The sequence below is a fragment of the Dipteris shenzhenensis genome, chromosome 19, assembly GCF_047967505.1.
Source record: "Dipteris shenzhenensis isolate YYH24624 ecotype China chromosome 19, Dip_SZ_1.0, whole genome shotgun sequence".
Classification (NCBI taxonomy): domain Eukaryota; kingdom Viridiplantae; phylum Streptophyta; class Polypodiopsida; order Gleicheniales; family Dipteridaceae; genus Dipteris; species Dipteris shenzhenensis.
Genome location: NC_141614.1, coordinates 35,440,613 through 35,584,791, shown reverse-complemented (window position 1 = coordinate 35,584,791; position 144,179 = coordinate 35,440,613). Strand labels below are relative to the sequence as shown.

Here is a 144,179-nt window from a genome sequence, read left to right as displayed (position 1 = left end):
AAATTTTGGTGGATGAAATTGATTTTTTTTAATTGAAAATATCTTTGGGCTTTGAATACGAGAGCTAATACAAAATGACAATTACAATAATGAATTGGCTTGTTATGTTGAGTGTATGGCTAGGCACATGATCAAGCACGGTGGGAAAAATGCTAGGAAGCAAAAATTGAAGAGGAAAAGAGATCGTTGCCTTTATGTTGATGATATTGTAAGCCATTTTTACACCTCCATCAATGAACCACTGGATGTTTTTTCAATGGATGCCTTTAATTTCCTTTGTTTTTCATGTCTTCACTTTCCTGTAACTTTACTGTGGACCAAATTTGGGTTGTGGTGATTTCTCTTTTGTGATATTCCTATTGAGAAGAATTGAACCATTTATGTGGATGATACTGCTATTTGGAAAACCAGATGGAAAGTTGTTGTCATTACTTGGAATCACGATATGTTGTGATATTTTGTATCATACATGTCCTTTTGGAATTTTGTATGATATACTAAAAGCCACTAGTTATATGTAAAGAATTTAACTACTTATGTGGATACATTGCTCTTTTCAAAACTAAACAAAAAGTTGTTGTTACTTTGCATCATTACTCTTGGTGCAAAACCCTTCTAATGTACGCATGCCACATTAGTCTCTCGCATAGCAAGAGATTTGTGTTCCGAAGTGTTTCCACTACCATTAGCTTGAAGCCAGATAATCTTGGAGCTCTTAGGAGGCTATGGTTGAGTAATGAAGCAAAATAAGATATTCTCTATTCAAGAAATGTTGTAATATTTTGTATCATTCTTGCTTTGTTGTAATGTTTTGTAGCTGGTATCACTCCTTTATATCTTTCAAATTATGTTTTGCAGTAGTAAAGTTGTGTTGTAGGAGGTCTAACTGTATAATATGATTAATCTTATCTCGTGGGATCAACTTGGGTGGTGCATCCATGTTGTACTGAAAGGGATACCGTGGCTAGCAAGCCATGTTCATATACGTGCATACTATACTATATCTACTCCCCTCCCTACTAGTCTCGTCTAGATGACTCTAGTGCCAGCCTCCGTAGTCTCCAATAAACTCATACATATTTTTTTGGAAAGGGATTTTTTAAAGTTTTGTATTATGGGAGCATAGCCACTAGTTATATATTTTGACATATAACTAGTCACACAAAGCTACACATTTTGCATTGTTCAAATTACATTGTCCTATATTGATTGATCGAGGAAAACATACAACTCATACATGTTCTTATAAATTGGGGTATTTTATAGTTTTGTACATAGTACAATGGAGGCATATCCATTTCTTGAATGTTTTGACATTGTGTATCATGCATATCAAGAGGAAAACATACAACTCATACATGTTCTTATAAATTGGGGTATTTTATAGTTTTGTACATAGTACAATGGAGGCATATCCATTTCTTGAATGTTTTGACATTGTGTATCGTGCATATCAAGAGCTTCAAGTTATGTAGTGTTGTTTGGAGGCATTGTTCAAGTTATGACAAAGTAGAGCAAGAGCAAAAACTTAAACTCATAAGATCCTTTTTAAATGCAATTTTACTCCCCTCCATCATATACTAGTTATATGTTTGACATTACCTGACGTGCATAGCTAGCCACTAGCTATACATTTTGAGGATTAAAAACTCACTAAACTTGCAAAACTCACAAAATGTCAAAACCTGAGACGAGGGAGGACAAATACCCTTACATTTAATTATTTTATTTATTCAAACTTTAATAGTCTCATCTAGCATCTAGCTCTATTGAAATGACAAGCTCCATTCCTTGACATATTTGCATCTAGCTACATTTATTTAACTATCAAACCCAAAGTTTTATAGTGGGCAACCCCTAACTCAAAAAAAGAGTTGAATGCTATCATTTTATCAAATTTTTAAAAAAGAAAAAGGACCATCCTAGTGTTCACAAAAAATCGGTAAACTGTATACAATGAAATTTCAAGTTTTTGAATTTACCTGAGAGATTTATATGTGCAATTTTTGACATTCATAATTTTTTTCATATTTTAGTTATTTGGAACCTCAAAAGTGCTTGGAAAAACCTATAAGGCAAAAAGTTGAACATGTCTCTATCTACAAACATAAAGGTCTGAGGTTAATCTCCACCTTTCAATTGAGCCACTTTCATACATACGAAGTGGTCCCCCGATTTCAACCTACTTGATTTCAAAAAACCTAATTAGATTAACCCACCCACAATTAAATTTAAATCTATGTAGTGCCTAAATCAATGCCCACGATTAAAATGTTCACCCTGGGGTAATCATTGAACCCTTTCCTCCCTAGTCGTACTTTCTTAGTTGGAAAGTGCTCGGAATTGCCAAATCCTGAGCACTTTTCTCCCTACAAAGTGCTCCTCCGGCCCATTCCCCTATATGTTAGCTTCCAACACTCTCGATCTAACACCCGTCATGATGTGAAATCGACACACACCATCACGTCTAATTAAATCTAACTCAATCCAATGCCTAAATCACCATCCACAATTAAAATTGTCACCCAGGGTTAATCATTGAACCCCTTTCTTTGGGAAATGGGTTGTAGTCACATTTTTCTTATCAAAACATCCATGACCAGTCCCCCAACTACCAATTCTATATGCTTTTCTATTGCTCAGAATTGCTAGATACCGAGCAATTTCCTCCTGCTAAACTATTTCTCTGAAAAACATGTGGGAAGGAACACTAAGTTAGAATTGTATATACAAAGAGTTGAAGGAGGTTCGAGTTTTCAAATTCAAGCTGTGAAATTTTTAAAATTCTCCAAAAAAATCAAATTTTAGTTATATTTTGGCCTTTAAGCAGATGACAATGTTACCTTTTCGCGCTTACCATATCCTTGTAGGAAAAACCAAGGTATCTCTATCTGGACCTTCCTATAGGTTAGAGAATTGTATACAAGGAGCAACACAAAGGGGGAGGAGGAGAATGGCATCCCACAAATGTTGTATGAGATTTTAGGGTTGGACCTTCTTCAGGAGGAGGAGGTAAAGAGAATGAGAATTAGCAATTTGAGAGATTTATGTGTGCAATTTTAAAATTCTCAAAAAAAATCAAAATTCAATCAAGTTTTAGTTATATTTTGACCTTTAAATCTAAGCCTTTGACAGTGCTACCTTTACAAGAAACTCCATGTGCACCATCCTAATAGGTGCCCACAACATTGGAAAAGTGGATATTTGTATTAATCAGAGACACGTGATGCCAGATCAACACAAGGTTCCTAAGAGATTCAGTGTGATTGCTCAATTATGCTAAAGAATATGAGGCCGATTAATCGAAGCTTCTGGGTGCCTCTCGACTCTATTTCCTCTACACGCTTATATATCCCCTTCCTCTCTCTCTCTCTCACTTTGCGCCCCTCCCGACTACCTCTCTCTCTCTCTCTCTCTCTCTCTCTCTCTCTCTCTCTCTCTCTCTCTCTCTCTCTCTCTCTCTCTCTCCCCCGCCCCTTCTCTCTCTCTCTCTCTCCCCCCCCCCTCTAAGCAGCCCGAGGGAGGCAATTAGGAATTGTGGGTGAAGATGGATAAAGAAGGCAGAGAAGGCCAAATTAATTAAATTTGGCCTTAGGTTGATTGAGAATGAATGAGGGGGGGGGGGGGGGGGGGGGGGGGGATGACACACTAACTATTAATTAAAAGGAGCTGAGAAGTGAATAGGAGCAATTAGGGACCCCCAAATTAAATTTGAGGCCCTATTAATTAATTTGTGCACCGGGGGGGGAGAGGGGGTGGGGGAAGTGCAGTAGGGACGGGGGGGGGGGCATGTTGTGCCACATGGTGGAAGATGTTGGAGTGATCTAGAGACTTCAGAGGGACAATTTAATTAGCATACAGGATATCATGCATGGGCTTCATGGTTCGTTTCCTACACAACGTGCTTGACAACAATGAAGAGCTCTATGTGGATCAGAGTGCAGTTGCTAGGATGGAGGGCATGCATGCAACGGAAGATGAAGGCCAAAGCTATGGTTGGGCATCGTAGTTTGGTGGAATCAAAAGAGGAGGAGGAGGAAGCCGATTTCAAGCACATGTCAAAGAAGATGAAGCGTGCAGTTGGAAAGGCCAGGTAGGAGTGAGTTCGAGTGTTTGAGTGTTTTGTGTGAGGAGGGTCCCTAATCGATGTTTGATTGTTGTGTGGTTGCAGGATGAAAACCAGGAGGCAAAGGTCATCGAGGTCAGGTGCGAAGAAGACAACAGAAGCAAAAGTGTTCGAGTTGAGTGTCACAATAGGAATAGGGGTTGGCAACATCAATTTGATTGCACTTAGCCACATCGAGAGATTTCTAGAGTAGGCATGCATGTCGAGATTTTGCACAATGGAGACGGGAGGTGCGATGTCTCATCCCCACCTCCAAATGATGGTTCAAATATCTGATATGAGTACTTACGCGGTGAACATGCACACTTTCCACAAGATGTTAGGGTATTGTTGAAAGGATTACGGGCGCCACATTTTAAAAGCATTTGTAAGAATGTGAGTTCCCAAGATTTGCAAGCAGGCGTAGAGCCGTACATGAGATACGGTCTAGACAAAATCAAGAATCACATGTGCCTCACTAGTGCGAACATTTTCGATTGTTCCTTCATGTACAGGAAGTTGAAGTTGGGTTGTAGGTTGGGAATGCCATTTAGTAGATGTGCGTTGAGGATGCTGTAGTCCGGCTAGTATTATCCTTCTGCTGCTTGGGTGATTCCTTTGCAGGGGAGAGGAATGGATGCAAGGAGAATGCAATGCATGTGGGAAGCCATGATTTTGTCGAGTGCTTTGACGGGCAGTGATGTGAGTTTGATCTTTTTTAGTTGCTACAAGGCTCCAACCACTCAGCTACAGATTGATCAAAATATAAAGAGGGTCCTTCATGCACCGAGATACTTTGATGTTGGCAGAGAATCCAAGTCCGCGTGGGCCTATTGATGTTCCGTTGGCAAGTAAGTGTAGGTGCAAAAGAGAAGTTTCTTTTGTGCAATGAAATCCCATTGATAGCGAATTGTAGTGAGAGCATTGCTCCTATTTATCACCACCTTGGAAAGGAGCCAGTTGCTGATGTAAGTGAAAGTACAAGTAGTACTTGTGCCCATATGCCCCCTTATTTGTCGTTGGTGACGAAATCCAAAATCGGAATACAAATAGCATGAAGAGAATGGTGAACAAACTCTATGGCTATGTACAAGGGGAATTGCTCACGGAACCTGCAAATCATCGAGAACAACATGAAAACTATACACAAGAATATGCACGATCTTTCAAAACTCACAAACGAAAAAGATGACAAGCACGCTAGGTGCAATCTCCCCCCATAGGAATGGCGCTCATCTTCCACTTCCTATGTATTTGATTGATTCAATAATTTCGAGCAACAACTGATACAAGCTCATGTCCATCTCCTCCATGCACGAACTGCAGATAAGCCACACACAACCTTTCCAAGATAACTTGCCTTTTCTAGAAATAGAGTTTGCTTTTCTCACTTTAGATAATATGCTTAGGCTAAGCCTCTAATGTTCCAAAAATTAAAATATGTACATGAGCATCTCTAATTTCAAAAACTAGGGTTTTTGAAGTAAGCCTTATTTATTCCCTACATCATTGGTTGCGCTTTACGTGCACAAAAATGCTTGCCGCCAATAGCCATCGCCCGATTAGTTACTCTTCCCCTGAATTCACAACATCCATCAATATTGTAGCATAAGAGACCTTGGAATCAATCACCAATATTATTCAATCTTTCAACATTTAAATGATGCAAAATCAACAAATCATAGATGGATGGTGCACACATACACACACTGCTACACATGCATAAAATCATACCAATGGTGTACATATTGCTACACATACTGTCATCGCGTAAGTGGTGCACACACTGCTACACACTCATATGGCATAGTCATATATCCAGCCATGCGTACGAATGGTGCACACATTGCTACACATACCGTCGCTCGTCACGTAAGTGGTGCACACACTACTACACACTCATACGAACAACGAGCACACACTGCATCAGTTGTGCAACAAAATGCTAGATCCCACAACTAAATACTGAAAGATTTAAAAAAATAATGGGATAATCCCAATTCTCATAACACTTTGTGTTTGGCATGCCCAAAACCAAGGTTTCTCTATGTGGGCCGTTGTATACAAGGAGCAGCACCAAAAAAAAAAAAAAAAAGAACCAAAATGCTTGGCAACTCCTAAGTATATTCTTATTCTAAGATCGAACAACTTAGAGCATGCCACATGGCTTCGTAGGATTTTAGAGTTTCATAAGACGCTCTAGTGCTGGCCAAGTAAAAACTTTTGAGAATTTTAAAATTTCACACAAAATCTTGTCATCCTCCTCCTCTGTATATTCAATTAGGAAGACGACTCCAACCCTAAAATCTCATAGAGACATTCCTAAGAAGCCATTCTCCCCCTCCCCCTCTGTTTACTTGGCAAGCACTAGAGCGTTGTACGAAACTCTAAAATCCTAGGAAGCAATGTGGCACCATTGTAAGCCCTTAGATCTTAGAATATGCTTAGGAGCTGTGTGGTACAAATGTTAGTGAAGTTTTAGGTTTTATATGGTGGCTAGATTTAAACAAAAACTCTCCCTAAAAGATGTAGGAAAAACTCACCCTACATATATGCTGCGCAGGAGAGTTGGATAAAAAGAGAAGGGAAGCAAAAACATAAACGAGCTTGGAAGAAAATGGCTTCCCAGAAATGCCTGTACGAGATTTTAGGGTTGGAGCCTTCTTCCACAATCGAAGAAATCCGGTCTGCGTACCGTAAACTAGCTCTGAAATGGCACCCTGATAAGATCCAACAGTCCGGTGCTTCCCCTCAAGCTTGCCAGGACGCTACCATCCATTTCCAAGAAATCGGTCGCGCTTATGAAGTCTTGGCTGATCCTTCTGAACGCGCCTGGTACGATTCCCATCGCTCCCAGATCCTTTCCTCCTCTTCTTCCCCTTCTGCTGCCCCCCCCCATTTCGATTTCAACCTTTGGCCTTTCTTCTCCCCCTCTGTCTTCTCCGGCTATGGCGACTCTGGGAAAGGTTTTTACTCTGTCTACAAGGACGTTTTCCTCAAATTGCACCTGCAGGAACAGGCCTTTGCTCGTGCCTACGGCCTCTCTTCCGTCGGCGATCCCCCCGACATGGGAGGCCTTGGCTCTCCGTACCCTCAGGTTTCCAAGTTCTATAACCACTGGCTGGGGTTTAGCACCGTCAAGGATTTTTCTTGGTGTGACGAGTACAGGACGACGGTGGCGCCCAATCGCAAGGTGAGACGTCTCATGGAAGAGGAAAATAAGAAGATTCGATCGAGGGCACGGAAGGAGTTCAATGATGCAGTTCGACGACTTGCAGCCTTCGTAAAAAAGCGAGATAAACGGGTTCTGGAACGGCAGCTGGAAATTCAACGTCTTGAGAAAGAGAAAGAACAGATGTTGAATCTCAGGCGTCAAAAAGAAGAGGCGGAGAGGCTACTAAAGGCCAAGCAGTATAAGGAGGCGGAATGGACCAAGGTTTCTGATGGTGAACAAGATGACAAATCTGACATTGATGATAGTATGGGAAGCTACGATTGGGGCAGAAAAGAAGCGAAGAGCAGTAGACAGGATAAACAAGAGGAATACTATTGTATCATTTGCAGCAAGAAGTTTAAATCAGACAAGCAGTGGAGGAATCATGAGAAATCGAAGAAACACATAGAACAGGTTGCTTCTTTGAAGGAATCGTTTCAAGATGTTGAAACTGTGTCTCTATCCCCAACACTACAAGAGGATTCATCAGCAGAAGAGAGAGATGAAAAGGTTTTGGAGGACTCCAGTGGAAGGGAAACAGCTAGTATTTTGCACAAGGATGTAAACGGAAATACCTTGGGCGTGGTAACATCGAGAACTGAGAAGAAAGAAGTTTTAAGTACACAAGATTGTAGTTCTAGTGATGTGGATGGTGAGGATGATGAATCAAGCAGCCTATCAGCTATGCTCAACTCTTACACCAATAGGCGGCAGAAACGGTCAAGTGAAAGGAATTCTGGTTCTGATAGCGAACAATATGCCAATGTACTAGAAACAGGCAAAGAGGGAGAAGAAGAAGACAAAATTCTTGCAGCAATGATAAAATCTCACCAGAATAGGCAGCAGGAGGATGTTGTTGGAAGAGATGCATCTGTTAGAGAAGAGGATTTTTTAGATGTAACTGGGGAAGTCAATGAAGAGATTGATGATGGTTTAGATAAACGTAAATTGAAGGCAAGGGTCCGAACAGAAAGAAAACAAGCCGCCAGCTTAGGGAGATATGAAAGGCTTAGTGAAGCGTTGTCTTTACAAAAACAAGTGGATAGGATGGTACTCGATTGTGATGATCTTGGGATAGATGAAGTTGCACATGTTGTGAAAGAAGAGCCACAGGATGAATCTAAACTGTCTGAGTCTTCTACATCCCACGACAGTGCATCCTTAAAAGATGCGCTTGATGCAAAATCTGGGCCAGCTGCCAATAAAAAAGAAAGTAGGAAGTTTAAAGGCAATAAGGTGACCAATAATGCGATAGCTCAAAGGGATCAAGCAACAAGTCTGATGAAAGGGAAAAAGATGAAGGTGTGTTTCACAGGCTTGTACAGTGTATTTGTTTACTGGTTTCCTTGCCGAGTCATTGTTATTGCAATGTGTCTCTGGAAGTGAATAACCTTTGTATTTCTGTAACATTGCAGGGGGCCTCTAAAAATTTGTCAAACACATGCGAGACTTGTGGTGAAGATTTTGAGACTAGGTGAGGCTTTTCTTTGGGGATGTTTGCACGATTGTGTCCCTTTTTCATAGCTTTCTACCCCTTTTGCCAGTTTGACCATGCATGACAGCTCTTACATGTTGTCCAACTCCTCCTGTGCTCTAAAATGATTGCGCTTTTGCATTTGAATCTGATGATGTCAGCTGTGGAAGTGCACACATGGAAATGCATTTGTAGCATTAGATGGAACATGGTCCACCACTGATTGTTTTTCTTCTTCAAATAGTTTTGCTCTTGAATGCTACATTCATGATTTTTCTAGTTCTCTACTTTATATCACTAATTTTTCAAGGGGCATTTTCCAGGAATCAGCTGTTCAAGCATATTAGCACGACCAAGCATGCTGTGCTAAGGGGGAAATAAGGCTTGAAGAAATGGTGTGTGAGCTAGCTGCCTGTCTGGATTATGTTCCTGATTGAGGAAACAGTTTATGGCAGGTTTCTGCTGTGATTAGATGAAGAAAGAAAGAAGTGACATTGATGAATGGGAAGCCTTTATACATTGTGCTGCTTTATGTGAGAAAGCAAGCTCATCAGCAATTGTGTTTAGCCATGACCTTGTAACAGATCCTGACGGTTTACTGAATTGTTGTACTCCGTTTTCATACATGGCAATCTGTACTTCAAGGGTCAAATGGATTTTAACATCAGCTTTATCCTTATAGACAGACTTCAACTTCAATTCACCAGCACAACATCAACACCAACTTTAAGACCAACATCGGCAAAGTTGCATTTTGTTCTGCTGCGATTGTTAGGGGAGAGCAATTTGTTCCTAAAAGCAGTTCCAACATATGAGTGCTTTGATAATATTTGGTGACCCAGCATTTTGGGTGACATTCCTTTATCACTACCAATGGTGCTGATTTCCAAAGCCATACTTTCTGAAGTTTGTCTTCTTCGCAGCCAACATTATGGTCCTGATTTGAGATTGATCGGTATATTAGCTATGGACTGAAGCTGTCCACATATGTACTTTGTCCAGATATGTACTAAGTGATGTCTTACCATTTTCCACACTTGGAATATGACAGGGGAGAGCCTTTCATGTAATGCTAGAGTCACATGAGAGAGACCCACTTTGTAAACAAGATGGGTCTGAAAGTCCGACAGAATCTTCTGCCAAGCCCTCAGCGTTTATAAGACAGATGTCTAATGATATTATTCATCGAAAGAAACCAAATCAGTGACGGCTTTTATTGTATATGGTCACTTATGTTATGGGAATCCGGACACAGTTCTCAAGGAATTTTCAATGCTCCTTGTGGATTGAGTAGATCAAAGGTGGATTTTCTTCAGGAACCTTATATCAACCTTCAGTCATGCATAGCGATATCCAGTCATTCACTTTGGATGATTCTCCAAATCAGTAAATGTTGTTTTGAAGTTAAGGTAAATCTTGTCGACCCATTTGCGGCACTGGAGCTATTTGTTTAAATTAAGATACGATGAACCCTGGTGGAGAAAGGACTCTCCTCTGGTAAATTGCATCTGGATTTGTAAGTAAAGTTTGTATTATCTGATATAGCAATTTCAAAGTGAACCTCCTATTGTGGTTTGTTCACTTAACTGTAGGGTTGATGCTATGATTGCCAAAACTAGGCATCATTTGATGTGTATTGGTCATATAATGTTAAAGGTGTCAACAATTGCTGTTGGGGAGCATGATGACTGTGGTTAGCTTCTACGGCTTCAGCCGAGTGAAGGATTTTCAAAAAATGGGCTCTCACAAGGCCATGTGTCTCTTATGAACCTGGAGTTTTTTGTGTTTCTCCTGTGTTCGCGTAAATAGAATCGCCCTGTTGCTGTCTGTTTTATATTCAAAATTTGTTTTTCCCATGTTAGTGTGAATTGAATTGCAGCGTTGCTGTGTCTTTGTTGTTTATTCCTATGAGTATATTAGAGTATCCAGTATGAATTCAAAAATCCGTTGTCCATTGAAGGTGGAGCCCTTGGAGGTGCATTATATGTTATATTTGTGTGTGCATCACATATTTGCTGTTCAGGTTTATGTCTCTTGATTGATGTTTTGAGCCCTCATTTGTTGGTTGGTGTAGGCATCTTTAGTCTCATGTGTTCGAGCATTTTGTCAGGTAGCACTGTGGAGTCGTGATCCTCTCAGGTTGTCTGGTTCTTTTCATCCACTGAGTTGTTATTTTCCTTGAGTTTTCGGGTGTCCACCATCGGGCCGTTACTGTCTTTGGCGGCCTCCTTGCGCATGGATGAAAAACCACACTATCTCTTGAAGGTGTTGTTGCCTGGTTGCAAATCATAAACACAGAACAGTTTGGGAAAGGGCAGTATTAGGAAGGATGTGAAAACATGATATTTCTCTGTAAAGAGGAGCAATTTCCTAGAGTTGTATCACAATGATATATCTGAATTCAATTCACTCGGTGTTTAGTCCTGATGATATTAAACTGTTCAAACAATTTATTTTGTTATTGTTTTTTTTAAACTGGACCAAAGGTTTTCTTACAGCAACTGAGGAGGTCCAAGAGGTCCAAGATTGGGGGGCAGCCCTAGGTTTTAGGTGGGTTTCGGCAGCAGAGGTACGTTGGATGTTAGGTGGGCATGGGCTTTGTTTTTTTTTGGGCAAAAAAAAGTAGTGTACTTATTAATTTATATCATGTCATACATCCAAAAAAGATAGAACCAGAAGTGTCTGTTGTGGCTAGCATAGCCCTTTCATCCTGAGGATCAACAAAAGTATATACTCCTACAGCAAACATCTCAAGGATGAAATGAGAAGTTGACAGGTATCTTCCTGAGCATCTGAGGCAGCAGCTGCTGAGGTGTTTGAAGAGTGTCCCTGGGCAACAGCACTGTCAGAAGAATGACCATGAGCAGCAAAGAGGCCCTGTAGAGGGTCAATAGACATGGATGACAGTAGGGATAGGAGTGTTCTGTGTAGAAGAGCTAGAGCTATGGATCTGAGTTTTGGCTCCTAGAGAGGCAGCTTGTTTGGAAGGGAGATGGAGAGGCTCCCAAAGTTAGAGGTAACCTATATGGAACCAGCAGCAGCAAAAGTAGAGGGAACTTTACTTGTAGAGGCATGAGGTGTTGGACTTGGGGAAGAGGGAAGAAGTTTACCAATAGTGGCAAATCTTCTTTGAAGAAAAGGAGGAATCTTTGCATGATCATCTGAAATAAATCAAGAAAGCTTGTGTCTAGCAATATTTGTAGTTAACCTTTGATGTTCAAGATTATATGCACTAATGATGAAGTCAATTCTTCTTTTTTCTTGTTCCACTATGTAGCAAACATAGCAGCAGTAGAAAGATCTTTATGATTAAATTGGAAATTATTCTTAGATATCCAAATGAACCAGAGTGCATGGGTCCTTATTATAAACCAAGGCTCATGCCTTATCTTACAAGCATCTCCTAATAGAATACCTTTCTAATTAACAGGTTCACCACATTCTATCTGGATAAATTTCCATACTTTCTTGGCATGAGGACAAGCAATAAATAGGTAGAAGACATCTTCAACAAGGTTTATGCATCTCATACACTTGCCATCCCCTTTGCCAATGCTAAGTCCTCTCGAATTAAACCAAATAGATTTATGAAGTATTAGCCATGCAAGCCGGCATTTTCTCAGGCACACTCTAAGTCCAAATTCTGTGGAACCTATGGTACCATTTGATTCTATCATCATTCAACTTTCATCTCCTGTTAAGAGTTCTGAATAGATCCTCCATATTAGTAGTAAGAGTTGGGAAGGGTAATAAGTAGGAGCATCCCACTCAGTTAAACTCCTTGTTTATGCACAGTATTGAACCTCCCTTCCAAGTCACCTCTCCTTGCCAGAGTTCCAATCTTGCTATAATCAGTCCTTGCTGTTGGTTGGATAGAGAGAACTCTCTTCTAATTTCAAGCCATGATTCCCATCTAATATGTTCTCTACTTCACAGTTAACCCCGCTCCTCTGTCAAAGTAGCAAATCTAAAAATGGAGGAGACCTAGATAGAATGAATTAACATGAAGTTAACTTTACTAATGAAGAGCGTATAGGCTTTGATCTCTTCAAAAGCTCCCCAAATGGACTTCCACAGGGGACTCCCCTTGGATTTACAAGGTTCAGGGTTAAAAAGAGCATAAACAAAGGGATATTTTTTCCAATTGGGTGCCCTGCAAGGTCTAATGTAGTTCATATTTCTCAAGAGCAGCTGTGCCCGATCCTCCTCAAGATGAAGAGCAGCACATCAAACCCCATTGGTATCCCCAATAGTCTAAAGACTATACCTTTTTGTAGCTTCATGCATCCTAGCTGTTGGAGGATCCCCTAATCTTCCCCACTAAGTGTAGCATACCCTGTTTTGGAGTGGTTAATACATGAACTTGAGGCTTGACAGAACACCTCAGGGCAATCCATTACACAAATGACATCTTGATCAGTGTTTCTAGGACTCAGAGTAGTGTCATTAGCAAATTGTTGGCATAGCAATTGTTTACCATTACTAAGTTCAATCCCTTTCAGAGCCCCCTCCTATATCTGACTTCTAAGGAGCCAACCTAGAGAGTTTGCAGCAGTTGCAAATAAAAGAGGACCTAGAGGACAGCCTTGTCTGATTGATCTCTTGAGAAAAAACGAGTCACTCATAATGCCATTAACATTGACTCTAGCAGTAGCATTAGTAAGTAATAGCTTGACACTAGAAACAAATGAGGGACCCATACCCATATGCTGTAGAGATTGTATGATAAATTCCCATTCCAACCTGTCATAAGCTTTATCAAAGTCCACCTTAAGAAAATATATATCATGTTTAGTCTCTTTAGCATACTCGCACCCTTCCCAGATATTGATGATAGCTTCCAAAAGGTGGCATATTCCATGTTAACATCCTCTTCAAATTCTTTTGACCAACCAGCCTCTATGACCATGTTATCCTCTTGATTGACAGCGACTTCCTTCTCCAAACTTTCTTCTTGCTCCTTGAGTGGATCAAAGAAATTTGTGTTGACTGTTTCTGTCTATTTGTTGTCTTTTTCACTCCTCTTGTTAGAAACCTATCTAGTAGACTAGACCTTAGAAGTAGGATTCTTGCATGGGCATTTTAGCAGAGCAGCAGATTGCCCTGGTCCTAGAGAGCACGCTCGACCAAACTCTCTTTAGCAGGCAAGGCCTTGGTGGCCAACCATGTCCTACTTACCATAGCTTGGTACATAGCTCATATTGGTCATTGCATGGGACAGCTTATGCGCTTGGTGCACAATTTCTTTTGGGTAGGATTGGATGGCATTTGGAACACTCGAGCTAGGGTGGCATGGTAGACAATGATTATGCCACAAGCCCAAGGAGGCGTTGCCAAAAATTTTAGTCAGCACTTCATTCATTATAGTTTTTCATGCCACTTTTTATAACCCCATCTATAGAGACCTCCCTCTTGCTTGCATATATTTTGTTGAACAACTTCGATCTTGGTGAATAGTTTCTAAAAAGAAGAAAAAATAATGGTAAAAGCTTCTTTGTATATTGATTTTTGGCCTACCCTGGGGTAGGTCTAATTTAAGATCTTCGTTTTTTAGAAGCGAAATTCAAATTGGCTTTTTGAAATTGGTTCTAGGTATTTTTTGTGACATGATTGGATTACATTTTTGGGCAGAGAAGTGTAATTAGGTAGAAATGTAGTTAGGGAGAGGGGGAAGGGAAAGGTTAGGGATAGAGAGGGGTAGAGAGAGAGAGGGGGGATGGATAGAGAAAGATAGCGGAGAGGATAAATAGAGAGAGGGGGGCGAATGAATAGAAAGAGGGGGAGAGAGAGAGAGGACAGGAGAGAGGGGGTTGAGGAATTAGATAAGGACAGTTAGAGAGAGGGGGGTAGATAGAAAGAGGGGGGATGAATAGAGAGAAAAAAAGAGAAAGAGGGGAAAATGGAGAGAGAGAGAGAGGGGGGGGATGAGGAATTAGATAAGGAGAGAGGGGATGAGTAGAGAGAGTGGTGAAAAGAAGTTAAAAAGGGGGAGGGGGGGTCCAAAAGGGTACAAAGTATTGAAAAGTATTTGCATGGATACAAAAGGGGGAAAAGGGATTGTGTGTGTGTGTGTGTGTGTGTGTGTGAGATTAAAAAAAAGTAATCTATCTCAAAGAGTTGGGAGAGTTTTGCTAGGAGTGAAGTGTGGTTCAATTGAGGCTAATACAAACATCCTAGAAAGTTTGTATAAGTTATTGAAGCATTGTCCAAGAAAACCTACAAACTATATGCAATGAACCTACATCATTTTCATTTTTACTTGTTAAAAATAATTTCTCAAATTTATAAAATTTGACAAATTTTAGGCTATATTTTAGCTCAAAAGTTTGTAAATTCTCAAGGAAAAACCTTCAAAAATGTGAAATCGCAAGTTTTGTGATTTGTTGAGAAAAATGTTTTATGTGAACATTGGATTGAAGGGCAAAATGTGGATCTAAATGGGTGATGGGAATGTGAGGCTATGTTGTATGTGAGAACGGAGAAAGGGAGGATGAAAAAAAATTCGTGTCCGAGGTTGATCTTCAAATGATTTGAGGGAAGATGGGTGATGGTCAAATAATGTATAAACAAACAAGGTTGGCAAGAGGTAATTGTTTTGCTAAAGCTCACAAAATGCATAATTGCACAAAAAGATTGAGCTTTGACAAGTCGTAGCAAGCATTACTTTTATTGAACAGGGGAGTTTGCATACTTGCCACCATCCAACAAGAAAAACATGGTAAGAGCAAACTTAAACTTAGTTGCAAAGACAGGTGTCATAAACACCTCTCCCTTGTTATCAGGGTCACAATAAAAATAAAAGCTTTGGGAGAAAATTCTCAAATTATGCACAAACAAAAAAGGTTTATATCTTTATTGTAATTTGAAAAAACGGGAGAAATTTCTCAAATTTTACAAAAAAACAAGTTGAATGATGAATATCATTCATAAGGCCTACCCGATATCGAAAAAGAAGACGAATTGAATGTGCAGCATGGAAAAAGGCGCAGAAAGTTGAGAGAGAGAGAGAGAGAGAGAGAGAGAGAGAGATGAGAAAATATGTGTGCCTCAGGATCTATGGAGCACTCTAAGGTAGATGGAACCTATGCGGAAACATAATGAAGAGAGTGCTCATGACATGTACCTCAAGTCAATTAGGTTCCAAGATAGATTAGCTTGGACTCATAAATAGAATCTTGAGTGTATGTGCATTTTTCTCCACTTGTACTCAACAATACATGATGGGCCTCATGATGGGCCTCTTATATAGAGGGTGCCCTTTGAATAGTCAACATCTGTGGGATCCTCTCATCCACATCTCTCCTTGTGGATATCCTCAATCCACATCTCCACATCCTAGGGTGGCTACTTTGATTCTTTCCTATACCATAACTTAGCCTCTAATTATGTGCTCATGGCACCACAACTCTTAACAAGAGAGGAGGGAGAGAGGAGGACAAAGAGAGGGAGGGAGAGAGGGAGAAAGAGAGAGAGAGAGAGGATTTGACTGGAAGAAATAAGCAATGAGAAACTTCGACCAATAAAAAAGTGGCAATAATCCTAAGCGTTGGTGTGGCTCCACGCGGCGTGAATCCCACAAAAAAATGAGCTTTTTGAAATGCCCATGGACTTCACTTAAGCCTCCATATATGGCAGGCCAAAAAGGTTTATACCTTTGATGTAATTTGAAAAATGGGGAAATTTCTCAAATTCCACAAAAAAAAGGTTTGTATCTTTGCTGTAATTTGAAAAATGGGAGAAATTTCTCAAATTATGCAAAATAAAAAGGTTTATACCTTTGTTGTAATTTGAAAATAAAATCTTAACTAACTTATATAGCTCGATGTATGAGTATAAAAAAAGTGAGCCTTTGGGGCCAGAGTGTAGGATGAAGTGAATTAGTTAGGAATCAATATGGAGGGGATATTTAAAGGAAAGGTGCAATGGAAAAAGGAGGTTAATGAATTAAATATGTAACTATAAGGAGAATTATGAAGGGAGGTATTTCTACAACAAGAGAGGGGGAGCAAGGTTGAAGAGAACAATAAACATAAGCATTTCCAAATAGTCAAAAAGAAAAGGGAGAATGAGCTTTATGAAAACAAGGTGGCAAAGCCACATAGGCCCTTCTAGAAGAGATAGCTATGTCTAAGTTCTTGTTTTTTAAAATTATGTGCATATAAACGCAATAAACTGTGTCCATCCAGTAGGTAGATGATGTTCCTCTAATAGCTTCACTCTTGGGAATGTTTGTCCAAATGTGATTAAAGACGCTTCCATACATTGTCATGGGAACTTCAATGTGCATATGTAAATTGTATTTACTCATAAGCGAGAGGAGTTTCATTGAATGAGAATTTCGTTTGTGCATATCAATGTTAAAATCACCAATGAGGATTTTTTCCTTTCTTTTATGATTATTCTTTGCAAGCACGCATTCTAGGAGGGTCAGAAGAGATTGTGTATTGATAATGGGGGGCTTGTAGATGGCTGCAATCATGTAATGAATCTCAAATTTTGATATGGGACCTTCTATGATTTCTATTCCATTTTGATTCATATATGGCATGGCATTGGAGAATGCACTCTTATGTAGGAGAACACATGAACCATTTGAGGAGTAGCTTTTATTGCATGGAACGTATTAGGCATGAATGTTCCTATTTTTTTTGTATGTGTTTCTTGTAAGCAGATGACATCTAATTCTATCAAGTGATGTGTTCATTGTATGTCAATGTTGTATTTTTTTAAGGACCTTGTGTTCAAAGATTGAATGTTTATGTTGAAATTTTGATTTTTTAATGTATGCTCTCTAATTGTTTTCCATCATTTTGAATTGCTAAGTCTTTCCATTTCTTCTTGGACATCTTTGTGAACATGCAAGTTCTCATTTTCTAGAGGTTCCAACAAGTAAAGATAAGGCTGTGTATGCTAAGCCATGACCACGTGCCTTCTTGAGAGGGAAGGCCACTCCCTCCATTGTGAGGCCTTGGGATTTGTGAATTGTCCTTGCTCTTCTGCTGGTTGGATAGGAAAATGCATCTCTTATGAGAATACTAGATTTAGATGGCCCTATTTGAACTGCCTTTGCAATTCGAAAGATAAGTATCCAGTCATGGTTTATGTGGGTTTGTGTGCACGTCCTTGTTAGCTTTCCTGGTGCTCCTCCCTACATGTAAATGTAAGAAGTGTGTACAAACAATATCCTTTCCCTTGAATGTTGACATTTTTTTGAAGACTCCATCGGCACCATTCACAAGGCCATCTTCTTGGTCAATGTTCCTAGAGAAAAGTTATACAAGCATACCCTCTTTAATCTCTATTATTGTCTTAAGCCCATCTATTGCTTTGGGGTCTACCAATATTTTCTAGCTATTTAATGGTGTTTTGCTGAAGTGATCAATTGTCTTAATTGTGTATGTTTTGCCTTGCATTGGTTGGAGCACAGATTCATTAAGTTTGTTCATTTGCAAGTTTGTGTAGAAGAGGTGTAGGAGAGTGTGGTCTTTACGAAGAGCACGAAAGCATTTAGTGTTTATGTAGTCAATTTTTTCTTGTGTATGTGCACAAGTTCTAAATGAGTTTAAAGCCGTCATGAACACATTGTCATTGTTTCATGGAGTAGATAGCACTCTATTTTATTCCTCTAATATGTGTTTGCCATGGACTCTAAAGTATCTTCATTTAGTTTAGAGACCCAAGCATCTTTACTGGTTTTACTTGATAGAAAACCCCACAACAAATGACAACGATGTCACCAAAGTGGTCATCGCAGCTCCTTTTCAATGAACACATGCGGAGGTCTACAAAGCTGAGAGTTATTTTGCCTACTCTTAGTAATTAGACTTGCTTTGACATATTGGTTCAGCAATGTATCTAGTTTTTCTCATGGGAGAGATGTAAGGTTTTTGCTATGAATGGGCAAGTACATTGTGGAATGAATGGTAGTTCCTCGGTAGTTCCATTTATGTTGTATGCAACCTTGTCAGTGTAGGCAAGCATTAGGACTATTGGCAAGTTGTGTCAAGGTTTTGTATGATTTGGTTATAATATATAATTAGTCCTTAAACAATAAGATATGTCTTCCCTGTTCTAGCTCCACTAGTAAGGAAGATGTTGATTTTTTTGTTTGGGTGAATTCTTTTTCATAACAAGTCATCAAAAATGTCTCTCTGCTCATAGTTTAGGCTTCTCATTTATTTGAAGTACTCCTCATTGGACAATAGTATTACTTTTTTCATTGGCACTAAAAAGGTATCATTCCTTATGGATTTCTTTGAAGGGGGGGAACATAAGTGAAGAGAGAGGATAATGAAATAAAATTTGGAGATAGAGAGGGAGAGAGACAGAGAGACAGAGAAAAAGAGGATAGGGATAGGTTATAGAGTAGTAAGGGGGGAGAAAAAAGGGGGGGGAGCGGATAGAGAGAGAGAGAGAGAGACAGAGAGACAGAGAGAGACAGAGAGACAGAGAGAGGGAGAGAGGGAGAGAAATGTGGTGAGAGGAGGGGCGGGCAACATAAATAGAGAGAGAGTGAAAGGAGAGAATAATTGGAGAGAGCAGGTAGGGAGAGGGTTGTAGTAGTAGTTAGAGAGAGAGAGAGAGAGAGAGAGAGAGAGGGCAGGGGTGGGTAAGGTTAGAGAGAGAGGATAAAGAGAGGGAGTGGGTACTAAATAGAAAGGGTGAGATTAGAGAGAGGGGGGGGTAAATGGAGAGAGAGGGGATAATTAGGGAGGAGAGGATGATATAGAGTCAAAGAGGGGAGGAGGGTGGGAAAGAGGAGAGAAAAAGGAGTGAGGGTAGAGGTAGGGTGTGAAGGGCGAGAATTAAGAAAAGAAAGGGAAGGGGGAGTGAAAGTAGAATGTGTGCGTGTGTGTGTGTTACCCAAATAAAATAAAAGGAATCTATCCCAGAAGAACTGGAGAATTGTGCTGGAAGTGAAATGTGGTTCAAATTAAGGGTAAGTTTGTATAAGTGATTGAAGGGCAAGATGTGCATCTAAAGAGCTGACATGAATGTGGTTGAGGCCATATTGTATGTGAGAAAAAATTTGGGTCCGAGGTACAAACATGAAGTTGATCTTCAAATGATCTGAGGAAAGGTTTAAATCTTTTAAGTGAGGTACAAAGATAGGTGGTGCTAAAGGTTATAGCTAGGAATGTAAGTTTAGGTTTGTAGAGAAGGGATATAAGTGGTGAGGTGTATCTCCAACTAAAGGAGAAGGAGTCAAAAGTTTGGATAGTGTCAGAACAAGGAGTCAAAAGTTTGGATAGTGTCAGAACAAGGGATATAAGTGGTGAAGTGTATCTCCAACTAAAGGAGAAGGAGTCAAAAGTTTGGATAGTGTCAGAACAAGCAGTGTGTCTCTATAAAGAGATCCAGGGGAAGTTTTGGTTAGGATTTTGTTAGCATATAGAACATGAAAGCACTTCAAATTCTTTTCCTTCAAAAAAGACTAAAACTAAAATTAACCATTATTGAGATATACATACCTCAAGCGCATCTAAAGGAGTAATCTGCGAAAACCAAGAAGTGTAGAAGCTCAGTGTTTGTCCCAGTCGATGGAAAAGTGCAAGAAATTGTCATCCTCAGGTGCTTTGCCTTAGGGGCAGAAGTGGTAGAAGAGTCTAGTTGGGATCACTGAAAAAAGTCGAAGGGGAGGGTTTTTTGCAGTTTGGGGGAGTATTTAAAGGGAGAGTTGTGTCTTCTTTTGGGAGGGGGGTTTAGCTTTGATGTAGAGGAAAGGGAGAGGATACTAAGGGCTATAGAGGATCTAGGGAGGTTAATAAAGGAGGAAGAAGGGGAGAAGTCAAAAGAAGGTGAGAGGGACTTAGCTATTTCAAGAAGGAATGAAGTGGTAGAGGGTGATGAGGGAGAAAATGATGTCTTTGGGCAATTTGGAGATCCAATTTAGGAAAGCAAAAAACTTGGCTTTAAAGAACTGATGGGGAAGAAGTCAAGGTGGTTGAGATTGTACCAGATGGCATGATCAAGCTAGAAAGTGGAAGACTTGCAAGACATATTTGTGTTTTTGATGAGGCAAGTGCATTTGATATAGGGTTGGAAGACATTCCAACAATTTTTAAATAGTAGTTATCATCTTTGTTTGAGGCATCGGGGTCATTTCAATTGGCACCTTTTGAACGAAAGAAGATTTCTTTGGTGAGGCTACAATTGGAGTGGTCAATGGATTTTAAGAAAAAATGCATGTTGAAGAATAATTAGAGTTTAGATGTTGGCAACCATGATAAGCATTGTCCTTGCATTGTTCAACCTTCATTGGCAAGACCATGGATGATAGATTGATACTCATTTATAGTATTAGTATTATTGAGGTCAATATGAAGCCACAAGACTAGAGGCAACTCTCTATAGTCTAGCAAGGGGAGCATCACTTTTAGTACAAGAGGACTTTAGGAGTATAATCTAATCATTGAGAGAAAGCATTTTCACGAGTAGAGGGGTACTTTTGGCAAGCACTTCAAGATCATGAGTTCTAATAAAATACAAAGAATGCAGATTGTTAAAAGCGGGTAAGTACTGCTTGGGAGGCGAGAGAGGGAGGAAGTGGGTTGTTGAGAGATTTTGACTAGAGCGAGATGTCCCAAGAATGTTTCTGAAAAGAGAGGAAGAAAGGTTAGAAACAATAATAATAAGTTAGTGAAAGGAGTCAAGAAGCCCAAAGATGCCTTGATGACTTAAGTATACTATATGCAACCATCCAAGGTAGCAAGGGAAAGAGCATGTGTGTGGAAAACTTTATAAAACCCCTTTCCATAGTGAAATGAAAACAATTGTGGAAATAGACCATGGATTCAAAAGAGAAAGCTACAGTTTTAATATGTAGGTGATTGCCTACTAATGTTTATACAAACAAAGCTAGCAAGAGGTAAGTATTTTGCTAAAGCTTGTAGAATGCATGATTGCACAAAAATACTAAGCTTTAACAAGTCATAGCAAGCATCACTTTTATTGAAGAGGGGACTTTGCATACTTGCCACCATCCAACAAGAAAAACAAGAGGGCTATTGTAAAGGTGTGTTTCACTCTCACGCTGGTCACTTCAATTTAGTGTTCAGGGTCTTAGGCAACCTTTTCTTAGCTATTCTTGGTGTTGTACCTATAGCTAGGAGCAACCCACAACTAGCTTTCTACTCGGCCTAGCTACAATTTTTTGAGCTTTTGGCATTGGCCTCTAAAGGAATGAGCCCTCTTGCATTATCAAGAGCTCTCTTTTTCTGGTTATTATAGCCAATATTTATGGGGGCTTTTGACAAGGCCTCAATCCTCTCTAGCCTCCTTCTTTTTCTTTCTTTTCCCCTCTTTTTGGTAGTGCAGCATTAGTGCTTATTACTTTTGAAGTACAAATCTTGGTGGTGATCATTGGTTTGGCAAGAACACCATGATTTTAAAAAATCATTAACTTACAAAGAGCAATTGAGTGTGAATAATCTACTTGGGGTTATGAGTAAAGGGGCTAAAAGGGAGCAATTGAGAGTTTAAAAGAAAAAAGAAAAACTTTAAGAGAATGGGGTGACAAACGAGAAATCCAAAGAAAAAGAAAAAGGGGCCATTGAAAAAATAAGAAATAAATTAGGGTGAAAACATAGCAAGGTCTAAGAGAATTAACTATTTGTACATATAGAAAATAGGTGAAAATTTTAAAAAAATACCAAACTTGAAAGCTATATATATAAATGAAAAGAAGCCTAGTTTTAACAATATGCATATGCATATATAAATGTGTGTGTGTGTGTGTGTGTGTATGTGTGTGTGTTGTTATGGATAAATTTGACCAAGGTAAAAGGCATAAATATGTGTGTGCTTGTATGTGTGGCAATAGTATAATAAAATATGGTGTGCATAGGGCCCAGGGTTGAGGTGGCAGGGCATGACCATGTGCCACCCTTCCATGTAAGAGGACCCATAAGGTGTGTTGTACATAATCCATGGTAGTAATATTATAAAATGTTAAGGTGGCATGGTTCTTCCATGTGCCACCCCTCCACCTAGGCAGTCCCATGCCTACATTTAGTGAGACATGGACCAAGGACCATGGGAGAAGTAATATAAAATAGGTGGAGATGGATATTATATTGGATTATTCCCTCCATGTAGGATAGGCCCATGTGGGGGGGGGTGTAGATAGTCAAAGTATGCAAGTTAAATAATGAGGAAAGTAGGATGAGGTAGCAAGACTCCTTGTGCCAACCCTCCACTTGTCCTCCTAGATGTTTGAACGTATTATAAAATTGGGAAGAGACCAAGGGAGTATCTTAGACTTGGGATATGGGATTTGATTTATGTCGAAAAATGAGGCAAAGGGTTGTCACACACAATTGAGAGTGCGTACCCACCTAGCCCACATGGGAGACTTTTCCACACACACCATGCATGTGGGAGGATGCATTTATTGGGAGAGACCCTCTCTCTTGGCTATAAAAGGAGGGGGCTATTCCTTGATGTAACACGCTCATTCTTGTAAAGCCACCTAGCTAGTACTTTGACTCCCCCCCCCATCTTTCCTTTCAAATAAAGCATGACTCTCTTCCCTTGATGTCTCTATCTCTACATTCCACCTCCCATCATGTACATGCTCCTCTTCCCCCTCTTCCTTCCCCCTTGTGGCATAGTCCCTCTCTTCATTCCCAACCCTCTTAATCCTTTTTCCCCACCTATGTTAATGCTTCTTCCCTCACGTTCCCTTTTCCCCTATGGCCCTCGAGCGTCGCCATGCAAGGGCCTCGAATTCTTTTCTAGTTAATAGAATTGGTGTGGTTGCTGGGATCGAAATCTCCACGGCTAGTGGCATAAAATTTGTTACTCCTACAGCTGGGTGTAGTTCTGCAGCATCTTCTGTGTGCGGTTCTCTACTTCTGCGCTTCCAGTTTGCGTGTCTTATGCTTGCGGTTGCTGCACATCTATGCGTATTCTGGCTGGCGAATCTTCTAGTCGTACTAGGTGCATCTGCAACACCCGCACATCCCCTGGTTGCAGCTAGCGCATCTACGCATCGTAGATAGATCACGATTGTTTTTTTGAGTTCCTGCGTCTTCTGGCACATCTGCGCATCGTGGACAGTAGATCGTGACTGTCTTTTTGAGTTCCTATGTCTTCTGGAGCATCTGCGCATCACAAACAAACTTTCTGAGCTTCTGCAAAAGATCTCATGCCCCTATTCTCTCCCTCTTCTCCTTCTCCTCTCCTCTCCTCTCCTCTCCTCTCTTTTTATTAAGGAGTGGGAATTGAACCGAAGACCTCCCCATTCACAAAAGAAAGACTTACCAATGGGCCAGCAAATAGGAAGTGATGAAAGTGTAATGATATTGCTTATATGGTGAAATCTCATGAACTGTAACTCTCTAACTGTAGGGAGTTTCCTCTTGCTATAAAAAGCAAAAGTACTTCATTTCATGTGCTCTATTCATATCTCATACTAGATCGCAGATTTTGAACTTTTTCAAGTTCACTCCTTGGACACACACCACACGAGGGTGGATATTTATTTATGTCACTTATCGATGACTTCAAGGATTTGGTGCTTAGTCCTCCGCTCATTACGGCTACCAATTGGCAAGACCTCTTCCTTGATCTTCATGGCGATCTTCAACAACTGATTGTACAATCCATTGCTCAAGGAGACGATGGGTGGGATAATACACCGTGGATGATTCAAGGTGAAGAACTAGTGATACCCTAGGAGGACTTTGATTTCAATTCTACTCATTATGCGGTGATCGAGCTACTTGCTACATTGGAGGTAATTAAAAGGGTAACATTCTTCAAAGGGTGGGATGTTCCCCAAGCTTGGGGGGAGATTTGGCGCATCTACTTATTAATTCCTATGGATAAGCTCGTCTTAAATGATTTCTTCTTGATCTAACTACAAAGGTTTCTAGGGCTCGGCTATGGTTGGTAATGTTTTGACCAAGGAATCCCTTTGTACCTAATCAACCCTTTGTGCCTCATTTTGAGCTTCAAGTTGTAATTCTTTTTTGTCTAAAGATAAACTATCAACAAAGGATTGCAAGTTTATTTGGTACTGAACGTCTTGCTCAAGTACTGAATTCTCCCCACCCTCTACTTCTACCTGTTTTGGACTACCAAGAAACTTGGGATGTCCGGATTTTAGTCTTGGTGTGATGACATCTTGGCTCCTCCAATTTGATGGCGCATACAAACCTTCAACCAAGGTTGCTGGTGTGGGTGTGAAGCTCACTTCACTAGGGGGTGAGGTGTATTGTTATAGCAAAATTTCACCAGCAAGTACTTGCAACCAAGCTGAGTACACGGCACTCATTTTTGGGCTACAAAAGGCGCAAGAACATCGCATGAAGCAACTTGAGGTGCAAGGAGATTCTCAACTCGTGTGTGAACAAGTTAGCGGAAGGTGGAAGGTGCAGAGCGAAGGCTTGGTTCCACGACATCAACAAGCGTTGAAACTTTGCCAACAATTTGAAGAGGTAAAAATTTAGCATATCCCTCGCGCTCAAAATTTAGTTGCTAATTTCTTGGCACATAAAGCTTGTACTTCAATCATGCATGAAGCAAGTGGAAGCATCGCCCCAACAAAGCCGCAAGCCACGAATGAGGGTGATCATTCGTAAGGAATGCAAAGGTTGTGGTCATCATGAAACTAAGTGTTGGGCATATTTGATATGAGTTTACCAACTTTGGAAGATCATCAGAAAGGTCCTCAAGGACATTGCTCAAAAGAAGGATGCCAGACCGCACACCCCTTGAAGAAATAACATGGTGACTACAAGAACTGGAAGAAGCTGAAGGTGATGTGCAAGCTCTCCAGCTGTTGACATTTGTCATGGCATTCTTGTTTGCCTTGATGAACAACCTCATGCAGCGCCGCGTCTCTAACTCTCGCTTGTAAAGATGGATGTAATATCATGAGGGTTGGTCCTTTTAAGATTGTTTATGAGCTATTCTATGCTGAAGATTCTTCCCATGTAGTATTTCACAATACACCAATCACACCCTACCCTACCTATGTGTGCTTTGTGGATGTATCTTCACCTGATTTTCAGTTCAAGCTACCTCTTTCCATTGTTTGCCAATAGATAAGCCTCATTTCATCTCTCTCTTTTCCATTTTCCAAGCATGGCTGACATTCTCATGTTCTGTGGACGGGTTGAAGAAAATCCAAATGAGTATCTTGTGGCCTTCAAGCACCGTTGTGTTTCTCTCAACTTTCTTACTAAAGATAGATGGCTGTTGGTTCTTCCCACATTTCTAGAGGGTTTGGCTCAAGTGTGGTATGAGAAGTAAAGGGTTTGGCTCAAGTGTGGTACGAGAAGCAAGCCAAAGATGTTCACCAAAGCTAGCCGAGGTTGACAGTAGCTATGATCGAGTATTTCGGCAAAGAAGAGGAGTCGGATAATGTGTACCTGCAGGTGGCAAACTTGAAGTAATCAGAAGGTGAGACGGCGCGTCGATATGTGGATCGAGCGGCTATGCTCCTGGACCGTTTAATTGCAACGTAGGAGGACAACGCCGGATTTTGAGTTGGAATGACTCAGCATGTGCTGGGCTACCGTGCCGTCTTGACTGCCATGCCTTGCATAGCTGTGCCTCCGAGTCACCTTCCTGCACCGACATGGACTTGCAGGTCTCAAAGTCTCTTTCCTCACTAAACTACATTTAATTCATTGTTCAACCTCCCTCGCTCCCCCTCCCCCTCCCCTCCCTTTTCATTCACTAAATTTTCTTTTATATACACTCCTTATTTTACTTCATGCTCTTTTATTCCCCTTCTAAACCTTCTAAACTAATATAACTAATTTTCTTTTATATATAGTCCTTATTTTGTTGGGATATGTGTGATCAAGGGCTTGCTAGGTGCATGTATGCATCCACTAGCAGTCATATGGTTGTGTGTGTGTGTGTAGAAGAGACACACTTAGTGCCATAGACCATGACACATGTGATGATGTAATGCAAAGGCCCACACATGGGGTGGTGCCTATGATTGTGGAGTTCCTATGATTTAGGAGTTACTTCCTTTGATGTAGGAGAGGTGCCATTGATTTAGGCCACCCTCTCTCCCATTCTATAAAAGAGAGGACTTCCTCTCAACTCAATGGAACATTTTGCCATTTGGTTCCCACACTCTCTTCCATGACGTCCTCCTTCACTCCCACTTTCGAACAGTTGGTATCAAGGCAGCATGATATTCCTTAAGTCCTTAGCCCATTCTAGCTTCAATATACAACCTCACGATCTTCTTCTCCACCCTCCACCTTCTTCTTCATTTCTGCCCTCTTTCTCTCCAGATTTTGCTTAGCTCCGTTCTCCTTCATTTAGCAACCATTCCTAGAGCCCTTTGAGCTAAAGTTTCCTCTACTTGGGGTGCAACTTTGACACCAAGAAATTAGAGAGATATGGCTTCTCTCTCTGACTAACTTTGGCACAATTCGGCCTATAGGAGTAGCCATTGATCAATTCCTCTAAGCCATGGGTGGCGGCACTATAAGCTTGCTGCTACTGATGAAATTTGAGCTCAAATGCTTGCTGGAGTAAGGATAGAACATGAAAAAACCAGTTAGAATAGGCACATCTCTCCATGATGGCACAGTATGAAATTTCACCATTCCTCTCTGCTAGAAGTAGTCCTCAGTAAGATCTTCCATTTGCCTTTGAAAGCCCTCTCAAATCTTTTATCTTCCTTCAATTGCACCCTCCAACTTCAAACTACTCAATTTGGGGGAAACAGTGATATTTGCTTCTGATATGAACCATTGAATATGGTTAAGTGCTAGAAAGTTTCATTATTATCTCATTTATCTTTGGTATTTTGGATGTTTGACCATTGGAAGTGATCTGAGCCATTTTTTAGTCTTCTCTTTGGAGCACTGTCCTACGGTTTCACAGTTTTTTGTAAATGCTCATGATGCATTTATGATATATTTTGAATTGAATGCTATTTTGTGAAGGAATACACACTCTATTTCCTTTATGCTAAGAGTTTGGGGTATCTATCTCTCCAACCAATTATACTTGTGGAGAAGGAGACTTCTTTGTAAGGGACTAGACACTGCCACATTAGTGGTAAGACCTTCCCAATATGCCTTCATCACATAGGTCCTCTAACATTGATTATGTATCTCAGAGGAAAGCATTCCAAAAGAAGCCAAGAATGAGAGTAAAGCCTTGTAATGGTGAATATTTCATCAAGGTGAACACCAAGAAAAAGATATGTCCCTTTTGTGGAGTACCCAATCATACTATGGAGTATTGCCACCTAAAAAGGTTTTCTCTACAACTGCTCTCCAAGAGACAAGCCCAAGAAGAGGAGAGGAATGACTTCCAAAAGAATGAAGCATTTCATGTGAAGAAGAGCTGCATCAACAACAAAGAAAATCTTACTAAAGGAAAGACTCCATCAACAAATGGAGAATCAAACTTTGTGGTAGAAGATAAAGACTATGCCTTTTAAGCACTTTCTATTTTGAACTTTATTTATCATCACTTGGTCGAATTTTGAGGTTCTCTACCTGGAATAGTACTCCAAAAGGAATGTTCTGTGTTTTGTCTTTTGTAAATCACCTCTGATCACCATATGATGTAGGTCATGTGATATGTGTTTACCCCCATGGTACCTCTTGCAGACATGAAAACTAGGTCCACACAAAGGCCTAAGATTCATCCTTGTACATGCAAGGGAGATAACCATTTTGGGGGGGTCTATCCCATTTTTGTAAACCTTGACCCTTGGGCATCTTTGCTAGCATGAGATCCTAGCCATAGATTTATCCTTGACCACCATGAGATGGCATGAGAAACTATGTGACTAGATGTATACTTGACATAGCAAGAGGCAAACCCTTGAGGAGGGGTATGTTGGGATATGTGTGATCAAGGGCTTGCTAGGTGCATGTGTGCATCCACTAGCTGGTTGTGTGTGTAGAAGAGGCACACTTAGTGCCATAGACCATGACACAGGGGATGGTGTAATGCAAAGGCCCCCACATGGGGTGGTGCCTATGATTGTGGAGTTCCTATGATTTAGTAGTTACCTCCTTTGATGTAGGAGAGGTGCCATTGATTTAGACCACCCTCTCTCCCATTCTATAAAAGAGAAGACTTCCTCTCAAGTCAATGGAACATTTTGCCATTTGGTTCCCACACTCTCTTCCACAATGTCCTCCTTCACTTCCACTTTCCAAGATATTTTACTTCATGCTCTTTTATTCCCCTTCTAAACCTTCTAAACTAACATAACTAATTCCCCTAACCTTTTGCTCTAAGTTTATTACTTATGCCCCCTTTTATTGCTTATTTTATATTATTTTACAATATATATCTCATCAATCTCTCTCTCTCTCTCTCTCTCTCTCTTCTTTCCTCTCTATCTTCTCTCCCTAACACACTCTCTTTATTCTCTTCATCCTCTCTCTCTCTCTCTCTCTCTCTCTCTCTCTCTCTCTCTCTCTATCTATCTATCTATCTTGTCTCACAAACTTGTTAAGATTTGCTATCACCTTTGCTAACCTTTCCAAATTCTTATTTATTAGCTCTCTTTTTTCATAGCTCATAATACTTCTTTTCCCTCTATGATATTAAAACTTCTTTTCATAATTTTTCCATTTTTTCCCTTCCCCTTCTTTTGTTATTTACACTTTCTTTCTACAAAGTGCTAAGTTCACCCTCTATAATCTCTAAAGTGCAAAATTCACTTATGGTTGCTCCAATCTACTTGACACTCATTAGATTAAAACAACCTTAATAAGTTTGTGATTAAGTGTTAATTTTATTGTGATCTCGATAACAAGGGAGGGGTGTTTAGACACTTGTCTTCCCAATGAAGCTTTAATCTCACTAGGTTTTTCTTGTTGGATGGTGGTCGGTATGTAGACCCCCTTTCAAATAAAGTGATGCTTGCAACGACTTATCAAAGCAAAACTTATTTGTATAGTCATGCATTCTACAAACCTTTTTGAAATTGTACACCTCTGGTTTCTTTTGTAATGTTTCAAGGAATGTTTTCCTTTGTATCCTGTACCAAATTTGTTTTCATTTCACAATGAAATGGGGTTTTGTCGATGAGTCTTCACACACACACACACACATTAATTTTGCTTAAATTTTTATCTCTCTGTCACACACATACACACTTTCTAATACAAAATAATTTATTCCCCCCCCCCTTCCTTATGCACTGCCTAATACTTTGGTTTCCCCCCCTCCCTTAGGCACTACCTAACAAATTATTAAGTATTTTTCCTCCCCCCCTTCCCTCTTTTAATTTTTACACTTATTTACTTTTCTTTTGCCCACTTTTTATATTAAATTCTTCTTTTAATTGGTTAACTTTTTTAAATGGGTTACACACACACACATTCCCCCTTTTTTTTAAATTCATGTAATACTTTCCCCCACACTAGTACGCTCCTTATACTCATTTTCACACACTTAGGCTCCTTACATTTTCACTTGCTCACACACGTAACCTCCCCTCTCCCGACACCAAAGTTTTTACTCACTTCTTTTTATTTTTTATCCTCAACATAGGCTTTTTCTACATTTTATGCTTACCTTAGGCATTATTGTAACACACTTTCACATATATGCATGCACACAACCCCGCCTTAACCCCCCTCCTCTTTTTTCATGTCCCATGGGCTTTATTAGCATTCAAGCGGTTCCATTGATAGGAATTTAACCCCTTACCTAACAACCCTACCACCTAACCCTTAACCACACCCACTGCTTTCCACTTTACTCCCACCGTCATGCTCCGTTATAGCGTCTCAAGCAGTTATGATCTTACCACCTAAACCCCGTGCCCACCTTACTACCACCCTTGTAGCATTATCTCCTCTGCTTCCCCTTGACCAATTCTACATGCATGCATGGTGCGTTCTCCTGAGCGTGTACTTCATGCTTTTGCAAAGCTTGCTCGTGCCCTCTTTTCTAGACTTAGATCCCCTACTAGTAACTGCTTGCAATTTCTTCACTTGTTGTCTTGCTCGACTCAAACCCTTTGATTCCTCTCCTCGCATTATGATCTTCTCGTCAAGCTAATTGGCAAGTTCTCTGACCGCCTTCACCACCAAGGGTAATCTCTTTGATCAATAATGGCTTCACAGGACTATTTTCTTCATCTTCATCTCATGTATTTTGAGATGGCACTACAGGTTTTATATTGTTTTTTTTTTGGGAGTAGGACTTTTGGTTTCTTTTGAAGTACGCAACTATCAACTAGCCTCCTTTTTATTGGTGTCCTATTTCTTGGAGGATATCTTTAAATAATAGGTGGAGAGCAAGTCGATAAAGATGCCATGCCTATTATCATACCAGGGCTGCCACCGTTGGACACTCTATTGGGAGATTCTTGTCTCAAGATTTCCTTGTTTCCCTTCACATGATCAACATTGTTTTCTGTCACACTCCACACAATAATGTTTTCAAGAAAATAAATTCTTCATTGATCATCATTCAAAGAACATATAATTGTCAAATGAGTGTGACATAAGGATTTGCAATTTTAATCTATCATTCGTTGCAATGCACATACTGGTAAAATGATAAGTGTTCAACACTTTAGATATGTTTGAATAAAATATTATTTGTCATAATAGCAAGAAAATTTCAAAGCTTGTCATGTTGTACATTCATAATTTAAATTCTAAAATTTAAATCAAATTTGATTACTTATCAAAGACATGATCTCTTTGCAAATATGATGCAATCCACAACAGAATTTGTGAGAAATGGTATTCTTCCAATGAAAGAATATGTAATAGGGGATATTTATAGTTATACAATCTTCACAATGTGGTAAATTCTATATTAGAGCTTCTAAAACAAATACTCTCCCAATGAAATAATATGCAATAGGGGCTTTTTCAAAGTTCTTTCAAAAGCTTCTTTCATATTGTAAAAATTCAAATAAAAAAGTTTAGACTTCTTCAAATGCTCTTTTCAAAATGTAAGAATTTGAATAAAAAGCTTTTTTTTAAACACTAAATAATGCTAAATTCCTAACTGCAACAATATGTGCTTTCAAATAATAGAACGTAACATGTGACTACGAATGCCAAAAAGCTTTTATAGTTCAAAGGTTCTTTGAAATTGTCAGTAAGAGATTCTTCAGATTTTAAAATGGCATTGACAATCAACAGCTAATCATCAATAGATATTGCATCATATGAATTTGAATACCAAAACTAAGAATTGTAAGTATATCAAAATTATATATTTATCAAAGTGATATAATCTTCACAAATGTCATATATTCCACATCAAAAGTTCCAAAATTATTTGATATAACAAATATCTAATTAGTAAGCTCTTTAATTTTAAGAGTACAGAAATCAATTCAAATGTATTTGACAACAGGATTATATGTACAACAAATTAGCAGGTATTGTAAGTACTAACAAACTACTCAATTTAACAAATTTCAGAGCCAAACCTTGATAGAGTTCAACATTTTAATTCCTCAAACAACTATTAAATTGAATATTTTAAATCTACATTGTTAACATGATAGCACATCAAATGCTCTTACAATACTTGAAATGAGTTATTTACATTGTAATTATAGTTAGAAATCGATTTAAAAATGTGCTTGACTTGTATACATTTCATAAGAAGATATATTCAATGTTAGAATAATAATTGCTAGAATCAATTTAAAAAGTTGTTTGACTTGTATGCACTTCATAAGATGACATATTTTTGTGAGCAAATCATTGAAAAATATATCTTCCACAAATTGAAAAGATGGTATTACTACACATTCCCAGCAACAACATAAAGTTGCAAAGATTATTGCTATAGTGCCCTTTATAAACAAGTCTATCTCAAATGTTGGCATGAAGAAATACCCAATAGTGAATGTAGATGGATGTATTGTACCATCTCACTTTTAGAATGCCATATGGTTACACTTTTAATGAAAAAGTAAGGAAACTTAAGCATTCAATCTTGATTATTAATTTGCCAAGCTTCAACAAGATTTTTCATCAAAATATGCAGACCGCAAATGCATGCAAGTATGAAGAACTTGTATAGAAACAGAAATGCAGAATGTCAAAGAACAAATCGCTTGAAAACATATAACACTTACATAATTGTCGCTTAGCGAATAGTAGATGCACATTCTATATATCCCTACAAAAATGCTTAGATGATGAAACGAATCACATAAACACTCTGTAAATACAATGAAAAATAGATCCATCGCAAATACTAAGAGAGGACACCAGATAATAGCATAGGTTCAGAGTTGGCTGTTGTGGATCCGCAGAAACATAAGGCAAATAAAAGCTCCTTTGCCAAAAGATCATGTGTATCTTCACGCACTAGAATACTCGGAAAATGCAAGAGACTAATAAAGAAGCAAATTGGATGGATATTTAGAAACGACGAACAAAGATAGAGCATGGTGGCATGAGCAAAGGAGAGCGGAGGTCAAGAGAGTGTGGAGTTGAGTTGGAAGAAGTAAAAAGAAAAAAGAAGGTAGGACTAAAATTTATTAGGTTAGGGTTTTGATTTAGGATTTATGTAGGTTAGCAAACAATTTTGGTGAGCTTGGCCAAATACAAAAAAACCAAAACATCTACAATAGATTAGCGAAATTTCCCCAATGAGTCCATAGATTCTTGTAGGCCCAAACATGGAAGGCCCTTTAGCCAAAAAATCAAGCCATCTCCCCAAAGCCCCTTAGAGCTTTTCCACAGAGAGGGTTTCGTATGAAACATGGTTTCAAATTTGCCAAACACCTAGTTGCAAGTTCTTTTTGGTTCACCCCAGCTAAGTTTTTGAGAATGGAGGTAGGCATTCAGATTGTGTGCATAGAAATGATGGTGTGTTAGCTGTACAAGTGTCTCGAAACAATAAAAAACAATGATTGCTTTTGATTTCTTCATGAGCCCCTACTTGGAAGGAAGGGTTGGTTCGGCAACCGATTTTATTTTGGCTTGCAACCAAGGTCTTAAACTTGCTCCACGTGAACCTTTCGATTGCAAACCACAGCTTTTGGTCTCCAAAACCAAGCCACTCGCATGAATAGGCTCTTAGGGCTTGTTTTCATGCTGGATGCGGATGCGAGTGCGCTAATTGGTTCATGCGTGAGAGATTTGATGGAATGGCGATGCTTGTAATGCATCTGGGTGGTGGAACGAGTCCAACAACTTCTATTGGACTCGTTTGGCCACCTTGGTGCTGGTGGAGGCACTGGGCAGAGCGCCCAGCCGATTGGGTGCCTCCCTATCATGTTCCAACCTTAGCGTCAATCAACGTCAATAGGCTTCCAACCGTCCCTGTCTCCAAGCCTTAGAGTCGATGAACTTCTGTTATTGTGTTTAGCTCGAATGGCCGATGGCCACTTGCCATGGCCTTAGCGTTGATGAACATTTGCTCTTAAGAGCGTTTGCCTCGAATGGCCACCTGCCATGGCCTTAGTGTCGACGAACTTTTGCTCTCGCATCTCCCGTTTGGCTCAAATGGCTGATGGCCACCTGCCATGGCCTCAGTGTCCACTCTTGCGTTTGGCCTGAATGGCCCCCTGTCACCTCTGCCCGTTTGGGCACCACGTGCCACGTGTGCCCATTTGGGCACTCTCATCTCCATTTCCCGCCATTTCGCATATATTTGGGAACTTCGCCTTGCTACTCGCGAACTTCTCAAATTTCCATCCGATGGCCCGAAACAAGGCGCACCCCAAGCCTTCTCGCTCACCCCAGCATACCCAAGAGCTACCTTCCTCCAAGCACAAGCCTCACAGAAAGAGAACCTCCGATTGCTTGCCTCAAGATAATGACAATGTTGAGGTTTGCATCATAATGCTAATCCTCTCGAACGCTCTGTATCATTTGCTGTTGTGGGCTGCGTTTATCGAAACACGCCTGACTATGGACTTTGGCAGAATAATGAACTCGAGCGCGTCCTCGTTGACGCCGAAAAGCAATTGCGGGACAACGTCGATGATGGGGCTGTCCCATTCTCGCAAAGCTACTTTAGGGCTCGAGAAGCGAATGAAGGGGGGAAAGGGTTGGGCAACAAAATTTCTGATCTTGATTTAGTCGAAGAACATGTAAGTGCTTATTTCATGCTCTTGCTTTTATTGTTTAAAAATCCAATCGGACTCTTGGGCGGCTCACCAATCGCCACTGATCACACACAAGCTATAGAGTGCTCTCATCCTCACCTGTTACTTTGAACAAGGACTTTGAGAGTAGGACGAATTTCTGGGCATACGGAGTGTATTAGTAGATATTACTATGCTGTATTACAGGTCATGAGTGTTTAGATAGGTTTTTTTCTTTGTAATGGTTTTGGCATTTGGATTGAGGTATCGACTATATTAACAATGTCATTGATAATAGACCAACAAGAACAAATAATCTGAATAGAGACGATCATTGGCATGAGGCGGGACCCAGTTCCCCTTACCAATACACGGTTTGTATTTTTATCATTAATTAAAATGAAGGCTTAATGCTGGCAATGATCGTACAGTGGTTTTACAAAATTCTATTAATAAGACATTGTTCGTAAGTTGCATTTTTGAAGTTGATAGGTGGTAACTTTCTTTAATCATTTTCATCACTTTTTATCTTGATAAATATCCTATTATGAAGTACATGGATCAAGAATAAATTTGAAGCCAATCAGTCTTTGGGGTCTGCTGACCCAGATCCAGCCCCTTTTTGCAGCGTATAAACAGGCCTCCCTTATCCATGGGCGTATGGGACTGCCTTCTGCAAGTCCATATGTCCTTATATGGTGGTTCACTGGTGGAAACACCCCTCTGACAGACTTAGGCGAACACACTTTCGTTGAATGAGATGTGCTATCTACTCTTTTGGGAAGAGCCTTTGTGGTGTCGGCAGTGTATCAGTTCCATAATCAGCTCTGGGATAAAGCCATATTGAACCTCGATGTGCTTTCTCCTAGCATGGAGCATTGGGTTCTTCACGATCCCTATACAACTCTTTTATCACACCACCATTGCCTCTACTTTATAGGCCCAAAGTTGCTGTAATCTTTTCCTCCACCACTTGGCTGGGCGATGCATTCGCCAAACAGAATCACCTCTCTCTGAAACCCAAGGTTGAGGCAAAAGGATTTTATACAATGCAGGTACAGTAATCTGAGATAGCATCAAAGGACGAGAAGAGGACCCTGGAGAAGTCAAAGTCCAATCTTCCAGTCGGTGGTCCTGGAGTTCCAAAGGAGGAATCGGAACAAAGGGCGAAAGCATAGAAGTAATTTGTCGCCACAAAGGACGATAATGAGAGCCCAATCCATATGTAGTGGCCCCTAGAGAAAAGGGGAGCACAGTACCAACATCATCTATAACATCAGCAATCGAGGTGATGTCTTTAAATGAGACAAAGTAGGAACGTTGAGGTTCTTGTAAAGCCAAGGGAGGCTGAAAGACTTTCGACCAGTGAATGCTTTCAGCTCTCAAAGAATTCCCAAGCAAAGATTGCGGTCCATTCCATTCCAGATGAGAAAGAACATTCTTTCAGTCAAGAAGCAAGTGGGAGACAAAAGGGCATCCAGGCAAAGTGCCATCAATGCAGCCAAAAAAGAAATCCCAGTGATCGAGTTGCCAATGACCAAACGCAGAAATACTGATATGAGTGACCAGAGTCCTAATCATAAGAGCCCAAGGCTGATCACCTTGCAGAAATTGCTGCAACATTTTTCCCCTGTGGGCAAGAATGTGCACATGAATATCCGTGATGTTCAACCCACCATGCATCTTGGGAGAACAAATGTGATGCATTGAAAGCAGGTTGAGACTTTTTCTGCCATGTTTGGATCGCCAGAAGAGTTCCATAAAGACAGACATGAAAGATGTAAGATCTGCCTTAGTAAACATGATCAATGGCAAGTAAAATTGAATATATGTCACAAGGATGGATTGGACTATTCGAAAACGAACGCGCAAAGGTCAGGTTGCCAGTTTCCAATACTCAAGCTTTTTCCGAAGCTTAGCCAAAACCCAATCAGTTTGTTGTCGGCGAGTGAGTTCCCACCCCAAAGGGTAACCAAGATGACGAACAAACTGAGTGGGTGGAATGGTATCCCCGGGCCATAATAGACTGTAAGAAATCCTAGATTTACTATATTTAGAAATGTGCTAAGAAAAAGAGAAAGGAGACTGAGATAGCAGAGAACAAGGAATAATTGTATTGCTTGGATGTCTATAGTGTATCTGTTGTGTCATCCATACAATTGGGCCTCTCTTATATAGAGAAAAGGTGTGTACTCCAAAGTGTGTGTGCATGAAGAGGTGTGTACCCCTTGTGAAGGGTGTGACCCTTGATGAGAGGGTACATAACAATAGGAATGTCTCTTCAATAGGATGTCTCTTGTGAAGGGTTGTGCCTCATAGGAAGTGTCTCGTCGAAAGGGCAAGGGTTGTGCCTCATAGGAAGTGTCCCGTCGAAAGGGCATACCCTTCCACAAGTGTCCATTCATCAAACTATCCATAAGTCTAGAAATAGAGAAAGGAATACGTCACAGATCGTGACATCCCCTCCCACTCAAAATAAGACCCTGGTGGAGATAATGAATTGATGTAGAAAATATCACTGTAAATTCTGAAAATACTGCTGTAAAATGTCAGGGTACTGTTGTAAGTCTTCATCAGATTGCCAAGTAGCGTCGGAGTCGTCCAGATCTCGAGCGTTCATGACTGGCTGAGTAAAGATATACTTTAGAGAGTGATGGTCTGTCTTGACCACTGAGTCGGCGCCCATGAGATAATGTTTCCAAGAGCGATAAGTATGTACAACGGCAAGAAACTCCTTATCATAAACTGGGTATTGGGTTTGGATGTCATAATGTTTATGGCTGTCAAAAGCAATAACTCTGCCTTCTTGCATCAAGACTGCTCCTGTAGCGATGTCGGAAGCGTCGGTCATGACCTCAAATGGAAGGTTTGGGTCAGCAATAGCCATAACTGGCGTGGTAGTGAGTGCTTGCTTGAGTTGTTGGAAACTATACTCTGTTTCCGGAAGCCACTGAAAAACTGCTGTGCTTTTCAATAATTCGGACATAGGAGCTGCAATTTCGGAAAACTGATAGAGCTTTGTATGGTAGAAGTTTGCCAATCCAAGAAAAGAGCAGACATCATGAACATTCTTAGGAGTAGGCCAGTTTTGGATTACCTCGACCTTCTTGGGATCCACAGAGATGCCTTGAGCTGAAATAACATGTCCCAAATATTCGAGTTGGGTCTTGAAGAACTCACTCTTCTCAATGTTGATGTAGAGAGAATTTGCGTGGAGAACTTCAAAAACTTGGTGAAGATGTTGTTTGTGCTCAAGTAGGGATCTGCTGAAAACGAGGATGTCATCGAGGTAAACGATGACGAACTTATTGAGGAAAGACCTGAAGATGTCGTTCATTAGTGTCATGAATGTGGCCGGGGCATTGTTTAACCCAAAGGGCATGACCAAACATTCATAGTGTCCATACTTTGTTCGAAAAGCTGTCTTGTACTCATCGCCTTCTCGTATGCGAATTTGATGATAACGTGAACGAAGATCAATCTTTGAGAATTGTGTTGCATGTAGAAGTTGATCGAAGAGGTCATTGATGCGAGGCAATGGATACTTGTTTTTTATAGTGAGCTTGTTGAGAGCTCGGTAGTCAATGCAGAGGCGCATTGACTTATTCTTTTTTTCCACAAGTAGTACAGGAGATATAAAAGGGTTGCGACTGGGCCGAATATGACCTTTGTCGAGTAGCTCGGTCACCCGTCTTTGGATTTCTTCATTTTGAGTATAAGAAACCCGATAAGGAGGTTTCGACGGTGGATTATTGCCGGGGATAAGTTTGATTGGGTGATCCACTGGTCGTCGAGGTGGTAACTGCTTTGGCAATTCCTGTGGAAAAATATCCAGGTAGGGCTGGAAAAAAGGTTGGTTGAGGTATTCAGGAGGATCCTTAGTTGGTGTCTCCTCTACTGCCGTAACTAACAGAAGTGAAGTCTTTACTTGACGTTTACGAACCCACTTCTTTACTTGTAGGACAGAGGCAACTGGGGTTGAAGGAGAGTCCCTAGAACCAGTTAGCTCAATAAGTTTTCCCTGGTAGACAAACTGGATAGTATGGCTGCGAAAACTGATTGATGGATCGTAGTCGTAGAGCCACTGTTGTTCGAGTATGACATCGTACCGAGAAAGAGGCATGATGTCGAAGTTCAACTTGTCCGTATAATGTTGGATGCGAAAAGACAAGTTTTTGATCCGGGTGTTGCACAAGAAAGTAGTTCCATTTGCGAGTTCAATCTGATAGTCCGTGAGACTAGGACTGGTGGTCGACCGAAGTTTGTCGGCCATAGAACTAGCTAGGAAGTTATGAGAGCAGCCAATGTCGATGAGGATAGTGACCGTTGTTCCACGAATCGATCCTTGAACACAAAGTACTTGAGTGGCCAGGGAAGGTTCGGGGTTGCTGGCAAGACTCAGGTGGATGGTATTCGCCATTCGAACAGCTTTGCCTTTCTTGTCTTGTGCTGGGGTAGCATCTTCTGTTTAGGAAGTGCTAGGTTCCATATTGGAATTTTGCTTGGGTCGCTTGGGACAATCGAACCATCTATGGTCGCCTGTACAGATGGTACAAAGTCCTTTTGTGCTGGAGTTGTTCTTCTTGTCAGTGGCCGCACCTTTATGTTGGGGATGTCAGTAATGACTTTGTGAAGAAGAAGAGGCGCGATCCTTGGAGGAGTACTTCTGTTGAAATCCAGCATATGATTTCTGAGGCTTCTGGGGATCTTGAGACTGTCGCTGACCTTGATTACCGGAGTTTTCTCAAAACCAGGTGTTATCTTGAGGGCGAGCACCTTTAGCCATAGTAGAGTTCTGTGTGCGATTAGCACTCTGCTTCCCTGTGTTTTGGAAATCTGTAGTGCGCTCTGTGTAAGCAATAGCGCCAGTTGTGGTGGTGATGTTTGCTTTAAGGACATCAATGCGTAACGAGGGACTTAGGCCTAAGATGAAAGCATGAAAGCGATCATCCTCAGTTAAACCATCAATCTCCATGTGGTGAACTGAGAGATGTAGGAAGACACAACTGTCGGAGTTTTGAACGTGCTTGGAAGTCCGCATTGGCAGGTATGAACTGCTTACAGAGCACGTGTCCAAAAGGCTCCCATGTTAACACACTTTTGCTGTCCTTTAAGCGTCTTTGCCACCATAGAAAAGCTGTATCCTTGAGGAGGGAGACTGCCAAGGCGATCTTTTTGCCTTCAGTGAGGTCAACAGTATCAAAATACATGCGCATTTTTGCGAGCCATTGGTCAACTGTTCGGCGATTGCGTTGACCAGTGTAGGCTTCTGGAAGTTTGATGTCAAGTCTTTTAGTTTTGGAAGCTTGAAGTAAACGGTAGAGGGCACCTAGTTCAGTGTTTTCTACCTCTGGTGGGAATGGATCCGCATAGTCGTCTGGTTGCGTCACGTCATCCTCTGTATGTGTGGTACTGCGAGAATCTTGAAGTTGTTGAACTTTCTGGACCAAGTCGGAGATGCTGTCCTGAAGCTGGGAAATTTGAAGTTGCAGTAGTGTTTCGCCTTGTACGTTGACTTCAGGGTTCTTTTTTGGACTTGAGTCTTTGATCTCTGGAGAGGCTTCACTCGAGCATTGCGACATATCGGAGATCCTTGTGAGAAAAACACGAACTTGCGCTCTAGTTTGTACCATTTTTGGAAGAAGATTTGGGCTGCTTCCTAAGGTTTGCTCATGTTGGAGGGGGCAGGCGAGGCAGGATGGAACCACCTGTGGAAATTTGGTAAAGGAGGTCCTATCTGAGGTAACACTGGTGATGCCGAAAGTGGTGTTACTGCTCGTGAGAGGACTGGAGTGGGTTGCAGAGTCCACGGATCTGAGAAAGGATAAGGAGCTGTTGTCGGAAGTGGAGGATATCTTGGAGAAGGAGTGCCTTCGGAGTGTAAATACTGTCTTGGGGAAGGTACAACCTGTATAGGAGGATATCTTGAAGGAGATGGAGAGTACCCTGGAGATGCCGAAGGTGAGGGGTAAAATTCTCTCCAAAGATGGACAGCAAACTCGAGGAATATCGGGTTCTGGGTATCTTCGTGTTTCGTGGAACACAACTTGGACTGTGCTGAGGAAGTAATGTAACTGAGGTGCCTCACGCAGAAGATATAGGATGTGGTCCAAATCACTAGGAGGGCACATGACATAGAAGACCCATGATGCAAAAGCTTCGAAATGGGCTGGTTGTGCAATCTGAACACGATATTGTGTGGTAGATGATGCCTGAGGTGTCCTTGAAAGGCCGGGTGAATTACCAGGGGTTTCCATGCTTTAAGGGAGATTCTTTCATTTGCTGTAATTTGAGAATGACAAGAAAATCCTTAAAAGCAGAATGTGAAGACTCCATCTAGCAAGGAGAGCAGGCTATCAATGGCGCAACAGGCTGCAGGTACCCGATTCTGGATCGCAATAGAGGCTGGCGCACCAGGCTGCTGCTGTCAATGGCGAAAAATCTGTTTGCAGGCTGTTTTGCGACTGAAGGGCTGGCTGGTGCTGTGCTCATGTTTGAAGGAAATGGAGAGAGTGAGAGAGTCGAAAGCTTAGAAGCTGTAGTTGCAAGATAGAGTATAAAAGAGTACAACACAAAGTAGAGTTGATAAGGTTTTGTCATAGTGACAAAACCTTAGTAGTCACTAACCATAGTTAGTGAACTAACTGCAGTTAGGGGGAAAAACCTCTAAATGAGGGAAAAGTGCCCCTAACTAACTTATTATATTACATTGGTCACTGCTGAATTATATCTATAATTCCAACACCCCCCTGCAGTGCCAATGTCATGTACAAGGCTGATCAATCACCAAACGGATATAAGTTCAGGGCACTGCGAAATGCCTCGAACTTCTCACGTGGTAGTGCTTTGGTGAAAATATCTGCAACGTTGTCATGTGTGGACACAAAGATCATACTGATCTCTCCTGCATGCAACTTCTCTCTGACGTAGTGATAGTGAACCTCAATGTGCTTCGTGCGAGCATGAAACACTGGATTCTTTGCCACTGCAATGGCACTCTGACTATCAGTGAGAATTGGAGAAGGACCCTCCAAAGACAGATGAAGATCAGCAAATAAACGTCTCAGCCAGACACATTCAACTGTTGCTGTGAAAGCTGCCCTGTACTCAGCTTCACATGATGAGGTAGCCACTGTAGATTGTTTCTTGCTCAGCCATGAAATGCAAGATTTTCCCAAAAAGAAACAATTGCCACTAGTGGACTGCCTAGTGTCATAATCACCAGCCCAATCTGAATCACTGTAGGCATGCATCTGCAAGTCACCCCCCCTGGGAAATAGTAAGCCAAAAGACTTGGTGCCTTGCAAATAACGGAAGATGCGCTTAACTGCCTGCCAATGCATAGTTTTGGGGCTATGCATGTACCTGCTCACCTGAGATACTGCAAACTGAATATCAGGCCTAGTATTGCAGAGATATATGAGGCATCCAACAGCTTGACTGTAAAGTGTGGCATCAACTGATTCTCCTGCATCATGCATTGTGAGTTTCAGCCCCGGTTCCATAGGAGTAGATATGGGCTTACACTCTTGCATGTTAAATCTGTCCAAAAGTTTCTGAACATACTTGGACTGAGACATAACAGTGCCACGTCTCACATGAGAGAACTGGATCCCCAAATAAAAGTGAAGCAGCCCCAAATCTGACATATCAAAGTGGGTCTGCAAATCAGTTTTGAAATTTGCAATTTTGTCGTCATTGGACCCTGTGAGCAGTAAGTCATCAACATAAAGAAGGATGACTAAGATTTCCCCCCCATCCATCTTGATGTAGAGGGTGCTCTCAGTAGGACTATTGTGCAGCCCCTTGCTGGTCAAAAAGGCATGTATCTTGGCATACCATGCACGAGGGGCCTGTTTCAGCCCATATAAAGCTTTATTAAGCTTGCAGACTTGAAGTGCATTTGCTGTAATTCCAAAACCCGGAGGTGGTTTGACATACACCTCTTCCAGCAAGTCCCCATTTAAGAAGGCTGTTTTGATGTCCAACTGATGAACATTCCACTCAAAATGTGCAGCCATTGCAATTACTGATCGGATGGTAGTCATCCGGGATGTAGGAGCAAAAGTCTCCTCATAATATATGCCCTTTTTCTGAGCATAGCCTTTAGCAACCAGCCTGGCTTTATATCTGTCAATGGAGCCATCTGGCTTCCGTTTGACTTTAAATACCCATCGTGTGCCAATAGCATGTTTACCCTGTGGCAAGTCCACAACATCCCAAGTCTGATTTTTTGCAATGGACTGCAACTCATCGTGCATGGCATTCATCCAATGCACATTACCTTGTGCCTCTTCAAATGTGGCAGGCTCCTCTTCATCAAGGAGAGTACCTGCATATGCTGATTCCACTGAATTAGCACCTTCCATGTGCCTTGCTGCACTGCGAGTCCTGCCAGGTAACGGAGCATCAAGTTTACTCTCCCGGAGAGTTTGTAACAGCCAGTTTGGGACTGTTTTTGCTGCATGTATGTCTGCAATTTCTTGCTGTACCACTTGTTCCACTTCCTGTGGAGGAGGCATGACATCCCGTGGCGGAACTGAAGCATTTGAAGGTTGCTGTAAATTCTGATTTGGATCAGAAAAATCAGCAGGGGAACCCAAAGCAATGGGTAGCAACCCTTGAAAGACATCTTCTGAAGGTGAAGGCATTTGAAAATCAGCCTGAGTGTGAGCTGAATTTTCAGAAAATATCACATCTCTACTTACAATGATTTTGCGTGTAGCAGGATTGTAGAGACGATACCCCTTGCTTTCTGCACTGTATCCAACAAATATGCATTTGATGGCTTTATCTGACAATTTGTGCCTAAATTCAACTGGCACATGTGCATAGGCAAGGCATCCAAAGACTCGGAAGTGATCCACTGAAGGCTTTTTGTCATTCCAGACCTCAAAAGGAGTTTTTGTTTTTAAAGCCTTAGTGGGAGCCCTGTTCAAAATGTAATTGGCACACATCAAACCCTCTAACCAGAATTTATGAGGCATGTGTTTGCTTTTCAGCATACATCTGTCCATCTCCATGAGGGTTCTATTTTTCCTCTCAGCTTTGCCATTTTGCTGAGGGGTCAGCCTGACTGTGAGCTGATGCACAATCCCCTTTTGTTTGAGGAAAGCATCAAATTCTGCAGATAGGTATTCCCCACCTCTATCCGTGCGTAATGTCTGTATCTTGAGCCCGGTTTCATTTTCAACCATGGCTGAAAAATGTTTAAACACTGTGAACACTTCAGATTTCTTTTTCAGCCCATAAACCCAAGTAAAATTGGAGTAGTCATCAATAAATGTGACAAAGTAGAGATAACCACCCAATGACGGAGTCCTCATGGGACCACAGACATCACTGTGTATAAGCTGTAATTTGCGAACAGCTTTAACTGAACCATCCTTCTTGAAGGGAAATCTATGCATTTTACCTAAAATGCACCCTTCACAGGCATGTGGAGGAGGTATCTCAAGAGGTGGCAATGCATCAACCATTGAGAATTTCTGAAGTGTCATTAAGCAGCCATATCTGAAAAAGAGATTGAAGCAGATACAAAGCTGAATTCCCTTACTGGGAATAAAATGCACAACTCCCAAAAACACAACCAAGCACGGGCTGTATATGCAACTTAGATTTCTGCACTTGAGCTGTCAAAAATCTGTCCAAGCATAAAACACTCTCCAAAATCTGCCAAAAGTGTTCCAAACACTCCAAGAAAGGCAGTATGTACTGAATACTCCAAAAAATGCTCTCCCAACACAAAAGCCCCAATTTGTGGCTAGAAATTGCAGCCAGAAAGGGGTCAAAATGCTAAAAACCCCAAATCTGCAATTTTAAGACAAAAGCCCCAAATTTTAGACTATATTTCCAATTTTTCTCCAGATGTAGCTCCAAAATTGCACAATGATTGCAATGGCTGCAATATGCAAAAATGCCCCAAATGTACTCCAAAACAACTGCACCAAACTGTATTTTTTTGCAAGAGAAGCCTGTCAAAGAACACCCGAGGTTGACAACAACCGGTCTATATCTGCAAGTACAGATGGTAAGTCCAAACTGTACGGTCAATACTGATTGGACGTACTGTACGGAAAGTACGGAACATGTCGTACAGTACGGGAAGCAAGAGCTGTACGGTCGACTTGTACGGCTTCCTGCGCAGGTACGGCGAGCAGATACGGGAGCTGCACGACGAACAGGTACGGATATTGTACGGCGCGCAGGTACGGAAGCAGAGCGCTGTACGGCAGCAGATGACGAAACGTACGGAGCTGGTACGGCGAAGTACGGCTGCAGATGGCGAAACGTACGGAGCTGGTACGGCGATGTACGGCGGCAGATGGCGACACTTGCGTCAGGATTCCGTACAGTCGTACGGACTGTACGGACAGATTGGAGCGGGCTGGAGCTGGAGGTAAGGCGCTGGTACGAGAAGGAGCAGAGGGCTCAAAGGCCTAGAACCTGCTCTGATACCAAATGAAGGAAATGGAGAGAGTGAGAGCTAGAGAGAGTGAGAGAGTCGAAAGCTTAGAAGCTGTAGTTGCAAGATAGAGTATAAAAGAGTACAACACAAAGTAGAGTTGATAAGGTTTTGTCATAGTGACAAAACCTTAGTAGTCACTAACCATAGTTAGTGAACTAACTGCAGTTAGGGGGAAAAACCTCTAAATGAGGGAAAAGTGCCCCTAACTAACTTATTATATTACATTGGTCACTGCTGAATTATATCTATAATTCCAACAATGTTGCAGGCTGGAAAGGAGCAGGGCTGTTAAAACCAGCGGGGCTGCAAAGGGCAAGGAAACTGGCAGCGAAAAAGGCAAAAGGCTGGCAGCGAAAAAGGCAAAGGGCTGGCAGCGTGATGGCACATGAAGGCTGCAGCAGGTGGCGTGGCTGGCAGCGAGATGGCAAGGCCAAGGCGGGCAGTGAAATTAAGAGGGCTGGCAACGAGATGGCGAGGCCAAGGCGGCAGCGAATCGGAGCGGGCTGGCAGCGATATGGCGAGGGCTGAGGCGGGCAGCGAACCTGCGCGGCTGGCAGCGTGATGGCGAGGGCTGAGGCGGGCAGACCTTGCGTGGGCTGCCAGCGAAATGGTGGTGGCTGAAGCGGCTGCTGCTGCGTGGAGATCCGTACGGAACGTCAAAGAGGTGCGCCTCTTTTTCGTTGGGGGTTGCCTAAGGTTGGGTAGTTGTCCAAAAATTAATTGGGGGGTTTAATTAACCCTAGGGTAGCTAGGGTAAACCTAAGGTTAGGGGCTGGGTTTTTTTTTTCCATTTTAACCCCTCTAGGTACCCTTTTATAGGTGCTTGGTGCCTAAAAGGTGTGCCTATTCAAAGGGGTGTGACCCTTGGAATAGGTGCACCTTTTCATGAAGGGGTGTGTCCCTGTTTTTAAAAGGGGTGTCCCTTCATGAATAGGTGTGTCCTTTTGTCCACGATGGGGTGTGTCCCTTGGGTGAGGAGTCGAGACTCTTCATCAAAAGGTGTGTCCGATGGTGGAAAAGGTGCGTCCCTTGGTTTTGGGACAGCCCAAGCACCTGAAAAGACACGATTTTTGTCGTGTCCATTCACATCAACTCATGATGTGTGGGAGATGGAGAGGCCATAGATGACTTTAGGCAGGGTTGGTGCGAAAAATTTTTATGCTTATCCTCTCCATCTCTTCCATGCACAATGTGCACGGATATCCTTCTAGCGGAAAAGATGTATCAGATCGGCACTAGAAGGTGGGGGGCATTTCCTACAGGCAGGAGCGAATTTGCTCTGATACCACTGTAAGAAATCCTAGATTTACTATATTTAGAAATGTGCTAAGGAACAGAAAGGAGACTGAGATAGTAGAGAACAAGGAATAATTGTATTGCTTGAATGTCTATAGTGTATCTGTTGTGTCATCCATACAATTGGGCCTCTCTTATATAGAGAAAAGGTGTGTACTCCAAAGTGTGTGTGCATGAAGAGGTGTGTACCCCTTGTGAAGGGTGTGACCCTTGATGAGAGGGTACATAACAATAGGAATGTCTTTTCAATAGGATGTATCTTGTGAAGGGTTGTGCCTCATAGGAAGTGTCCCGTCGAAAGGGCAAGGGTTGTGCCTCATAGGAAGTGTTCCGTCGAAAGGGCATACCCTTCCACAAGTGTCCATTCATCAAACCATCCATAAGTCTAGAAATAGAGAAAGGAATACGTCACAGATCGTGACATAGACTATGCCAGTCTTTGGAATGCAAAGGGAGCAGCTTAGACTTCTGAAAATTAACATGAAGACCAGCTGCCAAACCGTAAATAGAGAGGGTTTGCATCAAGGCACCAAGATCATGGGGCGTATTCTTCGGGGTAAAGAAAGAATCATTAGCATAAGCTTGAGCAACCATGCTGCGATTAGCATCCAATTCGAAGCCATGAAGTGATGCTGTAGCCACAAGATGATCGATATATTGCAGCATAGGATGAGTAGCAATGGCATACAGTAAAGCATTGAGAGGATATTCCTGGCGGACCGAACAACGAAGAGTCCACTCATCAGAGATATCCCGAGAGACATCAGCACGGATCACTTCTGTCATGAAAGCATAGTTGACCAAGTGTTCCTGCACCCTTCTTTGCTCCTCTAATCTCTTGGACCGGTGGTGTTTGGATGGTTCCTCCTCAATGGCTAGAGGTTCTCTGCCGTCCAGAAGCTGCTTTACCCACTTCGGGAATGGCCATTGCCGTTGTGGTTCTGTAGGCTCTTCTTCATCTTCTTTGTCTTGAATCCTCCCCAGCACCGTTGGGGGAGTTTGATCTACTATTGGTGGCAGTATTGGATGGATATCTTGGTCTTGGTTGTCTGGGAAGGAAGTATCCTCCTCCAATTGATGCGGCTATTTTGAGAAGACCACATCGCGACTTACAATTACCTTCTTAATAATAGGGTTATAGAGACGGTAACCCTTTGTCTCTTCACTGTAGCCCAAGAAAATTCACTTCCAGCTCTTCGGTTCCCATTTGGTCCTGGTGGCATCAGGGACATGCACAAAACAGTCACATCCAAAAACTTTGAAATGTGCAGCTGAAGGTTTCTTACTAGAAAAGACCTGCAGTGGAGTCATCCTATTCACAGCCTTCGTGTAGCTACGATTGAGAATGTAAACTACAGTGTTACATGCTTCAGCCCAGAAAGTCTTTGGCAAATCTCTCCCTTTCATCATACTCCGACCCATGAGCTGGGTGTGCCGTTGGAACAACTGGAGGAATCCGTCGTTCGATGCTCCATCGTTGAAGATCGCCACAGGTACTGTGGAAGAAGCCCCCATGAATTGCCACAGCACGATCACCCGAAACCTAGAACTGTTGCTCCTAGACCACTGGTGCTAGGTACACTCCTCTGGTCTGATAATGGTACACTGGGTCATCTGGTACAACAATTCAATTGTTGGTACTAGTACATGACTCCAATAGAGGATCCTGGAACAATAATCCAATTTATACTGCCTCTGGTGCAAGGTCTAATTCCCTGCTTGGGCACTTGTATCGTAGAGCTAGACAACCCACTCTGGAGTCCCCTCTTAAGTCCAAATTGGTGCACTATCGCCAGATCGATGGACTTTGGTGCTTCAATGACAACGGGGATAGAACAAGTGTCGTGTGCACAGATTGGTATTTGATGTGTACTGGGTACACAAGACCAGCTCAGGTAGCCTGGGGAGGCTTAGGGCTAGGCAGGCTTGATTCTCGGGTTGAGTGGCAAGGCTTCGTGTAGCTACGATTGAGAATGTAAACTACAGTGTTACATGCTTCAGCCCAGAAAGTCTTTGGCAAATCTCTCCCTTTCATCATACTCCAACCCATGAGCTGGGTGTGCCGTTGGAACAACTGGAGTAATCCGTCGTTCGATGCTCCATCGTTGAAGATCGCCACAGGTACTGTGGAAGAAGCCCCCATGAATTGCCGCAGCACGATCACCCGAAACCTAAAACTATTGCTCCTAGACCACTGGTGCTAGGTACACTCCTCTGGTCTGATAATGGTACACTGGGTCATCTAGTACAACAATTCAATTGTTGGTACTAGTACATGACTCCAATAGAGGATCCTGGAACAATAATCCAATTTATACTGCCTCTGGTGCAAGGTCTACTTCCCTGCTTGGGCACTTGTATCGTAGAGCTAGACAACCCACTCTGGAGTCCCCTCTCAAGTCCAAATTGGTGCACTATCGCCAGATCGATGGACTTTGGTGCTTCAATGACAACGGGGATAGAACAAGTGTCGTGTGCACAGATTGGTATCTGATGTGTACTGGGTACACAAGACCAGCTCAGGTAGCCTGGGGAGGCTTAGGGCTAGGCAGGCTTGATTCTCGGGTTGAGTGGCAAGGGTATGAGCCAATTAGAGGTCTTCACTATTTTTGGCGCTTGGGGCTTGAGTCTATATAAGGAGCCGAGAGGTTCAGTTCTCAGAGAGCTGATGGGAGTAAGTCTCGTTCCCAGGTGCTAGGTCTGATCTTGGATTGAGTCGGTGGTATGGGACACCAGGTTGGTAACTGTTTAGGATCTCGTTGGGAGTTCGTGCCAGTAGCTCAGCTCTCGGAGGGGACATCTTCTGATTTGGGATCGCATCCCATAGATGTCATGGTTGGGTGGTGAGTAGCTTGCTCAGATTCCTCACGTCTGCTGTGTTCTTGTGTTTGCTTGCAGATCAGAGGTTTCAGGAGTGCTGGGGACGTGTCAGTTGGTATCAGAGCCAACTCCTGAGGTAGGAATCTCTGTTGCGAGAAATTTGGACGAAATTTTTTCCAGGTATGCCTCAATTTCGAAATTCATGTTCATGCCTTGCTAGTGTCAGCTGGTTCATCGTTAAGGGTTGTGGTGTTGGATTGGGAAAGAAGGAAGGAGAAAGAGAGAGTGGGTGAATTGATGTTGATATGAGGGGTTACGTGAGAGAGAGTGAGAGGTGTAGCTTGGAGAGAGGATTGTAGGAGAGACGTGAGAGGAGTCGCTAGGCAAGCAATGGGCTGAGGGGAACCCTAGTGATCCCGTGTACGGTCGAGCTGCGCAGAGATCAGGTGGTGCCATGCAAGGGAGTGCAGAGGGGTGTGCCATAGGTTGGAGCAGGGTCGCGGCAAGGCTCAGTTGTTTGGGGGGCTGGAAGCAAAAAAAAGCACCACCCCTCCAAGATTAGGAGGGTGGGCTTTCTAAAAGCTGGACCTCCCAGCTTATAGCCTGGCAAAACTGCAGCTCTGCCTTAGGTCGTGATTGCGCGCATGTGAAGACCCCTCCACGTCCTTCTTGCGGATTTTGTCACTTGGTACGGCTTGCAGTAGACGTCCGTACGGCACAGCTAGGAGCGGGAGTATCCGGTTTCAGTGACTCGGGCTGATCGTCAGCTTCGTACCTCTTTTCATCGGCTAGCCTCTCTTCTCTTTCTTCACTTCCTATTTGGTCAGCTTTCCCTCTACTCCAGTCCCCTAGCTGCTATCCCACCTGTTGCTTCTCTTCTCTAAGTCTACTTTCTTCATCAGATCAGATTTCAGATATGTCTGATTCCGTAGACCCAGGGCTCCCTATGGGTGATCAAGATATGAACTACCATGCAGATGATGACCAGGGCCTCTACGATGATTTGATTACGAAGACTGCCTTCAGTGAATGCTCTCGATGAAAAGTTCTAGCGAGTTAATTACGAATCAAACAGGGTTGACACAACAACTCCAAGGGATTCAGACTTTACTCTCACTTTTGACTAGCACTGTTCAGGCGCTCACGCATGTGGATGCCTTGGCTTCAGTGTTAGGTTCGAATATCACTCCAGATCCTTTTTTCGGAGATCAGAAGTCTCGTACGAAGGAGGTGGTTGACACTTGGTTGCACAAGTGGCAAGTACACTTTCAATTTCACCCTTACCCAGATGACAAGAAGATGCAGCTTGCAGCAGGGTATATGTCAGGAAAGGCTTTATTATGGTGGAAGGAACTCCCAAGCCTGCAACATGGGTAGAATTCGAAGAGGTCTTCAGGAAAGAGTTTCTGAAGAGGAGGAAGATTACGATATGGTAGGCAAGCTTAATGCCCTCGATATGTCCAAGCTGAATTTGACTTTTGAAGTTTATCTTCAGAGGTTTCGTGATTTGCAGACCAGAGCTACAAAGATGGATCGAGTTACCTTGTTAGGTTTCTTTGTGGATGGTTTACCTGACTCATACAAGCTTCATATTAAGAACAATAAGTGTACCACTTTGCAAGAGGCCATGAACTATGCGCACATCTATGATGATACCATGGCCAGCGCAAAGGGAACCACCGTTGCCGACACGAGTGGGAAGAACAAGAGAAGTTCTTCCAGTCTACCATTGGTACAGGGGAGTCATAGTCTATAGACCGCCTCCAAGAAAAACTCGACTCAAACGAAGAATGGTCGTGCCCATTTTCTACGCACCTTGAAGTTAAAGAAAGAAGGACGTTGCTTCATATGCGAGGAGTGGGGCCACACTCAGAATGATTGTCCTAAGCGCAAGAACTAGATGCAAGCGCTGGGGCGAAAGCTCCATGCGGGACAAGGTACCAAAGCTAAGGGAGCTAATTAAGTTTCGATGACTGGTTTTTCTGTAAATGTCATTTCCTGCCCACTTTCTTGTAATTGCACTTTTAATAATTAGTTATTTGGTCCCCATGATCTTTTCCGAGTTTATGGAGAAGTAAGGGACCAAAGAGTTCACATTCTCTTTGACCTGGGCAGCTCTCACAATTTTGTTAATTGCAAACTTGTGCAGAGGATGGGGCTGTCCACGATACCTAGCGATCACACCTATGAGGTGCAGCTTCTAGGTGCGAAGCAGTTTTGGGATCGCAAGATTGACGTATTTTCTAACCGGATTCAAGACTACATAGCTGCTCTTACATGCTATGTCATGCACTTGGAACATGTGGACTTGTTAATCGGAATAGAATGGTTTAAAACCCACGATATTCGGATTGGATGGAAAGAGCATATACTCTTTTTTGGATAAGGACACCCAGTTTTGTATTCAATGTGATAATATTCCCTCTTCTTAGGGACCTATTGTATCTGCGATGCAGCTGATATAATAAACACTTCTCATTATGATGTGTATCAGTGTGTTTTGATTTCGCTTTCTTCATTTGTTGTCTCTGTTAATCACAAAAATGATTTAAGCGTGTTTGAACACCGTGAATTGAGAACGTTGTTGAATGATTTCATGGATGTATTCCCTGCTCAATTGTCGGAAGGTTTACCTCTAGAACGGGCAGTAGATCATCGCATAGATTCAGTATCTGAGGCTCAACCTATTAGTATTCCACCTTATAGGATGAGCCAGCTTGAGGAGGATGAGTTAGCTTCACATTTACAAAGATTATCTGAATATGGGCTATATTCGCCCAAGTAAATCACCTTGGGGAGCACCTGTCCTCTTAAGAAAGAAGAAAAATAATTCGTGGAGAATGTTTATAGATTATAAACGATTGAATAAAGTGCCAATTAAGAATCGATACCCTCTTCCTCGTCCCGATGATTTGATAGATCGTTTGACCGGAGCGAAGTACTTCACTAAGATTGATTTGCGTACGGGTTATCACCAAATCCGTATCTATGCTAAACACATAGATAGAACCGCATTCTGAACTAGGTATGGCCACTACGAGTTTCTGGTATTCTGGGCAAATTCATTGTCGTGTTCTTAGATGACATCTTGGTATATAGTCGAACGCTATAGAGGATCACATTGGACACCTCCGGATTATCTTAGTTATACTAAGACAGCATAAGTCATGGAAGGCCTGCAAAGCTTTTCGTGTGACTTGAACTTTTTGTCTGCGTGTCTTTACCCCCTTGAGTAAATTTGTAAGAGGGGCTGCATGTGTTGAGAAACCATCCATGTGCGAGCTGTATGTTGGACACAAATCCACAAAGGATTGGATCTCCAAAGTCGTCATGGGGACAGTCCAACTTGTGATAGTTTGAATCTTCTCTGGGTCCAATCCCTTGAGCATTAATGATGTAGCCCAAATACTGAATTTCCAACAAGCCGAATTCACTCTTCTTTGCGTTGAGGTATAGCTGGTTATCACGTAATAACTGTAGGGCACATCGCACATCCTTAATATGTTGCTGAGCTGTAGCGTAAAAGATAAGGATATCATTGAGAAAGATGAACATGCACTTCTGCAAATACCCATGACATCATCTTGTTGAATGTTGGTGGTGCATTCTTCAAACCAAAGGACATGACAACGAACTCGTAATGAGCTCGCTCTGTTCGGATTCCGGAAAGCTGTCTTTGGGATGTCAGCTTCAAAAATCCGGACTTGATGGTAGTCACTCTTGAGGTCAATCTTTGAGAAAAATTTTGCACCATTGAGTCGTTCCAAGATGTACTTGATGCAAGGCATAGGAAACGTGCTGCTTACTGTAAGCTTGTTAAGTGCTCTGTAGTCGACACATAGTCGTGTGGACTTATCCTTCTTTGCCACAAATAGAATGGGTGCAATAAAAGGCGAAGAAGAAGGTCTAACGAACCCTGCACGCAGTAATTGAGACAAATGTTGCTCTAATTCTCGCTCCATAGACTTGGAAAGTCGATACGGGAACTAGGTTTCGAGTCCAGAAGTAGATCAATGCAATGGTCTTTTGATCGGTTGGGAGGAAGCTGGGGTGACAGATCATCCGGAGCATGATGTCTTGGAACTCTTAGAGTAGATCCACCATTGCTTGCCCCATCGGAGGAGCGGCTTGAACTACAGTGATTTGGCACTGGACGTAGACAAGTGTACACATGGCACCCTTGCAGGCAGTGCGACCTGCTTGAATATGTGAGATTAACGGAATTCTTGGTATGCTCTGATCACCGCGTATCACGGCGGGCTTAGGTAAACCTTCCACAATAGTGAAGGTGTTCGTGTTGTCAATCAGGCGTCGGTACATGCTCACGGAACCACTAAATCTCGAGGATCATGTCACACCCCATCAAAGGATTCAGAATAAAATCCCTTGTAAACATGGCCTTCTGAACTGAAAAAGTGAAATGGATGGCCTTATGCATGATGTGTGTGCGCAAGCCGGGCGTGAACCCATCCACCGCAAGCTCGTGAGGCACCAAGGTGCATCCCACTGTCTTGGCAAGCTGAGGGGAGATGGCATCTCCTGAACTCCCCATATCGAACAGGACAATAAACTGATGTCCATTAGCTATGCCGTACACTCGAATGAGCGTCTTCTTTTGATTTGAGAAATCGCTCTCTGTCTTACCTTGAAAGACCACCCTGGGAACGGGGTTCAAAGTAGGGAAGACAGTTGAGGATGGAGGTGGACTAGAAGAGTCAATACATTGGCGACGTACGAAGTAGGCGCTTTTGCAGCCTTCTCGGCAAGCCACTTCGGACAATCCTTCTTGCCATGCCCAGTGATGTGGTGGCAATGAAAGGAACGATGTTCTTGGTGGTATCGCTTCTGCTCATCGGGCTGTAGATAGCCTCCCGTAATACCCGCTTTAGCCTTCTCATCCGAGGTAATCTTGGGCTTGGATTCCTCTTTTAATCCAGAAGCCTGGCCGTCTTTCTTTTGGAACTGGTTGTCCTTCTGATCCTTACATGTTGTGTTGTTTGACTGTTGCGGGGCTTTGGAATCTTTCTGAACGTGCTTGGGCTTTCCCCCGTTCAGCATCATCTCTTGATTTTGTGCGAGTGTTAGCGCCTGCTCATAATCGAGCAAGTTGAAGTTTTAATAATGGATGTTGGTGTCCAATCCTCAAATGAATTGCTTCATCTTTGTGCTCTCCGTCACGCCCAACTATTGTGCCAACGTGATGACCTTGTTACCGTATGTCAACATAGGCAAACCATTATGAGAGAGACGAGAAAACTCATCCTCCAGGTTAAGCATATATTGGGGTGGGAGAAAACGGGCCTTAAGGTTGGCTACAAATGTTACCTAAACGAAATTCGTCTTAAACGTTGTTGGGTTAGTATGTTTACTTGGATTTTATCTTGCTCATCTTGAATTTGCTCTAACGGAAAATGAGCTACAAATTGATGAATAAATTACACCAGTGAACAAGAATTGATCTTTTGACTTGACCTAAGGCTGAGAGATTGACTAGCGTGTGCTTGATTGTCCTTGGACAAGGGCTCACAGAGGGGTCACAGCATACGACTAAAACTCTGATTAGGGAACTATTATGCACTTGTCGATGTAGCCAATGTGTCACTTTGCACCCAAGTGCAGGGGTGCATGTGACAGAAGATGAGGCGAGAGGAAGAGCCGTCGCACGGTGCTTGTCGGTATTTTTAGCTAGACCAAAATCCGGAACGCGTTCTGGGAACGTCGGAACGGTGTTCCCTAGTAACACGTCCCCAAGGGATGTTCCGGACGCGTTTTGGACGTTCCCAGGGCTTCTCCATCGTGGAACGGCGTTCCGGATGTCAGAATGCCGTTCCTTGGTAACTATGGTTTGATGGCCGCTTCTATCCCTTCTCTGTAGAAGGCAATCTTGTGATGAAATTCATTGCTATGTGCTTCCATTTGCCCTCTGGAATGGCCTATATGAATCCTTCAAAGGGAGGGTACGTGCCCCAAAAGGTTTATCAGATTTGGGTTGAGAGCACTATTGGAGTGAAGCAAGGCTGCCCCCTCTCACCAACTCGCATGTTCAGCCATGGAAGAGGAGTGCATTTCTTGCAAAACCAGCTGTCTATATTTAGTGTTTGGCACTAAATAAATCCTGTCCTGGCACCACAACAGCCCATTATGCAATTCGAATTCCGGATGACCTTGATTAGAAAGCTTTTGCAAATCTGAAAATATGGAAGCTGACTTGGAATTCTGCATATACTCTTCTTGAATGCCATGAATCCACTCTTGATATATGGTAGGGATAGCAGACAAATTGCAAGCCCACATCTTGGACAAGGCATTTGCAACCACATCCCTCCTGTTTCTGTACAAAATCGTAGGATTGGATTGCAGCCAACCACCTCTTCTACTTATATGACAAATTTGGCTGGCCGAGGAAGAGTCCGAGTGTCCTATGATCCGTTTTCACCTTAATTTTACTCCTGTAGAGATAGTGGTGCCATTTCTTGAAAGTATGCAAGATAGACAACATTTCCTGATCATTAACGTGGTAATTGAGCTCTTTGGCATCAAACTTCCTGCTTTCAGAGGCTATTACCCCGTGTTCCTGCAGAACAGCCTCCAATCCTTTGCCACTGGCATTTGCCTCCACAATGAAAGGACACGATAAATTAGGGCATACCAAGACAAGTGCATGAGCGAGAGCAAATTTCAGGTCTTCAAAGCTGTGTTGTGCTTCCTTTAACTACCAAAAAGCATCCTTCTTCAAGAGGTCAGTAAGAGGAGCTGCCCTCTTGGCAAATTTGCGAATTAAGCGCCTGTAGAAGGAATCAAGACTTGAAAATCCTTTCAATTGGGTGGGATTTTGTGGCTGTGGCCAATCTTTGATGCATTTCACCTTCGTGGGATCCACCCGAATGCCACATCTACTCACAATATGCCCCATGTACTCAACCTCCTTTGCCATAAAAGTGCATTTGCTGGTTTTTGCATAAAGCTGATGCATCCTCAAAATTTCCAGCACCTGCTTCACATGCTTTGTTCATCAGCGCGTGGAAGGTGGCTGGTGCATTAGTCAATTTAAAAGGCATCACCTTGAATTCATACAAGCCCCATTCTATGCGAAAGGCCGTCTTGTGCTCATCTCCTTCTTTCACCCTGATTTGATGGTAACCAGACCTCAAATCTATCTTCTTGAAAAACATAGTACCCTTGAGTTCATCCAACAGGTCATCTATCCGGGGGATTGGAAACTTGTTCTTGATAGTGGCCTTATTTAGATCCCTGTAATCAATGCACATGCGGTAGGATCCATCTTTCTTCTTCACCAGAAGCACCAGGGAGGCAAAATGAGAAGTGCTATGAGAGATGAAGTTCTTCTCAAGAAATTCCCGCACCTGTGCCACTCCCTCCCGCTCAACCTTAGAGAGATGGTATGGGGCTTTGTTTATGGGCTTACTGCCAGGCTCTAGAACAATGGCATGATTCACATCCCTCTTGGGAGGCAATTGGGATGGCATATCAGCAAATACATTAGCAAACTCCGAGAGCAACTGCTGCATATCACAATCCTTAACACGGGAATGCTCCCGCTTGAGATACTGACATATTCAATGCATAGAGGGCATGCTTCTTCCTGAGCTCTCTGGTGAACTACCTTGCTGAAATGATAGGCAATTTAGGAGTGGCAATGCCATGCAATGCTACAGTTCTAGCCTTGTGGACAAAGCTGAGTGATAGGGCATTTAAATCCATGCTGATTTTACCCAAAGTTCTTAACCAATCCCAGCCCAGGACAACATCTATTGGGCCCATATCTAGTGCCAAGAGATCCCCAACAAATTCATAATTCTCAGAGAGCATCCTTGCATCTTGGCAAAAACTGTCCATTTGCCACCTCTACTCTCGCCCATGATCAATCTCAGTAGCATTCAGTCTCACCTTTTGTAAGGTCTTAGAATTGATGAAACTACGAGTGCTACCGTTGTCCACAAGCATGTGAACAATCCTGTTGTTAATTTGCCCTTTCAATCTGATAGTTTCAGCACTTTTGGCACCCATCAAGGCATGAAAAGAGACAGCATAAATTGTTCGCTGCTCATCCCAATAGATCTCCTCCTCGTCCACAGGAGCATTTCCATTTGCATCCTCTCACGCATGAAAAGGCATAGCAACATGATGCTCCACATGAAAGACGGTAGGCCAATGGCCTCGCATGCCACAAGTGGGCTGAGTGTGATTTTATTGTATACCATGCATATTATGCTCAATAGCACCACCGGGATCAATGGGGAAATCAACCCCCTTCGTGGCCCAGTATCTGGAGCTTCTTCCACGTCATGTGCACCCTTTGACTCATCATGAGTGGCATCCAAGGTCTCAAAAGAATCCATTAAATCCTCATCATCCGATATCTCAATAATCATATTGAGTTTTGCAGTGCCATTGTTACACATTTCGCAAATTCTCGATGCTTAGGAGTCCATTTCTCACCACACTTACAGCATAAGTTTTCCCGCTTTCTGCTGTCCATGATAGCCCTGGCGTGTTGTTTAAATTCTGATTTTTCATTTCCAACACTTGGTTTAGCTCCTGGCTTAGCATCAGATGACTTGTATGGCTTAGCATATGGCATCTTGCTGCTGGTAACAGTGGGAAACCTCGGAAATGGTGGTGCTGCTGATTTCCTATCATGCCAATCAGTCACCTTAGGCTTCTTCTCAGTCTCATTCGCAGTCCCTTATGTGCTGCCTACTACCATGCTATACTTGTTGGCATGTTTGGGCTCAAACACCTCTGGCAATTGGGCTGCACTCTCAATTGTTTGAGGGTTATGTGCCTTCACATTTGCGGTGAGAGAAGGAGTCAATCCCTGGATGAAACGCAGCAACTTCCCTTTCTGAGATACGTCGTGTACAAACAAGGAAAGTCTCCAAAAGCGCTGCACCACTCTTGGACTGTACCAGTCTGCGACAATGCATAGAATTCAGCCAAGTACTGATCCAAGATGAGTGGGGATACGAAGGTAGTGACCATCATTTCTTTAAAACCTCTCCATGTGGTTGGACTTTGAGGTGAATCCCTCATATACCGCTGATAAAACAAAAGAGGAACACGGCTAAAAAACAACAGATAATCTTCAGATTGGAAGATATTGAGGCCGGGGCAATCATGGAATTAGAACTGTAGTGTGTATTGGCTCCAAGAGACAGTGACCTAGCACACCATCCAGAGCATGGATCCAAAATATAGGAATCGTGTCATACACAAGCTCATTGCAATCATTCCCAGACACAAAGCAGAAGGCCCACGAACCTCCAATCCCAAAATAAAATAGCAATCTCAGGATAACGTAACACCCACAAGCACCTTCTGACAGCGCAAGAAACAACAAAATATAAGAAATGAACCCACAGTTCACTGGGAGAAGTCTCTTTGTATCTGCATCAGGAATCCACCAGATACTGCTTCACAGATGTCTTCTTGTCTCAGACCAAATTGCACATGGAGCCAGCAAAAACTCTTTTAATGACGAACATGAGTCAGCGATCAAGCTTCCTCGTCAAATCAGAAACCCACCAATCCCATGGTCGTAGGTAGATCCATAGACAAATCAGCGCATATGTTAAACTGCCTTTGCCTTTTTGCCATCCAGTCACTTCAGAAGAGCAGCCATGGAGAATCTCAAATGAACTCTTAAATCTAGTAAATCAGCCAGCAACCTGACAAACTCTTGTCTCAACGCAATTCGATCAATCAATTGGCATACTGATCGTTCTCATGCCACACCAATGAACGAAAGACACCAACAGCAAAGTTTCTTCTCTCTTACTATAATGAAATCAGAGTCAATCAGAGAATGACGTAGGAGCACCTTTCAATTCAACAGCAAGAACATTTTTCCTTTGATCGTGAAAACATTGTTGTGAACTAGCCCGTCACTCAAGCCTTCTTCTTAGGAAATGTCCCACGATCAAATCAGCAAATGATCACAATAACAAGAACGTATCGCAAAGAAGTCGTCCAATTCCCTTAGAACGAATCACAATCAGCAACCAGCCTTTCATTACCCTCACGATGAGTCCAGTTCCCTTAGAACTCCATCGTTGAAGAAGAAAAGAACGTCACGCTGAACTGCGTTTCTTTGCTCCACTCTTCTTCCTTCTCCCTCGCAATTCTTCTCCCCCTAGGATGTTAGGCTCTCCCTTCCATTTGCATGCCAACCCCCTCCTTGAGACAACCACGGATCCATCACCCTTTTGGAAACTAGCAATCTTCCACCAGGTAACATGGCAGCTCTCCTCTTTCTCTGAGCGTTTCACCTGATCATGTAGCCAGCTTGCACATCCATGCAGAACTCCCACATTTGCTGGCCACCACATCTCATGCATTAAACCACTCTCTTTTCACTTTCCCAAAAAACATACACCAAGCAATTAATGCCCCACACATTCAATGCACATTCCTTCAAACCCAAGAAAAATCACAACCAACCACAATTTTTGACTCAATGCTGACACATAGTAAGACTCATATCCATCCTTAATTTTTGATACCACCCATGACAAAGAAAACCCAAAATCTAGTATGAAATAAATGAAAAAAATCATCCAATCACACACAAAAACTTTGTCACATTGGATACCGCAAATGCTTTGGATATGGGTGTATCCACACTGCTTCTCATCATTTTTCATGCGCCCTGGCAAAAAACATTTTTAAATTTATCTTGAAATATATATAGCCATTCATAATAGTTCCAGAAGTAGTCTCTGGTATCCCATAACCCAGACCAAAACATAAAAGTGCATATCTATGTGCCTACCCCTTATTATGTACAGTGCACAAGAGCTTACTACATTTTTTGACCTATCACTGCCACCACGTATATGCATAGTCCTGCATGTGCATACCCGCAAAGATTATGCGGTCCTCATCCTGCTTTGGGTAGAAGCGGAAATAATCTTCCAGCGTCGTAAGCCACTCCTCGAGCTCATTAGGTGTGTGAGTGTCCCCTTTGAACTTATGCACTGTGAGTTTGTCCTTGACATACTTGGCTTTATAATTCCTGTGTGCATAACCTCCAGAAGTGCGGGCATCATCACGCTTGAGGTTCACATAATCGAAGAAAGACATCTCAAGTTTGATGGCCTTAGGCAGGGCCATATATGAACGCAAGGAATTTAATAGCATCTCATCAAATGTGGCTTGCTGCCGACCACTAACCCCCTACTACATAGTAGCTGTTGCCATCTAATGCGCGTGTTGTGTTTGGCTATATGTGCTCACTGGCCGAGCGATAGATGCACGAACCCTTGGCTGGGTCTCTCTACGAAATGCACCTCTCCAAAATGATTGCATGCCAAAGGGATGAGAAGAGGACTGACCTCTCTCCTAGGGGTGTGGGCTGCCATATAAACCAAAACCAGCTCTTGGCATACTTGTTGGTGCAGTGAAAGGAGCACTAACCAAATGCATACCAACAAGTCGGCCCAAAAGAGACGGCACGTCAATCTCTATGTTGTGCGGAGCTGAGCCTTTGATATTCGCTAGGATAAAGCCCTCTGCGGGCAGGAGCCTTGTGTAGTAGCATGGATGTAGAAAACTGTGATCCAAAAGATGGCCTGACATCTTGCACAAAGAAGCTCTGCGGCACAGAGAATGCATCATCCCAGTCCAAATAATCCCTTTGCTCGGGTACATGCAACAGTCCAAAAGACTGATGCTCATAAGCACGGCAGGCATCTGCCATAAGACCCCTACGTGGAGCAGAAAAACATCTTGACTATCTGAGTGTTCCCCTTGTTGGGGTGCGGACTGCTTGCCCTTGTCTTGCATAGCCTAGCCGATCTGTTGCTTGAGTTGCTGCCCCATCTGGGCAAGAGCTGTATCTTGCATATCCATGGCCGTGGTAAGCTGTTGGTTGCACTCTTGTCCCATCTGGCGGAAAGCACCTTGGAGCATAGAAGCAAGGGCATCCAAAAACTGTGTCTGTGTTGCCTGCGCTTCTCGAGATGCAAGAGAGATAGGCTGAGTTGGGATCTCTGTGCTACCAGTGGATGCACCCACTTTGGAAGGCAATTGCTTATGTTGAGTAGTCTCATCACTGTCATGCAATGTATCCAGAGGGGCATGCTTGGGTGCCATGGTGACTGCCAGGGGACAACAAAACCTTGCTGTAATGAGCACTTGATATAGTGTGTAGAACCACGGAAAAGGCCAATGGAGAACTCAAGAGGAAGATCGATGAAGAGGCTTCAAAATGGAGCCAAAATGACTCCAAACCTAGGACTCCTAGGACTGCTAAGACACCTTGCTGTAATGAGCACCTGATATAGTGTGTAGAACCATGAAAAAGGCCAATGGAGAACTCGAGACGAAGATCGATGAAGAGGCTTCAAAATGGGGCCGAAATCACTCCAAACCTAGGACTCGTAGGACTGCTAAGCCACTTAAGATGCTGAGTTAGTTGAATCTAACCTAACCACCACTTGGACTAACCCTAGTCAGCTTAACTCCACTAACCTATTCAACCCCAACTAACTAGACCTAATTGACTAACCCAAACCTAACTAACTAAACCTAATCTAACCCAATCTACTAACCTAACCCCAAGTAAAACTAACCTTAGAATCAATTAACCTAATCTGCGTAGGGAATTGATGATAGGCGGCGCTGCGTGGAAATGATGATATGCGGCGAGAGCGCACGGACGGCCGAATTCACCGGGCTATGGGATGTGTTGAAAGAGTAGGCGGAGATTCGTGATAGGCGGGGTCGACGGTAGCCTTGCAGGGCGGCCATGGCCAGGAGCTTCTGAGCCAGGCGGTGTCGACGGTAGTCTTGCGGGATAGCCAATGGCGAGGAGCTTTTGAGCAGCGATGCCACCAATCATGGAGGCTTTGACGGATGGGAGACGGGATTGTCAAAGGCAGATCAGGGGGTGTTTGTAAACCAAGCGGGTCGAGTACCGTCACCTCCACCTCTAAGTCCTGCTCTACTCGGGCCTGCTCAAACAACGTTCATGAGACTAGTTTGAGCCTCCACCAGTCGACCGAAGATTGTTGAGATTATCCTGCTCCATGGATACCACACGTAGCAATGTATCCCTGCTCTTTCAAATAGCAAGCCCAAGAAAGGGCTCTGATCTTAATGCAATGAAGGAGAAGGGGCAGATTTGGTGAAGGGCCAAAGACGGCAGTAAAGGGGAGAGGGTAGGGGGGGGGAGAGAGAGAGAGGGAGACAGAGAGAGAGAGAAGAGGGTGAGGGGAAGAGGAAGATAGAGAAAGATTGGGGAAGAGAGTGTAGGCAGCACGTAGGAGGAAGGAGGTGGGAGTAGATAGGATTAGATGTCACATCAAAAAGGTGCACAAATAGGGGTGGATGGGGACTTATATAGTCCTTCCACATTTCCCACCTAAGAGGCCTCTAAAGCTCCCCTAAATTGCCCCCTTTTTCCCCTTCATTACAGGGCATGTGCATATCTATTATCTAATTTTTTTTCCGAGACAATCTATTATCTATCATGCACATAGCAAACAAAGTTCATCAATGTGTTATGTATTTACTATTAATTCATTCTTTGTATAGTAGGCTTGTATATGTCCACGCAAATCTATGACACATTCTAATCTTGATGAATGAAGAACATATAGGGTCCACATGAGGTGAATCTGGATCAGCTACATGTGTAGGTTCCTAAGGATGGAATGCTTCATTCCATGCATGAGGATGATGTTGCATTTATTGCTGGGGAGCAGGCATCGCTGTAATGTGTCACACGATCTTGGGCATGTAGATCGGAGGTTGGTGCGGACGGGAAGGAGGAGGAGGGGGAAGGATCCTAGGCAATTGTAGATCTTGCAGATTAGCCATGAGTGCTCACTATTGAATGACTTCAGATGGCTGATATCTCAAACTTGATATATGGGCTTTGAAAATTGAAATATGCACTTTGTCTTTTGCAAGTTACCACTCAGAGCACCACATGATCACTCAAGACTTGCGAGGCACCATAAACACACCCTTTAGTAATGCAATTGTACCACTCAAGCCGACCATACTGATGGTAAACATATCCAATGCTTGGATGTCTTCCCAGGCACGAGTTCCTTACAAGTTATTTGCATCCTTTGGGACCAAGGAGAGAGTTCTCTATGAGGTTGCAGAGGGTTGGAGACTAGTCAAACTGAGAGAGCCAATCGAGGATGCTATTCTCCACACAATCAGAATAGTTGGTTTCAGTGATGGTTGTTGGTGTATAGATCCATAGTTCAAAAAAAAAAAAATCAATACTTTAACATGAAACGTGTCAACAAAATAGGGGGAGTTAACATCTTCACGTTCTGGGAGGTAGTGGATTGGTCCGAGGAGTCGCAGCCACTAGCCTTTCTTCTCTTGGACTTTGAGAAGGCCTACGATAGGGTGGAGTGGTCCTTCCTGGAGGGCACTATGCGGAGATTGGGTTTCTCAGACAGATGGGTCAGAGGAGTTTTAGCGCTATATGCAGGGAGCTCTAGTTAGATGCTTATCGGAGGACACACAGGTGAGGCCTTTTCTCTCTCTCACTCGGTCCGCTAGGGCTGCCCACTCGCTCCCTTCCTCTTCCTGTTTGTGGCGGAGGCTTTGGGCTACTACTTGAGATCACAGGTGGCGGGTCTCACAGGGTTGAGGCTCCCAATCAGATAGGAGGAGGAGCTACTTGACTCGGAGTTTGCAGATGACACGGCCTTGTATGTTTAGGGCACCACAACAAGTCTGGAGAGAGTCAGGGGCGCCCTGGCTATCTACTGTGAGGCCTCGGGGGCACGGATCAACTGTACAATATCCATAGGTTTTTTCACAGGCTTTGAGGAGACACATGAGATCTGTGAGTGGGGGAGGGACTTTGGCTTCAGATGGATATCGCGGGGCCAGATAGTGAGATACCTTGGATGCTAGGTTGGTATTGACATTACAACAGAGCAGCAAATTGTCCCGGTCTTTGAGAGTGTTCGGCGCAAGCTTCTCTACTGGAGCTCGGCCAAACTCTTCCTAGTAGGTCACGCCTTAGTGGCAAACGAGGTCCTTCTTGCCACGGCCTGGTATATCGCCTCCTGTTGGTGTTTTCACAGAGGATGCATTGGGCAGCTCCGATGGTTGGTACAGAGCTTCCTTTGGGCAGGTTCAGATGGCACGAGGAACACTAGAGCCCGAGTAGCTTTGCAGACGGTGATCATGGTGCAAGCATTGGGAGGCTTGGGTATCATTGATCCGGAGATGCATAGCAGAGCCCTTCTGGGCAAGTTGGTGGTTCGTGGCGTCACCCCAGGTGCAGAGACTTGGAAGCTCCTCTTACAGCGAGGGCTTCTAAGAAACACCCCACGCATTGGGGGACAGTAGCAGCCTTCACATAATAGATGGATCTTCTCAGAGGCTTTCCTTACGGGGAAGGGTTCCCCCTTGATGAGGAGCCTTCATAGGGTTTGGTAGAGACTGGCAGGGGGTCTCATCTGTGCTCCGCCCAGATGCAGCGAGGAGTTTGTGCACCGGTCCCTTATGTGGCACCCAGAGATCAGAGATCAGGAGGGATGTATGCTCAAACAACGGACTCACATTGGTTGGGCACAGTGGGACAGTGGTCTAGCAGGGTCCTTTGGCCGTTGGAGCAGATTACCCATGGAGGTAGAGGCAAGGCTTGACGCCCTAGCGCATTTGCGAGGGGTAGGGCAACAGATGGGCGAGATTGACTTAGCCATTCCTGAGTCCTGGTGGGAAGGACTTCGTGTTTGGAGAGACAGTAGATGGTTGGGGCAGTTTTCCCGTACTGGTGTTCCCTTGAGGATGTTGATTTAGCGAGGCAGCACGCACCCCAGCTTCTTCTGTGTAGGACCTGGAGGCCTACTCTAGCCACTCACTGAGAGAGACGCCAAGATGGATGGGAGTCTTGATGGGATTCACTGGTAGATGGTCAGAGTGGTGGGATGTTTGGGGAAGGAGTGGCACATTGACCCTCCCAGTATCTCAGAGTAGGAAGCCCGTAGCTGGCGCCTTTGGCTGTGGGAGGGTAGACCCCTGAGGGAGGTCCAGTGGGGTCCAGGAGAGTGGTTATGGCCTTCCAGGGGCGGCCTAGCCGAGCAGGTGGATGAGGTGCCGTTCTTTTCCTACACCACACGGATTGGCAGGAGGCTTCAGATGGACTCGTCGAGGTGGACCCCCTCGAGGGAGAGGCATTGGGTGACCCAGAGAGTGCCCCGGGATATTTGCTCTAGGTTTTGGACGCGGTTGTGGTCTAGTTTGCGGCCGAGGAAGATTTCATACTTCTTCTGGTTGGCCGCCCACAGAGGCTTGCCCATCGGGCCGTGGTTGGAGCAGATGCGAGTGGAGGGGCAGTGCCATTGCTGCTCTGATGGTGTCCTGGAGACTATCCCGCATTGCCTGTGGAGCTGTCGTAGCGTAGCGAGGATTTGGATGGGAACCCTCAAGATCATGACACGTATGCAGTGTCTTCAGAGAGACTGCACCTAGGGGGTGGTGGCTTGGTTGACAGAGGGAGGACACGCGTTTCAGATTGATGAGATCTCCCGAGCCTACCAGATACAGAGTCAGAGCATCGAGAGGATAGCACTCCACGAGGCAGTCCCTCTTGACAGCCTAGCTCCTCCTTCTCCTAGGGAGGGCAGTGTTTGGGAGGTGGTAGCCAGCATCACGGCTTGGAACATTTGGGTGGCTCATTGCAGTCTTGTGATGTGAGCACCCGGTTCCACCCTTGGCTACCCTAGTTGCCATCCGGCAGGATATCATTTACACTCTATGGTCCACCTGGGAGCCAGGCTCCAGGTTGACTATCAAGAGGCATGCTCGTTTTTGCAAGGCTTGGCTTGCAGGAGTTTTCTACATCTTTACCCTGTGAGGGATTCGTTGGTTGTATAGTCCCCCCACTTGGCTGTTAGCCCCAATAACAAAGATCCCCTAGACAGTGAGTTGGGTTTCTCAGGAACAGGCCGGTTCTTTCTTTCAGCCTTTTCCGGTTTTTTCCATACTCAGCGCCTTCGGGGCTGCTGTTTGTTTTGTATGAAGTCTTTCAAGCATTAATAGAAGGCTCCTTTCTTTGAAAAAATAAAAATAAAAAAAATAGGGGGAGTTTCAAAAATTCAGTTTGTATTTTTAGGTTTGAAAATGCAAATTTTATGCCCTGCATACATATAGTATGCTGAAAGTACGCAAAACAAGTTACAAATTCACAAAATGACTTATAATGCCTAAAGATTTTGGAAGTACTCTAGAGTCTAAGGTGTAACATGTATACTTCAAGGGTGGCAAAATTGCAATCTATCTTTAGCATCATTCATTCCGCAGTGCCCACTGAACATTCAAGTCTGAGATATAAACTTACAAAATCAGTAATACAAATCAAAGTTTTAACTACAATTTACTGAAATGTTGATATATTATTAGAAATAAAAGATTATATTTCAATCCAATAAAGGCAGCCCCTTGAAAGCTCCCCAAGCGCTCATAGCGGAGGCCGGTCCCCTCTCACCTTTGGACCACTGCATGTGGCATGAGTAGCCCAGTGGATGTCCTAAGTCATCAACAAAGAACTCATTCCACATGCTGCCTGTCCCTCTGATCCTGCCTGTCTCTTTGATTTGCTGAATCTGAGTCATCAAAGTGAAGTTCACAGGAGTCTTTTGTTTGCGCTGAGACCTTCTTACATCCTTACTAGTTTTTGGAAGATCTGTGACTCCTGAATCCGTAAATACACTCTCGGTGCAGTCTTCTTTCACCTTGAATTTAGGCTCCTCTGGATTTGACTCTTAAGTCCTCTGCCTTTGGAACCTCCACCATTTTCTTTTTCTCTTTGGAAGCAAACTGAGAACTAAAGGCTACTAATTCCGTTCCCCTGTTGCCAGCTGAGAAGGCTTCAATGGGTGTGGAATCAGCCAAATTTGGCCCCTTATATAGGCCTTTGGAGCAAGCACAAGGTGCTAGGGCCAAACCAGACCGTATCGGTGGGGTAAGATGGCCAACCAGTCGGGGCAGATGTATGTTCTGTTGACCTAGATCCAGTCACCTTTTTCAGCCTACAAGTAGCCGCCTTCTGGCCTGAGATCCTGTCTGGCACGCATGGGTATATGTGACTGACTTCTCCCCATAGTAGTATCTACCCAGGTTCACATGCCCTTATATCCATCTCATATGGGGGCTTAAAGGTGGGGCAGTGACATCCAACACTCACAGCTCCTACTGGTCTCGTGCTACCTGCAAATGGAGTGTTTGCCACTCCTACAAAGAGGGGTGACTGCTATTCTTGAGTGGCTTGTTGTGCTTTTTAGGCAAACAAGTGGCTTGCTAGTGATTGAACTTGTTGAAGGTCCTCCTCACAGTTAAATATTTGTAATTGTGTGGCCCTATCAACACTGTGAGGTGACAGCCATGTATTGTACATATCGTTGCCCGATACTCAAGCTTCCCCTGGCCATCTTCAGATGGTGAAAGTTCCAAAAGTCGTTAAGCATTCGACTCCTTTGATGCAAAAGAACCACGATTGAGGAGTTTTCTTTCTTTTTTAATCTTTATACGTATTTCTTTTTTAATCTTTGTATGTATCTATAGCTTAGACATCATTAGATGCTTCGCTTTTCTTTTCAAGGGCAGAGTATGGTTAGGATTTTCTTCACAATCTACCATAGCCCTGCTACATTTCTTACCAGGCTGGGCCTCTGAAAGCTGATACCTCAGTTATAAGCAAGAATAACCTGCTACTTATTGCCTCTTTGTAGGGTCTAGTCACTATGCAGCTGCCTTGCAGTTCACAGCTGCTGTTGTGGGTGCTGCTTCAGTAAGTAAAGACCTGAAAGCCAATTGGACTTTGAACACTTTTGAGCATTTCTATTTTTGCTGCACCAGTTTGGCTAAAGACAAGCCTTTCATCTTAACTTCAATCACGGAATAGCCATTCCAGACTTCGAAACTGCTTTGTTTTCATGGCCAGATTATGCTGTTTACCTCTACCTGCATAAACCTTTTTATAATTATTTGTTACCTTTATTGTTTCAGTGTGAAAGCTGCATAAACTATAGGTGCTCACTTTTGTATAGATATGACATGCATGTAACCAGGAATTGAGGGCTGCCCTACTCAAAGTGCCTGTCAAACACGAGAAGGAGCAGGCAGCATTATTGAACAGCTACAAGGCACTGTATCGCAAATGGCATTTCCAGTTAAGGTGAATAGGGATTACCCATAAGCTCTGCAAGCTTGATTATGATGCTTGAATTATCATCAGGTTTTAATTTATGAATTATCCCTTGTAATGATGCCCTTCCCTTTTCTCATGTTACGGTCTGGTTTAGCTTGACAGGTGTTTGGCACCCCACTTCTGAAGCGTATTTTGCATAGTTTAAATTGTCTGAGCTTTTAGGTTGAATACTAGCTTGAAATGTTGATACTTCGGCTTTTGAATGTCTCAAAATTCATCACATTGACCGTAAAACTGACATCGACAAATGGTCTACCCCTTGATCATGATATAGATCTGAGGGCAATTCTGTTCCACTATCATTAGAGCAATCATAGAGACTGATGATAGGGATGTATCACATGCTATTCTTCTTGCCTCAAAGTAGTGTTTGTACTGTTCATCATATGTCCACAGACAACATCATCACTTGAAGCATGGTGATAGATATGGTTAACTTAGCCAAGTCTTGTGTGACATCGTATGGCTTGAAGTCTGGTAGAGGTTCTCTGAAACCCTACCCTTTTTTTCCTCCCTTTTTTCTCCCTTTGTCTCTATGGGTCAACATGAAACCTACCCTTTGTCTCTAGATCTTTATATTAAAGCCCAACATCTTTCTCATTGAAGGGGGGTTCTCATTTGATTGTTTGCCTCCCTACTTTCCTTTAGAGAGTTACTGATGGCCTATCTGTGATTTCTATTGGCACAACATCAAATGAAACCTCTTTATCATTTAATTTATTATTAACTCATAATGTATACCTACTTGTCTCGGTTCCTTGCCATGATGGGAGCTGCATTTGGAGTGGTCAATGAGATTTCTCCCCCTATTCTATGCTCTTTAGTGGCAGAGGCAATTAGGATGGGGTACGCAGAGTTAGGGTCATTGTCTTTGACCCTAACATTTCTGATGACCACATCATGCTTTAGTGCCCGACGAATGGCTCTTTTTTGGCCAAGAGTCGTGATTGCAGGCAGGCAGGACTGGTGTCGGATATGCAGGATCTTTGGGCATTTTGCCCCAAAGAAGAAGCAAGGACATGAGAAAGCTTTCGGTGTGGCCCATCTCATAGTCAACAGAGTGTACCTTTGGCACCGCCATTTCATTCGGCACCAGCTGCACGTCCTTTGCTGCTACTCCATGCTGGATTGTGGTTAGAGTGAGTGTGGCTCCTACGCTACCTACAGATAAGGAGGGGCCATCATCCACCCCAGTCCTTGTCCCTATCAGGACCTTCTGACATTCTCGATCCGGTCGGAAATAGTGATGCTCCTGACTCCTCTCGGGGCTTATGACACCTCTATTCATGTAGTGACTAATAGGTTCCAGAATCTTCACAGGTCATGGCCAGCACTATATCGGATCCGGACCAGTGATGGTTCTCATGCAGATCTTTGTCGAGGTCCTTGTCCCTCATCTGTGTAGCCGCCTTCTTCATCCGTTTTCCAGATTCCCTTCATTGATTGAGGGAATGGGTGGTTTTGCTTCTTCACATTCGAGTGTAGGGATTTTACCTAATCTGGCACGAGGCATGTTCCATAGAAAATCTTTCTCTATGCCTCTTGGGGATCTCTCCCTTATGGACTTCCCTATCCTTGCTCATGCATATGCCATTCCACCCCGGAGGGGTTTGTTTTTGCCACTAGGTCGGGTAGGGTGTTCCACCCTACAGATTCCTTACTCTAATGCTTATTTTAGATCAGCTCTCCTTCTTGCTCATGAGCTGTCCCCTCGCCATCTCCATCCCCCTCGCCTTCTCCTTCCCTTCACTCCTCCTTCCCTCTTGTGAGTTCCCTTCTCCCCGCCTTGCCTCCCGTGCCTTCTCTTCTCCCTCCGCCTCTCCACTCCTCCCCGCCTTCTCTTTGCCTCCGTGCCGTTTCTCCTTTCCCTCTGTGCCTTCCTTGTGTGTTGGCGCATGTCCTGCCCCCTTTCTTTGACGGTGGCTATTGCTTGGTGCTGCGCCTTTGTTGGTTGAAGGCTGCCCTTCAGCCCCGTGGCATGGCGCTACGTTTTGGGCGCCTCTAGGAGCCGCTAACAGGTGGCTAGCTTGGTCGGGGTGCTCGGCTGGGTGCTCCTGGCAACCTGTAGTAGTTGGAGCTCGTCTCGAAGGGGGCCTGGTTGCAGCCCGCATTGGTTCTTTGGGTAGCGAGTAGGCTAGAGTTCGAGCTCAGTCTCTGCCCCTATAGCCACTCAGCGTAGCTCTAGAAGGTCTTTTTTGGCTTCTTTCGGCTTGCAGGCTGGTGGCTAGCCTTGGATTGACCTTAGGAGGCATGCCTTGTTCGCTTTGGCTTCCCCCTTGGCTTCCTTGGATGCTTTCTTTCTTCATGTTCCTCTTGTCTCCAAGTCTTTCCAGGTTCTTTGTGCTGAATTCCCATAAATTTCTCTGTCAATGGCTCACTGCAGGCAATCGCGCTAAAGCCTTGGTCACTCTGAAATGTCAGGCATCCGCTTTTTCTTTGTGATGCATAGAGAATTGGGGGTCTAGAGGTATATTGTCGTGACTATCTGTTTTACTGAGTGATTTCAATTGGCGTTAGAGGCTTGAGCCTCTGTCTTTGGCCCCAGGCCTTAGCGGGTTGGCCATTCCAGCCAGTTTTTGGAGGACTGTTTACTCTCCCTTCTTTGGTCCTTTTCCTTTACACCTCTCGCTTTACCTTTTTCCATAGCAAAGTGTTTGTGTTTGTTCTTTTAGGATTCGAGTATTGATAGTGACCCTTGGTTTGGCAAGAGGAGTTGAAATGGTAGCGTCCTCGATTCCCCAAATTGTTAAGGCTCGCCTATCCCCAGAAGACAAACAGTAAGTGAAGAAAGCATTCAAGTCTCTTCATGATAGAGCAGTTGTGGGTAGGATAGTTGGACTCATGCCCACGAGGAGTCAGGTTTATGATTGGATTTAGGCGAGCTTATCATTAGAGGGTGACAATATCTAGGAGGTTACCATCTATGGACAAGGAGTGTTTTTTCTCCAGTGGAGTTCCCTAGACACCTTGCGGGCCCTAGTGGAGCAAATCCTCCTCCCCCTTGGACCACACATGGTTTACTTCATCCCTTGGCACCATGTGCTCATACTTGATGACATGGAGTTGACTCACCACCTTCCTAGTGACGCTTCGCTTCCTGGGGCTCCTAAAGGAGAATCAGTCTATCTTGCACTCCATTTTGAGAGCTTTTGGCATTGGCGGTGGAGTTGCCACCCATGACAGTATCATTAGTGGTAGCATACAATATGTTCCCCACATTAGGTGGATTGTTGCGCACTTAGAGACCCTATTGGAGGAGATCCTCCTTGGAAAGTTGAGGCAATGTATTGAGATCTCAGATCTACCAGGCCAGTGCTTACGGTGCAAACAGATGGGACATTTGGCCTTGGACCTGTTGGAGGGGCTCCAGCAAGGTTCCACCTCCGCCATGTCAAGAGCAGAGGGTGGCCCTCCCCGAGAGCACAACGCGAGTATGGACAGCTAATGGAGTTCTAGGCATCTTGGGTAGAGTCCTCAGGGAGGGATGCTCCGACCAGGGTGGAGCACAAGAACCTCAATAAGCGGACTCTAAAGAATCACAGGCAACGGGCCAGATTTTGTGGACGTAAGTGGGCAGGGCACATAATTTCTTCCCAGTTCTAGGGAAAGTAGTCTGAGGGTGTTCCTTTAGTCCTTCCTTAGACCTTGGAGGAGGAGCAGTTCTTCGTTGCAGACCCTTCGGCAACAAGAGTTCAGAGTACTCCGGCGTTAGTTCGCAGTAGGACTTTAAGTCTCCCTAGCCCAGGCGGATGCTGCTGCAGTCGCTTCCCCTTCTGCTTGTCCCCTTTTGGATCCTCCTCTCCCTCGTTGGTTCCCCCCTCTCCCAACCCTCACCCCCTCCATCCCCCTTCACCCCTCGTCCTCCCTCACCCATCCCCCCTGTTACAGTTACTTTCACTGCACCTCCTCTCCTCGCTCCCGCCCCTCCTCCCTCTTTCCCCTCCTCTGTTGCAGCAGTGTCAGCCCCTTCCTCCTCCCTCTTTCCCCTCCTCTGTTGCAACAGTGTCAGTCCCTTCGTCCTCTTCCCCCCCAGTCACATTCCAGTCCCGAAACCCTTTGGTGCTCCGGTGACCTAGGCTTGGGCAAGGGAGTGACCGGGGCAAAGGGCAAAATGTTCCATTGATTTGAGAGGAAGTCCTCTCTTTTATAGAATGGGAGAGAAGGTGGCCTAGATTATAGGCACCTCTCCTACATCAAAGGAAATCATTCCCTACATCAGAGGGACTCCTAAATCAAAGGCACCTCCCCATGTGGGGGCCTTTGCATTACATCATCACTTATGTCATAGTCTAGACACATCATAGCACTTAGTGTGCTACACACACACATACATGATCATAGGATAAACCATTGATCACACAATTCCCAACATACCCCTCCTCAAGGGTTTGCCTCTTGCTATGTCAAGGATTCCTCTAGGCACATAGTTTCACAAGCCATCTCATGGTGGTCAATGATTAATCTATGACTAGGATCTCATGCTAGCAAAGGTGTCCAAGAGTCAAGGTTTACAAAAATGGGATAGACCCCCCCCCTCCTACCCCGTTATCTCCCTTGCATGTACAAGGATTAATCTTAGGCCTTTATGTTGATCTAGTTCTCATGTTTGTAAGAGGTACCATGGAGTCAAACACATATCACATGGCCTACATCATATGGTGACCAAAGGTGATTTATAAAAGACAAAACACAAAACACAAAACACAAAACACATAACATTCTTTTTGGAGGCAAGTGACTCTTCTTCAACTACACCTGCAGATGCTAAAGGGCTAGAGAAGACTTATGCACTTGCTTTAAGATTGGGAGATGATTTTGTGCATCATATTTCTTATTTGGAATCCCCCTCTGAGACCTGGCATAAGGCACATGTGTTATCCGGTGCTAGCTCTCATACTTCTAAGTCAAATTTTGAAATTAAGTTTTTTGAACTTAAGATGGATGGAGACACTCTTGCAGCTCATGTTAATACTTTGAGAAGTCTTATGACACAATTGGCCTCAATCAACTCTCCAATTACTGAAGATGATGCTATGGTTGTGCTCTTGAAGAGTATGCCTCAAGACTATGATTATGTTGTGACCACCTTGAAGAATCTTTTCCAACCCAAACTAGAGGACATCATCAATGCTCTACAAGAAGAAGAGAGAAAGAAGACTTCAAGAAAGGGTGAAGAGCACACACAAGCAGTATATCAAAGAGCAAGTACAAGGCATGCAAGCACTGTGGAAAGACCAATCATCTTGAAAAAGATTGCTACAAGATCAATCCTTGTACTTATTGTAGCAAGAACAATCATTCCGAGAAGTTTTGTAAAGCATGGCAAATTTGGTTGAAGAGAGAACTCCATCAACAAATGAAGTCAAAAACTTTGTGGTAAAAGCCTTGTTGTGATGATTGATTCCCTGGCTTGACTAAGTTCCACAAATTCTCTTTCGTAAGCACAAATTTAATTTTCATTTGCCAAGAGTGAAAACCTTGGCCATTGAACTTGTCTATCTTAAAGGTGGCCATTGAGAGGGTCTTACCTTTATAATCAGGCAGTGTCTACTCTCTTACAGATAGTCAATTTTTTTGAACAAAGAAGTCTCCCTCACCATACAAATGCAAGTTATTAGCTACGTACTCATAAAATTCTAAATTCTTGGCATAGAAATATCCAGTAGGCTTTTCCCAAAGTCTCTTGGAAGGAGTTTTCTTTACCTTGATCTTTTCCCTTCTTGTTGACTTGGACTTCTTCACATAGTTCTCATTAGAAGAACCACAAGAGCTAGTCATGGTTACAACTCAAACGCTCATCAATAATCATAGTGCATGTGTATCATCTTTAAATCAAAGAAGATACTCACAATCGAATAAAATACTATAAAAGAGTATTTGATTCAAAACACTAGCATTAAATCTTCTGTCAATGATTCAACACAAAAAATGCCCAAAATTGTACAGTAAAAATAGAGTAATTTGGAGGGCTTGATTCAAGCTCTATGAAGCATATCTAAAGGGGCTTTTATGCGCAATTGACACTCTTATACTAGAGAATGTTCACGAGGACTGCCAAAAAGACGCGCAGAGTTGCTCCTGAGAACATCGCCTTCTCCAACTGGTTTTTGTGTGATTTCTCCTCGTTGCAGTAGCTATTGGGCCTCAAACTTGGACATAAGACAACTTGTAGTGTTGCCCACCCGAGGCTAAGAGGAATTGATGAATGGCCGCGGCTATGGGCGGAATTACACGAAAGGTCGTTGAACAGAGGAAGTGTTGGCACGAGGCTAAGAGACAATCATTGCTTAATTCCACCGGGTCAGAGATTCGCCCCGAGACTAGGGATCTTCAGCTCAGAGGGCTTGGCAAATGGTGCAACAGATGGAGAGAACAAAGCTAAGCAAAATCTGATGGAAAAGAGGGCAGAAATGAAGAAGGTGGAGGGTGATGAAGAAGATGATGAGGTGGCATATTGAAGCTAGAATGGGCTGGGGGCTCAAGGAGGCTCTGATACCACATTTTGGGAAGTGGGAGACAAGATGGACATTATGGAGAAGAGTGTGGGAACCAAAGGACAAAATGTTCCATTGATTTGAGAGGAAGTCCTCTCTTTTATAGAATGGGAGAGAGGGTGGCCTAGATCATAGGCACCTCTCCTACATCAAAGAAAATCTTCCCTACATCATAGGGACTCCTAAATCAAAGGCACCTCCCCATGTGGGGGCCTTTGCATTACATTATCACTTATGTAATAGTCTAGAAAGAAAGAAAGAAAGAAAGTTTATTAAAGTCTTCGGAAGACGAATGGGTCTATGAGACTGTGAAAATCTTAATACAAGCGAGCTGTGAGGGTGGAGCTACTAAACGAGCATCCACACTAATGTAGAATGGAAAGAATGCTGAATGGTAGTACTAAGTATTGAGTACAACATAGTTATGTCGGTGGTCGACTACATTTCAGTCACATCATCATCATCATCATCAAGACATCAGGGGTGGATGAGGCATTCGAAGCATGAAGTCAGTGATAGAGTGCTGTCGACCACTCGAGGGTGCAATCCTGTGACTCCTCTTTTCCCCTCTTTCCTTTCCCTCTTCTTCTCTCTTTCTTTCGCTCTTCAATGGTCATAGCTCTACGTCTAACAAGGGCTACAATAATCCCCGTCGGCTGTGCTCTGACGCGAAACATGGGGGGAATATCCCCAAGTGTAATCTGTGCGCTCGTCCTCTGTCTGAGTTGTCGACTCATTAGCTTTGGGTCCCAATCATGTCGAGATCTTGTCTCGAGGGAGTTCAGGTGACACGTCATAGCACTTAGTGTGCTACATACACACATGATCATAGGACAAACCTTTGATCACACAATTCCCAACATGATAGAGTTGTAGAGATTGAGAGACGTGAGCCTCAGCTTCACTCATGCCCCCAAGAGATGACCACCTATTTCTATAGGAGCTTGTTTTAGATGGAGGACAAGTCCCTCTCTGTGCGTACAGCCAGAGAGGCTATTTGGGGCCACATTCTAGCAGTGGTATCTTAGAGCATGACTAGTGGTATCTTAGAGAATGAGCAAACATTTGAGGTGCCTTTCATAGATGAGGAACCTGGGGAGGCCCTCAATGCCTTTTCCCTACAGAAGTGCCTCTGAGAGGACCGATTGACATCGGCTTTCTTCAAGTGCTTTTGGGAGGACATTTCCCCCCCTCTCGACTAGCTTTTTAGGAGATCTTCAACATAGGCTCCCTCTAGCAGTCTCTGAGTCAAGGATGGATATGCTTGATCCCAAAAGGGGGCGATAGGGCCAATCTACAATAGTAGAGGCCGGTCACTTTGTTGGACACCGCTTACAAGATCTTGACCAAGGTCTTGAGTCTGCGGTTGCAATCCCATCTAGTTGACGTCATTCATGACACCTAGATAGGTTTCGTCTAGGAACATAGTATCTTGGATAACATCTTCACCTTTTGGGAGGCTTTGGATTGGGCCCGGGAGGAGCTTCTGCCTTTTGCTATTCTTCTGTTGGATTATGAGAAGGCCTATGATGGGGTGGAGTGGTCTTTCTTGGAGGCATAGATAGATGGATCAGAGGGGGTCTCGGCTCTTTATGCAAGGAGTTCCAGCTAGATGCTTATCGGTGGTCATATGGGCGAGACTTTTTCTCTTTCTTGTTTAGTTCGGTAGGATTGCCCTCTCGCCCCCTTTCTTTTTCTCTTTGTAGCAGAGGTGTGGGCTATTTTCTGCACTCTCAAGTTGGGGCCTTGTAGGGGTACGGCTCCTGATTAGACAAGAGTAGGAGCTGCTGGAATTAGAGTTTGTAGACGACACGGCACGCTATGTGGGGGGCTCTGTGTGAGCCTTTGCCCAAAACCGCCTGCAGTCCATAGCTCAGCCCAAGAATATGCAGATCCGCCATCAAAGAGAGGAGTAGGCAGCTCGCTAGTGAAGCAATGTAGGAGGCAGCAACATAAGGAGAATGGCGGGCGTGTCACATCAGTACGGGCAGGCTAGAACTGTCCGTACTGTATGGAACAGTCCGTACAGCCTGTATGGACTGTACGGCAGGCTGTACGACGGTCTGGTACAGCGCAGCAGGAGCAGGCAGCAGTCCCAAGGTAGTACAGCCTGTTCGGGCTAATGGCGCTGCTTTTGGCAAGGCATTTGGAGCTGAAGGGGTAGTTGATGGTGAGGAACCAGAATGGCTGTTGGCGAGGCATTTTGGGCTGAAGAAGGGGTAGTTGATGGCGAGGTAGATTAGCTCGCGTTGATGAGGCTTGGGTAGGAGGAGAAGAGAGCTCAAGGAAGGAGAGAAGAGAGCAGCCTTCCAAGGAGGAGGAGGGAGAGTAGCTTCATTGGCCTCTCTCACCTCAACCTCTTGGAAGGGAAAGGGAAAGAGAGCGCAGGGCTAGGAACATGGCTCTGATACCACATGAAGGTACATGGCACGGAATGGAAAGGAAATGGAAAGACTAAAATGAAGATACAAGTGCAAAGCAATGATAACCAAAGTACTCACATGATAGAAAGCTTGATGTTGACTGATATATCAAGACTAGACAAGTACAATGCCTTTATAGAATAGGCACACACACTCTAAGTGTCATATGTATATGGGAGAAGTCCCATAGTGACATGTGGCACACTAGGATATAAAGTAGTCTAGTACTACTCTAGAACTCAATAAAACATACTAGAAACACTCACTTTGACTTCATGTTCTAACAATTATTATTTCAGATGCATTGTATTAGAGGAGAACCTTACCGAGAATGTTTTGCAGATATGGGTTTCTCATTTGCAGGGAGGAGTGTCATCCCCTTCACATGTTGTAGCAGCCCTGTCTGGTGTTATTGAATTTTACCACACTATTGTTAACACTAGGAGACATGAGATTCTCAGGCAAGAGAGAGGTATTCATCAACAGCTAGCAGTCCTACAAAGGGAAGAGTAGCTCCGCTTTGCATTGCATGCTGCTTATCCAATCCACTGCGCGCGCGATAGCACAGCGCTTTGCGGCCTCGTTGCCTTTCATGCTCAGGATCCTCAGAAGGAAGGAAGGAAGAAAGAAAGTTTATTAAAAGTCTTCGGAAGACAAAAAAGGATCTATGAGACTTAAAGAAACTGATACAATGGGCTGATGGGTGGAGCCACTAAGCGCATGATGAATACAAAAGAAAATCCATAATCTTGATCATAATGGTGTTGGTAAATAAAGAGAAATAACTTTCTGAGCTCATGAAGTGGGAGTAGACGAGGGCGTCAACCCTAGGAGGGGGTGTCGATGTGTGCGGCTGTTGTGGTGGCATAAACATCTCTCAATGGAGACCCATCACTTTGTTGGGAATATTTTACATGGTTTTGGTCAAGCTATCAGTCTGTGTTTGCAGCCCATTCTTCTAGATCTTATTTATGATACGTAGACGGGCTTCGTGCATGGTAGAAGCATTTTTAATAATATTTTCTCTTTTATAGGTGCTTCAAATTGGGCTAATGCAGAGTGGCTAGTGCTTGCCATTCTACTCTTGGATTTCGAAAAGCATATGATAGAGTAGATTGGATTTTTTGGAAGGTACTCTTGCACGCTTTGGATTTTTGATAAATGGATTAGAGGGGTTTCCTCCTTATACAGATAACAGATTTCCATATCAGTTTGACAAGGATGCTCTCTTGCCCCCTGCATGTATTTATTTGTTGCTGAAGCAATGGGCAGATTTTTGAGATCCCAAGGTGGACATTATTGGGTTGAGACTTCTACTTAGATAGGATGAGGACCTCTTGGATAGTGAGCTGGCTGATGACACTACTGTCTTTTTGGATGCCACCACATAAAACCTCCCATCTTTCAGATTAGCCTTGGATTTGTTTTGTATTGCAGCAGGTGCACACATCAATTGGAACAAATCCAATGGCTTTTGGATTAGGACACTCCAGTTTGGGGGGTTGATTTTGGTTTTACTGGGATCTAGAGGGGTGTCTCAATCTGGTACTTGTGCTGCCAGGTTGGTGTGGGCATTCGTCGTAGCAATTTGCCCTTATGCTGGAGGGCATCGAGGGAAAGCTTCTTTATGGAAGATCAGCCAAACTTGACCTTGATTCCAGGATGGTGGTGGTCAACCAAGTATTGTTGGCCACGCCATGGTTTGTTTACTCTTGTTAGCCATTCTAGGAATTGCATCACTTAGCTCAAAAGGATTTCATTTAGAGCGTTCAAGATGGCTCAACAAATGCTAGAGCCAGGGTGGCTTAGGAGACGTTGATGGTACCCAAGTGGGAAGGTGGCCTCAGTATAATAGATCCAGACTTGCAGAGCAAAGCTTTATTATGCAAGGATGTGGTCAGAGGACTCCTGCTGGGACAAAACCTTGGAAGGGTTTCTTCATTAGATGCATATAGTTCTGCTCTCCTTCCATAGGTGGAGAGTGAATTGATAGTACGAGATGGATTTTACATCAGCCCATCTCAGGGCTCTATCCTCCCCTCTGATGGATGCTATCCTTAAAGATTGAACCAACTTGAAGTGTACTCTTCTGAGAGTCCCCTCTTTCTCTCGGAAAGCGAGGCAGCTAATCATATGGAATGATAGTACACTTAGCATTGTAGACTACTAGGTACTTCTCACTACATGTATTGGTCTTCATGGGAGAGAGGTCCTACTTCCTCTGTGGGTTCTTGGAGGATCTTCGAATGTCTTCTAGATGATCATAGGTTTCAGTTAGTAAGTCACCTACAGAGGAAGTGCAAGGAGAGCAAAGTAATGCAGCCATACCCTTGGATTGGGTTCTTTTGGTTAATAGGTTTCACTCTAGGGGCATGCGGCTAAGGGTCTTTACGAGATTAGGGATCCCAATTCAGGTTGTAAAACTATGAGGATTAGATGAGAATGCCTTGGTCCTTGATGTTCATCCTAGAGGCGGGTTATTTTATGCATACTGCATTTCAACTTGTCAGGGGGAACATTACTTTTTGGCCTCTAGATGGTATCTAGATCCTAACCAAGTCACATTCCCTTGGACTCATGGAGTATGGAGGTGTCCAATATTTGCAGTGGGACCCGAGGGGAGTGGGAATGGATTGACGCAGGGCATTGAGAGAAGAGCCTCCCCTTCTTTTGATGTACGGTTGATAATGCGCTAAGACATTTCAGCCTACCCTTAGAGGTTGGAAGCCCACCCGAGCTGCTCATTGGGAGAATTTTTAGATTTTTGCTGATTTGCAAAAATTCTTTTGGAAGAGACTTTGGAAATCCTAAGGAATATAAAAATCACTCTTTTCTTTTGGCTTTCTATTCATGGAGGGATTGTAGCGGAGGAGTGGACGTTGAGATTCGTGGTAGATTTCACATGTACTCGTTTCCTCTCTACTGATGAGTACTATTCAGCATTGCTTATGGGACTGCATATAGACGAGGATCATTTGAAATGGGATCGCTAGACCATTGAGCACATGTATGCGTTTTCCTTTCTTCTGTAGCATGGCTCTTCATTTCGAGGCCTCATATGTTCTATGAGAAACATGACTTATCTTGGCCTCTTTCAGTTGGACGTCATTTGGTTAAGTCATGTTCTCTGGACAATGTTCTTGGCTCTCTGTATGGACTTGCGCATGCATATGTGGATAATACTTCGTGGGAGATTTTGGCGAGCATATAAGCGAGGCACATTTTGGAGATCTAGATATACAGTGGCTTTGGATGGTTCACACCTTGGTAGCCATTTGGGGGACCATGCAGGTTGAGGTGGCACTTTCAGCCTCAACCTTAGATATTTTCTAGCTCTTTTATAGGAGCTTGGTTTTACCCTATTTGGGTTTTATTCTCATACCTTGCATGATGTACTACTTCCTTGAGCTTGGCTCTCTGAGTTTCATTCATACTTAATAGAAGTGTCTTCTTTGAAAAAAAAACTTACTGATTGACCAAAATGACTAGCCACACAGGCTACAAAGTTCCAAGATCCTATTGCAACACAAGTGTGACTTGAGATATCTTCTCTACACAAGACTGAAGAGACTCTAGATAATTGCGCCACACAGGCTCAAGAAAAAAGGAGATTTTATACGAGGAAAGAATCGTAACCCAGCATATCATGCTCCTTGCATAATATAGATATAGAAGAGTCGGCTACAATTGACTCAAAGTGACAAAGCCAGCATCACAAGCCAAGAGATCCCTAGAGATCAGTCGTTCAGCACCACAAGGTTAAGAGTCGACTCTAAGTTGCAAAAGGTCGCATGCTTCGACCTTGTGATGGAGCTGAGCCAAATTGTCTGGAAGGAAAGAGAGCCACCTTGTTAAGAACCACGTCTAATTTTGCATGAAGACTGGTCATGTGGTGTAACATATCCACCACCCTCGAACCTTGGAAAAGGAAACCCCACGAGGTTTACTAATGCTTGCTAGAAATGCCAATAGTCCCTCCATAAATTACGTGGAGAAAGCAACTAACCAAGACAACTTTTGCCAAATCCGAAACACTAAAAGATACTTCCACTACTGTTCACTAAGATAAAGAAAAAGATGAGTGAGAAGGAGCTTCCACACAGGAGCTAAGAGCTGTGGCCGTGGAAGTGTAAGTTGGTGCAACTAGATCAATTGAGAAGGCATGCCCCCCCCTCCCCCCCCCCGCCGCCGCCCCTCGTGAGCAGCTAAATCCTCTGTGCAGCTGGACAGCCCCAGAGGCAGTGGGGAATCGTCTTTTAAACTCCCTCTACGTAACAAAAGCATCTACCATCTACCTGCATCTTCTCCAACCAAGGGTCGATGGGTAGTGTTTCATGAGCTACGAAAGGGCCCAAGGGATTCTCGAAAAAACCAAATCTTGAGAGTGCTTGCGAGAACTGCCAAACCAGTAGTGAGGGGTTCAAGGACATCTCACCAGGAAGTAGGGATCGTTGCATCGATCTCTGCCATCTAGATGCTTGTCCCTCTCAGATGAGAGAGAGCTTGCACCCTAGCCTCTTCATCCCTATGGAATTGCCTTCAAACCTTGAAGGACCTGGTTGGGCCACTGTCCCATTGTGTCCATCCAATGTGCATCTATTGACCTAGCATCCGCCCCTCCGAGTCTCGGACCTTTGTGTGCCAAATGAGCGATTGTCTCCCTGTAAGAAGGGCTGGCCCGAATGAGTCCCCCCGCCAACCGTTGTCAAACCCTAGAAAGGCTCCTCATAAGTGCGGAGCCCTTCCCTGTTAGGGGAAGCTTTGAAAACATCCACCTGTGGAACTGCTACCACCGTTCACCTATGCGAGGAGTGTTTGCAGAAACTTGGAAGTTTTAGACCACCTGTCCATTGTGACCAATAGTGACAAACCCGAGACTCCCTGTAACTCTGCTTTGATACCACTTGTTACAAATTGAGACATATGATTAACTCAAGAATTAACTATGCTTGCACACCTCAAAGAATTACTGCATGAAATAAAAGTTCTTGACAGAGAGATAGACTTTAAAGCACATATGATATTAAACCAAGATCCTTCACCAAAAGACCTGACCACTGCTCAGCCCGACCAGTCTTGTTGCTGTTCACAAGAGATGATATTGAAGCTCAAACACTGCCACAAAGACTCTATTGAAGCTATTGAAAACTTGTCACACTGATTGACATCAAAATGACTAGCTACACATTCCAAGATCCTACTGCAACACAAATACCATATGTGATTTTGAAGACATTATCAAATGAGACATATGAGTTGAAGGAACTTAATGAGAAAATACTTGGATAACGGGTTTAAAAATTCTGCCTTAAGAGGTTTGAGGCAAGGACATGACATGTGCATAAGATTGCAGAAATATGTGCAGGCGGATGGATGGAGGTTTGGATTGATGGGATATCTCAAGATGTATGCCTTAGGCACACCTTGGTTTCTATGTGTGAGTGCTAGAGGCACAGTTAGGTGCCCACAAGCACAGTTAGGTGGTGGAAGAGCCACATAGGATGATTGAGAGAATCTAGGAGCAGATTGAGGAGATGATTGTGGAGCTCTGAAGTCATCAGTGATGTCAGTGAGCATGTATGAGGTGCCTACTTAAGGACCTCACTCTTCTTCATTCTACAAGCAAGTAATGCAAGTATTCTGAGTTTGTGTCCACTCTTTCCTTTCCTTTCAGTTTACCAACATGGTATCAGAACCCTTTGATCCCCCTCGAGCCCATTTTTGCCACATCATCATCATCTTCTTCATCTTCTTCTTCACCATCTCTCCCTCTTCTTCCCAAATTTTTGCTTAAGCTTGTTCTCCTCCGGTTCTCAGCCATTTCCCACGTCCTTCCTGCTGGAGATCCACCTTGAAGGGGCGAACCTCTGGCTGAGAGGAATCAAAGAAAACCGCGCCCGTTTCGTCGCCATTACACGATTTTCGTCGATTCTTCCTTCTGCGTTTTCTCTCAGCACACCTTATCTTCCTCTAATTCCTTTCAGGGGTAGATTCTCCATGCCTTGGGCTATCCTGTGCTGAAATCTGAGCAGCAATGGTTGCTTATTCAAGCTGAAAACAGAGAAAAACCAGTCGACGTTGGAAAGGCAAGCTATGGAGCTCTGACGCCTTTTTGCGCCTCTTCTTCCCAGAGGATCTTCTGTGGTATAACAGCTCTCTTTTGCCTTAAAAACCCCCTTTTCCTTTGCTTTGAAGAGTGAGCTACAAGCCCTCCAAGTTCAGCCTTTTAGTTTTGACAGTTTTGGACAAGTTTTTGAAGATGATGCTACATAAAATGCTACTCTAGCATTTCTGGTTTTTTGAATCTTTCAATAACTTCAGGACAAGTGTGGCTTCAGTTTTGTTTTGAATTGCTAGACCTGGTTTTGGTTGGAAAGTATTCATTTTAGCCACTTCTATGAAGCATGTAAGAAGAAGCATCATTGATTGAATATTGGTCACTAGTCTTTGCTACATCAAGTGCTCATACTTTGGAAGTCTTTCAGTTATTTTTTGCCTTGTAAGAGAGATAGACACTGCCCAATATCTGGGTTAGACCCTCTCATGGCTACCCTATTGAATCTAGAGAAGTTCAATGGAAAGGGCTTCCACACATGGCAGATGAAGGTGAAATTTGCATTGATGAGGGAGAACTTATGGGGACTTGTTAAACCTACTCCTACCGCTTCTTCTACGACCTCCAATGCTGGAGAATCCTCAACTCCGACACGACCGGCAAGGGATCCAGCTAGAGAAGAAAAAGCATATGGTATCATTGCTCTTGCTTTAGGAGATGATTATATTCACCATATCTCTGACTTGGAGTCTCCTTCAGAAGCTTGGCAGAAGCTTGATATGATTTTTGGTGCTAGCTCTCACATCTCTAAACTATCACTTAAAATCTCTTTCTTTGAATTGAAGATGGCTAGTGGTACTACTTTGGCAGCTCATGTCAACTATATGCGGAGTCTTATGACTCAGCTTGCTTCTATCAACTCTCCTATTACTCCAGATGATGCTATGGCAGTGTTACTTAAGAGTATGCCTGAAGACTATGATCACATAGTTAGCACTTTGAAAAATCTTCCTAATCCTAATCTTGAAGGTATTATCTCTGCTCTCCAAGAAGAAGAAAGGCATATGGAGCTCAGGAAAGGCAATGACACTGTTTATGCTGTAAAAGTCCAGAAGGGCAAGTATACCCCTTGCAATCACTGTGGAAAGACAAATCACCTTTCAAAGGACTGCTTCAAAATTAATCCATGCAAGCACTGTGGCAAGAACAACCATAATGAGAAGTTTTGCAGAGCCAAAGCAAAGACAGAAAATGCAAATCTACTTTCAGTTGATGAGCCTCCACAAGATGAGGCATCCTTATGCATTTTAAATCATCTCTATGTATGCTCCAGATCTCTCTTTTTATGTCAAGGTACTCAGCTTGGATAGTCCTCCAAAATGAATGAAATAAACTATTGTGTTTTGTGTGTTTTGTAAACACCTCTGGTCACCTTATGATGCAGGCCATGTGTATGTTTTGCTCCATGGTACCTCTTGCAGACATTGTGTGCATGTACATGCAGGGGAGATAACCATTGGAAGGTCTTTTTGTATCCCTTTTGTTTACCTTACACCCAAGGGAACCCTTGCTAGCATGAGAACCTAGCCATAGATTTATCCTTGACCACCATGAGATGGCATGAGAAACTATGAGACTAGATGTATCCTTGACATAGCCTGAGGCATTTCCTTGAGGGGGGGTTTGATGGGATATCTCAAGGTGTATGCCTCAGGCACACTTTGGTTTCTATGTGTGAGTGCTAGAGGCACCGTTAGGTGCCCACAAGCACAATTAGGTGGTGGAAGAGCCACATAGGATGATTGAGAGAATCTAGGAGCAGATTGAGGAGATGATTGTGGAGCTCTGAAGTCATCAGTGATGTCAGTGAGCATGTATGAGGTGCCTACTTAAGGACCTCACCCTTCTTCATTCTGCAAGCAAGTAATGCAAGTATTCTGAGTTTGTGTCCACTCTTTCCTTTCCTTTCAGTTTACCAACATGGATAGCTCTTGTGGTGAAATAAGTAATAATTTCAGCTTCCATCTCCCAAACATGTTCTCATACTTGGCAGCCGGGGGGAATATGTAACATTTAAGGGCGCCCTATGTGGGAAGTTGTTACCCATGTTTGCTATGGAATCCAGAGGGAAATGGGCAATCTTATGTGCTTCGAGATTGGACCAAGGTCCTGAAAATTGGAGGGGGGTGGGAGGAGTTCTGTAATTAAATGTGTGTTAAAGCGGTTGTGTGCTCATTGGGGGGGAGGGCGTTGGTACAGTGGGAGAGGAGAGTTTTTGGGAAGAAAATGAAGATGGTGTACAGTTTTGATGTCAGCTTCTCTCTCCTTCACCCCTCGCAATTATGCTCTGCAAACAAATCCTTTAACAACACAAAGGACATTTTTGGTAGGAATGAAATCTTTTTGTCCCCCTTAAAAATCACAAATGCAAACAAGGTTGGCCCAATACGTATTAAGCTACATGGGAAACTTAAAGAGCTTTATGAATGGGCCCTTATCCAATGAGCACTGCTGTCACTTGTGAAAGGAAAACTGGGTATTTCGTTGGTGTTGGTAAATTAATAGAACTCTTGCCAAATAAGTAAAAGAACACAAGGCATGAAACATTTGAATTATTTTTTAGCTTAATTCTGGCATTTATTTTCAAGCAAAAACTACGATGGACCAAGACTTTCTAAGGAGTACATTTGATCTGTGCAGATGTGGGTTTGGGCTTCTTATGTATGGCTTTGGATCCAAGAAAACCCTTCTTGAAGATTTTGCATCATCCACACTTACTGATGGTGCAGCTGTAGTCGTAAATGGCTATCTCCCCACTGTAAACATCAAGGCAGTAAGTCTTTCAAATTGGCAATGATTCTTTCCTGATTATGTAGCTATAAAATAATTTCTTTTTCACTCTAGAAAGCTGCATACTCAATTTACAACTGAGGAAACAATGGAGGAAATAGATTACAGTGATATAATGCAGTCGATTAAAGCCTCACTTGTGAGCCTGCTTTTGTTAGTAGAGCAGTATACATATTGCACTCGGGTAACTTATTCTGTTTAGCTTGCCGTTGGATTATTATTGCCTTCTTTACCAGTGTACATGCACTGACATATCACAGGTTTTATTGAATCTAGAACTTAGTTTGTACTCGTAGTACTGTTGAAATATATTGTGTACATTGAAGGCAGTTACCTCACCCATCACAAACTAGCCTCCTATGTCTTTAATCTTTTGGGTAAGGTGTCAGTGCCTGCTTCTGCAGGTTCAAATGCAGATGCTTTGTCCTACTTGCACAGCTGGATTAGTACTTTGACAAAAATTTCTTGGTGGCTTGTTTTCTTTAAGGTGGTTTGCACAATAGCTGATGCATTGTGGGAGCAAAGGAGCAGTAAGAAAGCCAGTTCTAAATCAGCAAAGTCATCAGGAGATAGACCATCCAGCACATACAATTTAGATGAACTTATTATATTTCTCAATAATAAAGAAGAGTCTCATTATGTCTATGTGATTGTCCATAACATTGACGGACCCGGTTTACGGGATAGTGATGTACAGCAAGTACTTGCCAACGTAGCAGGGTGCAACCTGGTTCGACTTGTGGCTTCAATGGACCATATAAATGCCCCACTATGTAAGCATGGTTACATTTGATTTACATTGATTCTCCCAAATTGTGAAAGGTTGTTCCATAAAATCTTCCAGGATGTGGCATTAACTTTATAAAACTTGGTAATGTGTACTTAATGACGGTTCATGGCTCAGAACTTAGCAATGCTTTTCTTACCGATATTTTAAAAGATGAATAAGTTAACTTATATATGTTTTTGTATCGAATAAGATACTATAGTATGAAAAAAGTACAATTTTACAGCAGGATGAATTCACCAATCATTGCTATTTTGAGAAAATTTCATAAAGATTTTATATCATGTATTATCGTGGTTCAATGATTTGCTTAAAAATATCAGTTACTGAAACTTACTTAACGCATGGAGCTTAATGTAGGAGCAGCCGGGAGGCTGCCATGTGTCCAAGCTGTGTGACCACAAAGGGCCGCCTAGCCACTTCGCTTTCTCTCCTCCAAAAGCGTCCGAGGAGAGAGTTGGTCTTCAATCAATGCATGGCCATTATTAGACTTTGCACATTTGTACGTGGGATTATCCACAACACTAGGAGAGCCACGTGTCATTGCGCACAAGCCTCCTCACATTATAGAGGGCCCCCTAGCTCCAAAAGGTTCCTCGCAAGGATGAGGAGAAAGGGGGTTTTCAATCAATATATGGTCATTATTAGACTTAGAACATTTGTATGTGGGATTGCCCACAACACTAGGAGAGACACGTGTTATTGCGTGCAAGCCTCCTCATATTAAGCACTTTGGCCTATACAAGGCCCAACATGTGGTGTGGCCTATCAACAAGACCTTCTTGTCCTCGCCGCCAGTTTTGCACCACTTACAGGGCAGTTACATTGTGTTACTCGTAGGCGCAGTTGGTGTTAGCACTTAGCCCTGGTATGAGCCTTGTAGGTCAGGTCAACTCTATGAGTTGACTTCTTTGGTCAACCATATGGTTGACTTGGGGGCCATATAGGCCACCCTTTGTATTTTTCTCTTATCCATTTGAGCAGTACTACGTTTTGCTCTAGCTTGTTGTTTGCTTCCCGCACTCCACTCCCGTTCCATTGCTTCCTGCACCCAGCAGTGGTATCGGAGCAGGTTCTCTTGCTCCTACTTGCCTACCCTTGTGCTCTCCCATTGCTCCTACCTGCCATTTTGCTCCAGCTCAGTCCAGTGCCTCATTTCATTGCCAGAAACCTGTTTTTTGAGCAGAAAAACAGTCCAGCGATTGTTTTTTGACTTTTTGAGGTTATTTTGTAGGTTTGCAGGTTATTTTTGTCACATTTTCTTTATTTCAGCAAAATTTGGGGCTTTTGGTCATTTGCCCCAAATTTGACAGTTTTGCCCTTCCGAAAAAATTTGGGGTTTTGTCAATTATGTTGAAATTTGCAGTGACATTGGCTTGGTAAAGCCAAATTTGGGCATTTGGTAGACATTGACATGCACGAACATTGACATTGGCTTGGAATTGTAGCACATTGAATCACATTTGCAACTTGTAGCACAATTTTGGGCTTTTCTCAATGTGCCCTCTTTTTGGCATATTTGCCCTCTTAGATTTTGGGGCTTTTGCCAGATTTGCTGTCCATTGCAGCAACATTTGCTTTATTCACCTCAATTTGGGTATATTATGCATTTGCCCCTTGGTTTGGGCTTGTTGTCTTGTTAGATTTGAGGCACACAGCCTCCATCTTGGACATTTACAGCTCAATTGATCATTGGATACATTTGTAGACATTTGCCCCTTGTTTTGGGCTGATATTTTTGCAAGACAGCTATCTTTGGCAGGGGGGTCCTTTGACCAGATATATTGTTTTGCAGGTCATATTTTTGGGGACAGCACGTGCATTTAGCTCATTGTTTGAGCAATCAATTTTTGGTTGGTCATTGCCTGACATTTGCTGTCATTTTTGGACAGCCAGCTCATTTTGTAGTGAAAGCCTTGAGGCTACTCTTGAGCACACATTTTTCCTTTAGGGATTTATTTTTGCAATGGGAAGCAACAATTGGATGGGTATGTTCTCAGCTGAGGACAAGCTTGATGGCCCCAACTATCCCAGGTGGTCATACATGGTGAAACACTTGCTGGTTTCCAAAATTTTTGGGGGTTTTGTCTCATGATTGGATCTTCGACATCCCTCTGTGGTGTCCACTTTTGCAAATGCTACATCCGCTTCTGGATCTAGTGCTACAGTTGGTGCAGATGTTACAGCCACCTTTGGATCTACTACTAGTCCAGCCACACCTCCCATACCCGAACAAGCTAGATGGGATGGTAGAGATGCCCAAGCACATTCTATTATTGCTTTTTCAGTCAAGAGACATATCATTCCTCACATTCGGTCTTGCAAAACATCAAAGGCTGCATGGGACATCTTGGCTCACCTTTACTAAGTTCGCAATGAGGCATGTGTTGTTTTCTTATGCATGCAATTGGAGAATGTCAGATTGGAAGAGGGGGACAGCGTGGATGCATACATCACAAACTACAAGGATTTTCGAGACGAGCTTATCAATGTGGATGAAATTATTCCAGATGCTCAGGTAGTGTCCACCACACTTAATGGACTTCTTGAGTCCTACCAAGGGTTTGCTACCACATTGAGGTTGGTTGCCATGGGCAACCCCCCCCATTCCCCTTGCAGAATCTGCCTTTTTGTGCACCTCTGGAACAGCAGCAGCTCCTCTCTTACATCCCCTCCCTTGGGATCAGCATTGGCACTCTCTCTCTACAACTCTCTCCATAAAGGCTTTCTCTCTCTAGCCTACAGGCTGTTTTTCTAAGCTGTTCTCATTCCAGTCCCATTTCCACACTCTCCTCACCCAAGGTAGCTTCAAAGGCATCAAGGACTTCATCTACAAAAGGGTCAAGTCACGAAAGGAGTCTGTATTGTCAAGTTTATCTCATTTACAGCACTATTTCATGTTGTTTTCACTATCTTTCTAGAAACTAGTGCTTGCCTCTAATGTTGGATGTAAGTAGTGATTGTTGCAGGCTTCTTCTTGTGGATTGGGCAAGCCAAGAGTTGAAACCTGAGCTTGGAGTCCTCCTTTTTGTTGTCTACCTTGTACATATGCTCTTGAGTCTTGTATCTAGGTCCTAGGCTTTCACTGAGTTCATAAGTTTGGAAGGTGCATTGCATCTTGGTCTTGTATCTCCATTTTCAAGAATAAAGTGAGCCTGGATAAGAAGGGGGGGGCCGTCTTGGCCCCTCAATCATATTGCAATTTCCAATGATGTCACTTTGTGTTTAAGCTGTATAAGTCTTAATTCCAGCTTAATTGCAAACTCTTAAGTTCAAGTATATATGTTTGGCAACTCGCAATCATTTCATTCAAACACCTCTGCAAAATCCGTTGTCTGAATTGATAGAAAGCACCGAGTAGTTTACACAGCAAGTCCCTTTTGCTGTTTTTTCTTTTCAGAAGCAATGCGCTTACGACAATCAAAGATGTCATGTCTTGGTTTCCTGCAATAATTACAGCGTTTGCTGTTTTGCTTCTTGGCATCAGACGGGGTAGAAGTAGATGAGCCTCCAGAAGGCTTTGGTTTGTTGTAATTGTACTTATGCTTTCCATTATTTGAGAGGCAGCACGATTTGTGCGACTCTGCTCCTGCTACAAGAGGAGGGAAACAAGCTGGTCGAAAGTATAAGCATGTAGAGAGAGAAAATGTTGCTGAGGTGAGAGAATGGCCTGGGGAGAAGCTGGCTGCACCCAAGGAGCTGGAGAGGTTTTGCTGCATCATCCAAAAGGAGGGAGAAGAAAATTGACGAATTTTCCATGTAGGGAATGAAGGGGAGAGGCCTTCTTTTATAGGCTCAGCCCCCCCCCCCCCCCCCCAGGCTTAGAGTGGAAGGTGGACACTTGTCCCAGATTTTTGGTGGGCTGCAGTCCCAAAGAGGACAGCCCAGATTCTGCCCTAAATCTACCAGATTTGGGGCCAGACACTTGGCCTGCATGCCTTGCCACTTGCCATGCATGCTACCACATGTGTGGGACAGGTGGACTGACCTGCCAGCTCAGATTCCATGTGGCAGTCTGCCTCGTGTCAGCTGCCACGTGTCACTCCCAAAAACCCTAAAATTTTAAAGTTGTTAGAATTCAATTCTGATCGCACCCACGGGTTCCTAACAGCTTGGACTATCTATTGACGTACTCTAAGGTCATAATTGAGCCATACTGAGCTCATTTGTTTGTCGTCTTATCTTGTATCTCCATTACTCTTGGCATGCTACCAGGCCCACACCCAAAGCTCAGAGAACATTCTCTTGAATGGTTCCTAGGTCAGTATGCAATCTGTGCATTTGATTGGTCCCATGTTTGGGTACTCAGGTGGGGTGTGGTTTCCAGATGTCTTTCTCAAAGAGAGGCCATCACTCTTGTGGGTCACTAATGCCCATAACCCCAAGCAAGGGGGTCCACCCTCAAATGCTAGACCTAGTTCCCATTGTCCGTAACTGAACAGTAGGAAAACATTTCATTTCTTAATAAGCATACTATTGAAAAACAAAAAGAAATAGTACCAAGCAAGTGGATACATGTTGAAGCAGGATGACATGCTGTCACTACTACGTCTGCTGCCCCAGATCATAGTCATGAGGCTGCAAACTTTGCGCACACTGAGTGGGCTTTCATGGTGACATGCCAGTACTATCTAGAGAAGTATGCTATAGTTTTGTTTGTCTTAAGTCAAATTGGTGCTTCGACAGTGGTGCTTCCAAGCACATCACTTCTTGTAGTTCACTCTTTAAGACATTGGGGGCTGCGCCGTATGGTGGCACAGTGACATGTGCCAACAATGCATCATATCCCGTGAAAGGGATTGGCCACATTAAGGTCACTTTAGTTTCAGGTGATATGATCACGCTCACGGAAGTTTTGTTTGTCCCAGGCATCAAGAACCTCATCTCCATTGCAGCCATATCTTTGAATGGCTTTCAGGTTCTATTTGATGGTTATCGATGTATCGTGTATGACAACCGGTACAATGACTGCATAGTACTTATTGGATCACTTTCTTCTGGGCTATATCATCTTGATGTTTATGATAAACAGCCTGCTATAGAGGCAAATTTGGTGGCTGAATCTGTAATTTCAGATTTCCACTTATGGCATGCGAGGTTGGGTCACCTCAACTACAAAAGCTTGGTTAAAATGCATTCACAGGACATGGTGGTTGCTCTCCCACCCATGCATGCACCAGCTAAACATGTTTGTGATGCATGCTTATTGGGTAAAATGCACCGTTTCTCATTTCCAAAAGATGGGACAGTTGGTGCATCTAGGAAGCTTCACCTTGTGCACAATGATGTGTGCGGGCTGATGCGGACAGCATCTCTTGGGGGTTACCTTCACTTTTCTACCTACGTGGATGACCACTCCAGATATGCTTGGATATATGGCATGAAGGCCGAATATGATGTGTTCCCATGCTTCAGACATTGGCTTGCCATGGCTGAAAATGAATCAGGGCACAAGCTCTTTACTCTATGCACCGACAAGGGGGGAGAGTACATGTCCCATGAATTTTTTGATTTTTTGGCAGCTCGGGGTATTATTCATCAATGTACAGTGCCTTATACTCTGCAGCAGAACGGGTTGGCAGAGAGGAAAAATTGGTCAAAGATGGAATGGGCAGGTGCATGCTCAAAGGGGAGTCTTTGCCAAATAAGTTTTGGTTGGATGCTGTCATGTGCTCCAACTATGTGCTCAATCAGGCACCCACAAAGGCATTGAAGACTATCACACCTTATGAGGCATGGCACGGTCGCAAACCTGAAATTTCTTATATGCGGGTGTTCGGGTCATTGGCGTCTGCTCATATTGATACCAAGTTCATGGCCATGTCACCAAGGTGAAGGTTGTGAGACTAGTTGGTAGTAATTGGTCGCAAAATGGACTTAAACTAGTTAGCCATACTTGTGTTGGGTATGCTATCCAGAAGCTTCAAAGGATTCATGGCAATCATTGCAGCTTGAGAGTAGACTAAGCCTCTCACTTCAAAGAGCTTGGGCTCTTGTTGCTACAAGAAAAAGATCAAAAGAAGGAATAGACAGAGCGGGTGATGGGTCCTTCCTTGCCAAAGGGAAAGGCATCAAGGGCAAGCTCGTAGGGATAAGCCCAAGGGTGACAATGACTCAAAGGGCAACAAGCCAATTGATATTAGGGACAAGGAGGAGTGTTTCTGCTATGAAAAGCATGGTCACACAGCAAAAGAACGCCTAAATAAAAAAGTAGATAAGAAGAAGAAGAAGAAAGAGGATGCCAAGCCTAAGGAGTAGTCGAAGTCAAGAGTCGAATATGTACAAGAAAATAGCCTTTCTAGTCATTAAACATTGCTTGGTTTATGTAGTGGCTGAATAGAAGGACGATTGGTATGCTGACAGAGGTGCATCAAAGCACATGTCCAATGAGAAAGGTTGGTTTAGGGTTACATAACTGTCATGTGCACGGATTGGTATCTGACGTGTACTAGTTACACAGAACTAGCTCAGGTTAGCCTGGGGAGGCTTAGAGCTAGGCAGGCTTGATTCTCGGGTTGAGTGGCAAGGGTATGAACTATTTATAGGTCTTCGCTATTTTTGGCGCCGGGGCCCGAGTCTATAAAGGAGGCCCAAGGGGTTCAGTTCTCAGTGTGCAGTTGGGAGCAAGTCTCGTTCCCAGGTGCAAGGTCTGATCCTGGATTGTGTCGCGGACGCGCGCCTGCATCTTAGCGTAGCCCAAGGCCCAGTGGCAGATCCAGGGCTTCACAGCGCCACCTGGTGGTATGGGACACCAGGCTGGTTTGGGATCTGATTGGGAGTTCGTGCCAGTAGCTCAGCTCGTGGCTCGGAGGGGACATCTTCTGATTCGGGATCACATCCCGTAGATGTCACGGTTGGGTGGTGAGCAGCCTGCTCAGTTCTGATGTAATTGTACCTTTAATACTTCGTTGTTTGGTTCCCATGATCTTTTCCGAGTTTATGGAGAAGTTAGGGACCAACAGGTTCACATTCTCTTTGATCCGGGCAGCTCTCACAATTTTGTTAATTACAAATTTGTGCAGAAGATGGGGCTGTCCACAGTACCTAGCGACCACACCTACGAGGTGCAGCTTCCAGCTGGGAAGCAGTTTTGGGATCGCAAGGTTGAAGCGCTTTCCATCCGGATTCAAGCCTACACGGGAGCTCTCACATGTTATGTTATGCATTTAGAACATGTAGACTTGCTGATCGGGATAGAGTGGTTTAAAACCCACAATATCCAGATTGGATGGACGGAGCATACACTTTCTTTTGTAGACAAGGACACCCAATTTTGTATTCAGTGTGATAAGATTCGCCCTTCTCAGGGGCCTATTGTATCTGCGATGCAGCTTCGGAATATATTGAACACTTCTCATTATGATGTCTATCAGTGTGTTTTGATTCCACTTTCTTCATTTATTGTTTCGGTAATTAACAAAAATGAATTAAGTGTGTTTGAACACCGAGAATTGAGAACGTTGTTAGATAATTTTAAGGACGTATTCCCAGCTCAACTACCGGAAGGTTTACCTCCAGAAAGGGCAGTAGATCATCGCATAGACTTAGTCCCAGGGGCTCAACCTATCAGTGTACCACCGTATAGGATGAGCCAGGTAGAGGAGGATGAGTTAGCTATCCAGCTTCAGGATTACCTGAATATGGGCTATATCCGCCCAAGTAAATCTCCTTGGGGTGCACCTGTCCTCTTAAGAAAGAAGAAGGATTCTTCCTGGAGGATGTGTATAGATTATAAACGACTAAATAAAGTTACAATTAAGAACCGCTATCCTTTACCTCGTTCTGATGATTTGATAGACCGTTTGGCCGGAGCGAAGTATTTCACTAAGATTGATTTGCGTACGGGTTATCACCAAATCCGTATCTATGCTAAACACATAGATAGGACCGCATTCCGGACTAGGTGTGGGCATTACGAGTTCCTCGTATTACCTTTTGGTTTGACCAATGCTCCTGCCACTTTTCAGCAGATGATGAACGATTTGTTCAGAGATTATCTGGGCAAATTTGTTGTCGTGTTCTTAGATGACATTTTGGTATATAGTAAAACGCTTGAGGATCATATAGGACACCTTCGGGTTGTCTTACTTGTTCTAAGACAGCATAAGCTTTATGCCAAGATGAGTAAATGTGACTTCTTTATGAAGGAGATCATTTACTTAGGACACAAGATTTCTTCTGAAGGTATTAGCATTGATCTGGATCGTATCCAGAAGGTTTTAGAATGGCCTATCCCTCAGACTGTGAAACAACTTCGCTCTTTCCTAGGATTTACGGTATTTCTCCGGAAGTCAGTCCGTGATTATTCACAAATCACGGTACCCTTGACCAACATATTGAAAGGTCGTGGACGCAGGTCTACTCAACCGATCCCTTGGAATGATGCAATGAACAAGGCTTTTGAAACCTTGAAGTTATCTATCAAGGAAGCACCCGTTCTTGCATTACCCGATCCTACCCGGCCTTATGTTTTAGAGGCCGATGCGAGTGATTATGCGATTGGGGCAGCTCTATTCCAAGAGGGCAGACCTGTAGCTTTTGAGAGTAAGAAGCTAGACGACACTCAGTATCGTTGGCCCACACTGGAGAAGGAACTTTATGTGGTAGTGTATGCTCTCAAGGTTTGGAGACACTACTTGTATGGTTCAAAGTTCCTTGTATTGACTGATCACCAGTCAATTAAGTATGTGTGTGATGGATCCGAATTGAGAGGAAGGAAATCTAGATGGGCAGAGCTAATGCAGGATTTTGATTTCGAAATACGTTATCGTAAGGGTTCGTTGAATAGTGTGGCGGATGCCTTAAGTCGAGTTAAGTTTGTAAATGCTTTGTCATTTACGGAAATATCCTCAGACCTATTTCAATCCCTGAGAGGGCTATACGCCACTGATAGTCATTTCAGTTCTTATTGGCAGAGAGTCCAGGATGGGAATTCCATGGTTGACCAGGACTCAGGGATTGTGCCACCTAGGATACAGGCGGCGGGAGGTCAGTGGATGATTAGGAACGGCTTGCTGTTCCGGAATGAAAAGATTTGTGTGCCTGATGTTTTGGACCTAAAATCCAAGATTCTCTGGGAATGTCATGATGCTCCTAGTGCGGGACATCCAGGTATACATAGGACTTTGTCTCTTGTGAAGCATACCTTTTATTGGCCTAAGATGCGTGCATTTGTAGAGAACTATGTGGTAGGTTGCCGAGTTTGTCAAGTTACTAAGGCTGAACGCCTTAGGAGCGCGGGCTTATTACAGCCATTACAGATTCCAGATATTAAATGGGAAAGTATTTCCATGGATTTTATTACTGGTTTACCTCGAACGCGCAAGGGTCATGACTCTATTTGGGTCATAGTCGACCGTTTGACAAAAATGGCTAGATTCTTACCTACAAGAACAACTATTTCAGCTGTTCAGTTGGCTAACGAGTTTGTGGACCACTTGTTCAAGCTGTATGGTTTGCCATCTGACATAGTCAGTGACAGGGACTTTAAGTTTACAAGTAACTTTTGGACACTTGTATTTGAGAAGTTGGAAACTACTCTAAGTATGAGTTCCTCGGATCATGCACAATCCGATGGCAGTACAGAGAAGGTCAACCAGTTGGTTGAAGACATGCTTCGGGCATATGTATCTAAGAGACAGTCTTCATGGGAAGATTATCTACCCATGATTGAATTTGCTTACAACAGTGCAAAGCATTCTAGTACGGGTTATAGTCCTTTTATGCTTATGTACGGGTTTCAACCTAAGTCACCAGTTATGGTTGGAGTAAAAGGGATGCAAAATGATGCTGCTAAGAACTTCTTGCAAGACATGCAGGAAATGTTGCAGTTTGCCAAGGAGTCTATTAGAAGTGCCCAAGATCGGGACAGATTTTATGCTAATAGACATCGTTCACCTAGAGAGTTCTCTGAAGGAATGATGGTATATTTGAGAATTCCTAAGGAATCCAAGAGCCTAAGTACTGGTTTGGTTCCGAAATTATCCCCCAGATACTGTGGCCCATTCAAGGTCATTAAAAGAATTGGACTAGTTGCATATCGACTAGAATTGCCTCCTGATGTTAAAGTACATCCAGTCTTTCATGTCAGTAGACTGAAAGAAGTATTGGGTGCAGATGATCAAATTGTTTCTCCTCATGAGATTATAGAAGTTACAGATTTAACTTTTATTCCTCACGAACCTGAATCTATTCTTGAATTCCGTGAAAGACAGATTCGAAATCGTACTATCACGGAATACAAGATTAAGTGGAAGGATCGTGTTGAGGAGGATGCAACATGGGAGACATTACGAAACCTCCAAAGAACATTTTCCGATTTCTTAGCGAACTCAGGAGTGAGTTCTTGGAGGAGGGGGAGTATGTCATGTGCACGGATTGGTATCTGACGTGTACTAGTTACATAGAACTAGCTCAGGTTAGCCTGGGGAGGCTTAGAGCTAGGCAGGCTTGATTCTCGGGTTGAGTGGCAAGGGTATGAACTATTTATAGGTCTTCGCTATTTTTGGCGCCGGGGCCCGAGTCTATAAAAGAGGCCCAAGGGGTTCAGTTCTCAGTGTGCAGTTGGGAGCAAGTCTCGTTCCCAAGTGCTAGGTCTGATCCTAGATTGTGTCGCGGACGCGCGCCTGCATCTTAGCGTAGCCCAAGGCCCAGTGGCAGATCCAGGGCTTCACAGCGCCACCTGGTGGTATGGGACACCAGGCTGGTTGGGATCTGATTGGGAGTTCGTGCCAGTAGCTCAGCTCGTGGCTCGGGGGGACATCTTCTGATTCGGGATCACATCCCGTAGATGTCACGGTTGGGTGGTGAGCAGCCTGCTCAGTTCTGATGTTGTGTGTGGTTATTTTGCAGATCAGGGGTTTCAGGAGTGCTGGGACGTGTCAGTAGAACTGAGCAGGCTGCTCACCACCCAACTGTGACATCTACAAGATGTGATCCCAAATCAGAAAATGTCCCCCCGAGCCACGAGCTGAGCTACTGGCACGAACTCCCAATCAGATCCAAATCAGCCTGGTGTCCCATACCACCAGGTGGCGCTGTGAAGCCCTGGATCTGCCACTGGGCCTTGGGCTACGCTATGATGCAGGCGCGCGTCCGCGACACAATCCAGGATCAGACCTAGCACCTGGGAACGAGACTTGCTCCCAACTGCACACTGAGAACTGAACCCCTTGGGCCTCTTTTATAGACTCGGGCCCCAATTTCGGAACCAAACCAGTACTTAGGCTCTTGGATTCCTTAGGAATTCTCAAATATACCATCGTTCCTTTAGAGAACTCTCTAGGTGAACGATTTCTATTAGCATAAAATCTGTCCCGATCTTGGGCACTTCTAATAGACTCCTTGGCAAACTGCAACATTTCCTGCATGTCTTGCAAGAAGTTCTTAGCAGCATCATTTTGAATCCCTTTTAATCCAACCATAACTGGTGACTTAGGTTGAAATCCGTACATAAGCATAAAAGGACTATAACCTGTACTAGAATGCTTTGCACTGTTGTAAGCAAATTCAATCATGGGTAGATAATCTTCCCATGAAGACTGTCTCTTAGATACATATGCCCGAAGCATGTCTTCAACCAACTGGTTGACCTTCTCTGTACTGCCATCGGATTGTGCATGATGCGAGGAACTCATACTTAGAGTAGTTTCCAACTTCTCAAATACAAGTGTCCAAAAGTTACTTGTAAACTTTGAGTCCCTGTCACTGACTATGTCAGATGGCAAACCATACAGCTTGAACAAGTGGTCCACAAACTCGTGAGCCAACTGAACAGCTGAAATAGTTGTTCTTGTAGGTAAGAATCTAGCCATTTTTGTCAAACGGTCGACTATGACCCAAATAGAGTCATGACCCTTGCGCGTTCGAGGTAAACCAGTAATAAAATCCATGGAATACTTTCCCATTTATTGCCTGGAATCTGTAATGGCTGTAATAAACCCGCGCTCCTAAGGCGTTCAGCCTTAGTAACTTGACAAACTCGGCAACCTACCACATAGTTCTCTACAAATGCACGCATCTTAGGCCAATAAAAGGTATGCTTCACAAGAGACAGAGTCCTATGTATACCTGGATGTCCCGCAATAGGAGCATCATGACATTCCCAGAGAATCTTGGATTTTAGGTCCAGAACATCAGGCACATAAATCTTTTCATTCCGGAACAGCAAGCCGTTCCTAATCATCCACTGACCTCCCGCCGCCTGTATCCTAGGTGGCACAATCCCTGAGTCCTGGTCAACCATGGAATTCCCATCCTGGACTCTCTGCCAATAAGAACTGAAATGACTATCAGTTGCGTATAGCCCTCTCAAGGATTGAAATAGGTCTGAGGATATTTCCGTAAATGACAAAGCATTTACAAACTTAACTCGACTTAAGGCATCCGCCACACTATTCAACGAACCCTTACGATAATGTATTTCGAAATCAAAATCCTGCATTAACTCTGCCCATCTGGCTTTCCTTCCTCTCAAGTCTGATCCATCACACACATACTTAATTGACTGGTGATCAGTCAATACAAGGAACTTTGAACCATACAAGTAATGTCTCCAAATCTTGAGAGCATACACTACTGCATAAAGCTCCTTCTCAAGTGTGGGCCAACGATACTGAGTGTCGTCTAGCTTCTTACTCTCAAAAGCTACAGGTCTGCCTTCTTGGAATAGAGCTGCCCTAATCGCATAATCACTCGCATCGGCCTGTAAAACATAAGGCCGGGTAGGATCGGGTAATGCAAGAACGGGTGCTTCCTTGATAGATAACTTCAAGGTTTCAAAAGCCTTGTTCATTGCATCATTCCAAGGGATCGGTTGAGTAGACCTGCGTCCACGACCTTTCAATATGTTGGTCAAGGGTACCGTGATTTGTGAATAATCACGGACTGACTTCCGAAGAAATACCGTAAATCCTAGGAAAGAGCAAAGTTGTTTCACAGTCTGAGGGATAGGCCATTCTAAAACCTTCTGGATACGATCCAGATCAATGCTAATACCTTCAGAAGAAATCTTGTGTCCTAAGTAAATGATCTCCTTCATAAAGAAGTCACATTTACTCATCTTGGCATAAAGTTTATGCTGTCTTAGAACAAGTAAGACAACCCGGAGGTGTCCTATATGATCCTCAAGCGTTTTACTATATACCAAAATGTCATCTAAGAACACTACAACAAATTTGCCCAGATAATCTCTGAACAAATCGTTCATCATCTGCTGAAAAGTAGCAGGAGCATTGGTCAAACCAAAAGGTAATACGAGGAACTCGTAATGACCATACCTAGTTCGGAATGCGGTCCTATCTATGTGTTTAGCATAGATACGGATTTGATGATAACCCATACGCAAATCAATCTTAGTGAAATACTTCGCTCCGGCCAAACGGTCTATCAAATCATCAGAACGAGGTAAAGGATAGCGGTTCTTAATTGTAACTTTATTTAGTCGTTTATAATCTATACACATCCTCCAGGAAGAATCCTTCTTTCTTAAGAGGACAGGTGCACCCCAAGGAGATTTACTTGGGCGGATATAGCCCATATTCAGGTAATCCTGAAGCTGGATAGCTAACTCATCCTCCTCTACCTGGCTCATCCCATACGGTGGTACACTGATAGGTTGAGCCCCTGGGACTAAGTCTATGCGATGATCTACTGCCCTTTCTGGAGGTAAACCTTCCGGTAGTTGAGCTGGGAATACGTCCTTAAAATTATCTAACAACGTTCTCAATTCTCGGTGTTCAAACACACTTAATTCATTTTTGTTAATTACCGAAACAATAAATGAAGAAAGTGGAATCAAAACACACTGATAGACATCATAATGAGAAGTGTTCAATATATTCCGAAGCTGCATCGCAGATACAATAGGCCCCTGAGAAGGGGGAATCTTATCACACTGAATACAAAATTGGGTGTCCTTGTCTACAAAAGAAAGTGTATGCTCCGTCCATCCAATCTGGATATTGTGGATTTTAAACCACTCTATCCCGATCAGCAAGTCTACATGCTCTAAATGCATAACATAACATGTGAGAGCTCCTGTGTAGGCTTGAATCCGGATGGGAAGCGCTTCAACCTTGCGATCCCAAAACTGCTTCCCAGCTGGAAGCTGCACCTCGTAGGTGTGGTCGCTAGGTACTGTGGACAGCCCCATCTTCTGCACAAATTTGTAATTAACAAAATTGTGAGAGCTGCCCGGATCAAAGAGAATGTGAACCTGTTGGTCCCTAACTTCTCCATAAACTCGAAAAAGATCATGGGAACCAAACAACGAAGTATTAAAGGTACAATTACAAGAAAGGGGGCAGGTAATGACATTTACTAAAATACCTGTCATCGTAACCTGGTTGGCTCCCTTGGCTGCAGTACGTGGACGTGCCTGGAGCTTCGGTCCTAGCACCAATTTTTGGTTCTTCCGCTTAGGACACTCATTCTTCGTGTGGCCCCGCTCCTCGCAATAAAAACACCGGCCCTCTTTCTTGAGCCTGAGAGTGCGAACGAAACGGGCATTACCATTCTTCGCAGGAGTTAAGCTTTTCCTGGAGGCGTTGTCCGTAGACTTCGTCTCCCCAATACCAGTCGCATGCTGAAAGAACTTGCGTTTGTTCTTTCCGCTGGTCTCGGTAACTGTGGTTGCCTTGGTACCGGCCATGGTATCATCATATATGCGCGCATATGTCATGGCCTCTTGCAATGTTGTGCACCTGTCCTCTTAAGAAAGAAGAAAGATTCTTCTTGGAGAATGTGTATAGATTATAAACGATTAAATAAAGTTACAATTAAGAACCGCTATCCTTTACCTCGTTCTGATGATTTGATAGACCGTTTGGCCGGAGCGAAGTATTTCACTAAGATTGATTTGCGTACGGGTTATCACCAAATCCATATCTATGCTAAACACATAGATAGGACCGCATTCCGGACTAGGTATGGTCATTACGAGTTCCTCGTATTACCTTTTGGTTTGACCAATGCTCCTGCTACTTTTCAGCAGATGATGAACGATTTGTTCAGGGATTATCTGGGCAAATTTGTTGTGGTGTTCTTAGATGATATCTTGGTATATAGTAAAACGCTTGAGGATCATATAGGACACCTCCGGGTTGTCTTAGTTGTTCTAAGACAGCATAAGCTTTATGCCAAGATGAGTAAATGTGACTTCTTTATGAAGGAGATCATTTACTTAGGACACAAGATTTCTTCTGAAGGTATTAGCATTGATCTGGATCGTATCCAGAAGGTTTTAGAATGGCCTATCCCTCAGACTGTGAAACAACTTCGTTCTTTCCTAGGATTTACGGTATTTCTTCGGAAGTCAGTGCGTGATTATTCACATATCACGGCACCCTTGACCAACATATTGAAAGGTCGTGGACGCAGGTCTACTCAGCCGATCCCTTGGAATGATGCAATGAACAAGGCTTTTGAAACCTTGAAGTTATCTATCAAGGAAGCACCCGTTCTTGCATTACCCGATCCTACCCGGCCTTATGTTTTAGAGGCCGATGCGAGTGATTATGCGATTGGGGCAGCTCTATTCCAAGAGGGCAGACCTGTAGCTTTTGAGAGTAAGAAGCTAGACGACACTCAGTATCGTTGGCCCACACTGGAGAAGGAACTTTATGCGGTAGTGTATGCTCTCAAGGTTTGGAGACACTACTTGTATGGTTCAAAGTTCCTTGTATTGACTGATCACCAGTCAATTAAGTATGTGTGTGATGGATCCGAATTGAGAGGAAGGAAAGCTAGATGGGCATAGCTAATGCAGGATTTTGATTTCGAAATACGTTATCGTAAGGGTTCGTTGAATAGTGTGGCGGATGCCTTAAGTCGAGTTAAGTTTGTAAATGCTTTGTCATTTACGGAAATATCCTCAGACCTATTTCAATCCCTGAGAGGGCTATACGCCACTGATAGTCATTTCAGTTCGTATTGGTAGAGAGTCCAGGATGGGAGCTCCATGGTTGACCAGGACTCAGGGATTGTGCCACCTAGGATACAGGCGGCAGGAGGTCAGTGGATGTTTAGGAACGGCTTGCTGTTCCGGAATGAAAAGATTTGTGTGCCTGATGTTCTGGACCTTAAATCCAAGATTCTCTGGGAGTGTCATGATGCTCCTAGTGCGGGACATCCAGGTATACATAGGACTCTGTCTCTTGTGAAGCATACCTTTTATTGGCCTAAGATGCATGCATTTGTTGAGAACTATGTAGTAGGTTGCCGGGTTTGTCAGGTTACTAAGGCTGAACGCCTTAGAAGCGCGGGCTTATTACAGCCTTTACAGATTCCAGGTAATAAATGGGAAAGTATTTCCATGGATTTTATTACTGGTTTACCTCGAACGCGCAAGGGTCATGACTCTATTTGGGTCATAGTCGACCGTTTGACAAAAATGGCTAGATTCTTACCTACAAGAACAACTATTTCAGCTGTGCAGTTGGCTCACGAGTTTGTGGACCACTTGTTCAAGCTGTATGGTTTGCCATCTGACATAGTCAGTGATAGGGACTCAAAGTTTACAAGTAACTTCTGGACGCTTGTATTTGAGAAGTTGGAAACTACTCTAAGTATGAGTTCCTCGGATCATGCACAATCCGATGGCAATACAGAAAAGGTCAACCAGTTGGTCGAAGACATGCTTCGGGCATATGTATCTAAGAGACAGTCTTCATGGGAAGATTATCTACCCATGATTGAATTTGCTTACAACAGTGCAAAGCATTCTAGTACAGGTTATAGTCCTTTTATGCTTATGTACGGGTTTCAACCTAAGTCACCAGTTATGGTAGGATTAAAAGGGATTCAAAATGATGCTGCTAAGAATTTCTTGCTAGATATGCAAGAAATGTTGCAGTTTGCCAAGGAGTCTATTAGAATTGCCCAAGATCGGGACAGATTTTATGCTAATAGACATCGTTCACCCAGAGAGTTCTCTGAAGGAACGATGGTATATTTGAGAATTCCTAAGGAATCCAAGAGCCTAAGTACTGGTTTGGTTCCGAAATTATCCCCCAGATACTGTGGTCCATTCAAGGTCATTAAAAGAATTGGACCAGTTGCATATCGACTAGAATTGCCTCCTGATGTTAAAGTACATCCAGTCTTTCATGTCAGTAGACTGAAAGAAGTGTTGGGTGCAGATGATCAAATTGTTTCTCCTCATGAGATTATAGAAGTTACAGATTTAACTTTTATTCCTCACGAACCTGAATCTATTCTTGAATTTCGTGAAAGACAGATTCGAAATCGTACTATCACGGAATACAAGATTAAGTGGAAGGATCGTGTTGAGGAGGATGCAACATGGGAGACATTACGAAACCTCCAAAGAACATTTTCCGATTTCTTAGCGAACTTAGGAGTGAGTTCTTAGAGGAGGGGGAGTATGTCATGTGCACGGATTGGTATCTGACGTGTACTAGTTACACAGAACTAGCTCAGGTTAGCCTGGGGAGGCTTAGAGCTAGGCAGGCTTGATTCTCGGGTTGAGTGGCAAGGGTATGAACTATTTATAGGTCTTCGCTATTTTTGGCGCCGGGGCCCGAGTCTATAAAAGAGGCCCAAGGGGTTCAGTTCTCAGTGTGGAGTTGGGAGCAAGTCTCGTTCCCAGGTGCAAGGTCTGATCCTGGATTGTGTCCCAGGTGCAAGGTCTGATCCTGGATTGTGTCGTGGACGCGCGCCTGCATCTTAGCGTAGCCCAAGGCCCAGTGGCAGATCCAGGGCTTCACAGCGCCACCTGGTGGTATGGGACACCAGGCTGGTTTGGGATCTGATTGGGAGTTCGTGCCAGTAGCTCAGCTCGTGGCTCGGAGGGGACATCTTCTGATTCGGGATCACATCCCGTAGATGTCACGGTTGGGTGGTGAGCAGCCTGCTCAGTTCTGATGTTGTGTGTAGTTATTTTGCAGATCAGGGGTTTCAGGAGTGCTGGGTCGTGTCAATAACCCACACATCTAGAGTCACTAGTGACGATCATAGACACCAAGAAGTGCTTTGTTATAATAATCAAGGGCTGAAGGCAACCTCGACGAGAAAGAGGTTCTCATCTAGTCAAAGGACACAAGAAAGGTATTGGCATGAGGAGTAGCTGTAACTTCTAGCATGAAAGATTCGACCATGTCAGCTATGGGACCCTATGAGAGTTGCAGAGGACTGGCATGATGGATGTACTCCCACACATAACAAACAATCCAAAGCTTGCATGGAGCAGGCCAATGCTCTAGAGTTGGTGCAATTTGACATATCCAGATTGATCTCCACCTGTCATTTGTTGGGGCAAAATAATGTCATTTTTATTAATGATGTCAGCAAGATGACATAGATGTATGATGTTACTTGAGGACCTTGGAGGATTCAGAGATCCGACTGAAAGAGAACGTGCTCACACTTTGGCTAGCTCTAACTATTTCTGACTAGATAGACATTCCCAGAGACGTCCTTGTCAATCTCTAAAGCAGGAATGAGTAATTCAGAGAGGGAGTACTTGCCTAGGCTAGAGCATTTCCATTTATTAGTAGGGAGTACATTGCTGAATTGAACAGGGAGGTACCCTTTAGAGCTGGGGGAGAAGTAAGTTAGGGGTTGGACTTATGACAGTGACGTGCGAGGGGCTGAACAAGGACAGTCAATTGTTATTTCCTTATTGAATTACAGCCTGAGCAGTAAGCTTCGTTGTTCAAATCCAATTGTACATTATAAGGGTGATAGATCATAAACTCAGTGCAAATGGGACAGCGCCTTTTATAGAATTAAGCAGGGTTTTACAACTGTGTATATGGGATAATACCCTGAAATTGCCACATGGCATCTCCCGAACAGCCTAAAGTACATATAATATCTACAAAGCCATTTAAACAGCCAGCTAAACTAACCCCTTTTTCAGTCTTCCCCTCCCTTGAAAAAAATGTCCTCACATGTTGTGAAGTCACTGGAACAAGAAAGAGAAGACAGTGATAGGGATGATATATATATATATATATGAATGTATGTATGTAGGTATGTATGTACGTACGTACGTACGTATGTACGTACGTACGTACGTACTGCTCCACAATAGAGGACGGCTGCCAAAAGGCCCCTCTATTTGATGTAGTACTCCACATATGATTTATTTCTGAGTACATGCTGTCTGAAACCAATAATTTTCTCTGGAATGTACTGGTCGCTGGGTATGTCCTTCCTCATCCATGAGTGGCAGTTCCTCAAGGACTTGCTCCAAAGGACCTAAGTACTTCTTCAATTACGAGACATGGAATACATTATGGATTCTAGAAGACGGGGGCAGTTCCAATTGGTAAGCCACTTCACGAGCTCTCCTCAGAACTTTGTAAAGGTGGTTCTCTTTGAGAAAGCTCAGTATTAGTGTTCCCCTTCAAGGAGCATGCCGGGACTTGAGGAGCACGAGAAACACATGATCTCCTTCTTGAAAACAGAGCCCCTACGAATGTGATCTGAATAATCATACAAACTTTGGCTTTTATTATTTTATCTTTGCATTGCTGTAGTAAAGCAATCATGTGGGCTCAGATCATCCCTTGCTTGTTGATTGGTCATTGCCCTATCAACAACAGCGGAAGGCACATGAATTTTGCAGCCATACATAGCTTCAAATGGACTCATCCCAATGGAGGTATGCTTAGTATTATTATATCAGAATTCAGCTAGATGAAATCACTTATCCCAATTTGTCTGAGTGTCAAAACGGAAGTGTCTGAGATACTCTTCCAGCCATCTATTTACCCTTTCTGTATGGACTCCAGTTTGAGGATGATCAGCTGTACGAGGAGCCCATAGACATGAAAAACTCTTGCTAGAAATGCCCCATGAATTTGGCATCACGATCACTCACAATCTCCTTTGGCAGTCTATGTAATATTTTCCATAAAATTGGGAAGCAATCGTGGAGGCTAAGTATTGAATTTTGGTGGGTATGGCATGAGAAGCCTTAGTGAACCTGTCAACCACAAGATAAATGCTGTTCCAACCTCTACGAGTCGCAGGCAACCCGGGATAAAATCCATTGAAATATGTGTGCATTTCCCCCTGGAATAGGTAGAGGTTGGGGCAGACCACTGGGCTAAGGTTCAGTTCTCTGTTCTGCTGGCAAGGAAGTTCTCTGTTTTGCTGGCAAGGCTTGCAGCTTTGCACATAATTGTACACATCTTTCCAAAGTCCCTTCCAATAGATTCTTTGCTTCACACTCTCATAGGTCAGCCCTGTGTGATCAGCCAAGGGAGAAGAGTGCAGCTCCTGGAGCACCAGCAGCTTAAGCACTGGATTTTGAACAAGGAAAATTGACCTCCCTGCAGCTTGAGAAATCCATGATGTCCACGTGCAGGGCTGCATATGGTGAAGTCTTAGCATCCTTGCATAGATCTCTAGCAAAGTGTGAGGTCTTTGGTGGTTTGGGGGTGCGGGGGGGGGGGGCGGGGGGTGAAATGAAATGAGCTAGGATATGTCATACTGGAAAACCATAGAGTTCTAGACATAACTCTGCTGCACAAAAATCGAAAAGTGATACTCTCGTCCTCGCGTTTAATTCCACAACAAGGAGGACCTCCCTGCAGCTTGAGAAATCCATGATGTCCACGTGCAGGGCTGCATATGGTGAAGTCTTAGCATCCTTGCATAGATCTCTAGCAAAGTGTGAGGTCTTTGGTGGTTTGGGGGTGGGGGAGGGGGAGGGGGGGCGGGGGGTGAAATGAAATGAGCTAGGATATGTCATACTGGAAACCTTTCCAACCAGTTATGTGTCTCTTTGAACCATTTCTGTGGATTTCATCAATTTGTAAGGGATTCCATCGCAGTTTGTAAGGGAATCTATTGCTGCCCACTTTTTTTCAGTTTGACCATATAATTTCTGCCAAAATCGTGGGATAGGGATTTTGCACTTTTACCCCTAGCTTTTCTATTAGGAATCTTTTCTGAATCGAGCTCTCTCTATTGTTTTCCACATTTCTTTTGCTAGATATGTGCCGCTTACTTGACATCCTTGCAAGACCACTAGCTGCACAAAGGAATTTCCTCGTACTCCAATTCTAGATATTTGATTTCCTGCATTTGTTTGGTAAGCTGAACAAAGGCTTTAGGCCTGCAAATATTGTCTTTGCTACACATAGACTCCATTTATAGTGTCCTCAAAATTGAGTTGTTTGGATACTAATAAGATTTCACCACTTCGAGCTTGCTTCCATTAGAATCGGACTTATATTTTTTCCCAATGATCATCACCTTGGTCTTGTCAATATTTACAATCATACCTGTGCTTTTTAGGGTACAGATTTTGGTGTTGCTATGAGTGAGAGAGAGAGAGAGAGAGAGAGAGAGAGAGAGAGAGAGAGAGAGAGAGATTTTCCCCAATGATCATCACCTTGGTCTTGTCAATATATACAATCATACCTGTGCGTTTCAGGGTACAGATTTTGGTGGTGCTATGAAAGAGAGAGAGAGAGAGGGAGATGCCTTGTTTAGGGTACAAATTTTGGTGGTGCTATTATTGCTCAAATACTTATAGCATGATTTTTGGTTAACAGTATGGGACAAGAGAATGGCCAGTACGAAATTCAATTGGTGTTGGCATAACACTCCAACTTATGCACCGTACACAGTAGAAGCCAGTCATCTTCCTTTGCTTTTGGCACCTACCGGAGCAGCAAAGAGTGCAAGGAGTGCCATATTGGTCTTACAAAGTCTAACTCCCAATGCACAGAGTGTTTTTCGCACATTAGCTGCGTATCAGCTAAGTCACCCTGAGGAGCCAGGTGAGAATGGTGGACAAGATCAAACATATTATTTTGAATGTTTAGGTTTAGGAAATATGTGCTTTCTTTTATAAACATGTTTCTGTTGGATTGTAAGTATTTAATGTTGCAATCCTTTTTTTAGCATGTTCCAATAAAAGTATTTGGCGATAATTATGTAACAGTTGTGCTGCATCTGGTAGAGAAACTAGCATAGAAAACCCCCACTAAATGTTGTCACAGCGGAGGAATACAATGGTGATGCAGCTGAGATATACTGCCATAACCCAGTCCAAGGAGTATCATGAGAAGCCACAACAACTCTCACATTTTGTGACTGCATCTGTAGGAGATCCCAACTGAAAGATACAATTAGTAAGACTCAAGAAGTAGTTATTGACTGAGGCAAAATCTAACACTGATGCAATTATAATGAGCCATATGAACTGTTAGAAAAACCTAGACCCCTGGCTAGTTTTTCCGTGCAAAAATAGAAATGGATAGGGTGTATGCGACGGAAGAATTTCCAGAGAAGAGAAGGAATGCTTTAATTCAAACGTCAAACTTTCTATGTCCACAAGAGAGGACTCACAAGCACCAAATTCAGAAAAATAGACAACAGTAGCACAATCCAAAATATCTCAGAGTATATGCACAAAACTGAGCCAAACACTCCTTACAGAAAGCCACCAGAGATCAATCCGCTGCCTTGGATGCTCTATGGTGAGCACCACAATGCAAGCTTCAGTCACTTCAATCACTTAGCACAACTTAGAAACAAACTTCAATAACAACAAAGGTGAGGCTAGAATGCCCCTGCTCAATGAAAATAGTACTCAGTGCACCCACTGGCCTCAAATGCCTTGGTGCCCCTTACGGTATTTATTTAATGCTTCTAAATGGAAATGCTTTACAACAGGGGTTCAACCCTGCACCGTTCCTCTTTGCAAATCCTCTACTTGTCTTCAAGGCATCTAATCCAAGTGCACCATTAGAATTCCCACTGGCAAGGCATACTCAAGCATCCATACCTCTGGCAAACTGAGCTCAAGGCAGCCTCAAGGCTACCACATGCATTCACACGGTCCTTAGGCTTTCCACAAGATCACCCTTGCCTCTGGATGCTTGCTAGAACTTGTAGGAGTCTTGAAAGGACTGCAAACAACATGCATGCACTGCGAAAAGCTGCAAAGCAAGAAAGAACAAGGAAAAACAGAACCTGGAATGAACTCCCGCTGTCTATGGTAGAGGGACGAGCTCCTTCCTCGCATCTATCCTCTGTCCAGGCTCCCCGTAGGGTGCAAGTGTCTTCCAGCAATTAGGAGAAGAGAGAAATGAAGGTAGAGAGCGGAGGGTGAACAAGAAAGAGATGTAGAGGAAAGATGGTTTACATATCTGTCCTGAAATGATTGCCTTGGGATCTGTGCTCGAGTCCTCCTAAGAGCACATGCGAAAAGCAACAGGGAAAGTTTCTCCTGTAGCCTGTATTGGTCCAAAACAGCTCCAGATGCCACCACGCAGCCAGAAACACGTGCAAAAAGGGCCACTAGCACAGCAAAAGACAACCTCCGGCACTTGCTGGAGGCAGCTGTACATTGAGAACAGGCTTGAAACAGCTCAAAAAGCTCAAAAATTGCACAAGAACAACTAAAAACGTCCAGCACCTTTGGGAGAGTGAGGGGAGAGAGATGGAAGGTGGGGGAAGGACATGCATACACATGCATGACAAATGGCACCTCCTTCTTGCCATTTGCTCCTTCATTAAAGTCCTAACCCCCATACCAATTGGTTGTCCTTGGGCCCAACTTTTAGACCCCTCTTTTAAAGCCTTTGCCTTGCCCCTAGGACCTAGTGGTACACCTAGACTTTGTCCCTAGGAACTTCTAAGAAGTGTGCATTTCCTCTAGCCAGACTCTCACGGCCAAACCATTACAAGACTTAACCATGGTTAATCTCGGGTTAAGTGTAGGTTGAGTTACGAAGATACTTTACATCACTTTTTACGTCCCCGTGACATACCCTCTTCTTAAAACAGCAAACTACCTAGGTTGCTGCTGAAAAAGTACAAATAGGCAGAAATAGCACATACCAGGATATACATCATCTGTAAGATACAACCTGCAATGATAATATGGGCTAGGAAAGCTCGAGAGTCCATCCATACATCAATGCATCCTCTGTGTGGAGTGTCGCGAACACCCATCATGGAGACCTCACGGCAGAAATATCGTCAGCAAGCAGCATCTTAGGTGAGACAATCAGTGCCACCAAGTGATCTCTAGATATATGAGCAGTCTAAATCAAGGAAGGGGAGGTGCTACCCTCCTTGAGCACCAGGCAATGCTCTAGATCTCTGCTCTGCTGAACCTGTAGGAGCTTGTACCGCAGTGGGTGCCAACTGAAATGCGTCCAAGTAGAGCTGCAAAATCTGAGGTGACTCTGCCAGGTTACCCTCCTCCATCCACCTTGCATCCAGTGCAGGATAATTCTTGAACTTCACCAGGTAGCGACGGGAAACTCTACCTTTCACTTTTCTTTCCATATGTGCTGAAATTTGTTCCGGAACTAAGATTTCATCCAATTCTTTCACCTCGGGCTGATCCTCATGAAGCAGGTCAGCAGGCACATCACTAAACTCACATGAAAGGCATTGTGTATGGTCCAAGTGGCAGGTAGCTTCAGCCTGTAAGCTACATCATTAATGCGCTCAAAAACTTGAAAAGGACCATAATACCGCATCTTCAGCTTTGTGTACACTTTGGTCTTGCCTTTCATCTTCTTGAGTCGTGCTTTCTGAAAACGCAGCAGCACCCAATCGCCCTCTTTCAAGAGTAACTCGCGGCGATGCTTATGTGCTGCCCGTTTGTGCTTCTCTTGGCTTTTTTGGAGGGCTGTTTTGACCTTCTGATAAGCAACATACAAACTTTCCACAAATATGCCCACTTTAAAAATCTTATCTGTCGTATGCAGAATGGGAGGTACCTTCCGTTCTCCTGCCACAATTTCAAAGGGGGCTTTCCCTGTGGACGAGTGTACAGTGTTGTTGTAGGCAAACTTGAAGCGGAAGCAAGTGGAGGAGAGTGAGACTAAGACCACAATGTGGTGGGTGTGTTTCGAGAAGCAAGGGCACACCACAACCCTCAAGAGTATATTAGGATAGGCATTAGGGTGGAACCAATTCAGAGTGAACTGTGTTCACACTGTAACCTGTAATAAAAAGTGTATATGAGGTGGCACAGGGTCTTAACCCCAACAACCTCCCACCTGAAGGCAATGTGCCTTTAAAAAAAACAGAAATTACAGCAAGTACATATAGAATGTACAAGGCCAAAACGTGATATAGGGCCTATCCAACACCCATCAGTGTCCTGCAATGTGCAAACCGCTCTGCTGGCAAGATCTTGGTGAAAAGATCCGCAGGGTTATCATCAGTATGGATTTTGACAAGTTCTAACAACTTGTCATGCAATACCAAACGAATAAAGTGGTACTTAACATCAATGTGCTTGGTCTTCTGATGAAAGACCGGATTCTTTGCCAACATAATAGCACTTTGGCTATCACAATGCAAAGAAGGAATATCCCCTGAAAAACCCAAGTCTCCCACTAGACGTGAAAGCCATATGGCCTCCTTGCAAGCCTCAGTGGCTGCAATATACTCTGCCTCCGTGACTCTGCCTCCGTGGTAGACAATGTTGTGCATCTCTGTAACCTGGATATCCATGAAATAGCACCACCTGTGAAAGTAAACACGTAGCCCGTGGTGGACTTACGATTGTCTGCATGCCCTGCATAATCTGAATCTGTGTATCCATGCACTTCTGCATCTTGCTTGCCAAAACATATGCACACATCTTGAGACCCCTTAAGGTATCTCAATATACCCTTAATTGCTTCCCAATGCCTCTTACCGGGGTTAGCCATATATCTACTAACCACTCCCACTGCAAAAGCAATATCTGGTCTAGTAGCAACCATGGCATACATCAGACTGCCACATGCAGAAGCATAAGGAACCTTGGCCATATGAGCCCTTTCATCATTTGACTGAGGGCTGTCCTTTTGGCTGAGTTTCAAATATGGAGGCAAGGGTGTGCTCAAAGCCTTCCCCTTATCCATATTGAACCTCTCCAGGACTTTGCCAATGTACTCCTTTTGAGAAAGATAGAGCAAACCCTTTGACCTGTTCCTCACAATCCGCATACCAAGAATGTGATTTGCATCACCAAGATCCTTCATGTCGAAGGTTTTGTGCAGTTTTGCCTTCAAAGCATTCATATCAATAGATGACTTCCCAGCAATAAGCATATCATCCACATAAAGAATGAGTATAAGAAGACTACCATCTCTTGTCTTCTTAGTGTAGAGACAATGATCATGATCAGACCGTCTGAATCCTTGTGCTTTCATGAAAGCATCAAACTTGTGATACCACTCTCTGGGTGCCTGCTTGAGCCCATAGAGACTCTTCTGCAATTTGCATACAAGCCCTTCTTTTCCCTTGACTTGATATCCCTCTGGTTGCTGCATATAAATATCCTCGTGAAGGTCTCCATGAAGGAAGGCCGTCTTCACGTCCATTTGGACAAGATCCATGTCCTGACAAGCAACCAAAGCTAAAACAGTCCTCAATGTAGTCATTTTGACTACAGGAGAAAAGATTTCATCAAAGTCAACTCCCTTTTCCTGCTTGAACCCCTTAGCCACTAATCTTGCTTTGTACTTGGGCTTAGCATCCCCTGGAGTGATCTTCAACCTATAAACCCATTTGCATGGTAGGACTTTCTGGCCTGCAGGCAATTGCACTAGATTCCATGTCAGATTCTTCTCAAGAGATTGCATTTCTGAAATCATGGCTTTTTGCCAATTCTTTGCGTCCTCCCTCTTCATGGCTTCTTTAAAGTACGAGGGCTCACCACAATCTGTCACCATGATGTAATCATCAAGTGCATTCACCCCTAGAACAAACCTGTCAGGCATCTGGGACACCCTGGTGCTCCGCCTAACCCAACCATCTTGATTAGGTGTCTGATTTACTTGCTGTTCCTGCATATTTTGGGGCTGTACAGCCTGCTCTGGAAGCACATCTTGCTGAATCTCAGGCTGCATTTGTGGTTCTTCCTGTGGAGGATAATATGGAGCATTAAAAGCCGGAGGTGGCTGCTGATTTTGACCATTTTGGACAGCATTTTGATTGGCATTTTGTGGTTGTGGTGGAGGTCCTTCCTCCTCAAAAATGACTCTTCTCACTCCAATGGTATTGATAGGCTGTTTTTGCATCCTATCTTCTCAAAAAATCACATCATTGCTCCTCACAATCTTGTGAGATTCAGGGTCCCACAACCTGTAACCCATCTCTCCATTGTCACCATACCCAAGAAAGATACACTTGCGTGACTTTGGGTCTAATTTGCTGCGTATTTCCCTTTTGATATGCATAAAGGCCTGGCAGCCAAACACCCTGAGATGTTTGTAAGAGGGTGGCTTTCCGGACCACACCTCCTCAGGTACCTTCAAATCCAAGGCCCTGTTGGGTGACCTATTGATGAGATGTACTGCTGTCTTAACAGCTTCTGCCCAAAAACCATGGGTCAATCCTGCTTGTGAGAGCATGCTAAGAGTCCTCTCTTGAATGGTCCTATTTGCCCTTTCAGCCACGCCATTTTGTGGAGGATTGTAGGGAGCGGGCAACTCCCTTTTTATCCCCTTCTCATCACAAAATGTAGTAAATTCCCTTGAGAGGTATTCCCCTCCATTATCAGACCTGAGGCATTTAAGCTTCTTTCCTGTCTGATTCTCAACAAGTGCCAACCAAGTCTTGAAGACTTTGAACACATCACTCTTATGCTTAATGGGATAGACCCATATCTTCCTGGATGCATCATCAATAAAAGTGACAAAATACTTGGCACCGCCCAAAGAAAGGTTGGGCATTTCACATACATCTATATGTACCAAAGTTAGGACTTCTTGCTTAACATTTCCAGCCTTTTTATGGGCTGATTGCTTATGTTTGCCATAAATACAATGATCACATGCTGAAAAATTAGAGAAATTAAGTCTCGGCAAGTAACCCAAAGAAGACAATACTTTCATTCCTTTCTGGCTTATATGGCCCAACCGGCTATGCCACAATGAAGTGTGTGGCTGCTCGGTCACATGGATTACATTAGCATCAACACCCTCAACATACAATGGATACAAGGTGCCTGATTTGCAGCCCTTGGCCACAACCATATTTCTCTTAAGCACCTTCCACATAGAATGACCAAATTGGGTGAGATACCCTACATCATCAAGCTGCCCAAGCTGCCCAGTGGATATCAAGCTCTTCCTGAGCTGTGGCACATGTCTCACATTGTGCAATACAAATTCAGAACCATTTGGGAATTTTAGATGCACATCCCCAATGCCAACGTCACAGGCATAATCATTCCCAAGTTTCACGCATCCTTTCTTCCCTGCATCATACAAAGCAAACCACTGCTCATGAGGAGTAACATGATAGGATGCACCTGAGTCTAATAGCCAATCCTGTGCATATGAGCCATCATTGGCCACAAGAAAAGAACTATCACCAGAGGAGGCAACAAGTATGACATCGTCATTATCTTCATCACTGCTAATCACTGCATTGAGCTCCTCAAGTTTAGCCTTGCCCTTGGTGTCTTTGGCATCTCTTTTCGCATCTTTGTCCTCTTCTTTTCTTTCCTTATCCTTGCCTTTGTTTTTCAGCTGAAAACAGTCCCTTTTAATATGCCCCTTCTTATGGCAGTAGTGGCATTCAAGGTCCTTCCGAGGACGGGACTGATTGTGAGATTTCCCTTTATTTTGGTTTTCCCCTCTATTTTGCTGCCTACCTCTGCCCACAGCCAATGCACTTGCATTCTTATTTTCACTGCTATTCTCATGCCTCACCTCTTCCTGCAGAAGAGCGCTTTCCACATTTTGGCATGACAATCCTGTGAAAGCAGGGGCTGAATTGCTTATGGCTGTAGCAAAAGTATCCGAACTGTCAGGGAGGGTACTCAAGAGAAAAATGGCCTTCACCTCATCATCAAATTTCATTTTCTGATTTGTGAGTTGGCTGAATATAGAGTGAAACTCATTGAGGTGAAGTGAGAGGGCTGTCCCCTCTTTCATGCTTAGTTTCATAAGCCTCTTCAACCAAAACACTTTACTAGCTGCACTCTGACTCTTGAAAAGGGACTCAAGTTTTTTCCATATGCTGTAACCGGTGGCTTCATTCTCTACATTGAAGTAGATCTTCTTTGAGATGGTCAAAAGAATGGTACTCTTGGCCTTCTCATTCATGGTTTCCCACTGAAGGTCACTAACTTCATCGGGCTTGATCCCTTTATACTTGATAGGCATATTTTGATCTTTCTGGACCAACACATTATATATTTGGTTCTTCCAATAAGAGAAATTTGCATTCCCCTCCAACTTGTCGATGTTCCAATAGTTGCCTTCGTTGCTTGAAGACATAATGATAAGCCCAAGTAGAAGCAAATAAATACACCTAAGGCACAGAGAGCCTCAAAGTCACGTGCTGTGACTTAATGCAATGTTGTCCACTCTCCAAAACTGTAAAAAAAACAGTAAAAAAAACTCTAAAAAAATCCCCAAATCTCTTCCAAAATTGGCCTGCACTTGTACAAAACTGTCACAAAGGTCCCCAAGCCTTGACAAGCGACCAAATGTCACTGTAGAATGAATGATCAAGTGACACAAATATCCCATATTGTTTAGCATGTGTTTGGGCAAACTCTCCCACCTTAAATAGGCATATGAACACTGTCACAAGGCTAAACTCAGAACTGAACTGAGTTTTCACACTCTCCAAGAGTGTACAAATGTGCTGTCCACAATAAGAAGCATTTACCCAAAAAAGGACCTGATTGCAAAATCTCCTCTTTTGTCACTGCATTTGACACATAGACATGTAAATCCCCTTCCAAAACTGTCTACAACGGCCAATGACACCAATTTGAGCAAAAACCCTTTGTTTTGGCGTCTATTGAAGAGAAATTTTGTCAAATAGGCACCCACAAGTGCGTACAAGCACTCTAGCGTCAAAAGCCCCAAATTTCTTGCATGCAATTTCTCCAAATTCCGAGAATGCACCACGATGTGCACCCAATCCTCAAGTTTCTGCCCAGAATATCCAGTGGTGCTCCCAATTCCAGCTGATCAATGCCAGGCCAAAAGAAAGCGCGGGGTTCATCGAACCTCCGTCGAATGGGCCAGCCATGAGATAGTTTGCTCCAACAATTAGACCCGCTGCGAGAGGAGCAATGTTGTAGACGTTCTCTTGAGACCGGGGATCCACTACTGTAGCGTAGACAGTGAAGACCAGACCGGCTTCGGCGCTCTTTCTCTGTGTGTTGCTCTGCTGTGCAGCAGCACTTGCGGCAGCTGATCACTTGCCTTACTCCCCTGAAGACCTTGAGTCAAAGAGCAGGCTCTTCGCGCTATTTGATGCCTGGAACAGAAAGCATGGCAAGCACTACGCGGCTGATAGGGCTCCGGAGAAGGAAAGACGCTTCGAAATCAACGCTTCGAAATCTTCAAACGGAACTTGCAGCACATTCATCAGCATAACCAGAAGGGCTCTTCCTATACCCTGGGCCTCACCCGCTTTGCGGACCTCACGAATGAGGAGTTCAAATCATCGAGCTTCTTCGGTGCAAGGCTTGAGTCGTTAAGACGTGGTCGAAGCTCTCAGAATCGGTTAGGGAGGACGCAAGATAGAGTTGATGAGCCAAAGCTCTGATACCAGTTGAAGCGGAAGCAAGTGGAGGAGAGTGAGACTAAGACCACAAGAGTGGTGGGTGTGTTTCGAGAAGCAAGGGCACACCACAACCCTCAAGAATATATTAGGATAGGCATTAGGGTGGAACCAGTTCAGAGTGAACCGTGTTCACACTGTAACCTGTACTAAAAAGTGTATATGAGGTGGCACAGGGCCTTAACCCCAACAAAACTCAATAAGTGGCAGAAATTGCTTCCATTTCGATTGCTAATCCGAAACATAACACTTGAGAAGATCAAGGGCAGTGGAGTATCAAGGGCAGAATGGGAGGTACCTTCCGTTCTCCTGCCACGATTTCAAAGGGGGCTTTCCCTGTGGACGAGTGTACAGTGTTGTTGTAGGCAAACTCAATAAGTGGCAGAAATTGCTACCATTTCAATTGCTGATCCGAAACATAGCACTTGAGAAGATCAAGGGCAGTGGAGTTGGCTTCTTTGGATTGCCCATCAGATTCAGGATGAAAAGAGGATGAGAAATTCAGCGTGGTACCCATATTCTCAAAGATACCTCTCCAAAAAAAACTTGTCATCCGCGGGTTCTCTATCACTGACAATTGATTGAGGCATCCCGTGATGTTTAAACACATGAGACATAAAGAGTCTTGCCATCAGGTCTGCTGTAATTTTCTTCCTTACGGGAATAAAGTGGGCCTGCTTGCTGAATCTGCAAATAATGGTCCATATCCCGATGGTGTACGAGGACGATCAAAGATAAAATCCATGGCAATGCTCTGCCAGGGTCGATCGGGAATAGGTAGAGGCTGCAGCAGTCTAGCCAGCTTCAGCCTGTCATATTTCACCTTCTGGCAGGTGGTGTATGTCCTAACATATGCCTCGACATCCTTCCTCAATGATGGCCAAAAGAGATAGTGCTCCACAGCTTTGATGGTGGCATCAATGCCTCTGTGTCCTGCATAGGGTGGAGCATGACTCTCTGTCAACCCTTTGGGCCTCAACTGTTTTGTGACACAATCTGCCATGCATCATCATAAATCCGTCTTTGAGAGTATAGTGCTCATGCCTCTGTCCATCAACCAACTGATCTTAAATCCGTGAAAAATCAGTATCATGGGCATATTGATCCTTCATGGCATCAAGCTTATCATGATATGCAATGGTCACTCCTGAAACTTGTGGCTTAACAGACATTGCATCTCGAGTGGGCTTTCGTGAGAGTGCATCTGCAACAACATTCTTCTTCCCAGGCACATGCACAATTTGAAAATGAAACATAGAAAGAAAATTTGCCCACTTCATATGCTTCTCAGACAACTTTCTTTGAGTGAGAAAGTACCGCATTGATGATTGATGATCGGTCTGAACATGAAAATCAGCACCCAAAAGATAATGCTTCTAGGTCGAAAGAGCATGTATGACAGACAACATCTCTTTCTCATATATGCCAAAATTCATTTCAGCATCCTGGAGCACTCTACTCTCGTATGCCATGACTCTTCCATCTTGCATAAGTACCCCCTCCTACGATGTTCCCACATGCATCTGCTTGGACAGTGAAGGGTTTGCGAAGATCTGGTAAAATAATCACAGGATCTGAGCAGAGTCTCTCCTTCAGTAGGTCAAAAGCTGCAATTTCTTTGGAACCCCATCTGAAAGTGACCCCTTTCTTCTGTAAGGTAGGTAAAGGAGATGCAATCTTTGCAAAATACCGAATGAACCTCCTATAGTATGAGCACAAGCCCAGAAAGCTGCGTACTTCATGGATGTTCTTCATGTGTGGCCAATTCTTGATGGCCTCTACCTTGGCGGGGTCCATCCTAACTCCATCCTTGGACACAATGTGCCCGAGAAAATGGATCTCATGCATGAAGAATTCACTTTTCTTGGCATTGACAAGCAGCTTATGCTTCCGTAGTTCCTCAAGAACAATTGCTAGGTGCTTCCTATGTTCAGCCTCATCCTGAGAGAACACGATGATGTCATCGAAGAAAGTGCCAACAAAGGCTCGGTGTTCTCTAAAAATCTTGTCCATCATTCGGTTGAAGGTGGCAAGTGCATTGGTTAACCCAAATGGCATGACAAGAAACTCGTACAAACCAAATGTGGTACGAAATGCTGTTTTGTGAACATCCTCTGGTTGAATTCTGACCTGGTGATAACCACTCTTCAGATCAATGCAGCTGAACATTCCAGACCCCTGTAACCTATCCAAAATATCATCTATCCGAGGTATAGGGAATCTGTTCTTAATGGTAATCTTATTGAGGAATCTGTAGTCAATGCACATCTGCCAGAATCCATCCTTCTTCTGGACAAAGAGCATGGGTGAACGGTAAGGTGAAGAGCTGGGCTGGATCAGCCCCTTCTCCATTAAGTCCTTGACCTAGTTCATAATTTCCTCTTGCTGGGCTGCACTGACCTTGTAAAGAGGTCGGTTAGGAGGGCTGCTACGAGGGATTATATCTATCGTGTGGTCTTCTGGCCTTTCAAGGGGCAACTCCTGTGGAAGTGAGTTAGAAAAATAGTCCCTAAACTGAAAAAGAAAATCTGTCCGCTGTTTTTCTAGCTTAGTAAAATGAGACTCTTCTTCTACTGACTTCTTTTCAGATGCAAACATTAAGTACGCTGAAAGATACTTTTTCATTACATTGCCAATGGTAGAAGCAGATACGACATGGATAGATTCTCCTTTCAATTTAGCATCTAGAACGTGGGTCTTGCCACGGTGAGTGATTGTGATTGTTATATTCTTTGTATCCAAAACAGCCCCAACACGAAAGTGCCAAGGTATCCCTAGTAACACATTACAACCATTCAACGGCATAATGTAGAACTCTTCTGTGTCCACGTATCTATGAATATGCATCCGCAGCTTGCCTATCACCGGAGTAACTGGTTGGCTGAGTCCCGGACAAGCCATATCTGCAATCACACAAAGGACCCATCTCTTCCGCCCGTATTCCTAACTTTCCAGCCAGCTTTGGAGAGATGAAATTGGCCTTGGCTCCTGGATCGAAAAACATGAGAGTTGTCTGGTCTCTTATCTTGCCTCATGCTCGCAAAAGACCAGCAGTGGGCTTGGACTTTTTATTCTTATGATCAATCTTGTGTTCCTCCTCGTGCTCACCTTGCTTAGTAGGAGGGAACTTCCGCTTCTTATGTGGGCATTCAAAAGCCCTATGGCCTTCCTCCTTGCAAATATAACACTTGTTGGCATCATAAAGAGTTTGCTTTTCCTCATCAGACATGCAGGTCGGTACTCACCTCTGTCCTCCAACAAACTTTGCCTTAATGGGCTGCGAAAACTTTCAAAACTTCTTAGGGGATTTTGTCTTGCTGCCCTTTGACTTTGATGTCTCCTGTGAGCTTCCTTTGAACCCAAGAACTTTCCCTTGCATTAGTGCATAAGCGGTAGTGGCATTCTCAACCAACTGTTGGAAACCCTTGTCTTCGTGCAATAGTCCCGAATCTCCTTTGGCAACTCGTAGCAATATCTTTCAATTTGCTCGGACAGCGGTACATGTTTGTAAGAATTCACTGGCAGTAGGGCTTCCCAAAACTTGTACCAGGCGGTCATGATATCCACCTCAAAAGTGGTAGTGAGCCATGCTGTTGAGAAGACCTCCTTGAATTCGAGTCAAGTGGTAGGTGCTCTGCCTTGCAAGAGGAGGTTGGTCCACCATTGGAGCGCATTGCCCTTCAAAAAGGTGGTTGCCTTTCGGACTTTGGAGGATTCTGTGAAGTGTCCACTTGAGTAGGCAGCATCAGATTGTTGCACAAATGTCAAAGCTTTCAATCTGTCCTGCATCCCATTGAAGGTCTCAAACTTGACAGTTGTGCCTCCCTCCTTGTAATCTTTCAATTTTCCTTTAGGGGTGAGATTGTCATAAACGGGGGGCTGTAAAAATGGTGGGGGCATCACTGCTCCTGCATTTTGAGCCATTCCAACCATACCCATGGTGGGGTTTGGAATTCGAGGTCCCTCTCCCTGCATCTGTGGCATATTCCAAGTATTGCCCATCGTTCTAGGCATTCCTGTCTGCATTCCAGGCTGCATCCCAATGTTCGAGTACATCATATTGGCATTTGCAGGGGGCATTCCACCCATCATAGGCTGCTGGAAATTCTGCATTCCATGCTGCATGCTGCCCATAAAGCTACCTGGCATTCCGGGTTTCCTCTGCGGATGGTGCCACCATTGCTTGAAAAACTGATCCCCCTCCGAAATATCCTGGATGCATCATGGGCTGAGGAAGGGCTTGCTGTCTATGATTAACTGAATGAAAGTTATTGGCATTACCCGCTACAGGGGTGATCGAGGGCATCTCTAACGGCTGTCCACTAAAAGAAACATGCCTAGGAGTCTTCTTATGCTTCTTGTGTTTCTTCTGAGCTGACTTTTTGCTTCCAAGGGAAGCAACCATAGGGGGAGAAGCTTGCATAATCTCCGTGACAACATGTTGCAACTACGACAGGGCTCCTACTACACTTTGCATTCGTAGCTATCACATGCATTCACACGGTCCTTAGGCCTTCCACAGGATCACCCTTGCCTCTGGGTGCTTGCTAGAACCTGTAGGAGTCTTGAAAGGACTGCAAACAACACACATGCAATGCAAAAAGTTGCAAAGCAAGAAAGAACAAGGAAAAAGAGAACCTGGAACCAACTTCCGTTGTCTGTGGTAGAGGAGTGACCTCCTTCCTCGCACCTATCCTCTGTCCAAGCTCCCCGTAGGATGTAGGTGTCTTCTAGCAATCAGGAGGAGAGAAATGAAGGTAGAGAGCAGAGGGTGAACAAGAAAGAGCTGTAGAGGAAAGATGGTCCACAGATTTGTCCCGAAATGATTGCCTCGGGATCTTTGCCTGAGTCTTAAGAGCTCATGCCAAAAGCAGCTAGGAAAGTTCCTCCTGTAGCTTGCACTGGTCCAAAACAGCTTCAGATGCCACCACGTAGCTAGAAATATGTGCAGAAAGGTCCAACACAGCAAAAGACAACCTTGGGCACCTGTTGGAGGCAGTTGTACACGTCCGTACGGTTCCGCACAGTCGTACGTGCGTACAGTCTGCACGAAAATTTTTAGAAAGCTAAAAAATGACTTCTGGCACTTCCTAGAAGTGCGTATTAGCCTTGGAACAACCAAAACCGGCTTAAAACGGCTGAAAACAGGCTTAAAACAGCTCAAAGAGCTCAAAAACTGCACAAGAACAATTAAAAACGTCCAACACCTCTGGGAGAGTGAGGGGAGAGAGATCGAAGGTGAAGGCATGCATACACATGCATGACAAATGGCACCTCCTTCTTGCCATTTGCCCCTTCATTAAGGTCCTAACCCCAATACCAAGGACAATGTTGGTTGTCATTGGGTCCAACTTTTAGACCCCTCTTTTAAAGCCTTTGCCTTGCCCCTAGGACCTAGTGGTGCACCTAGTTGCCCCTAGGAACTTCTAGGAAGTGTGCACTTCCTCTAGCCAGTCCCTCACGGCCGAACCATTACAAGACTTAACCATGGTTAACCCCGGGTTAAATGTAGGTTGAGTTACGAAAATACTTTACATCACTTTTCACGTCCCCGTGACACAAGTACTGCTCCTACTTGTGTTCTTGAACTCCTCATGTTGTGTGCTCCTCGGTGAGCTTTAGTGCGAGTTCCTGATAGCACCCTCTAGCAAACATGTGCTCTCCTACTGGCTGTAGGTGTGCACCAAGAGTTGCTCCGGAATGGGTGAGGGATGCCTCCAATCTGAACTAATAACGGCCTCCAAAATGAGGCCTATTTATAGGGTTCCAGGCCCTCCAGACTTGTCAGCCACTCTGTATAACAGGTAACCAACCACAGACCAGGCAACTTGGTCTTTGGTTTTGCCGACCTGGTCAGGCCTTCGTAAGGCCCCTTTCTGCAGGTTCCTTACTGCTGGCTCCTGCTCCAGCCCTGCTGCAGCCTCCAGGTAATCTTCTGAACTTGTTGTACCTGAACGGTATCAGTACCTTGTGTGCTTTACTGTCTGCTGTACCAGCCTAAAAATTGGCCCTCTTTCAGCACCTGTCACTAAATTCTAATACTCCCTTGCAACGACCCACTGTGAACCCATATCCTCTTGTTGATGCAAACGCTCCAACAGCTCCCTTAGAAGAGCTCTCCAAAACAATTTGAAGGGGTTCTTGATCTTTGATCCTCATATCTGGAGCTCCTACTCCTCCAGGTCTAGCTCCATGTTATAAGCCACCCTGGAATACATGCATCATCCATGCAGTAGCAACCATCTATAGCTCCATGCCTACCGGTCCCAAACAAGCCAGCTTCCTCAAGCAATCCAAGTACCTCCATCAGTTCCTATCCATGAAGTCACCATCTCGTACACTGTGTGAATGAGAAAGTGACAAACAACCATCCAGCTGTCCCTCTTCGAACAAGGACGGCATGGATCTTGCCAAGCAGCATGCATTCAAGGTCTATTTCAACCCATCACACAGTAACATCTGTAACCAAGGTCCACACAAGAAAATGAGGTCCCTATGGCTGACCCACATACATCCCCATCATCAATTGTTTACCCAGAAATCATAGATCATTCTCCACCAATCTCTAGATCCATATCCAAAATGAGCTTCTTGCGAAAACCACCGATAACAGTAAACTCTCCGAGTCTAATATTTCCCTAGTCTTTGCCATAAAAGCTTAAACTGGTTCAGCCACCTGCAATTGGACCAATGTGGAGAAACCTCTTGACAATTACCCTTGCCAGCAACTCATATACCTAGATGAATCCAAGAACATTCCCAAACTCATCCTCTAAAAACACAACATAGTGCAGTTTCAATCTCACGAGAGTCACTCATAAGATTGAAAACCATAAACTCCATCATGCATAGCAGGGACTAGCTACTATGACATCCCTACTGACGTCATCAGCGCCCAACAGTGGGTGTAGACCATAGTATAAAAGTATGCTCTTACACATACAAATCCACACACCCACACATACTTGAGCATCCATTTATACAAAGTCTTCGTACTTTCTAGCAACTCATGCTCCTTGAAGCCTTCATCGCTCCTAACAGAAATCTTGCAACAAGCATTGATCACCTCTGCAATGAGACTTCCTCTTCTGGTTTTCACTTTCCATTCTCCAAATGCATAAGAACACCACGAGAAACAAAAAGCATAAAGCAATCTGCTGAAGATTCAAATACACCTCAGAGAGAATGCACATCCTAGCGCATCAGAATCTGCTTTGTGTGCATCCAAGTTCAGAAGCGACATGGGCAGATCTAGGTGGAAAGGAACATCCACAGGACAGCCACCTGGGCAACACTGTAAGTTGCCGTATGGGCTGCTACACAGTCCAGGATTTAGGCCTGGTTACCTCCCCACCTGTGTGCCCTCAAATAAGGAGGACATGGGGGAGGAATACATATAGAATCAGAGGGCTGAAGAGGGCTGTCACAGGGGCATATGTACAAGATGCTATATAGAATCAGAGGGCTGAGAGGGCTGTCGCATGGGGGCAGATCTGATTGTAAAAAAAGGCGTCAGGGCTGGAGCAGTAAACTGGGGAGGTGTGGTTGCCGTGTCGGCAGGGAAGGCTGCCAAATGGGCAGCACATAGAGTAGAAGACAGCATCCTGGAGGTTCCAGGGATCCACATCAAGGCAGTGCTTTGGTGCTTGTTGACGATGGTACACTGAGTGTACGGTTTTTTGTTTGTTCTATTTCTGTGCACTTCTCAGATCCGTGCTTGTATTTCCTTATGCACTTATACACATGGAGTGATCTATCTTGTACTTGTGTGACCATGGGAAAAGTCTTCCTCTGCAGGAGTTTGCTATGGCAAGCAGCTCTTTATTCTTTAACGCTGCCAATTGAGAGAACTGACCCCTCCATCCTGTGGCTTCATGTGGTCGTGTGACATGTAGCTAGTCTTGATAGAGCACCAAACCTCACACTCCAACTGTCCCATGCATCTATTGACATTGTAAGCTCCTTATCTTTGTTGTTCTCTGACTTGACAGTTTTTCTTGGGTATTACACTTATCTGAGGTCGAGTATCATGCTTGTTTATATGTGTGAACATACTTAACAGATGCTGGTTACTAGACGAGCTCATCCTCTAGGTGGAGCTATGGTTTTAGGTTTACCATCTGGTTGTATGCAAGCTACACTCTTATCTTGAAGATGAGTTGGTACGGAGCACTACAACGTGCAAACAAGTTCTGTCATTTCATCAAAGTTGTCGGTATATTGGCTTCCAGAGTTGGTGTTGTGCTCTATAATACGTGGCAATTGGCATACCTTTGTCCTTTTTGTCACCGCAGCTTGCAAACGAGTCATCATTTCGTCAAGGTCATCTGTATATCGGTATCTAGAGTTGCATTTCCAATATATTTGAAGGGTTTTAAGTATAACAAAAGCTTTCAATGTGCTTCCTTAAATGATTCACCTAAATACCACAAATCCTACTTCTGCAGCCCGTGGCTTGTCCCAGGTGTGGTGGAGCCTTTAGTATCCTATCACACAGACAGCAGTAATATGGCAGCAGAGTTGGTCAGGCTATTGCCTCTCCTGCTCATACTCGTGTTCTCACATATTACACAAGCTCCCGTGCTCATGCTCTCACACTTTCTCACGCCCCTGCAGTAAATTTTTTCATGTACTCTTTTAATAGACACACTCTGTATGGATGGCATTTTCTTCCAAAAGGGTCAAACTTGAGAATTCATGGATTGAATTAAATCTTGATGATTGATGAGAAGAGAAGAAAGAAAGAAACTATTGTTTCAGACTCTATAATCACTGTGGAAGGCACATGATGGGGCTTTTGTCTCATTTAACAATGGACCACTTGTTCTTATTGTGTAAGTTTGCTTTCCACCGGGAAAGGTCTGATGTATACAATTGTAGTCCTAATCCATCTGCCTCATGTATGGTTGACAGGGCTATCAGTGCATAAACTTTACATGGTCTGCCGGGAGCAATTTTTGGTCAGTAGCGAATTGACACTTCGATCACATTTGACAGAGTTCAAAGATCACGAACTTGTTCGATCTAGGAGAGGACTTGATGGTCAGGATTCTCTTTTTATTCCTTTACCCTCGGATGCAATGAATAAGCTGCTCGAACAGATCAGTGGCTAGTTGAACTGGAGCTTAACTTATTGGATTTCAGTGTAAAAATATGTTAGTGATCTGTAATCAAAATATATGGTTAAGTGCGATAAGCAAGTGAGTCACGACATAGTCAGAAGTGTCTTCTGAAGCGACTGTTGGATATCTTACTCTTTAATTTTTCTGTACATTAGATCCTTATGTATCATCCTAGGACATCCATGTCCTCTTGATCCACTTCAATGCACAAAGCAAGGACGTAACATTGCATGATTATCTGGGAATCGAGCAGGGCTAGGAGGTGTAGCAGCAGCCCAAAAATGGACTCTGTGTATGCCCTACTAACAAAAATGTTCATTTGATAAATTAGTTGGAGGGGCCAGAGGAAAGTGGTGAAAGAGGGTGGGAAGGGGGAATAAATCCTGCCTCTTACCTCTTCATTTGGCACTTGCTCCCGGCCACCTCTTACTCTTTCTCTCTCCTCTGCCTTCCGAGTTGCTTCCCTCCACCCAGAGGGGCTGTGGACTGAAACAGACTTTTATGAATGCCCAATTGCCAAAGCTGCCAATATTCAAGCTGTTTGTGATACCCCTCCTCATTCGGGAGAATATCCGTGTCCATCTCTAGCACCACCAGAGTGCATGCTTTCCGGTTCCTGTGAGTGTCATCTAATGCCATCACTGCGCTAGTCTGGGTGCTTTAGAAAATGCCTTTGTGGAACAACACAAATACATTACACTCGAAGCAAAACAAATGAAACATGAATTAAATTACATGAATACAAAAAACGCAAATGAAGTAAAAATGTGTATTCACTCGAATAATTTGAATAACAGTAAATAGCCACCCTAAGAATCTGTAAATGTGTAAATAGCCACCATAAGAATCTGTAAGTGTGTAAATAGCCACCATAAGAATCTGTAAATGTCAAGTTCATCTATGCCAAGCAAGCATGTGATTTTTGAGCTCTACTCAGTGTACACCATCCATGTGTCCTGAGGTCAGTCTCAACTTTGAACCTCAAAATTCCCTTGCCCCCCTCTACAATCGGAGCCCTCAAATTCAAAGCTCTTCCTTCGAATTGCGAACATAGGGCTAAAAGCCTGTGCATAAAAATGTATTTTCTTGCTGGTTGTTTTTAAAAACTTGCCCAAGACTGTCTTCTCCATGAGATTCTTAGGCTTTCATTGCACCCAAGAAGTTGCCTTCAAACATCTACCACTCGTCCTTCTATTTGCAAGGCCCTTGCCACCTTTGCTCATTGAATGGTTTGTGTGCTCTTGTTGGCCTAGAGTCAATTTGGCCAAACTGAGAAGTCACAAGGTACCGTCCACTGATGGACCAAGTAGCGTAATCTTGAGCGGCAAGGATGAGCCAGGGGTAGCTATGCAAGCGAGCCAATCTGTGTTCGCGGTTTTGAGAAGTTCATGGGCCAAGAACAGACGATGCTTTCGAGAAACAACTAGGCTGAGTCGTAGGATTTATTCAAGTGAAGAATCTGAAGTAGAACGGTTTCCACAGAGTGTCTAGTCTTGAGTAGAGCAGTTCTAGACAGGGTTGAGCTGTGTTGCACCCAACAGGTCGAGGTCTCTTCTTTATAATACAGCTCCACCCTGTCTAGAACTACTATCAGATAAAGAAGAGGCCTTGACCTGTTGCACTCAATTCAAGGCACGACTATCAGATGAAGAAGAGGCTTTGACCTGTTGGGTGCAAACACTCTAGATAGTCGTGCCTTGAATTGAGATTGAGGCCTCTTCTTTATAATACAAGTGTTTGGCATTTATCGGTGTTTATATATATATACAATCTCTTGCAATCAAGCATTATATACCAAACCAAGCATACTTAGGAGTGCAAGAGAGGGCATCATCCATACTAGGCACAGTGCACACTCCGAATGAGTGGAGAATTGAGGGGTTTGAGTAATAGTTGTCCATAGAAACAAGTGCAGTCATTGAGAGCGACAGTTCATGTTAATGAGCGATGAGATTGAGCAATAGTTGTCCATAGAAACAAGTGCAGTCATTGAGAGCAACAGTTCATGTTGATGAGCAACGAGCTATCGCATTTGCTTGGCTTGGCCAATCGGTATTTGGATAGAAGGCAGCCCAAAGGATACTTCAAGCTTTGACCAATGCTTGACACAAGCTGGTCTTGGAAAGGTATCAAAGGTCGAGGCGGAAGAAGTTGCTAGAACTTGGCCAATTGAGAAGTCGGAATGATTTTAGAACCAGGCATAGATGATCGACGGGAGAGAGCGGAAGTAGTAGAGGGCCGTTGGCAATGGAGAGCACGAGGATTAAGGAGATCTGGCCACACGCTTGGAGAGACGTATGGTGGAAAGTCATACGCTTGGAGATTCGGCCACACGCTTGGAGACACCATCACGCTTGACCAATTTCTACCAGAAGTGACCAATTCTACCAGAAGTCGGAATAGGTTTCCACGCATTTCCAGAGTGATGTTTGCCCACATGGAACAGGGCAACATCCAGCAAGCCATGCATCCACGCATTTCTACCAGAAGATTGGCAACAAGAATATCAAGCCATGCATCCACGCATTTCCAGAGTGATGTTTGCCCACATGGAACAAGGCAACATCCAGATTACCCCATGAACGAGCTTGCATTTTCGAGACCATGCCACAACCATCGCTAAATATAGCTCATTAAGGTGAGTTCTAGGACTTTAAAGGAACCGAGGAAGACGATCCCTACAGGTCACTTGTAAAGCTTTCTCCCATTTTAATGGAGCAACAACTCTGGAAGAGTACATGAACAACTTACTCTTCATGTACCTTGGCCAAGAAAGACAGGAGATAGTTTACAGACTGACAACAGATGTCTGAGACCTTCCTCAGATAGTTCAAACAGGAGATTAACGAGGAGGATGTCTCCACTAAGTTAAGCGACTCGCAGCAAAAGAAGAACGAGTCTATCCAGGATTTTGCTCTATCAATTGAGCACACCACCCGATGACAAGTCTCTACATGCTTGGTTGGTCATGGGTTGCACATAAGTGGATATGCATTCCCCGAAAATTGTTAGTACGACCAAGACATATGAAGAACTCTTCAATCTAGGTGTTGCTTTGGAAAAGAGTGATGTAGCCAAGCCTAAGCTAAAGAAGCAAGGGGAGGAACGTGAAGAGGAAGAGACACTTTGTCCAAAAAGGAGGAATTGAAGTGCAAGCTTAAAAATGCCTTACCAAGAATTTGGTACCAGGAAAACCTGGTCCAAATGACAAGTGTTGTTATAAGTGCTCTTGGGATGGACACACACTAAAGATGACAATTGGACCAAGTTTTGTAACACATGTACCGAGTTTTGGGCAGGCAAGGGCAAAGGTAAAAATAATGAAGGGTAAAACCAGGTACCACCTCAAATCAAATGGAGAGCATAGTCACACTAATGCAGAGTGCAAGTTATGGTTGGAACACATCAAGCTGCCCAAGAGCAATGCAGAATGACATAAAATCGATCTTGACTGTTGGGCTATCCTAGCTAAAAATTGAAATGCCCGACTCACAGAGATGCTAATGTAGTCACTTGATCCCAAGGCCTAGTAACCAATTACCACCTCAAACAAAGGACATTAATTAGAAGGTGTAGAAAAGGTGGCAGCTAAGTTTGCCGAGGAAAATGATGTCTATTATCATAAAATCTATCCCGATCTTGGGCACTAATAGACTCTTTGGCAAATTGCAACATTTCTTGCATGTCTTGCAAGAATGTCCTTGTAGCATCACTTTGAATTCCCTTGAACCCAACCATAACTGGTGACTTAGGTTGAAACTTGTACATAAGCATAAAAGGATTGTAACTTGTACTTGAATGCTTTGCACTATTATAAGCAAATTCTATCATGGGGAGATAATCTTCCCATGAAGACTGTCTCTTAGAAACATATGCCCGAAGCATATCTTCAACCAATTGGTTAACCTTCTCTGTGCTGCCATCGGATTGTGCTTGATCTGAGGAACTCATACTCAGAGTAGTTTCCAAGTGCTAAAAAACAAGTGCTCATGCAATTTCCAAGGAAGGTATTCAGATTGAGCCAAGCAAGGTCTAAGAAATTGAACAATCGCCTGAGCTAGAGAATATGACAATAATCAGATCATTTATTGGGTTCATCAGCTTCTATACAAGATTTCACTAAAATTGCAGCTCCTCTCTATGAGACAATAAAAAAGGATACTAGTTTCCAAGAGGTTGAAGAGTTGTTTGTAGCATTCCATGAACTTAAGAAACGAGCAGCTGAGGACACCAATTCTAGACAACCCAAGTTAGATGTGATATTTCCATGTGTATGTTGATGAGTTAGGGTGTGCCATTGGGATTATCTTGCCATAGTCAGATGGCATATTGGATTACCCGATCTACTATGCCAATCAGATTATGACACCACCCAACTGCAACTACAACATCATCGAGTGTGAAGCTCTCGAGATGGTCTATAGTGTGCATAAATTTAGACACTATTTGCTTCGTAATCCTTTTATCTTCTATGTTAACCACCAAACTTTGTTATACTTAATCAAGAAAACAATGATTTAAGAACATGTAAGATGGATGCTATTGTTGGAGGAGTTCAATTTTAAGATCATTCATAAACCAAGGAAGTCCCATGCAAGTGTAAGACTATTTGTCGCAACTGCCTGTCTCAAACCAATCCTCCACCTACCTTCATACGGTTTCACCCATGCCGGCACAACCCCATAGGATGATGTTCGATCTCCTACAACCAAGCACTGAGTAGTCTTTGTATCTTTGTATACCAAGCATACCACAGATTCCAAGAGAGGGCACCATGTATGCTCCTTGCACGTGGGTCATTGTTGCTGGTCAACTAAGGGGTGAGATGAAAAGATCGTCAATAGCTCTTTATATCTTTAAGGCGGTTAAAGTCAGGAGCTTGAGTATGTGTTGACGATGATTAGGCACATGATCTTGTTTTGGTGGGGTGAGAACCAGTTGTTGTAGATCATGGCTCCATACATACAAGTTTTAGATCATGGGTATTCTCATTTGCTAATGCATGATAGAAGAGTGTGAGACTTGTTTGCTTTTTATAAAGAACGTATGCATTTGTCATCGTGGATACAAACAGAAGGACTCTCTCTCTCTCTCTCTCTCTCTCTCTCTCTCTGTGACACGACCCCAGCACTCCTGAGACCTCTGTCCTGTAAGCAAACACAAGAACACACCAAACATGAGGAATCTAAGCAGGCTGCTCACCACCCAACCATGACACCTACGGGATACGATCCCGAATAAGGAGATGTCCCCTTTGAGCCATGAGTTGAGCAACTGGCATGAACTCCCAACTAAAACCTGACTATCCTGGTGTCCCATACAACCAGGTGGCGCTTAGAGGCCATGGATCTGTTGACTATAAGTTGTGCAAAGCCCTCTCAAGGATTGAAATATGGTCAACCATGGAGCTCCCATCTTGGACCTTTTGCCAATAAGAACTGAACTGACTATAAGTTGTGCAAAGCCCTCTCAAGGATTGAAATAGGTATGAGGATATTTTCATAAATGACATAGCATTTACAAACTCGACTCAATTTAAGGCATCTGCCACACTATTCATCAAACCCTTTCGATAATTTATGTCAAAATCGAAATCTTGCATTAGCTCTGCCCATCTAGCATTCTTCCTCTCAATTTCGACCCCCGTCACACACATACTTGATTGACTAATGATCTGTCAATACAAGAAACTTGGAAACATACAAGTAGTGTCTCCAAACCTTTAGAGCATACACAACTGCATACAATTCTTTTTCTAGTCAGGGCCAATGATATCGGTGTCATCTAGCTTTTTTGCTTTCAAAAGCTACAGGCCTACCCTCTTGGAATAAAGCTGGCCCAATCGCAAAATCACTCGTATCGGCCTCTAAAACATAAGGCCGGATCGAGCAATGCAAGAACAGGGGCTTCCTTGATACTTTGCTTCAAGGTTTCAAAAGCCTTGTTCAATGCATCATTCCAAGAGATCGGTTGGGTAGACCTATGGCCACGACCTTTCAAGATGATGGTCAAGGGTGCTATGACGTGAATAATCACACAGAGACTTCTGTCAAGAGATCGTAAATCTTATGAAAGAACGAAGTTGTTTCATTGTCTTAGGGATGGGCCATTCCAAAACCTTCTGGATACGATCCAGATCAATGCTAATACCTTGAGAAGAAATCTTGTGTCCTAAGTAAATGATCTCCTTCATAAACAAGTCACATTTACTCATCTTAGCATAGAGCTTATGTTGTCTTAAAATAACTAAGACAATCCGGAGGTATCCAATGTGATCCTCGAGCGATCGGCTATATACCAAGATGTCATCCAAGAACACGATAATGAATTTGCCGAAATAATCTTTGAACTGTGGGGGTTAAAGGTCACTGTGCCTTCACCCCAGTTATGTACAATACTCAAACACATATATAAATCAATGAAAAAGAAGATTAGGGTGGTTCTGCATCCACCAAAACTTGTGTGGCTCTCTGTCTCTCTCTCTCCTTCTTCCATTCTTGCTTCCGTTGAGAGCACTCTCAACTAGTATCAGAGCCCGGGTGATCTAGCTAAGCGTGCGTGAATGCTTGAAGCTCAGTAGCTCTGTGGGAGGAAGGAGAAGCTTTGTGGGAAGCTTTGTGGGTGACTTTACTTGCATCCGAGTGTGCAGAGACCTTGGAGGAACCTTTGGAAAAGTCACTTTGGCTTTGCAAAGTGGTTTTGAGAGCCTGTTAAGAGCTTTCAAAGAAAAAGTCGTTTTTTGAGCTTTTCCCTGTTCCGTTCGATGACAGAGACTCCATATTGACTTGTAGAGGCAACTATTGCTTGCTTTTGGTGTCCACATTACTTCAGGAGCTTGGAAACACCTTCATTCTTGAATCTGGGATCATTTCATTGGATTTCTGACTCACTGTGTCAGTTCCTGCGTTTTTTGCCCGGGTGTTGGAACTCAAGTTTGGAGCAACCATTTGCAGATCTGTCAGTTCCGGTGGACTCAGGAGGTCCTAAAACTTCTATGTTGCTCATCATTCGCACTCCGGTGGAGTTTACAAACAGCTCTGTTTCAAAAAACGTTTTTCAGTCCGTGTGTTGGAGAGGATTTTCAGAGTTATAGATCTCTGTGTATTCGATTTCGTCTCTCTGTTATGCATTTTTCATTCTAAGGTTTTGAAACCTTAGATTTATGCCACATGGCAGTGGATAAGTGTTGACTCCCATTTCTCACTCATCGGTTGGGATTTTGGAGTTCTAGCAGAAGAGAGATATTTGCAGATTTTCTTGCTGATTCCGATTATGCAATGGCGCCCATGTTTTGAGGCATCTCAGGTTTTATTTTCAGTAGTGCTCATTACCGTGGGACTATGATTTCTTGAGCATACCTTATGCAGATCACTCTGGTTGCAGTTTGAGCAGTGTGTGCGCTCATTCGTGGTGTGCATTGGGTTGCAGTGGATGATTTATAGGCCATTTGGATGCATTGCGGTCCTTATTGGATGCACTGATAGGCTCAAATTGCCTTGTGGGATGCTATTTTTATGGACGCTTTGCACATGGATGCTATTTTAAGTTGAGGGACAGCTTTGACACATTGCAGGTGATGCACTGATAGTGCTATGCTCTCTTGGATGAGATATTATTGATGCATATGCCAGTGGACAGTGTTTATGCTTGAGTTATTTGGCACTTATTGGCATTTTCTTTTGGGCCAGATTTGCTCATATGGATGCATAGTATATGCACATGAGTCAGATGCATCTTTTGATGCTTTGAGCTTTGAATTTTGGTGATATTTCACTCTATTGTGACATACACATTTGGATGCACCTAGTATTTGGTGTGATTCTCTCTTGCAGGCACTAGCATTTGGGATTTTGTTTCATTTGCATCATGGCATTCTCTTCCACGTCTGAAAAGGAGTTTTTCAGCATTAAAAAGTTTGATGGGACAAACTTTTCTTTGTGGAAAGAACAAATAAGGGATGTCCTTATTCAAAAGAAGTAGATTAAACCCTTGGCAGGGATTGAAGCTAAGCCTGCAAATATGTCTGAGGATGATTGGAATGAGTTGGATGCATTAGCAAAGCCTACTCAGCCAGCTTCAGGCTCAGAAGATGAATTTTGATGCGGAGACTAAGGCAATATTTCTCTTATGTTCATTGCCATCCTCATGGGATACCTTCCGTACAGCTGTCAGTAACTCTGCACCTAGTGGAGTACTGAAATTTGATGATGTTGTGGGTAGCTTGTTGGTCGAGGAGATTAGACGGAAGTCTATGGATGGCAACAAGCAGGATGCAGTCTTAAATGTGCAAAGGGGCAGATCACAGTTCAGGGGGAAGTCCCAAGAAAGAGGGAAGTCTCGTAGCAAATCCAGGGCACGGAACATTGAGTGTTACTGTGGCAAGAAGGGCCATATGAAAAAGGATTGCTACAAGCTGAAAAGAGAGCAAAAGGATAAGAAAAAGAATGTAAATTGGGGTGCAAATCAAAAGAAAGAGAGTCCAAGGGAGGACAAAGGAAAAGTGAAGATCGAGGAGATCAATGCAGTCACACATGATAGTGACAATGATGTTCTCTTCATGTCTACTTTATCTGCAGAGTTGCTTACCACTTCAGATGATGCATATTCCCAGGATTGGATTTTGGATTCTGGTGCTTCATTCCATGTTACTCCCCATAGGGAATGGTTCTCCACTTATGATAGTGGAAAGATAAGTTGTGTGCATCTTAGAAATGACTATGCATGTGACATAGTGGGAGCAGGTGACATAAAGTTTTCTTTTGCAAATGGGTCTGCATTTGTTTTGAAACATGTGAGACATGTGCCTAAGCTGACCAAGAGTCTTATTTCAGTGGGTCAGCTAGATGATGCTGGTTTTCACACCACTTTTGGCTTTCAAAGTTGGAAAATTTAGAAGGGCTCTATGCTTTTGGCCAGGGGTGCCAAGTGTGGGACTTTGTATCCCTTACATGTATCAGGGGTATTTGATCATGTTGTTGCAATAACCGAGCAGCCAAGCACTTCTTTGTGGCATTGCAGGTTGGGGCACATGAGCCAGAATGGAATAAAACTCTTATGCCGTTTGGGTTATGTACCGCATTTGAGTTTCTCTGATTTTGAATTTTGTGAGCATTGTCTCTATGGGAAGCAGACTAAATCAGCCCATAAAAGAAGGGGAAAGAAAGAGTTTGAAAAGCTTGATTTAGTGCATTCAGATGTATGCGGTCCCATGCCTACACGGTCATTAGGTGGGGCTGATTACTATGTGACATTCATTGATGATGCAACTAGGAAAGTGTGGGCTTATGCTATAGCTCGGAAGAGTGATGTGTTCCAGGTATTTCAGAAATGGCTGGCCTTGGTTGAGAATCAGTCAGGTAGAACGCTTAAATGCCTACGGACTGACAATGGTGGAGAGTATCTCTCTCATGACTTTCAGCATTTTTGTGATACACGTGGGATTAAGAGGGAGCTCACATCCCCTCGTACTCTAGAGCAAAATCCAGTTGCAGAAAAGATGAACCGTACCATTCAAGAAAGGTTGCAATGCATGCTTTCCAATGCAAGTCTTTCTGGTGGTTTTTGGGCTGAGGCAATGAAGACTACAGTGCATGTGATCAATAGATCACCTAGTAAGAGTTTGGATGGTGGTATTCCTAAAGAGGCATGGAGTGGCAAGAAGCCCTCTTACTCTCATTTGCGTATATTTGGGGGTGAGGCATATGCACATGTGCCAAAAGAGCTTCAAAAGAAGCTAGATCCTAAGTCTAGGAAATGCATCTTTCTGGGTTATGGTGAAAGTGGAGAGATGGGCTATCGTCTCTGGGATCCAGAAGCAAAGAAGATCATACGCAGCCATGATGTGGTCTTCAATGAGAAGAAGATGCATAAGGCACCCATGAGGGATGTGGAAATGAGGAGAATCACTTTCCAGGATGTGAATCCACCTGCATATGTTGATAGACAGCAAGCTGTCCATGCACCAAATGTGCAAGAAATGGTACAACCAAGTACTCCCACAGGTATACAATCAAGGGTATATGATGGATCATCTATTAGTGGAAATGATGAGCCAAATGTGGCTGATATATGCAAGTGGGACAGCAAGTTGAAATGCCCTTGAAAAGATCATCTAGAGTGTCTAGACCGCCTGATAGGTTTGTTCCAGGGGTAGACTATGTGATGCTTACTGATTGCGGGGAGCCTTCTTGCTACAAAGAGGCTATGATGTGTGAGGATCAACGCAAGTGGGAGTATGCTATGCAATCAGAGATGAGTTCACTTATGAAGAATAAGACCTGGGACTTGGTTTCTTTGCCACATGGAAAGAAAGCATTGCCATGTAAATGGTTCTATAAAATGAAGGTCACAGGTGATGATGTGCCTAGGTACAAGGCCCGTTTGGTTGCTAAAGGGTTCAAGCAAGAGAAGGGTGTGGACTTTGATGAGATATTCTCTCCAGTTGTGAAGATGACCACACTTAGATGCATGCTTGGACTAGTGGCAGCAGAGGATATGGAGCTTATGCAGATGGATGTCAAGACAGCTTTCTTGCATGGGGATTTGCATGAGGAAATTTACATGGTGTAGCCGGAAGGCTTTGAAGAAAAGGGCAAAGAGAGCATTTAGTTTGCAAGCTGAAGAAGAGTCTCTATGGTCTTAAGCAAGCACCTAGAGAATGGTATCAGAAGTTTGATGCTTTCATTCGGTCCCAGGGTTTTAGAAGAAGTGAAATTGATCACTGCCTCTACACCAAAGGGGCTAAGGATAATAGCCTGATAATCCTGGCACTATATGTGGATGATATGCTATTGGCTAGCAAGAATACTTATGAGCTAGATGCATTAAAGGCCAAGTTGCATGAGGCCTTTGATATGAAGGATTTGGGACTTGCAGGTCATATTCTTGGTATTGGCATCACGCGTGATCGGAGTAGGAAACTCCTTTGGCTTTCACAAAAAGAGTATGTTACAAAAGTATTGCAGCGTTTCAATATGGAGGGGGGGAAGGCAGTGAGTACTCCATTGCCTCCATATGTGAAACTGAGTCATACAGATAGTCCCAAATCAGAAGAGGAGAGGGCCATGATGGCTAAGGTTCCTTATGCATCAGCGGTTGGGAGTCTTATGTATGCTATGATAGCTACTAGACCAGACATTGCATTTGTAGTGGGAGTTGTTAGCAGGTATATGGCTAATCTAGGAAAGAGGCATTGGGAGGCAGTTAAGTGCATCATGAGGTATATGAAGGGTACCAAGGAGATGTGCATTTGCTTTGGTAAAGGAGACATGCGTGTACTTGGGTACACAGATTCAGACTATGCAGGACATGTGGATAGTAGGAGATCCACTTCTGGTTATGTGTTCACCTTTGCAGGTGGTGCAGTGTCGTGGATGTCTCATGCACAGAAGTGCATTGCTTTGTCTACCACAGAGGCTGAGTATGTGTTGTAGCCACAGAGGGTTGCAAGGAGGCTATATGGCTTGATCGGCTAGTGGGAGATTTGGGGATTCATACAGGTGTACCGACATTGCATAGTGATTCCATGAGTGCTATTCAGCTAGCACGGAATCCGGTCTTTCATGCAAAGACCAAACACATTGAGGTCAGATACCATTTCATTAGGGAGGTACTTGAGGACAAGCGCATAGAGCTTGTCAAGGTTCATACAGATGATAACCCTACAGATATGCTGACGAAGAGTCTACCTAGTCACAGCAGTTTGAGTATTGTCGTGTATTGATGGGCATTGGATAGTATGCTCACTGGTTGTTCTCCCTTAAAGGCACATTGTCCTTTAAGTGGGAGGTTGTGGGGGTTAAAGGTCACTGTGCCTTCACCCCAGTTATGTACAATACTCAAACACATATATAAATGAATGAAAAAGAAGATTAGGGTGGTTCTGCACCCACCAAAACTTGTGTGGCTCTCTGTCTCTCTCTCTCCTTCTTCCATTCTTGCTTCTGTTGAGAGCACTCTCATGAACAAATCGTTCATCATTTGCTGGAAGGTAGTAGGAGCATTGGTCAAACAAAAGGCAATACGAGAAACTCGTAGTGGCCATACCTGGTACAGAAAGTGCTTATATTTATGTGTTTAGCATAGATACGGATTTGGTGATAACATGTATGCAAACCAATCTTAGTGAAGTACTTCGCTCCAGCCAATCGGTCTATCAAGTCATCAAAACGAGGAAGAGGGTATTTATTCTTAATTGTCACTCTATTCAATCGTTTATAATCTACACACTTTCTCCACGAACCATCTTTCTTCTTTCTTAGGAGGATAGGTGCACCCCAGGGTGATTTATTTGGGCGAATATAATCCATATTCAGATAGTCTTGTAGTTGTGAAGCTAACTCGTCCTCCTCGAGTTGGCTCATCCTTCCTATAAGGTGGAATACTAATAGGTTGAGCCCCAGGTACTAAATCTATGTGATGATCTACTGCTCGTTCTAGAGGTAAAGCTTTCAGCAATTGAGCAGGGAATACATCCATGAAATCATCTAACAATGTTCTCAACTCATGGTGTTGAAACATGCTTAATTTCAATTTTGTTATTAACAGAGATAACAAATGAAGAAAGCGGAATCAAAACACACCAATACACATCATAATGAGAAGTGTTTATTATATTTCGAAGCTCCATCGCAAATACAATAGGTCCCTAAGAAGAGGGAATATTATCACATTGAATACAAAATTGGGTGTCCTTGTCCAAAAAAGAGAGTTGCTTCTGTAGAGTATGTAGTATGCACATACATTTTTGATGGTTAGACATACAAGTTAAAGGAGCAAATGGTAAGCATAGGGTGCCTAACATGCTGCATTTGCTTAAGATGCTTAGTCCTATTATACCACCTAAATACATTTGTCGTATGCATTGCAACACGTTGCATTTGCATTTGCAATAGCATTGGGATTCCTTCAATCTCTTGTTTGTGAATCTTCCTCATATGTTCGGCAACTTGCATTTTATGTTGAGCATCATAATAGCGGTGGTAGTCCACTTTGATGTGGCACCAATTACATATGGTGTGGGGAAAGAGTTCTCCATGAGATGTTGTTTGGTGGGTGTAAGTGCTTGCACACAAGTGGGCTCTCAAAACCAAACAAATATTCGTGCACATGAAAATTTAAGGTGTAAAGGGCATTGCATTAACATTTGTTGTATCATAGCATTTTCCTTCATCCATCCTATTAAATTTCGTAGTTTCATCAAAATGCTCTCATGATGCCACAAGCTTTGCCGGTGCTTGGGCAAGTTGATGCTCAATCATCCCTTGTTTAAGGTCTATTAGGATAACTATCTTTGAGTAAGAAAAGGCTATTGTAATACATGGTGTTTAGGTCTATATTTAGTAGTGATTCAGTGACATTGCATTTTAGATTGGACCTACTTCTTTAATGTGCTTGTATCTCTATCCACTCATATTTGGTGAGTGTGGGTGCACCAAAAGAGGGCAACATACCTCTTCTAAGTGCATTAGAGGACTTAGCTCCCCATCCTTATGCATGGCCAATAGATGTTATCTTTAGTGTTATACCGCTTCAAATGAGATGCTTGGGTGTTTATATATACATCAAAATATTTTTACAATAATGTATTTTATTTAAATGAAATTGATATGATCAAATGATCAAAATTGTAATCTCATGAGATAGATAAAGATTGAGATTGCAAAAGGAAGGAAGAGTAATGACAAAAGGAAGAAAGGGAGAATCTTTGTCTTCTGACTCTTGAAGAGAACGACTTCCATCTCTTCAAAATGCTTCAAGATATTGCTATGTGCATCTTGCATATGAGTATAAACAATCAAATAAACAAAGACTTTCAATTTACAATCATAACAATATAAAAATACAAGGAGCAAGTCTAGTCTAATTTTGAAACAAAGGCATCCATGGTATTTTCCATATGTACACTGCTGCTCAGGAAAAAAATTAGAATAGGTTAACATGTTCATACTCTTGCTTAATAAAAATGCAATTCACTTATGTTGGGTCAGTGTAAGAAGTTGCAGAAGAAACTATTGGAAGAAAGGAGATATTGGATTGATGGTTTTGAAAAATATAAAGATTAATGCCTCTTGGATGCAATAGAGTATGAAGCAACACCCACCACTGAAGTTGATGTGGATGACAACATGCATACAAGGGGTTGGATAAGGGAGTCACATGATGGCAATGATACTACTACATTGCAGTTGATCTTAGAATCGTATAAAAAAGTATTGATATCATTGAAAAGGTGCAAGAGTGTGCTTGGTGAGAATTCAATGCCAATAAAGAAAGGGATGTTGACTACAAATGATGTGGTCGACGATAGCAAGGAAGTGGCAATTCAAGGGGTTGTACTCAAAGATGTGGTAACAAGTAGTGGTAGTGTATGGAGCCATGGAATGGAGTTCGTACTCAAAGATGTGGCAATAGCTAGTGGTAGTGTAAAAAGCCATGTAGTTTATACACAATATGTACCAATACCCAATGGCAATTAGGGTGGATTTTTTAGATGTAATGTATGGACCGAGCAGAAGTAGAATCTAAGGATTGCTTTGAGCATTTATTGAAGAGCATGATGATGGTCACTTCTCCCCAAGTGCAATTCTTGCTTGTGTTTTTGACAATGGACCATGTATCAAGCTTGAAGAAGGAATTGCAAGGGACTTGTGGATAGATTGTCCTAATTTTGCAAGGTCTATGGATGGTATAATCACATGTGTGCTGGTGAGTAAGGAAAGAGATTTCAAATGAGTGGGTGCTACACTAAATTGCAATATAATCCCTCAATATGTTGTGCAAATGCCAATGCAAAATCAAAGATGAAAAAGAGTCAAGTGAGGAATATGATTCATTTAACATGTTGAAAAGAAAGCACTCACATGTCATGAAAGATACATCACATGTTGTCAAGAAGATGAGTATATGTTTGATTTGTTTTTTGGGCGGTTAGCTACAATAGAGTCATTCAAGGGGGCTGTTTTTTTAGTTATCAAGTCTTTAAAGAAGCTAGTTGAGGTCTACTCCAATGATCCAGATATGCTTAGTGATCCCAATATTTGTGAATGGCCTAGCTTGCATGTACGAGTGCCAATGTTGCATTAAAGGGCCAATAACATCAAACAATGTAGATGAGGAAGGTGGGGCAGATAAAGACATTGTAGAAGGATGACAAATAGTGCGTCGACCCTTCAATGGAGCGCAACATGAGCATTTGAAAACTCACGCTTCAAAGCCTTAGGAAGAAGAGAAGAAAGAACTAGGTCCGTGAAAGTGTCCTTATATAAGGTGTTCTAGCAATGTCATTATTTGAATATGTTATCTTCTATGTTCATATATACGGAGTATGATGTGCATCAAAAAATATCGTGTAGATATTTGATACTACCAATGATGGGAACACTTGGATATCATCAAGGGTTTGCTGTTCGATGGCAATCGATCAATGCATCTCATGCAAGGCATAATTTTCAAAGTTTGTGTTCAAAGAATCCCTATTCAATGATTCAATTTCAGACATTGTCCTCTCCCATAGTGATCATCATAAAGTTAGCCACCACTATCAATTCAAACATCTCACCCAAAATTTTCTTGCCTGATCATAATCTTGTCTTATGCTCTGATTGTGTGTGTCTAGTGTTGTTCAATTTCGAAGCCATCCCCGAAGCTCCAACAGAATCGTCTTCTGATCTATCCTTCATCTTCATCTCTTAACAGGATTGAAATTCGATTTTCTGTGCATGGATTCATGGTCCATTACTCGAGTTGAATTTTTGTAGCAGCTGCAAAGCTATTGAAATTGCTTCAGTGATCTAGTTTTGAGCTCCTGTATGGGCAGGCCAAAGCTGTAGAATCCACTCGGAGCCCACCGGACGGAATGAAAATGGATGTCCTTACGTCCTCCTCAAGTCTGCAGCTAAATATTCCATCACAGTGACCAAATAAAGAGGGGGTAGAACGAATAGAAAATGGTGGTGATCCTCGCTTCCTGCTTGGTAACTGCACCTTGGAGTCGTACATGAGCGTCAACCGTTTCTGTGATTTCTCCCGTTTCACCCAACTAGAGCCCCTGTGTGTGGTGGATGAGGAACAAGACCTAGAAGGCAGGAGGCACTCCCCCTCGAGCTCTGCTAACCATTTTCTAACGTAGGGAGTAGTACTCAAGAATGGGGAAGAAGGCATGCCCCACTGTGGGAGGGGAAGGGCCATGGAAGGAGGAGGAGATCAAGCGATGAAGCTCTCTACGGCGGGATTCAAGAAATTCAGCATAGGAAAAAACAGGTTCTTGGAGATTAGGGTGGGATTTTGATTTTTTTTAAATTTCCCCCCACACCCGCCCTCCTATGTGTTTTTTGGCCTACCTTGGTAGAAGGGATGGTTGTTGTAATGTGTTTCTCCCTAGCGAAACCAAAATGAGGTGAATCAAAATTTGAAAATATGTTTAATTTTGGATCGCTGTTGATTTTCCACAGCCTGCCACATGTTGTCCACAACGGCTATCTCAAAAAGGAGGGTTTAATGTAACTATCTATGTATCACATGGTAAGAGCTTCTATCATTTTACTGTAGATAAACTCTCTGTACTGTAGATATTTTTATGTGATCATATTTATATGGTTGTCTAAATATGTATAGTGTTGCATAATGGTTTTATATATGGTTATATACATGTTTGTATAAATGGTTATATATGTGTTGTATATATCGTTGTATGTGCATATGTTATATCTATGTTTGTATACATGGTTATATAAGGTTGTTTATATGTTTGTATCTCCATTTGTCCTCACTTCTATCGTGTAAAGGTTGTAATAAAATCAAATGCACATGAACATTAGATAAATATTCAGGTTTTCTCTCTAGGTCAAGTATATACATGTTTATATATATAGCCATTCATGTGTTTCTATATACATGTTTGTTTCAATGGTCATATATGTGTTTGTATATATGCTTGTTTAGACATGGTTATATATATGTATGGTTTGTACACACACACACAAACACACACACACACACACACACACACACACACATGCATGCATGCACGCGCACACACACACACATCTATGCTGTTATAAATGGATGTATATAGTATTCCTACATATCTTTAGAATTAATGTATCTCTATGTGGTCATGTATGTAATATGAGCATATGAGCATACAAGCATCAAACATGTGAACATTCAAGCATAGGATCATATGAGCACATGAGTATGATCATACAGACATATGGGCATATGAGCATAAGATCATATGAGCATATGAATATATGAGCTTATGAGCATGCAGAGCTCTTAAGGAGCCAAGGAGGTGGCCAACAAGGA

The 144,179-nt window shown here is 43.4% G+C and overlaps 2 protein-coding genes across 3 annotated transcripts; both read left to right on the top strand.

Moving 5' to 3' along the window:
- The first annotated feature begins 6,696 nt into the window (after positions 1-6,696).
- Positions 6,697-10,604, top strand: LOC147890397 (DNAJ heat shock N-terminal domain-containing protein). 2 transcript variants are annotated; one of them, XR_015542741.1, is made up of 4 exons: positions 6,697-8,621; positions 8,735-8,793; positions 9,117-9,643; positions 9,845-10,604. XR_015542741.1 is itself a non-coding variant. In XM_087390694.1 (3 exons), exons 1-3 carry the CDS (start codon positions 6,723-6,725, stop codon positions 9,172-9,174), a joined length of 2,016 nt encoding a protein of 671 aa, XP_087246820.1. In that variant the 5' UTR covers positions 6,697-6,722; the 3' UTR covers positions 9,175-10,604. The 2 variants fall into 2 exon arrangements, 1 of the variants encoding a protein (XP_087246820.1); XM_087390694.1 differs by having other exon boundaries at positions 9,117-10,604.
- A 23,818-nt stretch (positions 10,605-34,422) lies between these two features.
- ORC2 (origin recognition complex second largest subunit 2) lies at positions 34,423-127,009 on the top strand. Its single transcript, XM_087390949.1, has 7 exons — positions 34,423-34,562; positions 34,658-34,825; positions 68,474-68,580; positions 86,286-86,418; positions 86,923-87,208; positions 108,753-108,980; positions 126,664-127,009. Exons 1-7 carry the CDS (start codon positions 34,431-34,433, stop codon positions 126,861-126,863), a joined length of 1,254 nt encoding a protein of 417 aa, XP_087247075.1. The 5' UTR covers positions 34,423-34,430; the 3' UTR covers positions 126,864-127,009.
- Positions 127,010-144,179: the final 17,170 nt, after the last annotated feature.

What these genes read in the sequence shown, in the direction of transcription:
- LOC147890397 (XM_087390694.1), top strand. Translation starts at nt 6,723, where the DNA reads ATGGCTTCCCAGAAATGCCTGTACGAGATTTTAGGGTTGGAGCCTTCT. An exon ending in TGAAAGGGAAAAAGATGAAG is followed by an intron (nt 8,622 to 8,734) that starts GTGTGTTTCACA and finishes GTAACATTGCAG; the next exon opens with GGGGCCTCTAAAAATTTGTC. An exon ending in GGTGAAGATTTTGAGACTAG is followed by an intron (nt 8,794 to 9,116) that starts GTGAGGCTTTTC and finishes GGCATTTTCCAG; the next exon opens with GAATCAGCTGTTCAAGCATA.
- ORC2 (XM_087390949.1), top strand. Translation starts at nt 34,431, where the DNA reads ATGGCCCGAAACAAGGCGCACCCCAAGCCTTCTCGCTCACCCCAGCAT. An exon ending in AAGATAATGACAATGTTGAG is followed by an intron (nt 34,563 to 34,657) that starts GTTTGCATCATA and finishes GGACTTTGGCAG; the next exon opens with AATAATGAACTCGAGCGCGT. An exon ending in TTGATTTAGTCGAAGAACAT is followed by an intron (nt 34,826 to 68,473) that starts GTAAGTGCTTAT and finishes GCATGTAACCAG; the next exon opens with GAATTGAGGGCTGCCCTACT.